This window comes from Drosophila innubila, chromosome X, assembly GCF_004354385.1.
Source record: "Drosophila innubila isolate TH190305 chromosome X, UK_Dinn_1.0, whole genome shotgun sequence".
Lineage (NCBI taxonomy): Eukaryota > Metazoa > Arthropoda > Insecta > Diptera > Drosophilidae > Drosophila > Drosophila innubila.
In genome coordinates this window covers 2,504,680-2,621,805 of record NC_047626.1, presented here as the reverse complement: position 1 = coordinate 2,621,805, position 117,126 = coordinate 2,504,680, and the positions used below count along the sequence as shown (strand labels likewise).

The window sequence follows — 117,126 nt, the reverse complement described above, 5'->3', positions numbered from 1 at the left end:
ACCGTCATGAATAATAAATTGAAAATGTAAATAAATATTTATTAAAAATATACCTATTATTTGCAAAAAAAATTGTAGCATTGTCAATACACTTTCCTGACTTTTACTGATTACAATTACAAGCAAATTTTCCAGAACTCTGTCACTTAATTTATTCTATTTATTGTCAATCGCGTTTTTCACAATTATTATTTCGCTTTTAATTCGTTAGTCAACTTTTCTTTTTTTTTTTTTAAATACCAATAAAGCACAATACAATTTTATTAACATTTGAAACCGTATTGTAAAACGCAATAAACCGAAATTTTATTTAAAATTCAATTTGGTTTTTCGCTGGAAATTTGCTCGCTAAAGCTGAGGTGAAAGATGAAAGATGGAAGGTAGAAGGTAGAAGGAAGCCCAATCTATGCGTTGTATTATAACAATGTTCACTTAGCTCGTTGGAAGTTTTTTTTCATCATCTTTTTTTCACAGCTGCGTATTTGACTTGCATTTTCATGGCCTACAGCTAAACCCCCCTTTTCACCTCCTATTCCCTCCCGTTCAATCCCATCCCCAATTCTTACATTTCGTTTAGCTCTACATCTGTGTGTCTTTGTGTTTTTTTTTATTCCTCGCCTTTTTTTCATACTTTTTTATACCTACTTGTAAAGAGGGTATTATATTTTTGTTACATAATATGAACACAATTTGTAACACATTGCTGACTTGATATTTATTTATATTCTGGATCTTGAACTTTATTGTTCTCTATAAATGATATGTTGATGAGTAATAATAAGCTCTAAGTTTATTAAAAGAGCTCAAAATTGGCTTACTTAATTAAAACAAAACGTATAATTATCTATATATAAAAGTCTTTGTCCTGACTTACTCACTGATCATTGCACAGCTTAAACCATAAGACCTAGGGGGCTGAAATTTGCACACAATAATTCATTTTATATATTTGAACATTTATTAACTTTTTTTTAGTCAGTTATATTTTTTTTTTTTAATAATTCCTCAAATTTGGATGATAATGACACCAATTTATGTGTTAATTCAGGATGTGAAATTAGGCAAAACTCTGAAAAAAATATCCCATTAAGTTTTCTTTTTTATTTAAAAATATGTATAAATTACGCCATGTTTTTTATATATATCGAAAAATTCTATTGTCCCTTAGAAAAAATCTATGAAAAAAAAAATGCCATAAACACTTACAAGTTATTATTAAAATATGGGTTAAAAATTGAATTTTTGTGGTAAAAACTGCTTCTTTTGTAAGCTCATTTAAGAGATTTAATAAAATGTTCGTTTTTTTATGATAAAGTGACTTAAGTTTTTCGTTTTTGTAAATTTTTCAAACTTATACAAAGATAGATAAGGGTATTAAATCATCGGCATGCTGTGTGTAAATTTTTATTGCTGTTTTCTCTGTATTTTTTTTACTTTTCTTTCTGCTTTTTGCCGTTTTCGCTGCGCATTTGTTGGCTGTTTATTTGCATAGCCGTTCGTCGTTTGGTTGGATCAGCTTCAGGTTCAGGTTCAGCTTCAGCTTTGGCTCAGCTTCAGCTCAGCACAGCTCAGCTCACCTGGTTGCCTACCTGGTTGGATGTTCGGTTGCTCCGTTGCTTGGTTGCCTGTGTGTATTTTATTTTTTATTTGCATTTGTTTATAAATGATTAACAAAGAGCTTAATGTGCACAGCAGCAGCAGCAGTCGAGATAAACAGCAATGTGGGAACGCCAACAGAGTCCAATGGATCTGGCAACGCTGTCACTGACACTGCCACAGAAGCAGCTCAGCCAGAAAACGTAATATGCCAAAGGGACACAGCGAGGAAGAGACACAAGGAGTGGAGGAGAGAGAGAGAGAGTGGTGAAGGAAGAGGGAGAGACAGTGAGAGCAAAGAAATGGAAATTTAGTTCATTAGGCAGAGCTATGGGGCAATTTCTGTACATACATATGTATGTGTGTGTGTGGCAACATTGGGAGTGCAGCAACCCGGCAACGCTGCACAATGGCCACCATAGCTAAATTTGCCCTTCACTTTATTCGCATCGGTTGTCAAACCAAATTTCCATTGATCAAACTTTGAACAATTTTATAAAAAAAATTATCTTAGCTATGTTGTGTTAAAATTTCAAGCTCGCACGTCTAACGGTTTGCAATGTTGAATGCTCAGTTAGTCAGTCAGGGCAAAGGGTTTTATATATATAGAAGCGGTTACCTATTTTGAGTTTTTGACACGGCATTTATATAAGTATTTCATGTAATACAACACGAAGGGGGTCTATCTGAAGTGGTTCTTTTATCAATAGTTTTTTTTATAAATTTATATAAATTTTGTTTTTATTTACTACAATATTCTTATGCTTTTAAGACTTTGGCAAAAAAAATTGACATAAATTTTAAAAATATTTTATATATTCTCCAGAAAAACTATGGGTTTGCTAATATTAATGTTAAAACCTTGAATAATATTTTAAATTTCCCCAGACTTTTACACTTATTATTTTTTATTCTAGTTTTAATTTTAAATTTTATTTTATAAAGCCATTTTTCATAATTTTATATTAATTTTTAATTAAATTAAATATAAAAAAAATAATGAGCAGTTATATCAACATTTTCTGAAGAACAAGTTAATTTTCATACTTGTAAAAAGTGTATAAATACATGAAAAAATGGTCGATGTCTCCATAGTAGGCTGGCGACCTTCACACACACACACACACACACACCCTGTTTCTCCGCGTCTTTTTTTCGCCTTTCTCTCCCCAATTTGCTTGGCATTTTCATGTCTCTTCGTATTCACATTTTATATATGTATGTAGCATATAAAAAAAAGAAGAAAATAATAAATAAAAAAGCGCAAAAAAAGTACATAACATTGCTTGATTTGCCAAATTAAGGCCAACTCACAGCAGCAACAACAACAACAACAACAACAACAAAAGCAACAATTGTGAAAAGTACAAGTTCAGGGAACTCACACTGATTGTATAACTTTAAATATTTAAACTTGACTCTATCTCTCTACTTTTACTCATTTTCTCCTTATTTCTCTCACGTTTCTCTTTGCAGACTTTTAACGTATTTCTCAAAACTCAACACAAAGTTGCGGGTAAGTTTTATTTTGTCATATAACATACATAGGTTAGTTATCTTTAAGTATAGTTATGCATAACTACAAAACAAAAGCTGAAAGCTAACGAAATCTCGTATATCTGATTTTGAATACCCTATACAAGCAGTTTTAATATACATACACATTAAAGGGAAAACTCTGCAAATTTTTGTTACTTTTTCGCATAAAAAAATAACAATTTGTAGGGTATATACACATAATATTACTATATGTTTGTAGACATTTGAAACTCATCATTTTAAAATCTCTTTACTCTGGATTTGGACATAAAGGGAATAAAAATATCAATCTAAAATTCAAGCTTAACATTCTTGGTTATTGCTAAATTCAAATAGTAATTGAATTTCTTTTTTCACTGTTTGATATATCAAATAAAATCCCAAAATATCTGTTTGCAATCGAAAAAAATTGTTGGCTTTTGGTCAAAGTACAGGGTATACACTCGTCGGCATGTTGAACTCGAACTGTGCTATTTTTGTTTTCATGTTTTTACTGTTTGCCTGTTTTTCCCCGTATTTATATATTAACGCATGAAAAGTTAATTTTCTTTTGCATAATTTTAGGAGCACTCGCATTTTACAAAACACGGAACGTCTCCGGCTTTTCTTTTAGCTTCATTTTTTTTTTTTTTTTTTTTTTGATATTTTTACTTGTTTTTTTTTTTTATTATTATTTTATTACAGTTGCCTTGTTGGCTTGTGTATATTTTATATTTTATGTTGATTTGCTTTGAAGGGGACACACACGCATTCTGTGTGTGTGTGTGTATATATGTGTGAGTGTGTGTGTGTGTGTAAAGTTGCCATAGTTTTTGAGGTTTGCGTTTATTTCAGTGTATGCAACACACTTGTGGCTCATGTTGTATTAATATAATCACTTTGGGGATTTTGTGGAGAAAAAAACAACAACAACAACAACAACAACAACAACAACACACACACAGACACACAACATGACTGACATGTTAAACGGATATTAAACTACGACTATGAGGGTTACTTTCAGCTGGATTTTAGTAGTCTCTCCCTCTCTCTCTCTCTCTCTCTCTCTCTCTCCCTCTATCTTTATTTCCATTACTCTGTCTAATTGTCTGTCCCATTGTCCTTGTCGCATTTTGGCTTGGACACTTTTGTTGGCCGCTCCTTGATTATGACAGTTACATGTCGTATTTTGAATATTTCATGTTGCTTCTCCCACCCCCAACCCCTCTTACTTTATCACTGTCTGTCTCTTCATAACTGCTTTGCTCCCATTACCCTAAAAGCCTCAACAGTTGTGCCTCAAGAATTTGTGGCATGCAATCGCATTGTTTTCCCAACACTCCCACTCTTTATCTTCCTCTCTCTATCTCTCTCTTTACAAACACACAACAAATAATCCTCCAATCTTATAATCTACAAAATGGACAGTAATGGCAAAAAAAAAACATATTCCAAAATTGATGCGGAATCAAAATAGAGACCAAAAAATTTTAAAAATGATATTCCGCAAGGAAATTGGTTAAAATTTGAAAAAGTTATGACAGTTTCAATTTATGTACCAAAATAATAATTTTTTTAATCATAACGGAAACCGTAATCAAATCCGTAACCATTAAGCGGTATTAACCGATTCAAATAGATAACCGTAACTGAAACCCTATCCTAAACAAACGTTTTTTATTCTACCGAAACCGACAATCCAAAATTATTCAAATTGCATCAAATCAAACCAATTTATAATGGTTAGTTTCGGTTCAATCAAGCATTAGATTTATTCATAGTTTTTCTAACTAATTTTGATTTTTAAATTGAATATCGATCTAATTAGACAAATCTTTTTGAAATCAAAGAATTTTTGAATATATATTTGTTTTTCTTAAAACACTTTTACAAAAATTTTTTTTTTTGAACGTTACGAAACCAATATACGAAGATTTTGAGTAACTGATAACACTAGGCAACAGTCAAAAAATTACAAGAACCAAACCTACTTTTTTGGATAGATTTGGGGCCCCAAACATTTTTTTTATGGTGAAATTTTTTTTTTAGAATTTTTCAAAAATCTGGCTTTTTTTTATTATTTTTTTTCAGAATGCCAAAGTCTATTTATCAAAGCTTTACTTTTTCGAAATTATAATTATAAATATTATAATCGAAAACCAAAATTCAAACATAGCGGAAACGTAAACTGATTACGGATTAATGCCCTGTTTTGAAAAATATTTAAAAATACAGTTAAAAGATATTTAAAATATTTTTTAATATATTCTTAAATAAAAACATTTGAAAACAGAGATGTTATAAACTCCGCATTAAAAGCTAAAAATTTTAATTTGAGCATTCCAATATGTGTATAAAATGATGCTAATTAGATGTCTAGACTAATTTTTGAATCACTTTCGAGTTGTTTTTTAATTTTGACAGTTAAGCTTATTTGTAACTTTTAAAATGTGCTGGGATTATTCTTATCTATAATGCACTCGACTTTTTTTTACTTATCTTTTCGTCTTGAAGGCTTATGTCAGTTGGTTGTATTCGCTTTAATGCCGGCATTCACTACCCGTTCCATTCCCACATTCCGTGTCAATGTTGTTGTTGTTGTTGTTGTTGCCCGTTTTGTTGCCATCATTTCGTCATGTTAATTTGGCGTGGCTTATGGCTTTTGAGGCGGCTAACACAGTCAACTGCCACAGCAGCTGCAACACTTTAGGCCTGGCCAAAAATAACATGAGTTGAGAGAGAGAGAGAGAGAGAAAGAGAAAGAGTGGGAGAGGGAGCTAGAGATGGCCATCAAAAAGTGTAGCATACATTTGTGCGTCGCTTATGTAACGCAACGCAAAGCTGCCTTGACATTCAGTATTTACAGACGTGTGCAAAATAATAAGAACACCTTGATGCTATTGAGTGAACAAATAACTCGCCACACCTTAATACAATGGAGCTTCATTAGAGTTTTTTTAAAAAAGAAATTCAGCAAGAAATACAGAAAACTGAAAAATATTTCAAGTTCTATAATTATAAATTTTTATTTTTTTATTTAACTCTGACCGAAAAAAAAAAGAAATACAGTCAGCTGATTTATTTGTATATATTTATATATTTGTTTTATTTATTTAACATTGACATATAATAAGAAATACAGAAAACCGAAAAATATATATTTATTTATTGGTTTTATTTAGTTAACATCGACTCAGACAGCGCAAATAATTAATTGAAGCTTAAAACCAATTCAAAAAAAAAATATTTTAAATTTACATTTAATTTAATTAAATAGTAAATTGAAGTGCATAGCTTAAAAGATAAAAAAATTTAAGTTTACTAATGAACTTTTAAAACTAGTGATGTTAACAAAAACTTTGTAACGAATCTTATTCAAGTTGTCAATAAATGAATAAAAATAATAAATAATTGAAGCTTAAAACCAATTCAAAAATAAATATGTTAAATTTACATTAAATTTAATTTAATAGTAAATTTTAGTGCAAAGCTTAAAAGATACAAAATTTAAGTTTACTAATGAATTTTTAAAGCAAGTAATGTTAATAAAAACTTTGTAGCGAGTCTTGTTCAAGTTGTTAATAAATTAAACGATAAATAAAGTATATATCATTTAATTTTTGTCAAAAAAAAATGTATCGAAATTATCGCTTCCATCAAAATGCAGCTTTCGATATATCGATGAATTTTTAATTTTCTGTTTAAACTGTATTTACTGAAATAAACATTAATTAATAATAATTCAAGATAAAATGTTGTAAAAAATATTTTGGCAAATTTATTGTGCTGCATTTTTGCTGTACTTATTTTTTTGCACATATCTGTATGAGGCTGCGCATGTGTGTGTGTGTGTGTGTGTGTGTGCGTGTTGTGTAAGCATCGTTACGTGCACACACATAAAACGCGCCGCCTAATGTTAGCATCATTAGCCACCAGGACCAGTCTTGCTCTCTCTCTCTCTCTCTCTCTATCTGTCTCTCTCTGTCTGTCTTGCTTCATCTTGAACTGCGTCACACAGTCTCATGCTTATCTGTCCCTTGCACACACATACACACACACACATAATCAGCTGCTTTTCACCTTTTTTTTTGCTGCTAGTTTATTTTGTTTTTTGTCACCAAGTCCTTAGTCCTTAGTCCTTAGTCCTTTGGCGAGGATCTGTCCGATCTCGCAGCTTGAGGCCTGTCACTAATGCTGATGACATCGCACATTGCACTCGCCTTTAATCTAGTGCAGGCTGCTGTTGATGACAAAACGAGGATAATAGCTACACACACGCACCCTACACACACACACACCACACACTGAGAGAAAGAAAACATTCTGTTGACTAATGATTTACAAAATACAAGCCTCCAGCTGTGCGTCGCCTTTGCCGTCACATGCACATGAAAAGACGCCTTTGTTTGCCTCGAAACTGTTTCTTTTTTTTATATTTGTTCCTTTTCTTTTCATACCCTGTACGTCATGCTAATGGGCATAAAGTGTGTCATCAACTGTTTGAAATAGACAAAAGAATTTTTGAGACCATTAAAATACAACATAATCCAAATTTGACTATACCTAACTTTTTAAAATCTCAGCGAACTCGGCAACTTGAAGAGCTAGAGTAAGGAAATTTGGTATGCAGCTGCTTTTATAATACAGGGTATTGATTTTTATATAATTAAATGAATATGCGTAGTTGAACTCTTATAAGGCAAATAAAAGTATTATATGTACTTGTATAATCTCAAAGCACACGCGAGCTTTAAGAGCTAGAGTGAGGAAATTTGGCATTAAGCTTCTCCTGCAATACAGGGTATGCAATTTTATAAAACTTCATGAATATGCGCAATTGAACTCTTATAAATCAATTGAATGTAGTATACCTATGTAATCGCAGGAAACTCGGAAACTTGAAGACCTAGAATGAGGAAAGTACGTAATACAGGGTCTGCAATTTTATATAGTTTATTGTATTGTATGATTTCTTAGAAATCAATTCAAGTAATGATAATATGCTTCCAATTTATCAGCAACCCATCAATTATACCATCTCTATTTATATTAAATCTCAAGAAACTTGTGTTCTATAAAAATACAAATAAAAAAGTGCTGTGACACTGACAGTATGAAAAATTGTATTAAAAAAAATTTTTTAAATTTTAGTTTATCCTTATTTTTGTTTTGCAATTTTTGTTTTTCATAAAAATATGATTTATAAAATTGGTTTTCTAACTCTTATATTTCATATTAAATAATTCCTGGTGCTGTTTTTCGAATTTTTACTTAAAAATTCAGTATATACAGGGTAACCTCAGGTCTCTGGTCCAATAATTTGTAACTTTTGTGCTGTGGCTGTTGCCTATTCTGTTGAGCTATTCGTACTCGTACTTTTGAGCAGTTTTGGCCCACTTAGTCGTTGGCATTATCTCGATATGAGGCCAATTATTGGCAAGCACCGGCGTCTAATCGACCCGATCAATGTCCTGGCAGCCTCTTCAATTAGCTGTCCGCTCACACATCCGTTTCACAAGTGCAATCAAATCATATCGCATTGATGCGAAACATTGATGGCAGATGGAAATGGAAACGATTGACGAAGAAGGAGACGAAGACGTAGACGAAGACGAAAATGGAGATGGAGGACGCAGATAGAGACAGAAACAACGACAGAGATGAAGATGAAGATGGAAGTGTGTCCTTTTGCTCAGCCAAGTCTATCGCATTATTTACACAATTCGACTCAAGTGGCGGTGGCGTCAAGTGGAGGACCAGGCGTAGGGTGGGTAAGGTTGCCAAACAACCGACAATTGTGGGAACGAAGGGGTTACAAGGGGTTCACATAAATATGCGTGTGCCATTTATAAATGGATACGTTATGCGACGAGGACGAGAACGAAACAGGATGACGATGAGAGCGACAACGAGAAGGACAACAAGGACGTGGACGAAGGCAAAGACGAAGGAGGATGGCCCAAAATTGTGCGCAATTAATTATTTGTCATTGGTTGACGCCGTCTACTTTCAGTGTGTGTGTGTGTGTATGTGTGTATGCTTAAGCAGGCGAATAACGTGCAAAGTTCCCTGAATTTTCCCATTTTCGGGTCGTCGACAAAACTTATTATCACATCAGTTTTAAAGCCCCAACTTGGACTTGACTCCGTCAAGTGCTCGACAATTAACTGAGGACATTTTTATTAATGAATGCGAATACTCGAGAGTTCTTCCCATCTCTTCTCTCTCATTTTATTATATTTTTGTCTATTTTTGTTCTCTGTTGTTAGATAACACTGTGCAAATGGATCCCTGGGAGTTTAAGCTCTTTGAATTTTAAATTGGGTATTAAAAGACAACTGACAACTGTGAAAGTCAACGTTAATAGACTTAAGCCTAGGCAATCTATTGATGGAATACCTTATAAAATTTAATTTTATGCTTGTTCCAATCTCAATTCGTTTCTATGCTCAAATAGCAATGACAACATAAAATAAAATTGATCAGCATTCTGATTTTTTCAATTCAATATTAAAATGTGTACAAATTCCATTTCGTTTCAACGATTTAATAGGAAGGTTTTCATATTCATTTTCTTCTTTTAGATAAAATTATTATTGGCTTACTATAAATGTGTTTCAATTCCATTTCGTTTCAATGTTGATACTTGGTCTATTGTTAATACACAAATGTTGTTAGCTGACTTAACTAACCAATTAAACGTAAGCTAGTGTTCCAATTCCATTTCGTTTCAACATGGCGGCTCAGGAAACATACTATGAGAACCTTTCTTCAGCGTAAAAAGTGTTTCATTTAAGCAAATGCGTTTATTTCACTGCCAAAATTCCCTTATTGTTTCAATTCCATTTTGTTCCGATGATTTTTGCTTTGAATTGAATTTGAATTTCATCCTAGGTGTAAACAGTGTTTCATTGCCAATGTTTCGCACAATGCCACAATTCGCAACGCAAAATGAATAAATAAGAAAAACAAACAACAAATTCAGTACTCAAAATGGTTGGAAGACCATTATTTGGATGGTCTCTGTTACTGGAAATCATTTCCTGGTCGCTCATTAACTTTTAGCACGTCCAAATTCGATTCTATTTATTTAAAATTTTGTTGCTCTTCTGTTGTTCTTGTTTTTCTGTTTATGCACAAGTACAGAAAGTACAGACGCAAATAACCGGGGAACAGAATAGTAAAGCGAAAAAAAAGCAAAACAAAAATAATAAGAAGAAAAAAATAATATAAAGAGAAAACAAAAACAGTTCACAGTCATCATTTAACTTGTTTTCTCTCTCATTTCATTTTATTTCTGTGCCTTGACTTTTCGAGAGTATTTTTGTTGTCCGTCCTTTTCCGCTCCCGGAGTTTCCGCCACCGTGGAAATGTGTTTTGATACGCAATTAAATTCACGCAATTTTCACAGCGTGGTCAGTGAACAGACATCGGACCCTGAACTTTAACCATACTACAAAAAGGGTTCCCAAAAACAACCTCAACCCTACCCAAATTTCAAGCCTGTAATTTGAAGCGCTTAACCTTTTGATGGCAGCTAAAAGTACCCCAAAAAAAAAAAGCAAAAAAAAAAAAAAAACAAACATCTTTGAATATATTTACATAGATATACATAAATATATGTACATTGTACATATATATTTATAATATAATCTAGTTGCTCGGCAATTTCTTAAGCTTTCAATTTGTGGGCTGAAAACAAATACATCAGCACTTCATCAAAATAATAATAAACAAGTGCGTAATTAATGCTGTCTATGGGAATTATGGTGGCTACTTTTCCAGGAAAATCTGGCGACCACCAATGGGCGGTGGCTACTCTATAATCAACCAGAATATGGATAAATATTTACAAGAAAGAAACGTTAAATACTTACAATCAAGCAAGAAAATCAAAATTTAATTAAATATAGGCACAGGCGTCGCTTTAATGATACCCTAGTGAATGCTTTATCAATTTATTTGATATTGAAAAGTGTACTTTAAATGTAGTGAGGTATACAGTTAGTCAAGTAATTGTTTACAAAAAATAAATACATATTATTTCGAAAGAAAGATACGAAAGTCGAAAAATATTACTCAGAATACAAACATTTAAAATTAAAATTGGGAAAACAAAATTCGAAAGCATTTAATTAGAAAAATATTAGGAATTCTGTTATTTGGAAGAAAAATATTATAAATCGATAAGAAAAAATTGAGCAGACATTTACAAAAACATTATTTTTTAATTTCTAACTCATGTTTCTAGTATTTTTTTTATTTTTATTTTTTTATTGTATTTTTATTGTATTTTTTTAGTATTTTTAAAAATAAAAACATTATTTAAATAATACTTACACTGCAATTAAGTTATGGCTCATTTGTTCGAAATCTGTAAAATAAACACCAAATCATTTATAGCTAATTGCATATAAAAATTGTCTATAAATTTGTCTATCTATCCACTAATCTACTGTTTAATTCTTATCTGATATATCAGCAACCTAAAAGGTATGCTATAATTTCTAAAAAAAAAAAATACTTCAGCACTGCTACGATTTAACTGTCCACAATTGTGGCGATAAGAAACTCATATAACAAGTGCCATCACATAAATCTAGAGCTTAGAGTTTCATCTGCTCGAGTTTTTATCTGTCGATAATATCGATTGACAGGACACTGTACAGTGTACATCCAATTAATGACAGTGCTCTCGAGATCTATCCAACCAAGCAAACGAGACAAAATAAACACAATAACTAACTAAATGTAACTCACTATCTGTGTAAATGTAGCTGTATCGTTTGAAAGTATTCGCATTTATCTATCTACGAATATATGAGCATATATATTTGCAAGTACTACACTGATAAAAAAAATGTTCTAGAGACAAGATTTTGGTTTAAGAACTACGAATTTTGGTCTAAAAAATGCGTCGAAAACATAATATTTATAAAGTTTAAAAGCTCGTGTCAAGAATATTTTAAATACGCCCAATTTTTCAGTAATAGGATAAAAAAATTTTATGTTTACAAGACCACAAATTAAGGTATAAGAATAAAGGTTCTTAAGTACTAGTGATGTAAAAATATATCGAAATATCGACAACTCGATTTTCGCAGAAGCGATTATAGAGTACTTTAACTCGATGATTTTTTGGACGATCTATCGAGTTGATTAAATCGATTTTCATGAAAAATCGACAACTCACTGGGGCCAGTTCATCTTAGTTAGTTTTCAGAGTTAAGTTTAGCCGTCCAATTTTTGATGAGCAAGAAAAATAAGATTTGTAAAAAATTTTTCAATTTCAATTAAGTTTTCAAATAAAATAATTTTTTATTTGAAAGCTCGATATTTGCAACTCGATCTACTATTTTCCGATATATCCACTACTCGATGAATTTTTTTTTGCCGATTTTCTATTTCGATATGAAACTCGATCTATATTTTGGATTTACATCATAATTAAATACTCAAGACAATAAATTAAAAATAAGTCAGGTTTTAAATTGAAAATATCTTATTGTTTTTTTATTATAATTTTTTTACACGCTTGGTATTTTTCGAAATTTTCCTCTTTAATATGTTTTTCCTTGGCATGAGTGGGATTCGAACCCACGCTTAAGATTTTTATTTTTATATGGAAAACTGCGATTTTTAAGATTAATATTCTAGATATTTGTAATTTAGTCCTTCAAGCGTCTTATTTGAAGAATAAACTGTGTTAGATTTAAATTCTTCATTTTGGAATTCAGTCATTTTTTTGAGTGTACATAATCAGATGTATCCGTTGCTACCCTCTGGCGTTCACTAATTAACGTACATACATTAATATATCAACATGAAACGACCTCGAGGCTTTTGTTTGGCTTTTGTCGGCGCCGTTTGTCGACCCCCTCCCCCCATCCCCTACCTTCCCCCCCTCCACCCCCCTCTGCACTCAGCCCCCCCTTCGTACCGCCTTTGACCACTCGGAAAGCGCCTAAAATGCTGTTAGATAAATATTTGCCATAAAAATGATTTTGGTTTGGCTTTTTCTTTGTGATTTTCATAGCCAGTTTGGCAGTTGTTGTTGTTGTTGTTGCCATTGCTTGAAATATTCATAAACCTGAAATGCGCATTCTTTTGTGGGCTTTTATTGTTTATAAACAAATAATGGACAGCTAATAAATAAATCAAATTAAACATTTCTTTTCTACTTTTATTCTTGATTTTTTTCTGCTCTCCACAAACATTAACTTAATGAAAAATCCTCTTTTCGATTAAGTTCCGCCAACTCAATTGCAAGAATTTCAATGATCAACGAAATCAATTTATTGATTGCCAAGATCAAAAGATACAAACACACATGCACAAAAGCTCACGGCTATGTCACGTCAGCTGATGATCAACAAATGCAGCTTTGTCAGGCTGCCTTTGTAAATATAGATGAGTTACCGATTTTGATTGATTGATTAATATTGATTGTCATAAAAAATTAATAATTAAAAAATGTTTGAAACTATATGTTAGGGTGCTTCGATTTCATTTACAAAAAAAGGTAGTCCCAATTTAAAATCAACGGCCAATTCTTTGGTGCTTTCAGCCAGAAACCATAGTTCAAACATAAATTCCTAGTCCACGCTTTTTAAATTTTGTCCTTGCATCGAGAAAAATTATATTTTAAGGACAATTGGTCCTTTGATTTTATGAAACTTTGAAGTCCTTGTCCTTACAAGAGTTTTGATACCAATCTTGTTAACATTTGCTAATTATAACATGCAAAAAATTCAAAAAAAATAATTTTTTTTTAGGAATACAAATCGATTCACCCTAATGTGTATTTTTTTAAAAACATTTGTTAAATATTATTAGAAACATCCCATACATATGTCGACTAGCTATTCCTATTCAATCGATAGGCTTAAGAAAGAATTATGATGAGCAGGGTATCACATAGTCTAGCACACTCGATGACAAAATTCTTATATATTCTTTATTGTTTTTTTTACGTCAATTCGTTTAGAGCTAGCTCATATTCAGACATGTTGAGTCATGTTTAGACATGTTTACGCGTGTCAAGACGTGCTTCAACGTGTCACGACATGCGTGCATCTCTAAATGTTACTTTGTATAGCGTGTAAATAAATCAAAATTCCAAAAAGCGCCCGCATAATGCACACACACACACGCACAACAATTTTCACCAAAAATTTGTTGTATGCAAAAATAAATCATTATCTAATTGCCGACTAACTAAGCAACAACAATAATCATAATAATATGATGGAATTAATGGAGAGAGAGGGAGAGGGAGGGCAGAGAGTTGAAGGAAAATGTCCGCACGTGTAACGGGAAAATTTGTGTTTACGATTGCGCTCGACACGACACCACGGACCGTTCCGAGCGTTCCGACCGTACCGACCGTTCCGACCGTACCGACCGTGCGGACAGTACCGACAGTTCCGAGCGCGTGGGTTGCGACCGCCCCCCTGGAATGCCATTCAAAAGACAACGCGTTGTCTGTCTATAAATAGCGATCCGCACAAATAACTCAACACTGACAATTGCAGCCAAATTCCAAAAACAATTCAAGTCACTTGCAAAGCAATACGACAAATGACCACAGACAGAGACAGACAGTAAGAGAGAGAGAGAGGGACAGCTAGAGATGGGAAATGCCAGAGATATCATATAATACGCATAATTATAAGTTTTTGAATTCCAAAGAATTTTTCGTCTTAAAAAAAGCTTGAGATCTACAAGTTCCCTGAAGTGGAATTGCACTGTCTTCAATCCATTTGATCTCGCTAAGTTACAATGTTCTTTATATAGGACTATATACAAATTGAAAAAAAAATTATCCAATTGCACAAATATAAAATGGTTACATTTTAAAGCTTAAAAAGTGCAAACGATAGTAATGTTCCATAAAATTTATTCCATTTATTTCTGTGAACTCCTTTAGTAAGATCCTTATAATTTTTTCTCAATAAAATGCGATTATAGATATATATCACACATTCAAATTCCTAATATTACCTTTAAAAGTTACAACAATGAATACAAGTTTAAGGATGAATAAAAGGAATAACAAGTTAGGAAATTCAACTAAAAAAAATGTTCAGAGTACAAAAATTGTCAAAAAAAAATTGGGACACTTGGCAAAAATATAGCAAAAACAGCGATACGAAAAGTTCAAAATAAAACTATTGATAATTTTGTTCTGAAAATGCTTATTTACATATCAAATGCTTCCTATTTTGATTTCCTAATTTTTATATGCAATATTTGGTATTCTTAGTACCATCTTTCGATATTCGCATTAGGAATCTATATTGATAGATATTTTGTAGTACATGGACTTAAAATCTAGCAAATTTAAGTTATAATTTAATGTAACATGTATTAAATATTTTAATACAAATGTCAGAAGTTATTCCCGACACCGAAAAGGGGTAGACCATATTATAGGGTGGGTTTCTAATTGGCAAGTGGCTCAACTCGGCGGAGTCCGGCAATGATTATTTGATTAAATGACAGGAACTAAGCTCATTACGCGCACGTAATGCAATCCCCATACACAAGAGGAATATGTGAAGTGGCAGGAGAGAGACAGAGAGTGAGAGAGAGAGAGAGAGAGAGAGAGAGAGAGAGAGAGGAGTAAAGTGCACACATGGCCATGTGTCTACTAATTCTCCAATTGCATAGCTCGCGATGGCGTCACTTTCTCTCTCTCTGTCTCTGTTGTCAGGTGAAGGTTATCTTTGCTCCCCCCCTTAAATACACCCTCCTTTCTCTCCTTCTCTCTCTCTACACAACCCCACCCTATTTAATTAATTGCAATTCGTAATTCAACTGCACTTTATATTGGGCTAATTTATGGCATTGACATAATCGGATCTGTTTTTATCTCAGAGTCTTCAGGCAACAGCTGCTGTTTTGTTTTAGGATTAGTCGGGACCACTTTGATGAATACGATTACAAGGCCATTGGATAGGGTAGACAGGAGGGGAAGAGGGTTTCAATCCAATTAGGCCAACAGGCAGAGTTGCCAACCTGTGTTAAGTACGTGAAGTGCATTGACAATAGGATTACAACAACTATACCAATCACATATTATTAATTGTAACTCGATTTAATGCTCAAGGTTGCATGCAAGAGAAAGATAAAAGCCAGAGAGACAATGGAAAAGAGAGAGAGAGAGAGATTTTCGTAATTAGAGCAAGGGAACACTTAATTGAGTCATGGACAATAAGGAAGGTACAACAGTATTATCTACCAATATTTCCACTTTTATTCCGTTTCGAACTCTTTACATTCATCCAAGAAAATTAAATTGAATTATTTCCTTGTAGATTTGAATATTCAATTAATATTTGCAACAATAAAAAGCTCTTAACAATTTTGTATTCTTCAAATTGTTTAAATATTCTCAAGGCTTATTTCGAGCTTAAATTTGCGAGAGAAAAGGAGGATAATTAATTAGAGGTATTGATAGAAATAGAAACTAAAAGAAACTAAGCTCATTAAAACTAAGAGCTGGCTAGCAAAAAATATATAAGAGTGTGCTTAACTTCAGTTTCATTTAGTTCCTTACTCTATCTCTAGAAAATAAGGAAAATAATACCGTCAGAGGAGCGTTTTTTCAGCGACACTTTCGCATCGTCGGTGATTTTGCCATTCACGTTATTCGCATCGGTTTTTTGCTCTCACAAAATCTGGTCACACTTTGAATATTTTCAAGGAAAAATTATTTAAATTTGTTTACATTTGACAGAGTAAAATACTGATGAAATGATATCGTATTCTAAATTATATTATTTTTAGATAAGATAAGAGTAAAATAATTGTAATAATAATTATTAAATAATAATACATTTTATTTTATTTGAAAATAGTGCATATATATTACTGTTATATCATAATTATATCTCTTGTTGAAGTCTTTATTTAATTATTTTATTTATTTCAAAATTTTTTTTTTTTTTTTTTTTTTTTTTAATAATGTACTTAACCAGTACATTGGCAACAGGCTGTCTTTCAGTAGAGTACACACAGCAGGGGAGTTATCAAAGAGCGTTAAATTATTCAACAGCCTGAATGCAAAAGAGACCAACTTTCAAGGGGATTTTGAGGAAACACCTTACCTTCATTTTCCACAGAATTATAATTAAGCCAACCCAGTCAATTGTCAGATGCAGCAGCCGAAAGAGAAACGAAATGAAATGAAATGAAATGAAATGAGAGATGAAAAGAGAAGAGTAGAAGCCGAAGAAAGAGTTCATTTCAATTTATTTATATTTAATTTCATTTTAGTTTCATTTTGTGTGTGTTTTCGGAGAAAAACTGAAATCCACAGCGCCGCAAAAAGCTTGACAAAAAGTTCGGCAACGTAAAAGTTTTAATTCCAAGCACGCTTCCCGTTTACAGTGACTCCCACAGCTCTTTTCTTCCGCCTCCCACTGTCAAAATTTACTGCAGACACCCACAATATCGCTGCAAACCCTTTTAGCTGCATTCAACAATATTCTGTTGTTGTTTGCCCTAATTTTAATACCCTGTAAACATAAATACGGCTGTGAATTGGGTGTGCTATCATTTTTTGCTATCATATCATCCTATAGTATATCTTAACATATTTCTAAAGTGTTTTCTACAAGTTTTTTTTAAATTCCTTAGAAGTAATACGTTATATTAAGAAAAAAATTTACTTAACTGGAATTGTCAAATAGAAGAACTTTTTTTTTTTTTTTTTTTTTAAATAAAGAGAAAAAAACTATTTTTTTGGTTTAAATAATTTTTATTAAGGCTACCATCGATAAATTCAATTAATAGGGTATCAGCTAGTCATGCTCTCTCTCAGCTTTAATTTATTTTCGTTCGCTCGCTTTTGTTATTGCAAATTTTGTATTGTAAGCTGCAAGCATAATTTAATAATAATTCCTTTCAAAGCGCATTAATTGCACACACAAGCACAGAAAATGAACCTGAAAATTTTCCACTTACAATATTGCATTTTCCCGACTTTCTCCTGTATATATACGACCCTTTCTCCTTGCTTTATTCTCCACCACACGCTGTGTGAAGATTTAATTGGATAATAACATGAAATGCATTGACAAAATACGAAAAGCAAAAAAAAAAAAAAGAAAAGATAATCAAACGCAGCAAATGAAACGAAATTGCATTACGTTACATTGTTAACCTTACACTATGTATACATTCCCTCCCCTTCCCCTTGCCCTCCCCGTTTCGCCCCGTTTCGTCACCCCATTGTAACCCTCCTGCTCCGATTAGTGACAAATGAAAGGAAAACGTAACGCACACAATAAATTGTATAAAGTGTAAAGAAATATTGCTGTTTATTTCATTTGTTTGTCGCTTATTGTCAATCGACAATGTTGTGCTCCTCTCTTTTTATACCCATTACTTGAGAAGTCAGTTAAAGGGTATATTGTGTTCGCTGAAAAAAAAAACCAACTTTTAAATTCAAGAACATTCATCTTATATATTTTGTTCTTAAAATTAGACCATCCAAATTACTTAAACTAAGCATATTAATCTAACAAAGACCCAGCTCTTATTATAAGAATTTAAATCTAAATTGTTAGAACAATATAAATATGTCATATTTTACTGAAAGCCAATAGTTGCCACGTGGCACTCTGGTTAAATTCGCCACTTTAAGTGAAAGCAAGCGCGGGTTCGAACCCCACTCTTGTCAAGGAAAAACATAGTAAAAAAAATGTATAAAATTAAGAACCTTTTTTTTCAAATTTTTGTTAAAGGTTCGGTTCGGCGGCTCGAACCATAGAGCAAGACATCAGTTCGGTTTGCGAACTGGTTTATATACATCCTAAACCCAAGATCTGGGTTCGAACCTTGGTTCAGTTTCATACAAAAAAATTATTTCTCTACATTTTGAACTAATTAAATTTGTTTTTTTTTTAAGAAATCAAATTTTAATGATAATTTAAATTTATTTGAAGATTTAAATATGACTTATTTCAAAACAAACTCTCAAATAATTGCGTAATATTAAAAAACCATAAAATGTATGTAATTATTTTTTTTTCGAAACGAATCTTTTATTTTAGTTTAGGTTCGGTAAATGATCCGTTTCAGGCTGCTTAAGAGTCCAAACCGAACCGGTTTGCAGTCTTGATTTTGTTATATATTATAATTATCCAATATGCTTTTGAATATTAACAAGTTAAGGTAAACAGAACGACAGCAATGTCTGTTTTAATTTGTATAGGCATACAAGCACCTAAAAGTATGTAACGGATATTTTTACAGTCGGATTCTTGACTATATCATTAACCGCTTGTTTTTTTTCTCTCTCTACACTTTCGCTTGTTGCCTTGACAAGGGCGGGGGTGGAAATGGTAAGGGGTAAGGGGGTAAGGGGGCTGGAAATGCGGGGGTTGACAGCTTGGCGCATTGTTATTGTGAGTCAGTCAGGCCATTTGACATATACAATGGCGGGCAGTGGCACTTGCCATTTGCCACACCATGCCACATCGTAAAGGCCATGAGGTTGCAACATTACACCCATCATCTGCAACATTACCACACCCCCCATCCCCCTGCTTGACACCCATCCCCCTGCTTTTGACACCCGCATTGTGTGTATGGCAAAATGTTACCTTTAAACGGACTTGAGCCGCTTACAATAACAGTCGACATAATGTGGCCAACAACGCTAATGGCAAGGCTTTCACTCAAGGACTTGCGAGAAACTGAGAAACTGCGAATCTGAGACACTGAGAATCACAGAGAAACCTGCTTGCTGACTTAATTGCTGGTTGTTGTCTTGCCACTGGGTTGCATGCAACCAAGTGTTGCAAGCTGAACGCAATTTCCTTGTGCGAAATATTAAACCACATTCTATTTTCACACTCTCTCTCTCTCTCTCTGTCTCTCTCTGTGTTGATGATGATAATTACAATATAAATAAGATAGCATACATTTGACTGACAGGCGTCAATTTATTCCTCGATTTGTTTTTAGATTTTATTATTTACGGAATTTATCCTAACGGAATTTATCCTAACGGAATTTATCCTAACGAAATTTATCCTAAAAATTTTGAATTTGAGTTTCAATATCACAAAATAAGAATATAAATTTAAATTAAACTAGAAGGTTTACTCGTTATTTAAAGCACTTAATATACACATTTATTTTATCAGTGATTTTATTTCTACTTTAGCCCCTTAGTATTTTCTTTCTAATACACATCAATTAAAAAATGTTTAAATTTTAATATCTCTAAATTTGTAGTACGATAATTTATCTTGGTTTATTTCTTTGTTCATTTGTAGAACTATCTATTCTTGTAACTAAACTTATAAAAAAAATAATGTCTACAATCAAGATATTTTGTTTTAAGTATTTAATTTAAAAAAATCAGAAAATTCTAAGAATAAATTCATCAAATCCGATAGAAATATATGTGTTCTAACAATCATGCAATCTTAAAATGAAGATTTTTGTCTCAATGCTGAGAATTTTCGGGATATTTTTTAATCAGTGCAGAAGTATTAAATTCTATATATTTAGTCTGTCTATTTAGTTTTAGAGTCTTTAATGCATCGGACCTAATTTATCTATCCAATCTGTTCTATCCTTCTACTACAATTTATCTCCTCTCTCTGTTTCACTACCTTTTTTTAATCAAAAATAACTTCTACTAAGCCTTAAAGAAATATATTTCTATTTTAATCCATCTACATACTCCATTTATTTATATTTAAGTTCCTATATATCTTATCCTTTTTTCCTTCATTATAACTTCCCTTATCTATAGTATAAGTGTATACTCTATTTATTTAGTTTTCTTTACCTCTTTGTCTTTCCATTTTTTCCTTGACATTATCTTTATCTGTCCATTATCTTTTAATATCCAAATTTAAGTTGTTTTCTGTTCCTGTTTGTCTTATAACTTGTTCCTACATTATTTTGAATCATCTATCTTTTCATATCTTTTCAATACAATATCTTTTCATCTTTTGATTAAATAAAACCACCTTTTATAGCAAAATAGCTCATTATCATAAATTTATTAAGTTGGCAGCACCTGACTGACATGTGGAAAGCGCTGTGTGTAATATGGATGTATATTGAACTAAATTTCAACTTTGCTTGCTCTCTACTCTGCAAATAATTTTGCTGTCTAGCCTAGTTTCAGTCTTTTTTTAGACTTTCATTTACACTTTGGCTCTATTTTATTCTGTCACTCGATTACCCGCTCTCTTTGCCGTTGCTTTGTTGTCTGTTTTTATCATTTGTTTTACTGACTACACGTTGCTACATTGATTGGCTGCAGTTTATCTGACCCGCCCAACAAATTCATCGACTGTGAATCCATTCATTTGGCCCTAATATCCATCATTCTGTCACTGGACTATGTCCTTCAGTCTCTCCTATTCCCTTTCTCACTACATCTTTCCAGCAGTGTCCTTCGTCCTTGCATGTAAGTCTGTTGTGTGTATTTTTATAAAAAAAAAAAAAAAAAAAAATCAATTCAATTAAAAGCTCATTAAATATAATTGTGCACAGCAAATCGATATTAAGTCTATTTAGAACTGAGCTCACCCAAAGCAAAACACATACTTCGCCAAAAAAAAAAAATAATAAACTCCAGCTCCAATTGAAGAGTTTTCGGCGCTTTCTTCCCACCGCCTTACTTAACTTATTTTTACGACCGTAACGAAATTATCGAGAAATTAGTATAAATGCTTTATGCTTTGCTACCCATTCCATAACTCAGACCACAAACTCAGCTTCCCCAACAGGCCTCGAGCTGTACCCAAACTCTTGTACAAAAAAAAAAAAAAAAAAAAAAGCAAATGAGCAAACTTTTGGCGCTGACTTTCTTCACTTTCTCTTTCTTTCTTTATTATTATTATTTTTATTTTTCGCTTTTTTTTTTTTTGGTCATATATATTTAATATTCACAATTACAGCAACCACAACAACAAATAGAAAGAGCGCAAACTTTTGTTGTTGTTTTTTTTTCTGTCCCTTAATGATGTATTGTTTTGATTCGGAGATTGGGAAGATACGCAGCTTGCTGAATTTTGTTTCGCCTTTAGACAAGGCAAGAGCGTGAGGAATGATTTTATTTTCTTTTTTTTTTATTTTTTTATTTATTTATTTTTTTTTTGAAAAGAAGGTGCTAAAAATAAACCGCCTGCTACGTGCCATCGACTAAATCACAGAGACATATCCTCGAGCGTCTCAGTTGCTTTTCTCAATTCCTTGCCAGTTTTCTCCATCTTTTCTCATTTTCCTTCTGCTCCTTTGCTTCTCCGTTTGCTTCCAGCTACTTGCTCAGTTCCTGTTCATCAGTTCTTCAACAAACATTCAGTCAGGACAACGAACAGGAACAGCACTCTTACTTATACACACACACGCACACACACACACGCACACACACATACACACATGCACAGGTTGAGACCCCGAATTTGCCAACCTTTACCCTGTCTTTCTATTGTCTCCCGTCCCACATACTTATAAATATACATACATATACAACAAGAAATACAAATTGTCTTTGCCACGCCGAAGATTAAATACCCTTGTAATTAATTTTCAGCAGATCGCTAAATGATATAGTTAAAAAAAAAATAATTTTTTTTATATATTTATTATTACAAATATTTAGAAATTAACAATTTAAACATATATTTAATGCATGCCACAATTTGCGACCTAATTAAAATATTCTTTGTAAGGGTATAACAAGTGTGTGTGTGGCATTTTTTTGTTGTTCTTCTTGTTCTTTACTTTCTTTTTGGCTGTTTTGTTTTGTTTTGTTGGTTTTCGTTTAACTTCTTTTGACAGTTGCTGACAGTTTTGTTTGAAGGATGCCTTTGCTTTCCACAGGACTTTGATTTTGTTAGCCTCTCTCTCTCTCTCTCTTTGACTTTGAGTGTGTGTGTGTGTGTATTAAACTGGGTATCTGTTGCGTGCCTGGACGAATATGCGTGACAGAATGTCGCAGGACTTGAGGGCAGAGAGTGGGCGTGGCAGTTGCAAGATGGCAGTTGAAAGGTGCCACATCGCAAATGTCTGTGAGCAACTGTTGCAGCATTTTCACATCTGATTTCAGCTAAAATCTCATGCACCTTAAGTACACAGCTTATCATAAGGAGAGGAAAGATATCCTGATACCCTGCACACACTAAAAATATCGAGTTAAAAACTTGATACTATCTTTCCATAGCTATTTAACCCGTACGCAACTTTAAGTATTTATAACTTTGGCAAAACTGAACAAATCTTCAAGCGGAATGTCATTTTGATTATGTCTTGGTCTCTTAATTCATTCTGCATTAAAATTTAATTAATTTTGTACAAAAAATTATTTCGCTCTAAATTTTGGGTTCGATGCTAAGGGTCCCCCCTTTGAAATTTTGAAAATTTTAAATTTCAAATCTCAAGCTTTCACTTTTAATCAACTCCTTATATCGTAATTAGTATAAAACAAAACTTTAAACTTAATTCTGAGACCTTTAATTTTCTTGTAAAAAATCATGTTGAATTGGACAAAAAATTTGACATGTAAACTTGCTAGTTCAAAGGCTTGACTTACTTTTAACTTGCATAACTCTGTCAAAACTTGACCGATTTTCAAGCGAAATGTCATTTTGATCATGACTCGGCCTCTGAAATCATTCTGCATTTAAATTTTATGCATTTAGAAAATTTCATATTTTTCGACCAGAATTCGATTTGGATGCTAAGGGTCCCCCCTTTGAATTTTTGAAAATTCAAAATTTTAAATCTCAAGTTTTCACTTTTAATCAACTCCTTATGTCATAATTAGTATTAAATAACACTTTCAACTTGATTCTAAGACCTTTCATTTTCTTGTAAAAAATCATGTTAAATTGTACAAAAATTTTGACTTGTAAAGTTGCTAGGTCCAGGGTTAGATCAACTTCAAACACATATAACTTTGTCAAAACTGGACCGATTTTCAAACGAATTGCCATTTTGATCAAAGTTGGACCTCTTAGTTCATTCTGTTTTAAATTATACTTCATTTTAATATAAAATGTTCACTAGAAATCTATATGGATAGGTGCCGATAACTGAACTTAGGTACCGGAGCTGAAACTAGGACCTAGATGCCTCGTTCAAAACAATATTCTCGTTTATTTACTTTGTAAGTAATGGGTACACTTATGAAGAAATCGACTGAAAATTAAATTAAATTAAGGAGCTTTTAAGAAGTTTGTTCTATATACTAAACACACACACACAATCACACTCACACAGTGTTGCAGCTGTTGCCTTTGCGGCATTTTCTTAATGCCACTTGCTGTTAATATTTTTATTTGTTGTTGTAAATATATATATTTATATATCCAGTATATAGTGGTAAATTTAATAATCAAGCAGACTTCAAGTATATGTATATATATACTTTAATTTTATGAGAAATTTCATTTACCAAGCAGGAAAGTATGCAATCATTTTACGAACTTTGACATTTTGCGCAGCATTCAACACACAGGGCCAAAGGAGTGAATGAAAGCCAACAAAGAGTGAGAGAGAGAGAGAGAGAGAAACAGAGAGCGTGTGGCAACGCCCACCCTTATTACACACACACCCACACCCACGCACACACACACACACACATTGTTTGCACTGGCAACTTGATAAGTCATTTGGCATATTTTCTGCGTTCATTTGTGAGTGTAGAATGCAATTTTTCTGCATTTTGCATGCTATTTCCTTCTCTTTCCCTCACTCTCTCCCTCTCCCTTACACTCTGCATTTGTTGGAGCGAGTGCAAGCGAGACAACGTTTTTATCAGTGTTGTTAGCTCAGCTATTTTTCCGCTAGATCTGCAGTTTTTTTGCGAGAGAATGGCGGCAAAAATCGTAAAATGCCGACAGGCGAGAATTCTAACTATTTTAAAGTTAAACAAGTGGGAAAGGTTAAAGTCGAGATCCCGACTACTCATTTCAACATATATAAAAGTTCTTTTAAAAAAGTACTGCATACTTTTAGGTGATTGCGTTGAAATAATAACTTTATTAATAACTTTGGTTAGCTATTACTCCCGTTCTACTTATCCGATCTTGCTGCGGTTAAGTGGGATTATAAATAATATTAATAGATAACGTTATTTACCATAAAATCTGTGGTATCTTAAAAACTGTGCGTGTGGTGGTTTTTCGCGATTCGCGGGGTCAGAATGAGGCGTGTCAAAAATTTAAAACCAACTTTACCTGCGTGGGGTCTAAAGAAATCTGTGTGCCAAATTTGGTGTCTCTATCTCGTATAGTCTCTGAGATCTCCCTTTTTCCTGGTTCTCTTGCTAATCTTATAGCTTTTTCTAGCTATTTTTAAATGTTGATATAGCTTTTTTTATGTTATAAAGCGTTGACAACACTGACTTTTTTTATCATGACTTTGATTGATATGTTGCTCGTCAACTGATTGAGCCCTTAACTTGCACATTGTCCGTCTGACAGACAGACGGACTGACAGACAGACTGATTGACGGACTGATTGACGGACTGACGGATTGACTGACCGCCTTTTGGCAGGCGTGCATGACATGCAGTGTGCGACTCTCAATTTCAATTCAGTTGTGCACTCGTCGTTGTCTCCCAACAAGGTCAAGCAGTCAGGCAACCAATCAACCCCTTCCTCACCCACCCCTAACCTATTTACCCCCTTGAAGGACTCCCTCTGGCGGCGTGTAGTGGAAAGTTTCTTTAACTACCTGTGTGTTTGTGTGTGGGATTGAGCAGCAGTTGCTCATTAAATATTGAAATGCCAATTTCACAGATACTCACAAAGCAAATTCAATTTGGCAGCTTAAGTAATGCCCACAACAACTACAACTACAGCAACAACAACAACACGAACAAACCATAATAATCAGCTACAAATGGCACATTACAACACGACTAGCAGATATCCTGTACTTTACAAACTTGTCATCAAAGATTCTTGCAACAAATTGCTTTCAAAGAGATTTTCTTACCCCATATTAATAACATATTTAAATTAAGTAAATTATAAATAAATTTAAATTAAGTATTGCTTACATTAAAAAAAATATTTTATGGACATTTTAAGCATTTCAATGGTTTTTTTTTTTATTAATATATTTGTGCAACTGATTTCCTTTTCTTATTATTTTAAAGAATTTCGAAATAATTTCATTTGCTTGATTCTTCTAAGAAAATCTTTTCAGCATATGCAATCAGTCAATTTTTCGCAAAAAAAAAATAAATTACATGCTGTTAATTCTTCTTAAAGGCTTTTCCAACAATCTCTTACAATGGATACTTGGGCTTATCCTGTTGATTCTTCTGAAAAGTGTTTCCAGAAATCTCTTGCAATTAATTCTTAAGCTATTTTTTGCCGTTGATTTTTTCAAAAAATTAAAGCAGTTTTAAATAAAGTTAACAACATAAGATTGAATGGAATACTGAAATAGTTATTTTAAATGTAAGAATGTATTAAATTAAACTGTACCATGTGAGATTTATTAAAATGTTTAACAAATAAAATTTATAATCTAGTTAGCTATAGTAAAATCAATTTTTATTGGCTGCTGTGCATTTAAATAGACACCACAAAATGTGCTACAAATTGCGACTTCAAAGGCAGATCCCTTTCCCTTTCCCCTACTCCTGCTCCTCCCTTTCAGTGCCTCTGCGGGGGCGTGCCACGCCTAGGAAAGTGAAGAGATGCGAACAGTTGAAATATGGCCGCAAATTATGCAATAATAAATTGAGTCATTGTCGCTGTTACTTTGAACACCATGGTGAAATTTCGCATTTTTATTTATATATTTTTTGGGAAAAAAATACATTTTTTAAAAATTTTTAAAATACGGCAGTCCATTAGAAATTCGCCAAACTGTAAATAAATTTCCTCATCAAAATTCCCTTTTTTCTTCCTTCAAAGTTTTTTTTTTTTCTCTTTTTGTGATTCCTTAAATAAAATTCAGAATTCATGCGAGGTATTAGAAATAATATAGGAATAAAACTGATTTTATATTAGGAAAAAAGAAACAAAAGGAATTACACAGGGCTCAACCGGGATTTGAACCCGGGACCTCTCGCACCCAAAGCGAGAATCATACCCCTAGACCATTGAGCCACATGCCAATTTAAATATATTTTTTTAAATTTGCTGTCTTATAAATATTTTATTAAAAAAAATAATTTTTTTTTCTGAGCTACATTGTAACTAATAAGTTATTGAATTAGTCACTAAAATTGACAAATTAAGCAAGTTTAGAATATTAAATAATTTAATATAAAAACAATAAAGGTATTGTAGATCATTTGCTTATTGATATTAAAAACTGAAAAAAAAAAAAAAAAAATTATTCTTCTCGAGTTCGAAATTTACTCCAGAAGACTAAAAAGTCATCAATCACAGGATCTGCCTTCCAGAGTACTGTTTTACATAAATAAATAACCTAAAAATTTTTAATTTTATGTTTCACTTAAGTCGTATATGTCTTTTTTTTATGTATAACTAGTTTAAGCTGACATTTAATAGCAGTATAATAGTAATCGGCAATATTTACAAATTTAAGATAAAAAAAAAAAAAAAAAAAAAAATAGGGAAAATGTCCCATAGTGCAGAGGGGAGTCTGTCACATGGTGCGCACGTAATGAGCATATTTGTAGCATACTTGCAAAGCGTACGTGCGTGTAAGTGAGTGTATATATAGATATATATATATATATGTATGTGTGTGTGTGTGTGTGTGTGTGTGTGTGTGTATGTCCTTTGAGGCCAAGTTTATGCAAGTTATGCCTTGGCTCTGCCGTGTTTAGCTTTCAAGTAGCGCACCAAACTTTCCTGCAGTCCAATATATTGACACAGGTGCCCAGAGGCGTTGTGCGAGCTGTGTGCGAGGTGTGCTCGATGAGTGGGCGCGGAGTAGGCAGTACGGGGGCGTGGCACTTGGCAACTCTGTCGGGGTTCGAGTGCGCATAGATGGCACTTTGATTTTGTATCTGCATTTAATGCCAAATGGCAATGCCAGGCGATAAAAACCACAAAAAATCACAAATAAAACCAAATACCCTGTAATATGTGTGAGAAGAAGAGAAAAACAGAAAGCGAGAGAGCGAAAGAGAGAGAGAGGAATTCAACTTATTAATTTTATTACATTTTAAATTAAAAGTGAAGTTTTCTCAATTTTACTTAATTTATTTAGGTTGAGGTTTAATTTTTTGACAGTTTTTAAAAATTTTAAATCTTATGCAAGATGATCGTTTTTTTCATCGACACTTATCGATAAAAATAAAATATCATCCTTTTCTATCGGATTTTTGTGTCGGTTAAATTCCTACTAAGCTGTAGCATTTTTGTATGATATTGTGTAGAGTGTGCCCATACCCTGTAAGAATAAAAATCTATGAAATTTTTGTCTGACAAAAGATGCGAATAAATTAAAAGGCAAATTCACCTATGGTGAAAAACGCTACTCTGACGGAAAAATAACAAATTTTTATTGGGAGCATTCAGATTATTACATTTTGCATTTAACAGGAAATTTTCCACTATCAAATTTAAATTAAGGTATTTATATTATTGTGATGAAATCATTAGTCAGGACAAAGAAGTTTATATATTTATATAGACTACCAAACTTGGAAAATATAAATTTTTTAACTACAATTATAATATTGTTGAAATGTAATTGATGATGTATTCTGCTAATAAAAAAATATTTTATTTCAAAAAATGTGTCGAAAACAGCAAATTCTTAAAAAATAAAGAAAACACTTAATTTTTGTACTTCTCTTTTAAAGTTTTCTTATTTTAGAAATAAATTACTTGAGCTGAAAGAATCCATGCTGAAAGTTTAATTTATTCCGTTTAAAAAAAAAAAGATATATATTTAATTAAATTAAATATATATTAATTAAATTAAATATAATATTGAAAAAATTAACTAATTTTTTCACTTCTTTTAACTTTACTATGCTGTGCATCATTGTCTTTGAATTGATTTCAATTATTTTTAAAGCATTTCATCTTTTAACTTTTTCCCACTGCCAAAAAAGTTTTTTGATTTTCTGTACTCGTATGTGAAATAATCTATTAATATATCCTGTATTTGCTGTACTGTTTGCTGTTCTTTTGAACAGAACAAAAAGTAATTTGAGGTGATGTTTCAATGATGACTTTATATATTGCTTACTTGAAATTTAAACGCTCTTTTTTTTTTCTGTCAGCCCAAAGTTATTGAAACTCTGATTCTTTATTCAACTCGGCTAAATTGGGTTGAGGTTTTATTTATTTTTTTTTTTGTTCTTATCTTTTCTTTTTTTTGGGGAAAAGTTCAAAAGCGCAAAAAGCGTAAATTCATAAAGCGTTCGCGGGGCGTGAAAGTGTTTTGACATACGCTGGGAAGTCATATCCGTTCTATATATATACACTTACACACACACACACACACAAAGTGATTTTTTGTTGTTGTTACCTCGCTGACTTTGGACGTACCTAACGAGCTTCAAGTTTAACAATGAGCGAACATTTTGCAGCTCATTGAATTTGAAGTCATGTGAAAGCAGCGCGCACACACACACACACACACACACTCCGACAAGCAATCAGTCAGTCAGTCAGTCACTCAGTCAGTCAGTCAGTTTACGGAATTGCGGGCACTGAGAATCCTGACAATTGCATTGCATAAAAACAAGAGCAAAAAATAAATAAGTCCATGTCGAGTGGCTGTCAAACAAATTTGAGAATCTTTTGGGACATGAATTCTCAATTTGCACTACCAATAATTGCTATTGTTACTGTTATTGTTGTGGTTTTTATATTGCTTAATTCTCATTGTGAGTCGTTGTGTGTGTAAAACTTAATAATGTTTAACAACTCGATACATTAATGTTTCGATTTTGAGCTAAAATATATTGTGCTTTAGTCCCTTGATTCTAAGTAATTTTAAAATTCTTGTTCTTGTAAACAGTTTTGATACCAATCTACACTTATTTATTTTTTATTTTTTCCTATCTATCTCACAATAAATTTATTGTTTTTTATGAATCCTGAATTCTTCTTTATGCTTCTTACGTAAACGTCTTGCTGTGATTTGTGCTATATAAAACTAATAAATTTATTTATAAGCTTTTCTGTAATAACTTTTCACTCTTATCTGACAATCTCTTTCTCTTTCTCTGATGGTTTCTGTTTATATCACATTCGTGAACGTTTCACAGGCTGCTCTTTTTTTCAATATTGCATAACTGTAATGTTTTCCTGTAGTTACATTTAATTTTTTTTAATTCTAATTTCTTTAATTATTTATAAACTTTTGCGTAATAATTTATCCTTCTTTCCGTTTTTATCACATTCGTGAACGTTTCACTGGCTGCTCTGGTTTTTAATATCGCATTTTTGTAAACTTTTTCTGTAGTTTGTTTTTATTTTGATTTATTTCAATTTATTGAACTTTTTGTTTCCTTTATTCCACTGTGTGTGTCACATACGTAAACGTTTACATTTGCCATACAATAAGGACATATGTTAACTACACATAAATGTAACAAAAATAACAGTGAAAAATGCTTTCAATTCTCTTGATTGGCTCGCAAATTTAACGAAGACAAGCTCAGACATATAGATAAATACAAATAACGGCGAGAATGGAGAATGAGGAATAAAGGAGAACAACAGGAATAGACTCGACATCCATTTGCAAAGTGTGTTATGTGTTTTAGAAATATAATACGCTTTGCTGCTGCTGATTTTGCTGCTGATTTTGCTGCTGATTTTGCTGCTGCTCTTGGCCAGGCCAAGAGGGTGCATTGTTATGAAAGCCAGGTGCGTGAAGGAAGCCCTCAAAGTTGCCTCCACTGCCAATGCCAAAGCAAATGCCAATGCCAATGCCAATGGCAATGGCAACGGCAAAAACAAAATAGATCAGAATAGAATAGAACAAAGTCGTCTCCAATGTCGTGACTCGCGTCTGTTTCCACTAATGTGATTAGTACACTCGCAAAAATACGCTATACCAAAATAAGGTAGGTCCTTACTGGAATTTCTTCAAATTTCAAAATTCTGTCGTTCCTGTAATATATATGTTCTAAAAGTCTGGATTCAAGCAAACTATGTCCGAATAAATTTGTAATACCATGACAAATATATATTCTGTAAGATTGGTTGACAAACAAAAACAATAGAGTTTTTTAGACTTAATTATTTTAAAAATGTTGAGCACTTAAAACAGTTTGTTTCAAGATTAATATGAAAATATTTAGTACTAAAATCCAGGAATCATAAAAAGTTTTATTTTTTTATTAAAACAAATTAAGGAACTAAAATTAATTTTTGTATAGAGAAAATTATATTTAATTATTAAAATTGATTTAAAAAATAAAGTAATTATTATAATTGCATTTTTATATGTAAATTTAACCACGACTTTTATTTTAAATTTTTTATTTTAAAAATCATAAATTAAAGTAATTTTTCAATTTTTAATTATGGATATATGAGTCCCTTAAGGACATGTGATGTATCAAATGAAAGATATTGAGCCACACTTCGAAAGTGTTTTAAGATTTTGGGAGGACAAAAAATTAAATTTTTATTTTTGAAGTTCTATTTAATTACACAAATTTAAAGATAAGTGTGTAATATTTTTGATTTTCATTTCAAAAGTTTAAAATTAGAGTTAAAGTATAATTTTTAGATAAAAAATGGAATATTTTTTAAAGAGTTTAATCAAAAAAGAGAACTAAAATTTAATTAAATAAACGAAATAAATAATTTTTGCGGCATTGAGAAAAGCGTACTTGAAATGAGATTTGCATACTCAGTTTTGGAAATTTAGGTTTTGGATTTCGCCTGCTTAAGTACGCATAATTTTTTCTAAGTGTATGTAAGGATACCACAAGTAGAGGGTAAAGGGTGCACTACATCTATGCAATGATTATTATTTTGCGGTTAGTGCAACATGGCTAACAACATGGCTGCAGGCTTGAATTACCGGAAATGACTTAACCTTCAGTCAGCAAATTAATCTTCAATCCTAGTTCATATTTCATCTTAATTAAAAATAATTAGAATTCATATATATTTATAGTTTATCCCCTTTTGGTTGCGTTGCATAAGCAATTTTCCTTGAATGGAAAATAAATAACGCCTTTTCCTAGATTGCAATTACTTCTTGTTTCAACTAAATAGTTAGTTTCATTTAGTATAGCATAGAAAGGCAACGAATTTCCTGGAATATCTGCTCGGGCTTTCAGATTTAATTTTTGTTTTCGTCTTAACTCCAATTGCATTTCACATTTGCAAACTTTGATCCGGATTCTGTGATGATTCGTGGAAGAGGCAACGTTTGCAATGCCAAAATTTAAGCTCACATTCACATTCAATTACATTTACCAGTAAGTTGGCTACGCATGTGGCATGTGGCATGTGGCATGTAGCATGTGGCGCCTGGAAGCCTGCAACATGATTCCGCTTCTTTGTTCGTTTGTTCATTTGTTCATTTGGCAATGCTGCAACCACAAATATGACCCACGTCAGTTGGTTTTTCCAGGTCCATCTGTACGGATCCAAACTCTGCAGACAGTGAGTCGTGTATGTGTGTGTACAATTGCTTGCATTCAATTTCATTTCAATTTCTATAGCCTGTTGTTATATATACCCTGTAAGCAGCGGCACAAACGTAGGATATGCACAGTTTCTCTGTTAAATTGTTTACTATCATTTGTGGAAGGGTAACTGATGCTTCGAGCCAAAAAAATAATAGATAAAGATACCAAGGCTGCAAACCGGTTCTGAACCAAACCTCGTAGAACCGGTTCGATTCGGGATTTTAAGCAGCCTGAACCGGATCATGAACCGAACCCTTGAAATTATTTACTTTGCGAACCCGAACCTAAACCGAACCGCTTTCTAAAATAAAAGGTTCGGTTCGAAAAAAAAAATTATAACATAAATTTTATGGTTTTCTAATATTACGCAATTATTTGAGACTTCGGATTAAAATAAGTCATTCTTCAAATAAATTTAAATTATTATCTAAAATTTATTTCTTAAAAAAAAAATTAAATTAGTTCAAAATGTGTAGAAAAATGTATAAGAATACAAATATTTTTTTGTATGAAATTGAACCAAGGTTCGAACCCAAACCTTGGGTTCAGGGGGTATATAAACCAATTTGCGAACCGAACTGATGTCTTGCTCTATGGTTCGAACCGCCAAACCGAACCTCTATCAATATTTTGGAGGTTTGCAGCCTTGAAAGATACAAATACCAAGTTTTTTTATACAACAATTTTTTTTTAATTTAAAACAGGGTATTAAACCGAATCGAATATCGGTTTCAGTTGAGGTTTCGGTTATATTTGTCTTTTGGTTGTTGGTTATGGCTTACAAAAAATTTTTGTGTATTTGTGTATTTCGGTTTCGAAGTACCCATATGATTTCGGTTCATAAAAACAAGTAGTTGAAATTTTTTAAAGAAGTTAGAAGAAGAATATATAAATAATTCTTTGATTTCAAAAAAGATATGTTTAAAAATATCAATATTCTAATTTCAAAGCAAAATTAATTTAAAATATAAGAATTACACCTTAGCAACATAATTGAATTAAATTTTTCATAAACCGGTATACATAAATCGGTTACTAAGCGGTTATTTCGGTTTGAATAATTTTTTAATATTATTTTTCTTGTATATGTTTAATGTCTGCTTTAAACTTTGGTATTTTTTTAGGTCATTATCTTACTAAGATGAACAAGCAATAGAAACCATAACAATTTGTTTTCCTTAATTAAATATTTTTGTTAATTATTACCTAATAAATCTTGTCACTTTTGTGATGCAATTAATATCACAAAAAAAATTTAATTCGACTACAATAACAGGGTATGTTTCAGTCGACTCTCGCAGACGATATAAACACATCTAGTTTTACTGTTAAATGCTTTTAGTTTGGCATTTCAAATTGTTTAATTTAAAAGTTAAGCTCAAGCTAAATTTTTGTGTTTCTAATTTATATTTATCTTTTTATTCCAGCTAAAGAATTTCACTAAAAGCAACAACAACAACATCAAGGAGAACAACAACAACACCAAATAACATACGCTTATGGAAAACTAAAACTTACACCAAAAATAATAAATAAAAAGAGAAAACTCAAACTTTTCATTTACAACTAAAACTAAAAATAGAATTTAACTGGAAAATCTGAATAACTGGAAAATAAAATAACTAGAAAAATTACAAAATATAATAAATGAATAAGAAATTAATTAAACTTTTAGTAAAAACACAATGTGATCTGCAATAACTGTAAATGTGTATATATAGACAAAGAAATACCGTTAAGCGTTAGAAGGATGTGTATGTGTGTGTGTGTGTGTGAGTGTATTAAACGTTAACAGATTTTTTCAAGCCAAGTCAAAAAAAAAAGCCAAATACAATAGCAGCGATAACAGAGCGATTACATCGATTACATCAATAACAGCAAACGATAACACCAATTTAACATAAATATAAAAAATATATATCTATGTAGTATATAGTATATGGATACTGTATAGATGTGCCTATATGTTTTGCTATAGCTATAGCCACACACACACAAACATTGACATTAACGACAATTGTAAATAATGACCAAGAAGTACGAATTCGATTGGATCATTCCGGTTCCGCCGGAACTGACCACAGGGTGTGTCTTCGATCGCTGGTTCGAGAATGAGAAGGAAACCAAAGAGAATGATTTTGAGCGCGATGCTCTCTTCAAGGTCGATGAGTATGGATTCTTTCTCTACTGGAAGAGCGAGGGTAGAGTAAGTATCACTTTTTATAAATCAAATAATTTCAAAATATTAAATAACAATATTTTTTTTTTTTTTTCTTATCTCATTAGGATGGTGATGTCATCGAGTTGTGTCAAGTGAGCGATATTCGTGCCGGCGGCACTCCAAAGGTGAGTATTATTAACATCTATGTACATATGTGTATCTGTCAAAAATAAAGCAAACACAGTTTTAAAATCAATTTCTAGCTGCCACTTTTTGAGTTGAAAAATTTGGTGTCGTTAGTCTTTGTATGTTCGAAAAATATGTGTTAAGAAATATTGGTCCTTGAAATTTAAAAATCCTGGTCCAAACAAAAGTTTTGATACCAATCTTGTAAGGATCGGACTAAATGAACTAAAGATATGCTAATTATAATATGCTAAAAATTAAAAAAATATATATATATTTTTCAACTCAAACCAGGAATTAATTTTATAACTATGGTGAAAACATCTTGAAATTGATCATATGAGGTTAACTATTTTTAATTTTTTTGAGCCTATAAAAATCAATACGTCCTACCAAAAATACAAATGTCTGACGTCTAGTATAAAATAGTGTAGAATTTTATAAAGACGATATAATGAGCTATCTTTTTTAACTTTGTCAATTCTATTTTGATAAGCTAAATTAATTACATCTTAGTTCATCTTCTAAATTGATACTGCTTCTAATTTTATGTTAATTGCGTAATATTTCAAAGTTTATTTTTTTTATAACTTGAAAATATAAGTAATTAATCAATAATATAGTTTAAAAGATTTTTGTGCACAAATTTAAATGTGATTATTTTAAAAATGTTTAATCTACATCTAAAATATTTTGGAATAAAAGAAAAATAGGTTTTCTTAAAGTACATAAGATGTTAAAATGACAATATTTTAACCCTTCAAAGAATTAGATGTAATTGCTCTCAATTAACCCAATTCCCTGATGTGATATCTTTGCTCTTAGCTAAACACAGTGATAAGGAGCTTGAAAGTTGTGTTTATAGAAAAGTCGAGAATTAAATTATTGTCGTCTACCTTTTCAATAATGTTTTCTTTACCAACCTCAAAGTATTTTTTCCTTCTTTTGGAAATGTTGCTCACTTTCCTAGTGAGTCCAACTTCAAGGTCTTTCTATAAGCGTTTACGAGTATGTAGGATTCGTATACGGATACGGATACGGAACTGTCAATTTGTCGTGTACAGTGGGTCAGTCGAAGGGCAGTCAACTTAATAGGAGACTTGTAGAATGTACAATGTACAATGTACATTTGCAATGTGACATGTTGCATTAACCCACATCCTCTGTGTGTGTCACCTGCTGTCAGTGTGGCCAACTTGGCTATTTTATAGCCAAATCTGGTTATTATACCCTTTACTTAAAAAATAACGTTGAAATATCCGACTTTTTAAAGTATATATTCTTGATCAGCATCAACAGCCGAGTCGATATAGCCATGTCCGTCTGTCCGTCTGTAGAGAGAGAGACTATAAGAGACAGAGATACCGAATTTGGCACACAGATTTCTATAGACCCCACGCAAGTCAAGTTTTTTATTGAAATAAGTAACGGGTATCCGATGGTCGGGATCTCGACTATAGCCTTTCCCAATTGTTTTAAAAGTAAGATTGCTAAAAAAAATAATGAAATAAAAAAAAACTGGCTATTTTAAATAAAAATTTTGCTATGTTTTGCTATTATATTCTTGCTAAATCTGTAACATTAGGATGAGAATTTTGTCGAACTAGACAAACAAATGGATATTTCATAAATTATTAAAAAAAAAGCAGGTTAAAAATACTTGGCTATTATTTCTCAAATATTCGGATGCTTTCTTACCAGAAGCAGCTATTTTTTTCTCTCTAAAACTTTCGCAACACTGTGGCTAATGCTGATTTAACCGGATATCGTATATCGAATATTGAATGCAGTCATTGTGGGATGTGAGAAATGGAAAATAGAAAGTGCACATTTATCCAGGTGCTGACACAATTAAAATGTGTGTCAAAGCGAGCAGAAAATCTCAATTAGACTGTTCCACATGCACCACACTGAAAAAAAAACCAGCTTTTAAAATCAAATTTATCTTATATATTTGGTTCTTAAAATAAGACTTATTCAAAACCAAATTACCAAACCAAATTAAAGAAGAAAAAGAATCCCACTCCTGAGTTCAAACCTCACTCTTGCAAAGGAAAAATGTTGGAATTAAGGAATATTTATAAAAATACTCAACCAGAATAATTACATATATATTAAAATAAAACAACAAGAATAAAAATATAATATTTTTAATTTTATATAATACTTACATGACCGACTTGCAGGTCAAAAAAATCCGCCTAATTCCACGATCAAATATCCTCAGCTATGTTGTGTGAAAATTTTAGCATTCTAGGTCTTATGGTTTAGTCTCCACTATGATCAGTCAGTCAGTGAGTCAGAACAAAGTGTTTCATATATATTAAATTTGTAGTCTTGAAAGTATACAAATTTATTATCTGATTAATATGAACTTGATATCATTTGAAATATTCTTAAGATCAAGAATTGCTTTCTAACTTTAAGAACTTTAATTCTTAGATCTAAGCCCAAAATCGTGATTTTATAACCATTTTTTTTATCAGTGCACATACACCACATGAAACACCTCTTCTGCTTCCTCTTCCACTTGGCCAGCTAACCACGTGCTGTGGCCATAAATATATGCCAGGGGAAAGGGGGTTCGGGAGGGGAAAGGGGGAGGAGAGAAGAGAGGAGTAGCTGATGAAAGTGTTGTTGCCAATCCTTGACAAATATGGGCGCGGAATGCAGCCCATAAATTGCATTTAAGAGATGCCACGTGCAACAACAACAACACCAAGAACCACAACAACAACAACACTATCAGAAAAACTATGTGTCATGCCAGGATGTGGGCGTGGCAGCCCGTAACCAATAAATCCACAGCAATAGACAAATGCGTTTCATGTTGGAAAAACCCGAAGAAAGTGAGTGAGAGGGGGAGAGGAGAGAGAGGGGGAAAGGAGAGAGAGAGGGGGAGAGGTGAAGCAACCGACTGAAGCGACTCTTTGGCCGAAACAATTGAGAGTCAAAGTGACACATTGACACATTAACTGACAAACACACACACTAAGACACACACGCTGCAAGAAGCACTACACTGGAAAAAAAGACCAACATCGAAAATCAAAAGCATTTAACTTGCATATTTTGTTCTTAAAATAAGACCATTTTAAGAACAAATTACTTTAACTAAGAATATTAGTCTAAAAAATAGCAGTTCTCAATTTAAAAATAATATAAATTGTTAGGAAAGCATAAAAAAAAATTAAATAAATAATATTTAAATTTAATTTAAGCAAGCGGGTTCGAGTACCACTCTTTACAAGGAAAAAAACATCAATAAAAAAATTAAAGCTTTAAAAATCTTACTTATTTGTTGACATGATATTAAAATTTATTTGTTCTTATAATAAGAACTTGGTCTTGTTTGAAAAGTTCTCAAAACCAAAATGTGTTTTCTATCCTTAAAAATTTTATGTTCTCGACGCATTATTTAGACCAAAATTCGTAGTTTTGAGACCAACATTTTGATTTTTAGAAAATTTTTATAGTTTTTTTCATATGAAATCTACAGATAACTCCAAAAATGTTACAAGGAATAACAAAAGCCAAGAATAAAACTTTAAGCAAGCAAAATTAAGATTAAAACATTAGTCGCTTGATTTTTAATAAAATATTTGGAATTTTGACTTTGCTTAAATATTGTCTTCAATATTTTATTTCCTTATAACATTATTTACTATTATGATTTTCTAATGTCTATATTCTTATTAAATGGTTTTTAGATTTGTTTTTCTTAATTTTTATTTTAAAAATTTGGTATTCCTATTATTTTTTTGTTCAACATTTGTAGAGGTTGTAGTTGTTTCTCTCAGTGTATGCTGTGCATCGTTGCACTTGCAAATTGAAATGTGTCACAAGATTTGCAATTCTCGATGCACATTTAAGTGCTTCGCGAATGTGTCAGTGTGTGTGTGTGATTATGTGTGTGTGTGTGTGTGTGTGTGTGTGTGTGTGTGTGTATGTGTGTCTATGTAGAAAAAATTGTAGCACAAGTTTGGGCGTCAAGAAATTCTAGACAAGTAAAACATTCTGTTGCTGTTGCTTCTAGTCGATTCAAGTCTGTGCAAGTCTTTTCACGTCTGTTCAAGTCTGCTCACGTCAATTCAAATTTGCGGCAAGCTGCTTTTTTTTTTTTGTTGGTTTTGCTGGTTTTGTTTTCATTGCTTAAAGCCTTTCCAGCTGGATGCAATTCTTTGGTTCCTCCTTTTCCGCTTTCTGGCCAAAAGCACTTTGAGGCCAAGCCGGAATCATGTCAGCTGCCAAATAAATTCAATTAAAATGCAAAATAAATGCCAATATGAGAAAAGGCATAGAAAATTGAGAAAAATGGCAGGAAAAAGGGAGGGAAAGTTGGGAAAACTGTGGGCAAAGGCATCCGCATGAAATTTTTATAATGGCCACAAAGGCAAATAAAATAAGGAAGCACTAAAAGTATAAGTATATTATTCATTTTGCTGCATAACTTTTTAACAGTGCATAGAAAAAAAAATACCTGGATTTCGGAATAAAATTAATTTACTGAGATGCCAAAATTACGATAATTCAGGTTTTTCATAAACCAAGTAAACAATACTTAATTCAAGCTACTTTTTTGACATTTTATAATATAAAGTCGTTGCTATTTTATGCGCATATTATTTTAATTTAACAAAAATTTCCTGAATAAATATTTAAAAAAAATTCTTTTAATCCACAATTTTTAACTTTAATTTAAAAAAATTGTTTACTGTGTACGCAAACTTTACCACAGAAAGTAGCGAAAAACATTAAAAGAAAATATATATATATATAACTAAGAACGTTGAAGAAAAATCAAATAGAGTAGAAAATGCAAAAGTTTTGCTTGTGTGTGTGTGAGTGACAGGCACTCATATAAGTATATGCACACATGCTCCTAAATACATAAATATTTACATTCACACAAACATATAAATGAATATATAAATATATATATATATGTAAATATGTACAAAAGATATACTCTTGCACATTTGAAGCATTTGCACTTGCATATTGGCGAGGGCTGTTCTAAAAGAATTTGCAATGCAATCAGTAAAGATATTAAAATTTGTATGTAAAATTGTTGTGAAAAACTCACTAACAAAATATTTAAATTTATTGATTGATTGAAACGAAACGAAACGATACAAAATGTGATACATGAATCGGTTACGAACCGGTTATGTATCGGTTACGTATCGGTTACGAATCGGTTATTTTGGTTTTACGGATTCAATGTACAAATAAAAAAGTTTTGATTCGCTTAGGGTTTTAGTAACGTTTACCAATTTCAATCGGTTAAAACCGGTTGAAGCTTACATTTACGATTTATGCTCTGTTCTCAAACACATTTTTTAGCTTATTATTTTTTCATATTACTTAAATAATAATTTAATAATTTTAAACAAATTTGTTTATAAATTATTATTTTTATTTTTGAGCTGCTTTTTCTCTTTCCTTAGCTTCCTTATTTTTGCTTCCTTTCTCAGTAATAAATTCAATTTTGGGCAACTTTTAAGTTGGCCATCGTAAACGTTAAATGGAGGACTACACTTTTAGTTCTTGGTGTGTGTGTGTGTATGTGTGTGTGTAAGTGTGTGTGTATGTGCGTGTGATTGTGTCTGTGTACGCTGCCAGCACTTGAAATGTTTGGTCATCAATATTAAATCAGTGAGTCACACAAACCAACTAACATCCATACACACACACACACAAGACGCACACACACACACACACACACACACACTCAAAGGCAACTCGTAAGTGCCACTCGCACAATGAACCATTAAAAGTTGCTTCGTTTGGCAAGCAAAAGCCAAAAATAAAAAGAAAATGTAGAAAATGGGCAAAGTAACAGCTGCAAAAGGTCATAAAGCGCGACCATAAGCTACCCTGTAAAATTCAAAAATGAAAAAATTGTGCAGTTAAAGTTGAAAGCTACGATTGAGTTATAATTTTAAAATTTAATAATTTAAAAAAAAATTTAATAATTTATAAAAATATGTCAAAATGGTGTGAAAATTTAAGCCTTCAAGGTCTTATGTTTTGGTCTGTGCAATGATCAGTCAGTCATTGAGTCAGTCAGTTAGGACATAGAATTTTACATAGATTTAAATAATTTTGATGTCTGTGAACATTTTTTTTAAGCTCGTAACTTTTCAGAATATTTGTAGAAGACTTTAATAACAGATCTAAGTATAATTAAATTGTATAAGCGAAAAAACCAACTTAAAATGCTTCGAGAAGTTAAAAATTTAGGTGTTTTTGCATAAGCTAAAAATTGAACTCTCTTTTTCGGTATTAAAATTTCACTTTTAAATAAATATCAAACAAAATATTAAATTATGCAATTAAATGATAAATTTTAATAAATTTTCAGGCTGCTAAGGCAGTTTTTTGAATTACAGGGTATTACACGGCAGCAAAATGCCAACAAATATTGAAAACGTAAAATTTGAGCTTGGTTGCAATTTATTGTTGTTGTTGTTGTTATTGTTGTTGTTGTTGTTATTGTTGTTATTTTTGCTGGTGCTTTTCAATAATGCACGAGGCTTCATTGCTGACGAAGTACGTCAAACAACGGCAACAATAATAAGAAGCAGCAGAAGAAAGCAGAATGGAGAAAGGAGGGGAAAGAGAAAGGGATAGGGTAAGCCGAGGACAACATTTGTACATTTGCCGAGCGTTTTGTTGAGTTCAATTTTTGTTGGTGTTTGGCCTGAAAGCAGAAAACGCTCTGACAGCTTATTTATTCGCTGACTTATTTAGTGCTCGAAAGTATGCAATAGTTTCCTTAAACCCCGCACTCGGTCCTACTCTCTCCTTCTCCATCTCCCTCTTCACACTCTTCACTCTCACTGTCAAGTACCTTGAACAAATTGCACTCGATCTGATTGCCATTCAATATTCAATTGCAAAACGAATGCAAAAAAAAAATGAAATCGAATAAAAATTGATGCAGTTCGAATTGTGCAAACTGCTTACAATTGTTGTCCATACGTTAGTGTTTACTCAACAACAACAACAACAACAAAAATAGCAACTAATTGTTGGTATTTAAGTTTGTGCAATTTGTATACTTTTGAATTGTTGTGTGCTATTCAGACTAAAATATTTCAGTGCACTTTGACATCAATTTGCACATGAATAAATATGTAAAGCGCCTCTGAATGAAATGATAGTATTAAGTTATTGACCCAGAAAAGTATGCTAACTTAATTTGTATGGGAAATTGTAGTGAAAGTGGAATTGAGAACATGTTTGCAATGAACTTTTGTTGAAACCAGAAGTAGGATAAACACATGGAGTGGAAACTTGGAACCAATTTTATAGTACTTTAATAGCACCATTTAAGAGCCTTTTTTTTACCTTTCTTTAAAGTGATAAAGACGATTCGTTTATGGAAAAATAAAATTGTAAAATAAAAATTAAGGAAAACAAACCTAGTTAATAAGTATTAAAAAACTAGAACTGTGCACAATTTTATTAGAAAATAAAAGTTAGAAGAGAAGACTTGAAGACACAAATATTTTATTAAAAATCGCGCGATCTTAAAGTTTTTCTACTACTGTTTTATATATTTGCTTAGCTTTAGAATTCATCTGAAAATTTAAGCAGCAAAAAACAACTTATTATCGAAGTATTTAACTATTTAAAAATAGCTTAAGTCGAAAAGAGTCTATAAATAAATAATGAGGACTACCATGTTGACTAAAATATTTTTGTCTATTGGCTTTTCTTAATTGTTGTCCTTCAAATTTATGTAACTTTAACTAGTTTTTTGGTTAAATTTCCTAAATTATTATTATTTTTCTACAATATTTTGGTATCTTTTTTTTGTAATTTAAAAATTTATATATTTGAAATTTATATATTGCTATAATAATATAGGATTTGAGATAGAATTGACCAACTCAAACAGTTTTATCTTTAACATACACTCTCAAAAACAACTTTACAGGGTAACTTATAGCACTGCAAATATAAAAATAATTTTTTTAAGATTTGCATATGCTTAAATGTAGTATTTTTATCTGACTCACAATAGTAAAGGTCACATTATGTTTATTTACAATAGATTTGAACTCGGCAACTATTAAAACAATACCCAGTAAACTTGGCCAGTAGTAGAGTCTAGATGCCAAGCTAACATTTCAGACATTCATCATTGAAATATACCAAAATATTGTTGGCAATTGAATTCAATACAATTTGAATTTATCTTCAAGTGTACATATAGAGTATCTTTAACCCGATCAGCTTTATCGCTTTTATATGCATACCATTTCATTCCATTAAATTTATAGTAAATTGTTTTCAATGCGGAGATTTTTTTTTTTTTTTGGTTTTTTCCAAATTGAAAATCAGAATATTGAAATATTTATTTGTATGTTTGGACAGCAAACGTTAATTGAAGGTCAAATACGAAATTAAAATGCTATTGTACTATTGGAATTTGCACAAAAGATTTATTTATTTTTAATTCAATGTACAAATGTTGATAAATGCTTTTGGAATAGCTCGTTCTCCCCTCGCTTCCCTTAACTACTCGATACAATTTTCATCATTTACTTTGTTGTTGCCTTGATTAATGATGCGATCGGAGATTAATGTTTGTTGCTGCCAAATTGCAGTTTGCTTGAAATAGTTTAGTAGCCCCCTCTCACTCACAATCTCTCCCTCTGTCTCCCTCTCCCTCTTTTGGCACATTTCTTTCATCTCCTTGCCCTTGGCCATGTGGCCTGATAAACAAATATGAAATTCACAATGTGCCACGGGTCGTATGCGTAACGTTTGCCCCAATACGATTTTCAAATATCATCGACTCAAAAGTTGAACAGTCACTTTAAATAAACTGTAGTTGGGGGAGTGACTAAAAGTTACTGTATATTTAATAGATTCTTAAATTATCAGACATGAATTCTTGATGGGATCTATTTTAATCAGGAACTGTACAAATTTTAAGTCTTATTTAAAAAAAAATACAATATAAAAATTACTTCAATGATTTAATAACAATATAAAGAATAATTTTCAGTTATACTAGAAAAATATTCATTGTAAAATAATGATTATTCCTTCATATTCTTCAAAAATAAAGACTTTTTATGTTTCAAAATTAAAATTTAGTTGTTAAATATGACTTTTTTTAAATATAATGAAAATTAACACAAATATAAAGTAAGAATATATATAAATTTTGCATAATCTGAGTATTTTTGATTCAAATTTACAATCTAAGTTTTATTTGGAAGCAATTATAATCATTATTTTATAAGTTAAATTTTTTTCCATTATTATGAACTTTAAAAAAATAGTCAAGCGATCAAGAAACTATCGATAAGTTAGCGATATATTTATAAAAACTAAAGAATTAAATATATATTATGTAAGTGATACTTATCTTTTTTATATCCACATTTGTTTCTTTCAGGATCCTAAAATTCTCGATAAGGTTACCAAAAAGAATGGCACGAATATTCCGGAACTGGATAAACGATCCCTGACCATCTGCTCGAACACGGACTATATCAATATAACATATCATCATGTTATTTGCCCGGATGCGGCAACAGCCAAGGTTAGTCATTTTAATTCTAAAACTCAATTCAAGCATCAAGTATAAGCATAAAGCATACAAAAGAAATAAAATTTAAAAAAATCTGATCATTTGATCACAAATCATTTCATGCATTATCTCTGTACTTATAGATCTGGCTAGATGGCATACGAAAAATAACCCATAATGTCAAAGCGAATAATATTTGTCCCATGATGTGTCTGAGAAAACAGTAAGTGGACTCCAAAAAAGTCCTTCCCAAAAAGAAAATAAAAACAAATTTCTATAGACGCACTTGTAAATACTCTGTCTCTCTTTCTCTCTGTGTAATCTGTTTCAAAATCTAATCAAATTGAAAAATCGTTGCTTATTTTATCTGCACGATGAAACTTTGCTTTCTTTCAACATAAGTCATTAATCATTTAATATTGATAAATATAAAAGTAACATATTATCAATTTATAATATATAATCTCAATCTATTTCATCATTCTGTATATAATATCTATCGATTATTGCATTTTGTTTTCTAATTTGCATGTCTTGCGCATTATTTTTCTTGTTCTTGTTCTTGTCGTGTTATCGTTACTGTTATCGTGTTATCGTATTTAATCAGAGCTGGCAAAAGATGTTGCGTCAAATAACGCATAACAATAAAGCCACCAACGTGTGTCCTCGCACCAATCTAATGAAACAGTAAGTGAATATCGATTAATTAATGCAACTATCGCTACTATCGCATACTATCGTCATATGTATATAACTCGTAAATAAAACGATGCTTGGGTAAGTACTATCTGAATTCTTTACTCAAAAAAAATGGAACAAGGAGGTTAAAAATATTAAAATCCATATATATATAAAACTCTTTGTCCTGACTCTTTCACTGACTGACTCACTGATCATTCCACAGCCCAAACCATAAGACCTGGGAGGCTGAAATTTTCACACAACATTGCTAATACAATTTTATTATGCTATAAGACGCACTTTTGCGAAATTCGAATTGCATGGGGGTCAAATTTGAGGTCAAAGTTCACTTATTTCTTAGTATGTTATTTTTTGTTAGTTTTAGAACTATCTCAGCCAATTTTACAGATTGTAAATGTTTCACCATGTGTTACACCCTGACCAATCGGATGACTATAACATATAGCTGCCATAGGAACTATCGGATTAAAATAATCTTTTGTATGAAAAACTTTTTTGTTTCTTAAGATATGTCAACCAAACTCACAGATTGCGTATTGTAGAAGGAAGGGAAAAATATTATAGAACGGATAAAAAATTTAAAAAGTAAATAATAAACGTATAATTTTACAGTTTTGTTTAAATTGTCTATCAATTAAAATAGTACTTCACGAAGGACATGAAAAATGATCTCAAGAGCAAAAATTCTTTGCTACATTTATTAAGTAAATAAAGACTAGATAGATTGTTGTATAATTTGAAATTATTTATAGAACTGTAGACGGAGAATAAAAAGATAAACAAAGACATAAAAGCTGTCTGAATCGATTTATAAGCAAACTCGAAGCAACAGCGAATACACTCGTATAATTCAAATTGTATATATTATTATTGCTTGCAAGTTGTTTAAATAATCGGACGTGGTCAGGTGGGTAGCGGAAACGGAAACGACTTCATCAAATTGCCACACAAATACAGAGAGGCACACACACACACTCGCACACATACACACACTCAACACTTTGGCCCCGATTTCTCCTTCCCTGAAATAGTTGGCGTTTAGTTTCTAGTCTCGTGTGTTGGCCTATTGTTTTGACACTAAATAAATTCAATTCATTTGCATTTCTCTTTGCTGTTTCTCACTCTTTCGCTGTCTCTCTCTCTCTCCCTCTCTCTTCACAGCCGTTTTCATTATATTCAGGCTGCAAACTTATCAGGAACTCGAGAATTAAAGTGATTATTTACGTTATTCAAATCAAATGCTTGAAAGAAACAAGAAGTTCAAAAACTTCAGTTTATTGTTTAGCTCCAGGGTATTCAGCCAAATTCTGCAAGTGAGCTCTACAACAAAATCGACAACAAACACAACTTCTGCAGTCATAAATTATAGCTAAATGAACACATGCAAATTTATACACTACTCGGAGGTAAAATAAGAAATTCAAAGAACGAAAGACATCTTAATTATTCAGCGTACAATTTATACGGTTTTCAATATCCAACAGAAGCTCAAGTCAATTCTTTTCTAGCAGTGTACCTCCATCAACGAGTAGTTTATGCTCCTGTAGAGTCTAGTCTAAATCTTGAAAATTCAAAATTTTAAATCTCAAGTTTTCACTTTTCATCAACTCCTTATATCGTAATTAGTATAAAATAACACCTTAAACTTGATTCTGAGACCTTTCATTTTTCTGTAAAAAATCATGTCAAATCGGACATAAATTTTGACTTGTAAAGTTGCCAAGTCAAAGGTTTGGCCAACTTCAAACACATATAACTCTGTCAAATCTTGACCGATTTTCAAGCGGAATGTCATTTTGATCATGATTCGGCCTCTAAAATCATTCTGCATTCAAGTTTTATGCATTTAGAAAATTTCATATTTTTCGACCAGAATTCGATTTAGATGCTAAGGGTCCCCCCTTTGAAATTTTGAAAATTCAAAATTTTAAATCTCAAGTTTTCACTTTTAATCAACTCCTTATATCGTAATTAGTATAAAATAACACTTTAAACTTGATTCTGAGACATTGCATTTTCTTGTAAAAAATCATGTTAAATTGGACCAAAAATTTGACTTGTAAAGTTGCTAGGTCAAAGGCTCGACCAACTTCACACTTTCATAACTTTGTCAAAACTCAACCGATTTCCAAACGGAATGTCATTTTGATCTTTATTTGGACTCTTAATTCATTCTGCATTTAAATTTATTTAATTTAGCAAAAAAAAATTATTTTCCTCTAAATCTTGAAAATTCAAAATTTTAAATCTCAAGTTTTCACTTTTAATCAACTCCTTATATCATAATAAGTATAAAACAGCACTTTAAACTTGATTCTGAGACTTTTCATTTTCTTGTAAAAAATCATGTAAAACTGGACAAAAAATTTGACTTGTAAACTTACCGTGCAGCATCTCTTAAGTGTTCGCTTAAGAAAAAATCCGAGCAATTATTTCAAGCACTTCTTTCATTGCTTCTCGCTTTCAATCAGCGCTTTGAGGTCAGCTTTAATATAAGCCGTGATCTATTGAATACAAATTGTTTAATGCATGTGTGAGGTTGTAACAGTGTAGATGTGTGGGATGTGTGTGTGTGTGTGTGTGTGTGTGTGTGTGTGTGTGTGTGTGTGTGTGTGTGTGTATGTATGCCAGTGGCAACAATTTCATGTTTGCATTGGCAATTCGTTGACCCAGTTTGAAGTTTTGTTGTTGATTGCATACTTTATGGGGCATTTTGTAAGCAAGGTCTGTGGCCATTAACTGCAATTACTTACTTGACCTGGACCCGCTTTAAATGGGGTTATTGGGCTTGGGTCTGGGCTTGGTCTTAACGGGTTGCGCTTCACTAACCTGGCTATCATCAAGTGAGCTCAAGACTAGCCAGAAGTAGAACAACACAACACAACAACGACTTTGCACAGTGGCTAGTTTTAGAAAATTAAGTGGCAAAAATCTGTAGCTTGTATATATATAGAAATATATATTCTAAACACTTTAAAGAACATAAAGTAAAAGAAGGCGTGGCATGAGAAAGGACGTAAATTGACGGTCAAATTCAAAATTTGTGTTTTTTTTTTAAATAAATATCTAAAAAATAATATTTTATTTTTGATTTTATAGCACAAAATAAAAGTAGGCGCGGCACAAGAATAGACGTAATATAACAATTAACTCCTAAATCTTTGGTTTTTTTTAAGTTTTAAAAAGTAATTATAAACTAAGAAATAATATTTTATTTTTTAATGTTTTTGTTTTTGAATTTAATAAATCGATAAAAAAAAAATATTGACTTCAAAAATTATTAATTAATTTAATCTCCAATTATGCTAAATTATTGTGATGGTTTTTTATTTAAATATATTCTTAATTACTAACCGAAACGAATACAATTGTCGATATGGGTGAAATAGGCTGAAATCTATTTCTAAAATCAGGCTTAAGTTAAAAAAGTAATCTTACCAAAAAAAAAAAAATTTAACTATTATTTCTATTTTTTTACGAATTTAGCTTAATAAATATGTTAGCTAACATGAAAAAATAAGTATAAGATTAAAGGATAGCTCGATTAAAAGATATACAGATCAAAATTTTGACTTACAAAGCGTTTTATATTATTATTTTATTATTTCTTGTCTTAAAGAATTTTTTTATTTTTTTCCTCAACTTTAAAAGGCATCACACGCCACAAAAATGTTACGAAAAATATAAAATTTTCTTTATAAATTATCACAATTAATTCTTAATCTTCTTAATTAATTTTTTGCCACGTACTTTTGTTGAATGAACCACTGTGCGACAACAGCATGAAGAAGACGGGTTAAACACGCAAATCCTTAACTAAGTAATGAGTTTAGTGCAAGTGTCCTGCGAGTATACATAGATATCCTGGTCAAACGGCAGGCAAATTGAATTTAATTACAAGCCATTTTAATTGAATTGTTTTTTTTTTTTTTTTTTTTTTTTATATTTTGTTTTTGTTGCCACACTGCAAATTGGACTTTCTTAATGCACTTTTTCCATATCGATCATTTTGTTCTTGAATTTAATTGCAACTGTAATTTGCCATTTGCAATTCAATATCAATTTTAATTACACTTTAATTTCAATTTCAATTATATGCACATTGCTTTTTTCATTTCACAGCTCAAAGAGTCCTTAAATACAAATACGTATACTTAATATAATATTTGCTTGGTTTCATTTTCGCAATTAAAGTTTATTATTACTTACACATCACTTTGTCAGCATATTCTGCACGAAACAATTCAATTTACATTTAATTTACATGCACTTTCCACAATTCAACAAGTTGCCAATTTATTTCATTATTTTTGTTGTTTCTTTTTTTTTATTTCGTTTTATTTGACTGATTTTCACAAAGGTTGTTGTTAGTTTATTGTTAGTTTCTAATTACGCTGAAATTGATTTTTATTTATTTCACTTTCACAGATTGTATTTATTTGTAGTTTTAATTGACTTTCAATAATAGTTTCATTTGATTTTAATTTTTCAATACTATTTAATTTTGAATTATTTAATCATCATTAGATTACTTTATAAATTTCTAATTTGTTCCAATTGTCAACTTAATTATGAATTATGATTCAGTGAGTCAGGACAAAGAGTTTTATATATATAGATGTAGACTTTCATTACAATTGAAATGGTTTACAATTGTTTTTTGTCACTGTTTGTTCAATTTGTGTAATTTTCTCAATTTAATTTATTATAACTAAGTAAGACGGTTGTTCAGTGAAAATCAGGATAAGTATGCTTCTATTCATATTTATACTTTCTAGCACTTGATATATATTTAATATAATCTTATTTACGAATAACAAATGTTAGTCGTTTTGTGTGCTTGATTCCCCTTGACATTGATAACAAATGATTCAATTGCATATATTCAATTATTCAAGTTGGATGCGTCTCAGTTATTGTGTGGAGAAGAGCGGCAAAATTCCGGTCAAGACGTTGGCTAAAACATTCGCATCTGGTAAAACCGAGAAGCTGGTCTATACGTGCATCAAAGATGCGGGTCTGCCAGATGATAAGAATGCCACCATGACTAAGGAACAGTTCACATTCGAGAAATTCTATGCGCTATATCACAAGGTCTGTCCGCGCAATGATATCGAGGAATTGTTCACATCGATGTAAGTAAAATGAAAGATATTCTAGAAGTCAATAGAGTTATCTTTCCCTGTTATCCTAATACCTTATCTGTTCCCATTAATTATAATTTCATTTTTTTAATGATTTGCTAGTGATCTATCTCTTATTTGTAATACTTCTCTTCGCAGTGATTCCTAGTGATCTGACTATTCCCATTTTTATATTGATTTCTTTTTATTCCGTTTCCTTTTCCTTCCAGCTATATAAATCTTTATCTGTTCCCATTAATTATAATTTGATTTTTTTAATGATTTGCTAGTGATCCATATTTTTAATACTTATTTTCCCAGTGATTCCTAGTGATCTTACTATTCTTATTTGTATATTGATTTCTTTCTTTTCCTTTTCCTTCCATTTATATAAATCTCTATTTTCAACTGTTCCCATATGATAACTCTCTTTCAATGTAAAATCCCTCTGTTATCTGCAAAATTTGTGTTTACAGTTTGCGCTTCATTTTTAGTGATAAGACATAGTTCTTAGTGATCTTCGTATTTTATTTTATGTTCTGAGTGATTTCTTAAATATTTTTAAATATCTATAGCTGATCTCTCAGTAGTCTTCTGTTTCCATTTTATTATTAACTGTTTCTAATGATCACTTTGTGATTTGTAATATATTTGTTTCCTTTTTCAAAAGACTAAACTTTGTTGTAGGGGATCCTACTGTTTCCATTTCCATAATTAGTAATTTCCAATCAGATCTCCGTTCCGTTCCCAATTAATGCAGCTGTTCCTAGTTATTTACTTACTTTCCAGTTATTTATAATATTTATATTTTCATTGATCGTTTTATTATCTCACTGTTCCCACTTAGGATCTCAGTGATTCTACAGCTATTTTATCGATCTATCAATAATCCTCTGTTCCCAACTAATAATCATCTGTTCCCAGTGCTACCATTGTGTGTAGTATCATTACTTTCTAGGCTATTCCAGCTATTTTTACTGTTCCCATTGATCTTTTATAGTGATCAAACTACTTTAAGGTGTTTGCTCAAGTCTTTATACCCTATGATGCCATTAATTTTCTGTTCCCAGTTGTTCTTCTAAGCCTCTCTCACGCTTTCTCTCTCTCCCTTTCTTCTACAGCACCAAGGGTAAACAGGACTATATCAGTCTAGAGCAGTTTGTGCAGTTTATGAATGAGAAACAACGTGATCCGCGCATGAACGAGATTCTATTCCCATTGTACGAGGAGAAACGTTGCACAGAGATTGTCAACGATTATGAGCTAGATGAGGAAAGGAAGAAGAGCTGTAGGTATGCACACGTGAATATCGATAATAATAATAAACGATTTTTTTGACTGTGTAGTGCAACTCTCGTTGGACGGCTTCAAGCGTTATTTAATGTCCGATGAGAATGCGCCCGTGTTTCTGGATCGTCTCGATTTCTATATGGAAATGGATCAACCGTTGGCACATTATTACATCAACAGTTCACATAATACATATTTATCGGGTCGCCAGATTGGTGGTAAGAGCTCCGTCGAAATGTACCGCCAAACTTTGCTGGCCGGCTGTCGTTGTGTCGAATTGGATTGCTGGAATGGCAAGGGGGAGGATGAGGAACCAATTGTTACCCACGGTCATGCCTACTGTACGGAAATCTTGTTCAAGGTGCGTACAGCTAAAGCTGTTATACTATAACTGTTATACTATTACTGTTATACTATAACTGTTGTAGCATAACTATTATACTATAACCTGTTTTACCATATCTGTTATACAACAACTGTTATACTATAACTGTTATACCATATCTGTTATACTATATCTGTTATTCTATATCTGTAATACTATAACTGTTATACTATAACTGTTATACTATACCTGTTATACTATATCTGTAATACAATAACTGTTATACTATAACTGTTATACTATAACTGTTATACTATATCTGTTACACTATAACTGTTTTACTATATCTGTTCATTTTTTTTAATTTTTCTTGTTACTTTTAGGATTGCATTCAGGCCATTGCGGATTGCGCGTTTGTCTCATCCGAATATCCGGTGATTCTCTCCTTCGAGAATCATTGCAATCGCGCCCAGCAATATAAGTTAGCTAAATACTGTGATGATTTCTTTGGTGATCTGCTGCTGAAGGAGCCGCTCTCGGATCATCCGGTATGTAGCTTTTAAACTCCAACTCAAAGGGGGGAAAATTCTTGAAATGTGAATTTAGACCGTTTACTTCAAAGGTAGTAATGAAGATGTTCCCAAATCACTTTTTAAGTGTCAACGGGAAAGTACGAAATAAAAAACATGGACAGTGATGGAGAAATATTAAATATTCAAATTTTGATGCAGTATCAAAAAAGAGTCTAAATAATAAAATAATTTATATTCCGCAAGAAAATCGGTTAAAATTTAACAAAGTTATGACAGTGTGAAGCTCTTAAAAATTGTCAAGTCCAGAAAGTATGGAAAAATTGGACAGTGATGGATAGTGTGCAAAAATGAACAGTATTGAAAGAAAAATTACCTTTCCAATTTTGATGCAAAATCAGGATAGGAACCAATTAATAAAAAAAAATTCATTCCTCAAGGTGATCGGCTTAAATTTGACAAAGTTATGCCAGTTTGAAGTTTTTGAAGTGTGGAAAAATTTGACAGTGATGGATAGTATGAAAAAATGGACAGTGATGGAAAAAAAATGACCTTTCCAATTTTGATGCAGGATCAAAATAGGGACCAAATAATGATAAAATTGATATTCCGTCAGAAAATCGCTTAAAATTTGACAAAGTTATGGCAGTTTGAAGTTTTAGAAAAAGTATTTTATCGTTTTTATGCCTTCTTTATCACTCTCTCTCTCTCTGTTCGTCTGTCTTTTCTCAGTTGGATCCGGGCTTGCCGTTGCCACCACCGTGTAAACTAAAGCGCAAGATTCTCATTAAAAACAAGCGAATGAAGCCCGAGGTGGAGAAAGTCGAACTGGAGCTGTGGCTGAAGGGTGAGCTGAAGACCGACGATGATCCCGAGGAGGATGCGAGTGCTGGCAAGCCGCCAGAGGCAGCTGCCGCTCCGGCTCCTGCACCCGAGGCAGCTGCTGCCGATGCCTCCGCCGAGGGAGCGGGCGGTGCCGAGGCGGAGGCCGCTGCGGCCAATTACAGTGGTTCCACCACCAATGTGCATCCCTGGCTCTCATCAATGGTCAATTATGCGCAGCCCATTAAGTTCCAGGGCTTCGACAAGGCAATCGGTAAGTGCCCTAATCTAAGATAATCCGCTGTCACATTACAAGAGTCAAGGATAATGGAGAAAACAAGTGAAAATAGAAACACTTTAAAATTAAAACAGTAGAAATTCGTTAAACGTCCTCCAGGAGCCAAAAAAAAAGTAGATTCGGGAAATATTTTAGGACAATTTACATTTGAAAATTTAAATAAAGAAATAAGAGAAAATTTTTATTTTAAAATAAAATTAAAAAACCAAAATAAATAAATCATTTTATTGGAATATCAAAAAAGTACAAAAGTTGGGTAGTCAAATATTAAGAAAATCGCGCGATCTGTAGTAAAATATTTCTGATTTCGGATTTTCCACTTTAAGAAATACTCAACAAATTATACAAATAAAAGGATTCGCACAATGAAATAATAATTTTTGATAAAATTTCTTCAGAAAAGACTTTTTGAATATGGTTTTTAATATTTTAAAAGTCTTTTCTGAAGAAATTTTATCAAAAATCAAGTTTAGAAAAATTTTACTTCCCTTCTTTTAATTACTCGTAATGTAGTCAATATTAGTTAATTTTTACTACGATTGGATTTTGTCGACATAAAAGAACACCACCAAAGCTCTTTTAGTATCTATATTGCTTTCAAGAATTGTAAATTGTACATTTCTAAAAAACATTCCATAAAAAGTTTACTCTAAAAATCAACAATTTAGAGACTAAAGAAAAAGGGAAGAAACAAAGTAGTGTTTTGTCTTTGTTTTTGTTATTGTTATTCGACGAAAAATATTTGAATTTGTCATGAGGAACTATTTAAGTAATCAGAAAATCGTTCGACCATAGGATACCCGCTACTTATTTCAATATATATACAAGTACTTTATAGAAATTACTGCATAATAAAAACTACTGCATACTTTTAGGTGCTTGTATTGAAAAAATAACTTTATTAATAACTTTGGTTAGCTATTACTCCCGTTCTACTTGTTCGATCTTGCTGCGGTTAAGTGATATTATAGATAATATTAATAGATAACGTTAATTACTAAAAAACTGTATTATCTTAAAGACTGTGGGTGTGGTGGTTTTTCGCGATTTGCTTGGGCGGAAGAGGGAATGTCAAAAATATAAAACAAACTTGACCAGCGTGGGGTCTATAGAAATCTGTGTGCCAAATTTGGTATCTCTATCTCTTATAGTCTCCGAGATCTAGGCGCTTACATGGACGGACAGACGGACAAACAGACAGACGGACAGACGGACATGGCTACATCGACTCGGCTGTTGATGCTGCTCAAGAATATATACTTTACAGGGTCGGAGATGCCTCCTTCTTCCTGTTACATACATTCCAAGGAATACAATATACCCTTTAACTTATGTTTTAAGTAACGGGTATAACAATTTAAATGGTATTTACTGATTTGCTTTGCGTTTACAGAAAAGAACATTGCCCACAACATGTCGTCGTTTGCGGAGTCGGCGGGCATGAATTATTTGAAGCAGAGCTCCATTGACTTTGTCAATTACAACAAGCGTCAGATGTCGCGTATTTATCCGAAGGGAACGCGAGCCGATTCCTCGAATTATATGCCGCAGGTCTTTTGGAATGCCGGTTGCCAGATGGTCTCATTGAATTTCCAGACCTCCGATTTGCCGATGCAACTGAATCAGGGCAAATTCGAGTATAATGGCGGTTGCGGTTATCTCTTAAAGCCGGACTTTATGCGACGTGCCGATAAGGATTTTGATCCGTTTGCGGATGCACCTGTGGATGGTGTAATTGCCGCCTGTTGTTCGGTGAAGGTAATTGCCGGACAGTTCTTGTCGGACAAGAAGGTGGGCACCTATGTGGAGGTGGATATGTTTGGACTGCCCTCGGATACGGTGAAGAAGGAGTTTCGTACACGTCTGGTGCCCAACAACGGCCTCAATCCGGTATACAACGAGGACCCTTTTGTATTCCGTAAAGTCGTCTTACCCGATTTGGCGGTACTACGTTTCGGTGTCTATGAGGAGAGCGGCAAGATGATTGGACAGCGAATTCTGCCCTTGGATGGTCTACAGCCGGGCTATCGTCATGTCTCGCTGCGCACGGAGGCGAACTTTCCCATGTCCTTGCCCATGTTATTTGTGAACATCGAATTGAAAATCTATGTACCTGATGGCTTTGAGGATTTCATGGCCATGCTGTCGGATCCGCGAGGATTTGCCGGCGCTGCCAAACAGCAGAATGAACAAATGAAGGCGCTGGGCATTGAGGAGCAGAGCGGCGGAGCCGCTCGGGATGCCGGTAAGGCCAAGGAGGAGGAGAAAAAGGAGCCACCGCTCGTTTTTGAGCCGGTCACCCTCGAATCGTTGCGGCAGGAGAAGGGCTTTCAGAAGGTGGGCAAAAAGCAGATCAAGGAGCTGGATACACTGCGCAAAAAACATGCCAAGGAGCGCACTTCGGTGCAGAAGACACAAAACGCGGCGATCGATAAACTGATCAAGGGCAAGAGCAAAGATGATATACGCAACGATGCGAATATCAAGAATGCCATCAATGATCAGACCAAACAATGGACGGACATGATTGCCCGGCATCGCAAGGAGGAGTGGGACATGCTCCGGCAGCATGTGCAGGACTCGCAGGATGCCATGAAGGCGCTCATGCTGACCGTGCAGGCGGCACAGATCAAACAGCTCGAGGATCGTCATGCCAGGTAAGTAATTCTTCTTCACACATCTCTCTTATTAAATTTGAACCCTATAATCCACTGCAGGGATATCAAGGAACTGAATGCTAAGCAGGCCAAGACATCGGCTGACACCGCCAAGGAGGTGCAGAATGACAAGACACTCAAGACGAAGAACGAGAAGGATCGTCGGCTGCGCGAGAAGCGACAGAACAATGTCAAGCGTTTCATGGAGGAGAAAAAGGTGCGATCCAATCTAAACTTACAAATTTAAACCAAGGCTGCAAACCGAACCTCGTAGAACCTGTTCGGTTCGGGTTCTTAAGCAGCCTCAACCGGATCATGAACCGAACCCTTGAAATTATTTACTTTGCGAACCCGAACCTAAGCCGAACCGCTTTCTAAAATAAAAGGTCCGGTTCGAAAAAAAACTAATTACATAAATTTTATGGTTTTCTAATATTACGCAATTGTTTGGCCCTTCGGATTAAAATAAGTCATATTTAAATTTTCAAATAAATTTAAATTATCAAAATTTTATTTCTTAAAAAAAAAATTTAAATTGGTTTAAAATGTAGACAAAAATGTATAACAATACAAATACTTTTTGTATGAAATTCGAACCCAAACCTTGGGTTCAGGTGGTATATAAACCAATTCGCAAACCGAACCGATGTCTTGCTCTATGGTTCGAACCGCCAAACTGAACCTTTAACAAAATTTTGGAGGTTTGCAGCCTTGATTTAAACTATATTTTTTACAAGATAACCTTAAAACCAAACACCTTTCTTAAAATAATATTCCGGTTTAAGATAAACAAATTATTATTATTTAAGCTAACACTAAAAATCAGTAATTTCAGTTCGATTATTTCAAAAGTTTAAACTCCAAAAAAGTAAATAGAAAAGATAAAAATTAGTTAATTTTGCGTAAGATGAGCGATTTTTTACCGACACTTTCTCACCGTCGGTGAATTTGACATTTATATGATTTGCACTGGTTGTCAAACCAAATTCCGATTGGGTTTTTCAGCACAGAATATGGTCACACTCTTAACAATTTTATGCAAAAAAAATTTTCAACCTAAATAGGACGTATTCTATTTTCATCGGTGATCTTCAACACTTTTTTAAATCAGAGGGTTCGGTCAAATTCTTCTTAACTTGAAATGATTACAAAAAATATAAATCTTTAATCTCTAATGATTTAAAGAATAGATTAGTCTTTACTTTTTTAGAGTTTATGTATGAATTCATAGAGTTCTTGTATTAAACTGAAAACATCAGTTCATAAGATGACAACTTCCTCATTATATTGCAAAAGTAATGAATTTTAAACTACAATTACGAAATATAAATAATTTTGATTCTGTAATTCTCAAAGAAAAATTGACATCCTTAAACCTTACTCTATCAGAAAATGTCTTTAAACAAATACTTTGTATATGCAAAAAAAAAAAGTATCTTATATCAGATATCTTATAATAAAAAATTAGATAAAATTTAAAATCTAAATCAAATAAAATTGAATGCCCTATCAAATTACTTTTTAATCCATTCCATTTAAGGGATTCATCTTATTATCTGTTATATTCTTTATCGAAATACCTATACATTTAATACTATGCTGTTACTAATTGTAATCGTTATCGTTAATTCACAGCAAATCGGCGTTAAACAGGGACGTGCCATGGAGAAATTGAAATTGGCGCATTCGAAGCAAGTTGAGGAATTTAGTACCGATGTGCAAAAGGTACTAAATGAAACACGTCCGCAAACCGACACAATAACCAGTATTGAGACTGTACTTTAGACGACAAAAAATACCGATACCGATACCGTAACCGTAACCGATACCGATACCAAATGAACTGTTAAACGTTAACTGTTTTAAATATCGTTAACTGTTAAACTCCATCCATACACGTTAACCGATCCGATCAACGATAAATGCAGCTATTCTTCTATTTGTGTCATGTGCTAGTTATTTGTAGCCGAGTAGCATGTAACGAGTAACGAGTCACGAGTACCAAGTAACGAGTAAAAAAATACAACTTCGCTACAAAAAAAAAAAAGAAAAACCTAAAACATTTAATTTTCAGTTGAACCAGAGATCAATAATCAAAAGCATATTCTTGAAGTATAAACAAACGAATGTAAAAAAAAAGAAAGAGTAAACAGTAGCTGCTAAAACTTTTCACTAACTGCTGAGATGTAATTATCTATATCAATTATTTCCTCTATATGTGTATTAATATTCATTAATTGTCTTTCAGTTAACAGTTATACTTGTTTTGCGCTCATATCGTATCGGATTTATTTGTGGCTTACCTCCGCCCCCTCCCACACCCACAACATACATACAGTTAGTCAAGAAAGTATCTTGACAAAATCTTAATTTTACAAAACTTATTTTCTTTTTCTTTTGTTATTTATTGTATTTCTTATTTTTAAAAATAAAATAACAAATTTCTGAACTTTTGGTTCGGTCAAAACACTTTCTGAACTAACTGCTTATTCCCAACGTTGCTTTTTGTCTATCTACCATAACTAATTGTTAACATTATTATCGATATTTATCGTTTCTGTTATCGTTTTGTTTCGTTTGGTGCTTTCTAAGTTCTCCCGTCCATATTATAGTCAATTACTGGACAGTGATATCGATACCAAACCCCCGCCCACCCCCCGCTCTACTTACAAATACTATCTATCGTACTACTTACTCTGAACTATGTACTTCTCTTTCGCACACCCATTTCACATAAATGCATACATGAATACATAGTTATAACATGGTATAACATGGTGTCTGAATTATTCACATTACAGAGCTGCAAAACTATCGAATATACTATCGATAAATATTATACATTTTTAATATTTGTCAAATATTAGAAATAATACATTTTTTTTCTTCAAAATTTATAGTTTTTTTTATCGGAATATCGATAAATGAGCTATCGATATATTATCGCAATAAAGCTTTACTTTTTTTATGATTTACATAACATTCTAGTTACTTTACAATTTTCTAGTATCAATAGTTTTGTCGATAGTCGCACGATAGTTTTGCAATTCCCGATTATACATTTATCGCTACTCGCTACACGTTTTTTTGCTGTACGCCATTAACATGGAGCCGATTCATATTCAAAACTAAACCGACAACAACAAAAATTCTCCTCTTTTTTCACTCTCTTCTTGTTTTTTCTCTCTTTCTCTCTCATTAATGGTTTATTGTATAATTATCATGCTGCCGCTGTCTTCGATCGCACTGACCAAAAAAATAAAAAATCTAACATACAACAACAACAACACATTAACAGCTTATGGATATGTACAAAATCGAGGAGGAGGCCTATAAAACCCAAGGAAAAACGGAATTTTATGCTTAAAAAGAATATTCCCCAACAACAACAACAAGCATCAAGAACAACAACAACAACAACTCCGATGTTTATCAAATGCATGCAAAAAAAAAAGAAAAAAAGAGAACTTATTTAAAAAGAAAAGAAAAGAAAACTCTATAAGTTCTTTTAAGTATATAAGTGTATGAAGTATACCCTATAAAAATTGTATATCTACTACTAGAAAGAAAGTAAACACTTTGTGCTTTATACTTATTTAAGATGTTTAACACACACCCTAACACACCCCAACACACCTACACATACATTCATATATACACAGGATATTCTATATATGATAATTGTTGAAATTATTTCAAAAGAATGCCCATCTCCAATTAATCAAATCTACATTTAAATACAAAGAAAGAACAATGAAAATCTAAAAAAAAAAACAACAATAAATAAAAGTATATTCTAAACAAAAAAAATACTAGTAATACCAAATGTGTTGGTATTTTTGTGCATGAACAAAACGATACACCGATAAGCTTAGATCATGCCCCCAAACCCCCTGACCCTTAAATATAATATATATAACTATCCAAAGTTCTCAAGAGATTGAGCCCAGAAATTCAGAGCGCATAGCGCTAGTTTTTTTTTTCTACGTTTAAATGTTGAAGTGAAAAAGGCGAGAGAGAGAACAATTACAAAAAATACCAACCGCAGTATATACTAAACGTACGTATGTTTCAATGCAAAAAAGAAAAGAAAAATACTAAACATATACATATGTGTTTCCGATTTTCCACCTAACAGCTTAGCAAATAAATAAATACCTATGTATTATGTATGATAACCGTAATAACACAAAAACCGACTATCCACAAAACAAGAAAATACCTATAAAAAAAATTTAAAAAATAAAACAAAAAAATAACATAAATTATTTAAGACAAAAGAACAAGTATTTCAACTATAGACAAGTATAAAGTGCTGTGCTGGCAGTAAAATATTTGTATTTTTCAACAAAAGCAAAGAAAATACCAAATAAAATACTAAAGCATTTATTTTTAATAAATGCAACAAAAAAAAAAATAAATAAGAAACAGATACTTCAAAATGCTTAAAAATACCAACAAAAAGAAATTAATTTAATGTATGTACATCCCAATTTACTGCGTAACGATCTATGTGCATAACCTCAAAAAAATACCAAACAATAAATTAATTTCTGCTAAAAAAAAAAAAAAAAAAAAAAAACATAAATAAATAAAAATAAAATAAAATGAGAAAAAAGTATAAGTTTAAGTGTTTATAAATATAATAACTCTCTTTTAGTATGATCAATTCAAATGAAACACCCCTACCGGCTATAGTTATATACGAATATAACCCATATATATATTTGATATGGTCTCACATAGCAGTACCGTCAATGGATAATACTAAAAAACAAGGAAGTCAAACACATGAAAAGAAAATACTAAAAACTTGTTAAACTTTATATCAAACGAAAAGCGAAGCGTTCAATTTTTTGAAGAACAAAATCAAAATCAAAAAAAGGAAAAGAAATACAAATACAAATACTTCGTTTAACAGCAAAATACTTTCGCAAAATTTTACAAAAGTAGCCAAAGAATAACAAATTTAAAAAAAATACCAACAAGACGAAGTTAGATAATATACCAAGTTTGCTTTCGAGTTGAATTCACTTAGGTTGCACTCAAAATTGTTGTTTCTGTTCGCATGTATTGTAGTTGTTGCAAAAAAATACCAAAATATTTAAGAAAAAAATACTAAGTTAAGAAGATAAAGAGAAAAAAATACTGTACTGTATATTTATTGATTAGAACAATCCAAGCGTTTATTTCACTTGAATGTGCCCTAAAAAAAAAAAACGAAATGAAAATGAATTGAGGAAAAAAAACATTTACACTGTGCTATTAACGAAAAGGTAAACATTTAGTTAACGCTACTAAATTACGAATATTGATAACTGTATGAACTGCATTGTATAATTAATCGATCGATTATCCCTATTGACCATGTATTTAGAACAAATTGCGAACGTTTTATAAATGTGATAAACTATAAACATTTTATTGCAAAGAAACTATAAACATTTTATTGCAAAAAAAAAACAAAAACAAATTGAAAATCAAACTCAACTTAATGTTGCTTACTTTTAATTAGTTTTTCTTAGTTTTTTTTTTAACATATATAAATTTTTTTTTTTTGTCGAAAACTATATATTCTGGTTAATTTGAGAGAGAAAGTGGTAGAATTTTAAATATAGTACTAAGCCTAGAAAACGTTTTGTCTGAAATTCAAAAGAATTGCATGCCTACTTAAATGTGGCCTATGTTGCTGTTGTCAACCTCCAATCCCAAAAAAAAAAAAACCATTATTCTACCCCCTCGAAATCTTTGTTGAATTTAGACGTATTCTTTATCAAATTATGACATTGTGCACTTAAAGCAAACGTTAACCTTTGTATTATATGTAATATAATGTGCCAATCCCAAATGTTTACCAAAAATAAAACAACAACAAATATTTAAATCGATAAATAAAACTTTTAAAATGCAAAAACCACCCAAAAAAAAGAAAGAGCATACATATTTATGTATACATTAGGTACGAGGCATAGCCTCTTAGTGGGAAAGCCCTTAATGAAGGCACATTTATTTACATTAGGGTGCATCGATTTTTTCCATAAGAAATGGTAATTCAAATTCGTAATCTACGCTCAATCTAAGATGTTCTAAAATAAATTTCTAATCCCCGCTATTTGGTTTGAAAAATGTTTTGTTTTTGGTCCTGGCATGAAAATTGTGGTTTAAAAACACTTAAGATATGCTTAAAACAACTTGGTAAAAGTTAAAAAAAAAATTCATTTTTCAACTCAAAAAGCGGGGACCAGTAATAGAATTATATTAGAACTATGCTTTCGTGGTGAAACTATCTTAGAATTGAACGTAGATTACGAAATTGAGCAATCATTTTTCAATTTTTTTGGACCCATACAAATCGATGCACCCTAATATACATACACGTACGTAAATACATACATACATATTTATGCAGCAAAACCTTAAAATTTAAACCTTGAAATTTCCGTCAGACGATCGTTATTTCATCGAACCACTTTCTTCAATAAATGCTTCGGTTCGAAAATAAAATAATTACATCAATTTTATGTTTACCTAATATTATTCAGTTATTTAGGACTTCGGATAAAAATATGTCATATTAAAATCTTCAAATAAATTTAAATTATTATCACAAATTGAAATTTTTTTTAATAAAAAATGTGATTGGTTTAGAAAGTCAAGAAAAATTTAAAACCATAAAAATATTTTTCGTAATAATTTGAACATTTCAGGAGTTATTTAAGCCGGCACGCGAACCGAACCTAAGTCTTGATTCAAGACGCCGAACCGAACTTTTACCAAAATTTTTAGAGCTTAAATTTTTATCGATGAGCATTGACGCTTTTATAATTGTCTTTTTTTTTTTAAATGTGTCGCTCAAAAAACGCTCGTTTGAGGATAATTAAAAGTTGCTAAAGTTTCTCGTGTCTGTGAGCTGTGTCCATGTGAAAGCTTAAAAGCTCTCGCTTGTATGTGTGTGCGTGTGTGTTTGTGTGTGAGTAGAGCTTTCGGTGCCATCAATTTGCCTATGTAGTAAAATGTGTCAATTTGTTTTCATTTTCAAATTGATTTCTTAAATGCATTTTCTGAAACATTTGAACGTTGCATAGTTTTGTTTTTTTTTTTTTATTTATTATAGTACGAGTATATATGTATTCGATACTCGAGAGAAATTGTTATGAACATATTTATTATATAACCCAAGCTAGGGGCCACATTTGATATAGTTTGTATTTCGGTAAAAAGGAAAAAAAGGAAAGTCCAGATGACAGATGTGAATACGTTTGTTTCTTTTTTTTTGTACCACATAAATATATATACACATACATATAAATATAACTACATATAAAAATAAATATATATATTCATACTTGTATGAATACATGCAAATATTTATGTATTGTGCACGAGCAAATTAACAGCAAGCAACTGTATAAATATTATTAGAACGACTTCATAATTACAATTATAGTTTAATGAGTAACAAGAAAAAAATAATAATAATGATGAAATGTGAATGTAAGAATTAAAGCGAAGTTGGCGATGATGAAGAGTATGAAACAATGAAAGCAAGTAACTAAAAATATTAACTTCTATTGAACAATGCTGCGTATGAACTTATGATTAAATACATACTATATATTAATATGTATTACCACTATGATTGTCATTATTATTATCATTAATATTAATATTATATTGTCATTAATATGCTTATTATAATTTCACCAGTATGATTAATATCATTCAATTTAAAAAAGAACACCCAAAAAGCACATCGATTGATGTGTAATTACTATATATATATCTATTATTATATCTGTCTATCCATTCACATACTTATTATATTTATTTATTATTTAAAAAAAAAAAAAAAATAAACGTTCCTATTGCTCACATTTGATTTCTGTTTTTAATATACCCTATACCCTGTATACAGATATCTATAAAATCGGTCAGCAACGATTTAGACTACATCCTGTCTGTCTATATATTCGCCTAGTTCATTTACATACCCTGTAATTAGAATTTCCCATAAGAGGCTACTGCTTAACTGGTCTAAAACTGCGTACAGGGTATCTGCTGGTCGAGCAGCCTCGCCAAGAGCACTTTTTGATTTAACTTAGGCTTATCATTTGTTAAGAAGAAAATAATGAAACAAATTTGCAACTCCCTCGATAAATGCAATTATTTTGTTAGATCTAAAAGATTTAAAAATTAATTTCAGTATAGTTTTGGTCAGAAACTTAAGTTTTTATATGTAGAATGATATATAGAGTGTGTATATTGAACGAAATTTTTAGTTATAGGCATGTAATTTGATTTTATTTCCTTAACAATAATATACATATAACACTTTATTCTAAAATTATTATTATTATTTAATTTTAATAAACTTATTTTCCATAAGAAATTTTCTTTTTAAAAACAACAAGAAATAACAACAACAAGGAACTAAATAAAATGGTTGAAAATGCAGTCAACTTTGGTATAAGTACAGCAATTAAATTTATTCAATTTGCTTAGTTCTAAACGTTTCTTTAAACATTTATTTCTGAAACGCAAAAGAGCATTACCGTTAAGTCGAAATGTAACTTATAAAATCCCCAAAAAATGAAAAATGAAAACAACAAGATATAAACATGATAAAGCAGAATCCTTGACGAAATAAGAGATCAAAAACGAAAAGCAAACAAAAAAATAACATATAATTAAAAACAAAATGAAATTGTAAAAGATATTTATGAAGTTTGGTGTTGAGGTCATAATGAAAGTTGGAAATAAACATTTTCTGATGAAATCTTTTCAAGTCTTCTTTGTTTGGAATTAATTTTAGTTTAAGGTTAAGGAAGAAGGTCCTTACGAGGTCCTTGATGGCTTATTGATTGGCATTAGTGCTGAGTCCCATAAAAACTAACAAAATTTAAATAAAACTGGCTGTAAATCGAAATTAACATTGACCTGAGATCTTTAAATTGAATTTTCTGTTCTGTTCATACAATACTATTTTGCTTATTTGAAAAAACAATTTTACATGCCATAAAATTGACAGTGAGATATAGCGATTTCCACTATAACATTATATCAAGTGATGCTTTTAAAGTTTTAGAGTTTTATTGCATTAAAAAGTGGATTTTGGTATAAATTTAACATACGATACATTTACATAAAAAAGTCGATATTATTTGTCAAGGTAATAAACCGTTTTAAAATTGTTGTAATCTCAATTTTAAAGACATGAAGAGAGCTCTACATCGATTATATTTTTGGCAGCAACTTCCGCTTTAAGTAGTGTAAATTTCTTGACTTGGGTGCCGGACATAAAAAGTTTAATAGGAAGCGGACGATCTTTATTGTTTTGCAGCTTAAATATAATATCGTGAAGAAGCTTGTCCGTGAGTTGTTTGCAATCCTCCAGAATGATGTATGTCAACTGCTGTCAGATTTGGGATCAGGCAAATCTCTGATGATAATCAGCCCGCTCAAAATCATCACAGCCAATGGAGAGAATCTCCAAGGATTCACAGCATTTGTCGTTGATAAGTTGCTCGACACAGGGTGATTCGAGGGTATTGTGCGGTATATGCAATTCCCTAAGCAACGGTAACCTGTCAAAAATATTAACTAACAAGTTTGAGTGTTGCCAGCCCTCGAAGTAATCCACTGAAAATGACTCTATAGACTTTGGCAGATAATTTAAATGATCGGCACTTTCCATTTTTAAATCCAATATACGCAATTTCTTAAGCTGACTCAAATGTTCAAATACTTGCAGATCTCTACTGTTAAGTTCGAATTGCATTATTTCCAGACTTTGAAGACTTTTGAGATTTGCAAACATTTTTAATTTATTATCACCGAGTTGAAAGTACTGATCTGGTATTTCACCTATTATTTGCTTTATATAACGTCCGGAAAGTTGAAAAAAATCATGCAATTCCAACGCAGTCATTTCCTTAATTATTTGAAAATCGATACATTTGTCCAACATCGGCGACATTCCCTCATAAATGCATTGAAAACGATAGCAGGTGCGTGCAAAGTGAATGCGATCAGTTATCGATAGTTTTTGGAATATATGTTCCAGGCAATAATCGTTTAATTTTAAAATGCCTGCAGTTTCATTAGGATCAAAATTATCCGGCAATTTGTCAGCATCTGGTTGAAACCAACTGTAATTGGGCTGAACTGTTACACAGTATTTATTGACTTTATGCAACTCTCTCTTCAATACATTGGCAGCATTAAGAGCATTCTCAAAGAGAACATAGCCAGTTATTTTTTTATCTTCACTCGGAAACAGATGCAATTCTACAACGCATCCAAAAGTCTCAAAATGCTTTTGAATCAGCTGCGCCTCCAGATTTTCTGCGCATTTAAAAACCAGATTCTTCACCAACACATGATCTTCCGTGTAGGCCAGGTTCTCTTTAAAATAATATATGACTTCAGACATCGGCACAGTCATTGATAAGCTATTTACGTTTTATTTCAAGCTGCGATTAAACAAATTTAAATAATTAGTTATTAAGAAAATAACAAAAGGCGAAGATTCTGGTGCAAAGCATACCTTTATTATGTTGTTTATTTTAGAAGCAGGTGTGTTCTATGCGCTTTATTATTACTTCACTGTTAGTTCTTTTGTTTGTCACACTTCAAAATTATTGCTGCTAAATACGATCGTGACTGGGCGGCCGTACTGCCAACTTTAGTAATTTTTTAATATTTCTAGCACTTGAGCCCTGAAAAAAGCCAGAGCTAGCTATTAAACAGCTAAGTGGGCTTCGTATATCAAATTGCCGAGTGACTGAATAAGTTCACTTGTTCATTTCAATGAACCGTTCATTTGAACTTGCTCAGAACTTTCATTTCAATAACCCGTTCATTTGAGCTTGCTCCAATTAAAACGACAACTCTAGTCGAAACACAACTCTATAACACATTACAAAACAATAATATTGTGTTGACAATTTCTTGAGACAAAAAAGTAAATATATAAGAAAATATGAATAGAATTTTCCAAATTTTATTGCGCCCAAGTGTGACCGGCAACATGGCGACTGCAGCGCGCGTTAACTCATTGGTGGCGTGTGTTAACCCACGTTGGTACAGCGCGGACGCAGCTGCTCCGCCGGCAGCATTGGACAAACCCACATTGGACAAGCTGGTGCGCACCAACAAAGTGGTCGTATTCATGAAGGGCAATCCTCAAGCTCCACGCTGCGGTTTCAGCAACGCCGTCGTCCAAATAATGCGCATGCATGGCGTCCAATACGATGCACACGATGTCCTACAGAACGAGGCACTGCGGCAAGGTAAATTCCATATTCAGCTGGTCACACTCAAACAAGCATGCCAAACACTCAACACAACAAGTATTCGTACACTCGAAATACTTTCTGCTGCAATAATAGAAGAAAATTAATAAGCAAATGTATTCACTTAGACCTGGCAGTCTTGCAGATGGTAAATGTGCCATTTTCCGATGACAGATATATGATATAGTGGTCCGATTTGAACCAAATTTGTTCAGGATGTATAAGATCAACTTAAATGGATATTCTGTTAGATTGATTGAGATATCTTCGAAAACTAAAAAGTGTTTCATACTTAAACTTTAAATTCAACCGATTGTTTCTATGAGAGCTTTATGATATAGTGGACCAATGTTAATAAAAATTTTGTCAGGAATGCTTATTCTATCATATTGATTGGTATATCTTAAAAAACAAAAAAGTTTTTCATACTCAAACTTAATATTTGACCTATCTTTCCTATGGCAGCTATTAAGCTATCCAGCAGCCTACATACCAGATTTGCAGTTTATATCTTTTTTTTATAGTCATAAGACTATAAGGTGTTGTAGGTTCATAGAAGTTACGCCCCCCAGAGGAGGCGTGGCAAAAGTTGAAAATAAAATTAATTTGCCTGACATTGCAAAAAAAACGTTTAAAAATATATAATTATTTACAGGCATTAAGGAGTACACTGACTGGCCAACAATTCCGCAAGTGTTCATCAATGGTGAATTCGTGGGCGGCTGTGACATCATGATGCAGATGCACCAAAGTGGTGACCTCATCGAGGAGCTCAAAAAGGTGGGAATCGTTTCGGAGCTGCTCAAGGCGGAGGAGACCAAAGACGATGCCAACAAATAAAAGCAATAGACGAAGAATGAATGCGATAAATTAATTGTTAAACGCAATTTGTTATATTATTAAATCATTATTTAATACGAGTATGTTAAATTGTCAAAATGTATTTGGACATCTTTTTTCTCACTCAGGCCAAGTAAATTCACCTTGCTGTAAGTGCGGCTTTGCCGTGGTGAATTTGCAAATGGGTTAAGAAGTTTACCACAGCTGCGTTCTCTTGTTGAGTGAATTCAACTTGTGCAAGGCAACAGCTGCGCTTAAGCTTTCGCTCTCTCTTTCTCTCTTATGTTATTGTATTTCGATTCTCTTTGTCCATTCGTCGCTGCTTGCGCTCTTTATTCACACGCTCCCGCTGCTCCCGCCATCCATCTATATTCTCCAGGTGTGAAAGTATCCGAATGTGCGCACCTTGCGCCAAATCCTGCACCTGCAAAAGCTCGCGACATTTCTGCTGCCCTGCGACATTTTTCATATTTACCATAATCTGCGTCAAGCTGCGTGCTATGGAATTACGTAAGACATTATCCGACGGCATTGGCGGCAGATTACGACGGGATTGGGAATTTATTAGTTCAGTTGTTTGCGGTTCCTGCTCCCCCGACGACATCTTTTTTCACACTAAGCTGAGCTGTATTCACCTTGCTGTAAGTGCGGCTTTGCCGTGGTGAATTTGCAAATGTGCTAAGGATTTCACCACAGCTGCTCTCTTTCGTTGAGTAAATTCACCTCGTGCGAAGTTTTCGCTTGTTTACCTCGAGTTTAACCCTAGACTAACCCCTTTTTTTTTTAGTTTATACAATGTTTGATTTATTATTAAATATAATATAATACATGTTTGATTTAGTTGGTGTTGTTTTGTTTTGTTTGTTTGTTTTACATTTTGTAATGTAATTTTGCTTGCACATAACATTTTTTTTAGCGTTATTTATTGTTTCTTTCAGTTTTTTAGTTATTAGCGCAAAAATAAAGTAAAGTTAGTTACATTCATGTACATATAAAACAAAAAAAAAAGTCTTATGCATTAAACTTGCCTATTAGTAAACAAAAATAAAAGTTGTTAAACGCATTATGCCATATATACATACAGTTGGTCAGGTAATTGTTTTGACACATACAAAAATATTCACAAATTTTTTTAATAATTTTTTTGAACTCATTAAGATTTTTTTTAGCTTGTTCTAAGAACCAAAAGCAAAGTGAAAATTATATATATATATTTGTCAAAACAATTAACTGAACAACTGTAGTAATATACGTATATATATATATATATTTTTTTTTTCGTATATATATAAAAGTAAGTCTGTAATACTTCTAAAGTTCAGCTTTTTAAAAAAAACAGCAACGAATTTCGTGTGCCGTAACGAGTTGTGTTGACAATCGTTATCGATCGATCACACCATCGATGACTTGTCCAAAATGGAAGAGGTGTCTAACAAAAGCTCACTGCTACTGCTCAGTAGATCGTAAAGCTCGTGCGGCGCATCGCCTGCAATCGGATTGCCGAATGGAAAGAACGAAGAGAGCGTCGATAGCTGCAAGGGACCGTTATTCACCGCATGCAGACCGTTGTTCGTTGAGTTGCCAGCGTTGCCAGACGGCAGCGATTTGCGACGTCGCTCCACACCATCCACATATTCCACAGCTGGTTCCCGCTCCTGTTGTGGATCCGGTTGCTCCGGTTTTTGGGGACGCTGTTCGCCGAGTGCATCATAGAAGGCATCTGGCAACTCCTCAAAGCTCTGCATGTCCAGACAGCGCTGCAGCTTGGCAATGTTACTTAGGAGCAGACGATGAAAGAGATCCACCTGAGCCGCTCCTCCACCCCGTATGTCCAGCAGTGGCATCCAGCGGTAGTAACACTGCTCCCACACGCCGAGATCCAGGATGCGATGTGCTGGCTCCAGATAGCGATCCTGTGGCACGCTGGATTGTGTGGCAAACAGCTGCGGATTGATGGTATAGCGGGAGGATCCCGTTGCCACACTCGCTCCTGCTACCGATAGCAGCTTGTTGCCGCCACCCAACGCCAGAGAGCGTCTTTGATTGCCGGGTAAACCACAATCTCCGCGCTGTCGCTGATACAGAGGATTACTGAAGAACATCTTGTCCTTGTCCGAGAACTGTTCACCCCAATCCCATACAGGACGCAGCACCAGACGTCCCTCATTGACGGCGGCAGTACGTTGCGCCTGACTGTCAAACTGGAAGGTATCAAAGATGGGCATAAAGCACGCATCCCACAAAGTGGTCAAATACGTTTGCGAGAACTCAAACTCATCCGGAAACTGTTGCAACAGCTGCCACACGCAGTCCAAAAATAGCAGAAACACCGGACTCTGTTCGCTATCCAATTGCTCCCGCTCGCCGCCAGAGGTCGCTGCCACGCACACATGTCCCAGACGCCGCTGAAACGGATGCTCCAAGGCAATCCATTCCTTTTGTATCAACGATTGAAAACCATCCAGACTGCGAAAATGCGGATCGAGCAGCAACTGCGTCAGACTGCTGACCACACAGCACAGATCCCGTCCGTTGGACTCCTGCAGTACACAGGTGACTCCGGCACGCAATGTGGCGGCGGCTTCGCTGCCATGACGCAGACAGAGCGAGACATACAACAACCAATTGGTCTTCTCCAGCAAACCCAAAAACTTGTCATCCTGCAGCATAAACTTTTCCGCCGATTCCGGCGTGCAGAGACGCCGTAACTTGAGATAGGCACGCTGTACATCCTCCTTACACGGCAGCTGTTCCGTCAGCCGCAAAACCTTCAACTTTTTACGCTCATCGCATTTGCGCACCAACTCCAACATAATGTTCTCCATTTTGGTATCCTGCGCGGAAGCGGGCTGTAGTTCCGCCAGGCGTACCAGCGAGGCCGCATGACGGCCGTAACTGTACACCCAAAAGGCGGCACGGGAATCGCAAAAGGCCAAGGACAACTGCAGAAACCTATCGATATCACAGCACTTGGGTATGACAAAGTGCGGCGGTAAACTGTACTTGCCCGCCTGCAAACGGTTCTGCAGCTGCGGTACCGCCGTGGAGCTCACTACCTGCCACTCGGTGGCGCCACAACGTATCAGCTCGCGGGCCCAATCATTTTTGCTGTTATACATGCTTATGACGCCCAGATACACCGAGTAATAGGGTTCTTTATAGACATAGGCAAAGCTCAGATCATGTCGCATCGGATATGCGAATCTTACCAAGGCGGAGGCTATTAATTTACCGTAATCACTGGCACCGCTCAGCTTGGAATCCTGCTGCTGGAAGGCGAATTTTAAGAGCCTAAAGTTCTTGCAGATAATATGCAGTGCCACAATGCGTCCATTCAGATTATGCTGCTTGGCCGGCTCCAGTTTCTTCCGCCTGCCGCTGGGCGTACCACCGCCACCCTTTCCCTTGCCACCGCCCGCTCCGCTGGCCAATCTCGCCGCCTGCAGTGCACTCGCCGCTCTTCCCTGCTCCGCAATGGTATAAATCTGATCTATATTATTGAGCGTGACCTCATTGCGTCCCAGTTGTGCATTCTCCTGGTACAGATCACTACTGCTGACGGCTGTGGCACGTAGTGTGGCACGTAAGGCCACAAAGCTAAGCTTAAAGTTGGTCACACTCAGCAGTCCGAACGTGGAGTCCTTGTAACTGTCACTGCTAGTGTTGCCACTGTGCGTGTTGCCATTGCTCGAGTTACTTGTGGAGTTGCCAGCCTGCTTGCTTGCTATGTTCGTATACATGTAGGCGGGAGCGGAGGCGACAATCTGTTCGCCATTTAATAGACGCGGCGTTGCCAGATGCACATCACGCAGATCGCTGGGCAGACACCATTCATTTGTCGATGCTGTGGCGCGCACATCTCCCGGCTGAGGTGCCACATAGCTGGTGAAGGTGTTGCGCTTTCGATGGTCTGGCATCTCCTTGCTGCCAGTGGCCATCATCAGCCGATAACGATAGCGATTACTCTTATGTCAACGAAGCCTTTGCTTCTGTTGCTCCTTCTTCTTCTTACACTTGCTGTTGTAGTTGTTATTTGTTATTGTTTCTCTCTCGCAATGCGTCTGCTCCTTTTGCTTCTCTTACCCTGCTCGCTCTTGCTGTTATTGTTGATCTCTCCCAAGTAGACTGCTCCTTTTTCTTCTGCTGCTCGCTCTTCTGATGTTATTGTTGCTCTCTCCCAATACGACTGCTTCTTCTCGCTCTTGCTGCTGTTATTATTTGTTGCTCTCTCCTAATTTGTCTACTCCTTATTCTTTTGCTGCTTATATTGTTTTTGTTGCTCTTTTTCAGTATCACCAATTCGCAGTACTAATTTAGTATCTTTTTATTGTCGCTGTCGTTTTTGTTGCACGTACTTTGAATATTCAATTATTTATTATTTCCTGTTTGGCGTTTTTCGTTGTTGTCTCTCTCTCTCTCTTTCCCTTTGTTGTCGTTGTTGTTGCGCAGCTGGCCGTTGTTTACCGTTAGCCGCCTACAATGAGCACAACATAAACATGAAACATAAAATAAAAAGAGAATCAAAAATTTAAAACGTTTGTTTGCTAGTTACAGCCAAGGTGTATTTAAATAAGGTTGCTCTCGTTGAGTTAGCTATTTTGACCAAGTTATATTTAAGTTGATTCTGACAGCACTTGGTTGCAGTGTCGCTCTCTCTCTCTGAGAGCCAAGAACCAAGCACTGTCAACGAAGACATCACCTTAAATAAATACACCTTGATTACAGCTTGTGAAGAAAGTGTTTGCAACAAAACAAAAATTTAAGCAATTTCACTTCCAAAATGTATTTTAATTGTCATCTTATTTGTTAAAGAAAATAAAAAAAAGAATAACTTTTATTGAGTTTAACTAATTTGTTAAAACAGTTTCTTGATTCACTGTATTAATATGCGTGTTTGTGTGTGTGCGTGCACAAAAACAGACACATAGAATACACGAAACGTATTTAGAATTATCGTCGTTTCGTTTTTGTGATAAGTTTATCAGCTGCGCTTACGGTTTTTATACGCTCCGTCTTCGCCGTGGGTAATTTCTAAATTTGTTTTTGCTGCTCTGCCTATTTTGGTCTGGCGCTTTTGTTGTTGCTGCACTGTGCACTGTGCGTTTTGTTGTTGTTGTTGCCAGCTGCTGGTAATTTGCGTGCAAACGTGTATTATATATATTAATTTGTCATCTTTGTGCATCATCTATCAGCACACACACCAATGCACATGCATATATATTAATATATGCATTTATTTATTTATTATTTTCGTTGTCGCCATAAATATATATGTTGCTCACTAACACACACGCACAACACATGCACACTTATTGCATGTCAAAAATAGGCAATCGCTATCGGCAAAGTAAGTGACAAGTACCGCGAACAGCTGTTAGTTATCGAATCAGCGGGTCATTTCACAGATGAGCAACACTTGCCGATAACGATAGACTATTTTTATTTTATATTAATATTGTAGACATTCAGTGTTGGCAAATCAGCTTTTTCCCACCAAAATGACAACTGTTAAGTTTACAAACTACTGGAAAAATCGTTAATATTATTACTTTATTAGTAGTGTATTTAATGAAAATAATTATTATTTTTTTTAATTATTATTAAAAAATGTTGATGAAAAAATTCATATTTTGGATTTTGAAAACTCCACAATCTTTAAATGCAATGTTTTAACATTCTCTTAGATACTTTATAATGAGCAATTTTAATTAAATATTAATATTATTAAACCTTACATAAAACTTAAATTCTAAGCTTTTGTGCCGTTTTAGTTTTGGCGCGAAATACGAATATTTCGACAATTTGATAGCAAGTGTTTTTTAGTTGTTATCATTAATCGCTGTACAACTATCGATATTCGTATATTGGACAAGTTGATTGTCAACACAGCACAGAAAAATAATTCGGCCGGCGACCACGCGGCATAAGGTAAATTTGTCAGTCATTTTGAATGTAAAATATAAACAAATGATTGTGTAAAGCTCACTATATATTAGACTGTGCATGCTTTGGCCTCAACGCAGCAGTCGATGCTTCACACTTTGCCTATTAACATCAACATTATCATCGTCATCGTTCGTGAAATTCGCCACAAATTTCCAGTGCCATTTACCACAATTCCCTTTGGTCCGGCAATTCGTTCGCTTCACGCGATACACGAAACACAAGCAACAACCAAAACAAAAACTGTTTGACACTAGAGCAACAACAACAAGAACGCTGGCCAAGATGTCCGATCAAGTGAAGTATTTGGATACGCCCGACAAGTCAGAAACGGACAAAAAACTATACAAGTAAGTGCACACAGCTGTGTTGACATACGAGTAGACACATATGTTTAATATGTAGGTTACATTACTTTTAAAAGCTACTGTTACTGTAGGCTGTCTGCATTTGTTGTTGTTGTTGTGCTTTCAATTGATTACAATAACAATGACACAATGCAATTGGCATGCGTATGCTGCTTAACGAGCTTTAAGCACAACTTAAATGCAATTAAGAGAGACACACGGAAAGAGCGGGAGAGAGAGAGCGAGAGATTCACCACTCCAGTTTGTGTTTCGTGGTGAAAGCATATGATTTCACCATGGGCTCTAACTGAGCAAATATTAATTCAAAACAGGGGCTTAAAACCGAAACCGTAACTTCAACCGATTTGTAACAGTAACTGACTTTAAGTTATAAACAAAATAACTTACTATATATTCTTATATTACAAAACATATTTCAAGAGAATTTAAAAAATTTAATATTTTGATATTTATTAAATCTCCTTTCTCCTTTCTCTACATATAGAACACTTCTCCTGCCCAATGGATTGCACGCTCTGATCATCTCGGATCCGAGTCCAGTTCCCCACGATGGCTTCACCACGTCGGACTCCTCGGATGGCATGGGAGAGACGGAGACGGAGAACACATCGGTGGATCCGGAGAGCAGCAGTAGCTCGAGTGAGAGCGAATCCAGCAGTTCGGGAACGGGTCACAGCGAATCCGACTCGGACTCGGAGGTGGGGGATGAGAAGTTGGCTGCCTGTGCCATCATGATTGACTACGGATCGTTTGCGGAGCCAAGGAACTATCAGGGATTGGCGCACTTTCTGGAGCACATGATATTCATGGGATCGGAGAAGTATCCGGAGGAGAACATCTTTGATGCGCACATCAAGAAGTGTGGCGGCTTTACCAATGCTCTGACCGACTGCGAGGATACCCTGTTCTATTTCGAGGTGGCCGAGAAGCATCTGGACTCGAGTCTGGATTATTTTACGGCCCTGATGAAGCATCCGCTGATGAAACAGGAGGCAATGCAGCGGGAACGTTGCTCTGTGGACTCGGAATTCCAGCAGATTGTCCAGGAGGATGAGACACGGCGGGATCAGCTGCTGGCCAGCCTGGCCACCGATGGCTATCCCCATGGCACCTTTGCCTGGGGCAATCTCAAGACCCTCAAGCAGAATGTGGATGATGAGGTGTTGCACAAGTTGCTGCACGAGATTCGACGGGATCATTATGCCGCCAACCGCATGTATTTGTGTCTCCAAGCACGTCTGCCCATCGAGGAACTGGAGTCACTGGTACTACGTCACTTTGCCGATATACCCAGCAATCAAGTGACTGCTCCGGATCTCAGTAAATTCAATTATCGTAGCGCTTTTCGTGCCGAATTCCATGAACATGCCTTCTTTGTCAAGCCCGTGGAGAATGTGTGCAAGGTGGAGCTGACCTGGGTGCTGCCCAGTGTCCGTAAATACTATCGCAGCAAGCCGGATCAGTTTCTGGCCTTTCTGCTTGGCTACGAGGGCAAGGGCAGTCTCTGCGCCTATCTGAGACGTCGTCTTTGGGCCTTGGAACTTGTGGCTGGCATCGATGACAATGGCTTCGATTTGAACTCCATGTACAGTCTGTTTAATGTATGCATTTATCTCACGGACGAGGGATTCAAGCATATAGATGATGTGCTGGCTGCCACCTTTGCCTATGTCAAGGTTATTGCCCAGGCGAATCCCAAGGATCTGCGTGTTATCTACGAGGAGCAACAGGGCATTGAGGCGACCGGTTTTCGCTTTCAGCCTCAGCGTCCGGCCATGGATAATGTGCAGGATCTGGTGATCAACTCGAAATACTTTCCGCCCAAGGATGTGCTCACCGGCAAGGAGCTCTACTACGAGTACAATGAGCAGCATTTGGCCGAACTCATTGCACATCTCAATGAGTTCAAGTTCAATCTGATGTTTACGGCCCGCTCCTACGAGGATGTGGTCTATGACAAGCGGGAGGATTGGTTCGGCACCGAGTACGCCAGCATTCCCATGCCCTCGAAGTGGCAGCAACTCTGGCAGGAGGCGGACTCCAAGCCGTTGCCTGATCTCTTTCTGCCCGAACCCAATCGCTTTGTGGCCCACGATTTCACCATCTTCTGGCATCAGCAGGGCAAACCCGAGATTCCGGAGGCGCCCAAGAAGCTGCTGCAGAACGACATCTGTGAACTCTGGTTCCGAGCCGACGATAAATACGAACTGCCCGAGGCATTTATGACCTTCTACTTCATTTCTCCGCTACAACGGAAAAGCCCCAAAAAGTATGTAAACAAATCTATTCCGTATCGAATACCGATTTCCGAAAACTCTTTTAGGAAATTCAGGAAACAAAGAAAAAAAAACTGTAGAAACCAAAATTATTATGAAAAGCAGGAGTCTTATTCCTACAAAATTCAGCAAGAAGAATACTTTTTGTAGAGTTCAAAAATTGCACAAGGAAAAATATTCAGAGTATAAAACTTATACGGAAAAATCTATTATATTAATATTAAAAAAATGATGTAGTTTTATTTCATTTTTTTAAAGAAAAGTTTCGAGAAAATGTTTTCTTTTTGTTCATTTTTTAAGAAAAAAGTTTGATAGCCAAAAACAACAATATTTATTAAAATTCACGCAATTTTAATAAAAATAAAATATCTTGCATTTTGGCTTCTTAAGTTTTGTATTTCTAATTTTTATTTCCCAAAAACATTGTTGCCAATTTTTGTTATCCTTATTTTTATTACTAGTAACATAATTCCGAATTTTGTTGTCTTAATTTTTATTTCCAAATAACATTCTTTCTAATGTTGCTTCCCTAATTTTTATTTCCTAATAATATTTTTGTTAATTATATTATCCTAATTTTTATTTTTATATTAAATAGTTCGTTGTTTTGATTTCCTATCTTTTATTTAAATTTTTTGGTATTCTAAGTATTATGTTTCGACATTCGTAGAGGGAATCATTCTATAGATCTATCTACACTGTATATATCTCTCTCTTTGTTTGTCTCTGTCTCACACTCATACTCTCTCTCTTTCTGTCCTGTTGCAGCGATGCCATGTGTGCTTTATACGAGGAACTGGTCAAGTTCCATGTGAGCGAGGATCTGTATCCAGCCACAAGTGCTGGATTCAACTACACCTTCAGTGTGAGCGAGAAGGGACTCAATCTGCAGGTGCGAGGGTATAACGAGAAGTTGCATCTGCTGGTGGAGGGCATTGCCCAGGCCATGGTCACCGTGGAGTCGACACTCAACGAGGACATACTCGAGACATTCGTCAAGGATCAGCGGAAGAGCTACTTCAACACCTTGATTAAGCCGCGACAACTCAACAGGTGAGACGCCTTTAAGCTTTTAGTTTGTACTCTTTAGAATCAATCTAAAAATAGCTAGAAATAGCTAGAAATCTGTATCCATTGAAAATGGACACAATAGGAGACCCTTTAAAGCATATTAATTAGAGTGCATTAATTAATATGGCCCCAAAAAAGTTAAAATATCAAATTCGAATTCTAAGGTCAATTCTAAGATGTTTTCAATAAGATAACATATTTTTTTAAATCATATTTTGTATTTTATTATACTCACATCTTTAGTATTTTTAGTCCTGACAAGATTGGTTTAAAAACTATTTCTTAGGACGAGGACTTTTGAAATTTCAAATAATCAAAGGAACAATTGTTTTTAGAACCAAGGCTGCAAACAACAAAAATGTTGTTAAAGGTTCGGTTCCGCGGTTCGAATCATAAAGCAAACCGCAAAATAAAAAAAATTATTCTTACTTTTATTATTTTTTCTTGACTTTACTTCAAAAAAATTCGAATTTTGATAATCTTTATTTATTTGGAGTTTAAAATATAACTTATTTTTATCCAAAGACTCAAAAAGTTGAATTATACTAGAGACACATAAAACTTAACTATTTTATTTATGAACACAGCAGATTTCGTTAAACTTTTATCTTAACAGCTAATCGGCGAAACCAAATTTTAAACTGTTTCAGGAATACCCATAATATTTTTTGTTGCACACATAGCATTGAGCTTTTGACAGACATGCATCTCTTATGCTTGAAGCCATTGTGAATAATGATCGTTAGATTTTGAATTTAAATAATTTTTGTTGCTTTTATATAATATTTAATATATCATTTTGTCCTTATATGTTTTGTTTTTAGGGATGTGCGTCTGTGTGTGGTGGAGCACATGCGCTGGCTGATGATCGACAAGTACAAGAGTCTGAATGATATAACACTCAAGGATCTGCGCGACTTTGCACGCCAGTTTCCACAGCAATTGTATGTGCAGGGATTGGTCCAAGGCAATTACACCGAGGAGTCGGCACACAATGTGATGAACACGCTGCTGTCCAAGCTCGGCTGTAAGCCGATCCAGGAGCGTCTATATGTCGAGGATCGGACGGTACAGTTGCCCCAGGGGGCGCACTATATACGCTGCCACGCCCTCAACGAGCAGGACACGAACACGGTGATCACCAACTATTATCAAATTGGAGCCAACTCGGTGCGTCTGGAGTGCATGCTGGATCTGCTGATGATGTTCGTGGAGGAGCCGCTGTTCGATCAGTTGAGGACCAAGGAGCAACTGGGCTACCATGTGGGAGCAACGGTGCGCATGAATTATGGCATTGCTGGCTACTCCATTGTGGTCAATTCACAGGAGACAAACACAACGGCGAGTCATGTGGACAAACGGATCGAGCATTTCCGCAACAATATGATGCAGATGATCGAGGATATGGCCGAGGAGGAATACGAGCATATAAGGGATTCGCTGATCAAGCTGAAGCTGGTGGCTGACATGGCACTGAGCACCGAAGTCACTCGCAACTGGAGCGAGATCATTAATGAGGAATACATGTTTGATCGTCGTCGGCAACAGATCGAAGTGTTGCGCACTCTGGAAAAGGCTGAAATTGTCGCATTTCTGCTGCAGAATGAGCTCGACAATCTGCGCAAGGTGTCCGTCCAGGTCATAGGACATCAACCCAAGTCCAAAACACTGCCAAGTGAGGAACAAAGCAAAATTGCTGAAAATAAGCAGGAGAATGAGCAAGAAGATGTTGACAATGACGAGGATGACGATGAGGATGAGGATGGCGATGTGGAGATGGATGAAGTGGATGAGGAACTATTCGAAATGCTAGCCAATAAATTGAGTGTTAAATTTCTGCCGCCAGATGGCGATGCCAGCACCATTCTGGACATTGCCGAGTTCAAATCCAATCTCAATTTGTATCCCAAACCAGCGATCACTCTGGATGAGACCAAACGTCCAACGCTCATTGAGGATGCTCTTATGAATACGTGAACACACAACACACACACCCACAACACACACCGAAATTATTTAACCACCAAAAAAAAAAAGAAAAAAAAAGGCAACAACAGTAATGATCCTATTTTTAGATCATTACTAGTTTAATCAAGCATTTCATCGGGATTCACGCACTAAGTGTCCAAATCCTTAGTGCAAATACACAACCAACACACACACACACACACACCTACACTTGACAACATAAACTTTGTTTCTTTCGCCAAATCAATTCAAAATGTATTGTAACTGACGAAAAATCAAACTAAATCCGATAAATAAATCAAACAGTCAATAAACTCACAACTGTGTTTACCATTTATCACTTTAAGCTTACAGTGGCTCCCAGCATATTTCGAACAGCAGCCAGAAAATTGTTTAATCATTTTAAAATAAAAGAAATATTAAAAAAATTAGCAGAAAAATTGAGAAATTGATCGAAATGCTCGAAAATACCAGGCGAACAGCAAGTAAAATAGATCAAAAAATGTCTTAACTGCTAAAATTTTAAATTCAACCTATTTTAGTTTTTGTTTCGACCTATTTAATTGCTGTTCGCCGGGTATTTAAGCTGGTATTTCGTTTGCTGTACATAATTTTAATTGGCAACGGCATGAATAGACAAAAAAAAAGCCCAAATTAACAGTTGAACTACCAGGCGTACAGAAATCGGCAGCAAGCAACAAAATTCTATTTGACTCACATTTGAATTGAGCGCATTTTGCGACCTATTTTAGTTTCTGTGCGCCTATTAAGCAGCTGTTTAAATATGACATTTTACTATTTCGACCTATTTTCGTGCCTGTTCGCCTGGTACATGCTTATTGGTATTAGCCTCAAAGAATTGAAGGACTAAACTTTAAAAACAAAAGCGATTAAAATTAAAAAAAAAAACTTTAAACTATTACAATAGTTTTTCATATTTTTCTGTTGCAAATTAATTAAATTTCCCAATATGATCTGAGAAGTGTAAACAAAAAAAATGAATTATATCGTATTATTTGCTGGTATGGGATCATCTCTTCTTTATTCATGCTCTCATTGTAAACAATATTTATGTACATTATTTATAAACTTTACAAATCTGTGTATATAGTATATGTATATAAATGTACTCGTTATATCAAAAATAATGAAAAGAAAAAAAAACGTCATTTATAATTTTTCGTATTCTATAAATTTGTGCTCGATTCTGTTGCTGATTGCGATTGTGATTAAATATAATATGAATTTATACAGTTAAACAATGCAATATATGCACAAAATATATATGTATGTATATCAGATCAACATTATTATTATCATTAATCATTAATATTATTTACTTAAGCTTGTTTGTTTCTCTTTTGTTTTGCTTTATTCATTTAGCTAAGAATAAGTAACAATAGTCAATAGCTTAGTTTTGTTTGTTTTTTCCTTCTTTGTTCTATTTTCACAGTGAACTTAAATTATATAATCAAGATATTAACAAAAAAAAAAAAAAAACAAATAAAAAACTAGATTTACATGTATAACAAAAAAAAAAAAAAGATAAGGAAATAGAGGAAAATGTGGATGTTTAACTAAATTAAATGTTTTTTTTCAGCGTTTTGTGTGTTGTTTTGTTTATAGCCATATGTACAGTTGTTATAACAATTAAAGATAATAGAATTATTTATAGTTGGTAGCTGTATTTGTTATATTATAATTTTGCATAAATCTAATTAAACAATTCACTGTAAAGAATTTTGGTCGCGTTTTGTTTGAATTTCAATTTTCTTTTGAATTTTCTCCATTTCTTCTAGAGTTTTTGCAGCTCGGTGGTGTCGCCCAGGTAACGGGACTGCAGGATGCGAGGTGTGCGCTCCTGGGAATCCTCCAGAAGTCCTTCCTCGTGCTTGCCATTGCCATTTCCGCTGGAGCTAAAGATGCGGGATATTAACGATGTATTGGAGCGTTTAAAGGTCAAACGTTTGCCATTCAACATGTCCGGCATATCGTCCAATCCGCGATGCAGCGACAACTTGTCCAGCTCCGACTCGGAGCCATTACGGCGTGCTCGTTCCGCCACCAACTGTGCCTCGTATTCCGGCGTACGCAGCGTTTTCGCTGTCGGCTTGCGGTACATTTTCAGCAGCAGCGAGGAGCAGACAACGCTCACCGAACTGGCCGCCATCGCCACCGATGCCATCCAGGGCTGCAGCGTAAAGCCGAACGGTGCAAACAGACCGCTGGCCAACGGAATGCCCAACAAATTGTACATGCTGGCAAATAGGAAATTATAGCGTATGCGACGCACTGTGCAGCGGGAGAGATCCAAACAGGCCACCACATCCAGCAGATCATTCCGCATCAGCACTATATCCGCCGCCTCGGCAGCCACATCCGTGCCAGCGGCAATTGTGATTCCCACATCCGCCTGCGCCAGCGCCGGACTGTCGTTGACTCCGTCTCCCACCATCGCCACCCGGATGCCGCGCTGCTGAATCCGCTGGATCTTGGCCACTTTATGTGAGGGCAACACCTCCGCGTACACTGTGCGAATGCCCACCTGCAAGCGTGGACAAGGAAATTAATTAATTATTAGTAATTCAATTACATTGGTTACAATAATAATAAATACATTTTGTAGTAAACTAAAGTTTCCTCCAATTCAGACTCTACTTATTGAAAACAGGAATAAATCTGACAAAGTTATACATGTTTGAAGTTGACCAAACCTTTGACCCAGCAACATTACAAGTCAAAGTTTACGTAATATTTTACATGATTTTTTACAAGAAAATAAAAGGTATCAGAATCAAGTTTAAAGTGTCGTTTTGTACTAATTAGGATATAAGGAGTTCATTAAAAGTGAAAACTTAAGATTTAAAATTTTGAATTTTCGAAATTTCAAAGGGGGGACCCTTAGCATCGAACCCAAGATTTTGAGAAAAATAATTTATTTTACAAAATCCATTAAATTTGAATGCAGAATCAATTAATAGGCCGAATCATGATCAAAATGACATTCCGTTTGAAAATCGGTTTAGTTTTGACAAAGTTATGAGTGTTTGAAGTTGGTCAGACTTTGAGTCCAGCAACATTATAAGTTAAAATTCTCGTACAATTTTACATGATTTTTAACAAGAAAATGAAAAGTTTCAGAATCAAGTTTAAAGTGTTATTTTATACTAATATCGATATAAGGAGTTGATTAAAAGTGAAAACTTGAGATTTAAAAATTTCAATTTTCAAAATTTCAAATCGAATTCTGGTCGAAAAATATGAAATTTTTTAATTGCACAAAATTTGAATGCAGAATAAATTTAGAGGTCGAATCATGAACAAAATGGCATTCCGTTTGAAAATCGGCTTAGTTTTGACAAAGTTATGAGTGTTTGAAGTTGGTCAAGACTATGACGTAGCAACTTTACGAGTCAAATTTGTTGTCCAATTTAACATGATTTTTTACAAGAAAATGTGAGGGTTCAGAATTAAGTTTATTGTTTTATATTAATTATAATAACAATTTAAGAATTCGACTAGATGTAGAAACTTGAGTTTTCAAATTTTTCATTAAAATCGAAACTAAGCTCTATTTTTGAGCAAAAAAATAAAACTCACGAAATAATCATAGAAATAATCATTAGAGTTTAAAAAATAAAACTCATAAAATAATGATTAGTTTTTGAGTTTTTTACTTTGATTATTACTTGAGTTTTTTTTTTTGTGCAAAAATAAAACCGTAGTTGTTATTTTGACTAGGAATATATATAATATTTTTCCATATTTCTTAAAAAAAGTCAAAATAACAACTTGAGTTTTAGTTTTGATGAAAAAAATAATGATTATTTTGTAATTTAATTTTATAATAAATCAAAAATAATGATAATTATGAGTTTTTTAATGATTATTTCTTGAGTTTTATAATGAAACTTGTAGTGAATCGATAGATTGATGAATCGATAGATTTATGCTCACCTCGCGTGCTATGCTCGCCGCCGTGTGTTTGTTATCGCCGGTGAGAAGGACGACATCGATGCCCATTCGCTTCAGAGTGTAGACGGCGAGATGAGCCTCGGGTTTGACCATGTCAGCGACGGCAAACATGCAGACCAGCTGACCATTGAGGGCACAGAGGACGGCAGTGTGTCCCTTCTGCTCCTCCCGTGTCATGCAGTCGTTGATCTCAAGGGGAACCTCAATTCCATTGCGTTGCATCCACTCGCGATTGCCGATGAGCACATGAATCTCTGGGCCATCAATCAATGGCAACTCTGTGCTCTTCTGTTGTTGCTGCTGCTGCTGCTGCTGCTGATCCTCGAGTGCGCCATCCAAGGCGAGCAGCTGCTGCTCCAGAAACTTGTGCTGCAACTGCAACTGATCAATGCTCGCTCCATTATCGATGGCCACCGCATTGTTGGGCTGATTGCGCCACAGATTCTCATAGTTGATGATCCGCTCCGCATTGCAGGCCTGTCTCAGTGCCTGCTCATAGTTGGAGACACTGGCACGGATGCCACAGCCCGGCACTGCCTGGAAATTGGCACTCTTGCCGAAACTCGTCTGCACATTCAACATCTCCTTGGCAAAGTTCACAATTGCCGAGGCAATCGGATGCTCGCTGTTCTGCTCAGCGGCTCCAATGATGGTCAGTGCTCTGGCCAGGCTGCACACCTGCGGCGGCACAAAGAGCGTCACCCGGCTGGTCATCGGAGTCCCATGTGTGATGGTACCCGTCTTGTCAAACACCACAGTCTTCACCTGCAAAGGAATATGAGAATTAATACAATTAAATGACAATTGATATTTATTTAATTGTTTTTTTATTTACAATTTTAATCTATTTTTATAATACTCTTTGTCCTGACTCACTGACTGATCATTACACAGCCCAAACCATAAGGCCTAGCAGGCTGCAATTTTGACACAACATAACTGAGACAATTTCATCGTGCAACAAATCTATTTATATAAAACTCTTTGTCCTGACTCACTGACTGACTGACTCATAGCCAAATTTTGACCTATCACTTTAATAAGACAATTTCATCGCGCAATATCTTTTTATATAAAATCTATTTATATAAAACTCTTTGTCCTGACTCACTGACTGATCATTACACAGCCCAAGCCATAAGGCCTAGGAGGCTGCAATTTTGACACAACATAACTGAGACTGTCATCGTGCAATAAATCTATTTATATTAAACTCTATGTCCTCACTCACTGACTGATCATTACACAGCCCAATTTTGACCTAACATTCATAAGAAAATTTCATATATAAAATCTATTTATATAAAACTCTTTGTCCTGACCCACTGACTGACTGACTGACTCACAAAATCTATTTATATAAAACTCTCTGTCCTGACCAACTGACTGATCATTACACAGCCCAATTTTGACCTAACATACATAAGAAAATTTCATATATAAAATCTATTTATATAAAACTCTTTGTCCTGACCAAATGACTGACTGACTGACTCACAAAATCTATTTATATTAAACTCTCTGTCCTGACTCACTGACTGATCATTCGCAGCCCAATTTTGACCTAACATACATAAGACAAATTCATCGTGCAATAAATCTATTTATATAAAACTCTCTGTCCTGACTCACTGACTGAATTTTGGCTGACTGTCACTGGCTGTAATTTTGACACAACATAGCTGAGACAATTTTATTAAGCAATAAGACGGCTTTTTAGAAAATTCGACCAGGTGTTCAAATTCGTGGTCAAAGTTCACACATTGAGATATTTGCTTGGTATGAAAAACTTTGTTAGCTTAAGAGCTATCTTAACCAAAATTACAGATTGTAGATGCCTTACTATATTTTACAACCTAATTAAATTTTGAACAAAATCGGGTTACTTTATCATATAGCTGGCATAGGAACAATCGAATGCAAATTATATAATTATAAATTAAAAATATAAGCAATACAATTTTATTTGTGATGTAAAACCAAGCTGTAAGTCAAGTTTAACGTCGAAATAACAAAAATCGAAAGAAATAAAAATCGAGTTGTAGATCAATCGGCAAATAATACATCGATTTAGCATTATTGAATGTTTCCAAAGCAGTTGAATTTGAAAATCAAAAGTAGTAAGAAAATAGACAGTGATGGAAAAAAAATTGAGTTTTCCAATTTAAATGCAAAGTCAAAATAGAGGCCAAATAAAGATAAAATTGATATTCCAAAAGAAAATCGGTTAAGATTTGACAAAGTTATGGCACGGTGAAGTTTTTGAAAAAGTATGAGTGTATATAAAAAAAAATGGAATTTTTTAATTTTGATGGAGAAGGAAATTATAAGTCCAATAATGATAAAATATTTGTAAATTCTTTGCAAAGTTAAGAAGTTTTCGAAAAAGTGTTAAGGGAAGAATATGAAAATTGGAATTGAACAATGATGGAATAAAAAGAAACATTCCAATTTGGAGGCGGAGAGTTGCAACTGACCTTGTGGGCATTTTCCAGGGCAGTGGCGCCCTTGACGAGGAGACCGTTGGTAGCACCCGTGCCGGTGGCGACCATGACGGCGGTGGGCGTGGCCAGACCTAGGGCACAGGGGCAGGCAATGGCCAGGACGCTGAGGGCACACTTGAAGGCATAGCTGATGACAATCGTATTGCGATCCATGTGCATTTTATGCTCCATGGCAACGGGCACCAGATCGGGATTGACAAAGCCAGCAATGATCCAACCAATCAGCGTAATGCTCGAGATGCAGACCACAAAGGGCACAAAGTAGCCGGCAATGCGATCCGCCAGCTGTTGAATGGGTGCCTTGGAGGTCTGTGCCTCCTCCACGAGACGCACAATCTGCGCCAGCGTTGTGTTCTCGCCAGTGTGTGTGGCCTCCACGAGGAGCACACCATTGCGATTGATGGAGCCACCGATGACCACGGCTCCCTTGCGCTTGGCCACCGGCATGGATTCACCGGTGATGAGGGATTCATCACAGCTGGAGTGTCCGTAAAGCACCTTGCCATCCACGGGCACCTTGGCACCCGGTATGACCTTCAAAATGTCACCACGCTGCACATAATCCACGGATATGGTCTTCTCACTGATGATATCAAAGTCCGGGGAGATCTCCACAAGCAGCGCATCCGCAGCCTTGAGAGAGAGCAGTTTTGATAGCGCCTCCGAGGTTTTGCCCTTGGCAATGTGTTCCAGCCAGCGACCCAGCGAAATAAAGATCAACAGCATGGGCGGAGTGTCGAAGAAGGTCAAAGGTGAACTGTTCTGCTCCATTAGCACCGCCGCAATGACCACAGCAACGGAGTAAACATACGAAATGGTCGTCACCATCGAGATGAGCACATCCATGTTTGTGGTGCCATGTTTGATCGCTCGATAGGATTGCACATAGAAGTGATAGCCACCAAAGAACTGCACCGGCGTGGAGAGCAGAAACATTACCAGATTCTCCATGGACAGCCCTGGCACAATGCAGCACATGTTGGCGTGTCCCTTGTCGCTCATCTCGAGCATAAAGTAGATCATGGCCACCATGCAGGGACCGCCGAAGATCAGCGAGACGAGAAACGCATTCCTCCACTTGCGTATCTCCTCCCTGTGCTCCAGATAGTTGTGCGCCATCTTGTCCCGCCCGCTGAGCAGCTTGGCCTGAAATCCAAGCGCCTCGATCGCCTCACAGATGCTACGCGGCCCCGTATCATCGGTTATATATCGGAATTTGCCTAAAAAAAACCAAAAAAAGAGTTAATAACTAGAAAAAAAAAGTTTTAAGATTGAAACAAAATTCTTAAAAGTTAAAATAAAGAAAAAAATCCAAGTTGGTCCTTTGTTTAGATTTTAATCTCCAAATTTATAAAAAAAAATGTTGTTCTATGACAGCTTTCAGTTGTTTCAGTTTTATAAAGTAATCAGTGAGTGAGACAGGACAAAGATTTTTATATTTATATTAAAAAATACATGGAAATATCGAAAACCCGATTTTTGCGAAAGCGATTTTTAGGTACTTTAGCATGATTATTCATTTTGATAATCTATCGAGTTAATCAAATCGATTTTCAGGAAAAATCGATAATTTATTTTTTTTTTTTGTTTGAGAAAACCCGATATTTGCAACTCTTAATTTGCTAATTTAGGTTTAGTCGTTAAGTTTTTAATAAACAACCTACAAAAATGTCAAGGTAAACCTGTTTTAATTTCATTCCGAAAATATTTGGCGTATTAAATTAAAGTTGATTTGGAGAATTTAAGTAAAGAAAGATCATTTCTATAAAAATACAACGTAAAAATAGATTTTTTTGAAATCCTATAAAATAGGAACAACAGGCTGAATATATTTTTTAGTGCTTCAAAATCTTACTGAAATAAAAAATTTGATAGGAATATCTAAACAAGATTTAAATTTATTGAATTATTTTTATTTTTTTTGTATACTTTGAATACTTTGAAAACTACACTTTCCTTAAAGCGCAAATTACAACACCCTGTACAGGGTATAAAAGCGTCTAATAGTTCGCAGTATTTGCTACAGTGGCGTCTATAAAAATAGACATGCCTTCAGCTTAGTACCCACAAATGCCACACAAATGGAAAGCTGCAACAGGCACGTATCGAGTTAAGAGGAATAAGAAACGAGTGAAAGGTCGATCGTACTTGTAGATTATAATAGAAAGAAAGAAAGAAATTGCCGACACTTGCAATCTATAGAAAAAACAAAACGGGTTCCATAAAGAAAGGCAAATACATATCTTTTGTATTTACTCAAAAATTATGAGCCAAATTCAGATTAATCTAATCAGTAGTGCACAACAATAATAGACTTTAAACAAAGACCAACAGATTAAGGCGAGAGGAGACTAGAAATCTAATAAAACTTTAGACTTACAGAAAAAGTACATGATAGTTCTTAAATTTAGAAAATATCATCTGTAAACAGTTTAGAATAAGATACAGTTCGACTACCTGTTAAAACAGAGATTATAATCGTTATCAGTGACATTTCAAAATTGGGCTACAAATGTTTGCAGACTTTGATAGTTAAATATGTTGCTGAATGAGCGAATATTGCATTTAAAACAATAGATTAGATTATCTAAAAATATGCACATATTTTAGAAACACTCAAAAATAAATTAAAATAAAGAAAATATACATAATTTTCTTTTAATGAAAATATATTACGCAAAAAAGTGAGTTAAATATAAATTTGACTATTTTAAATATGAATTTTTATCGACAAAATTTAGCTTATGTTATAATAAAACAAATTTCAAGATCATCAATTAAATAAAGTAAATATATATTAATTTATTGTAATAAAAAAGTACCACAGAAATAATCAGCTATATGTAAACATAAATAATTTTAATTAATTGATTGATGTACAGCCCAAACCGTAAGAACTAGAAAGCTAAAATTTTTACAGAAAAAATTGTGCAAATAGTTTGAAATATATTCAGCAATATTATTTTTGTGAGAATTAATAAATTAATTAGAGAATTAATAAAAAAATTGTAATTGTTAAGAAAAGTTTTTTTTTTTGTAAATTATAGAACCTCATAAAACACACATTATAAATCAAAAGTTTTTAAAGCTATTATAAGCTATAAAAGAGATAAACAAATTTCCATTAGATTGTCCGCTTATATTCACAATAATTAGTGCTAATTTTTAAGATTGTCGATCATCGATTTCATTTCATTAAAGATTAAAACGCTCGACGGGGGGTGTTATTATTCTAATGGCCACGCCTGTGCGCAAGTCATGAAAGTCTTTGCCTCGAACTGTCTGGCAATTGGAATTGGAATTGTGGAATTGGAGCGCATAAGTAAGTATTTAGTATTTAGCTGGCTTTCAGCTATTTTTTTCATTATTTTTCTTTATTTTATTATTGGCATGACGACTGTTAACCGGTTTCATTGCCGGATTCAATTGCAAACTGGAGCTGCTGGTTGCCTCTCTGTCCCCTTTTTACACTAATAAAAAAAAATGTTTTAAAATCAAGATTTTGGTCTTAAAACTAGGAATTTAGGTCTTGAAAATGCGTCAGAAGAATAAAATTAAATTTAGTTGAAAAACACATCTTGATTTGGAGAACATTTCAAATAAGACCATTTTTTAATTAAATGAATACATTTTCTAAAAATTTAAAATTAAAAAAATTAAAGGGGGAAGATTTTTAATTTTATAATTTCTTTCAGAGACCATAAGAGCTAGAGACTTCAAACTTGATAAGTAGATTCCTGGATACCGTATGCAGATCAAGTTTGTTTTTATTTTGGGATCGGACCTTTAAATCATATAGCTGCCATAGGAACGATAGATCGAAAATTAAGTTTTATTATGAAAAACTTCTTGATTTTTTGAGATACCTCGACCAATTTGACACAATATATATCTGAGCTGGTAATTTACATCCTGACTAAATTTGGTTCAAATCGGACAACTATATCATATAGCTGCCATAGAGACGCTCAGTCGAAAATTAAGTTTTAGTATGAAAAAGTTTTTTGTTTTTTGAGATATTTTAACCAAACTGATAGAATATGCATTAAGTTTAGTGGTAGACATCCTGGCCCAATTTGGTTCAGATCGGTTTACTATATCATATAGCTGCCATAGGAACAATCGGTCGAAAATAAGTTTTTAGTACAGAATACCTGGGCACAGGGTATCCTACTGTCGAGCGTGCCCGACTGTAGCCGCCCACTTGTTTTTTTTATTAATATTCTAAGTTTTAGTAAATTAGTCTCAAAATTGCGTTAATATACAAACAAAATATTTAAGATGAATGTTCTTGATTTTAGGTCTTTTTTTCAGTGTATATAAATTTTTAATTTCTCAAGAAAATTGATTAAAATTTTATAGAGTTTTCACAGTCAAAAAGTCTTGAAAAAGCGCTAAGGGAAAAGTATGGATACATTGTTAGAAATGTAAATAATTTTATTTTTCAATTTCCAATTTCATAAAAGACGAAGCGGTCGTTTTTTTCAGTGTACCCGCCGATAGAACTGCATGCAAAAACAAAGTTTGTTAATCACCTGGCCAGCAAAGCAGCAGCTCAAATTACAAATGTACGGCCCAAACGGCTGTTGAACTTGGCCAAGAAGCAGGCACTACCGACAAAGCCCAGAAGCTTTACCATGTTTCGGGATTGACGCCACTGTCTACGTTGTTGTAGTTCCCATTATTGTTGTTGTTGTAACTTATCGATAAGATACGAGAGCATTTTTTTCGTTAGTCGCAATTGTTGTTGCTATTGATGTTATAAGAACGGCATTGTAGACGTTGATTAACATGTTTCCAAAAAAAAAAAAAAAAAAAACTAGGGGCAAAATGTGGTTACCACACCCGTAGTTGAATGACTCGACGAATTTCTCACCTTATCTAGATAGTTAGTACAGTTATTTTCAGCAATTTACATTTATGGATTGGATAAGAAGCAGCACCAAAAAAAAAAATACCCTTACAAATTAATTTGCAAATGTGTGAAGAACACAAAAAATAAATAAAAAAAAAGAATCCCCCGCCTACGACATCAATAAATTGCACTGAATCACAGCAGATAACAACAATTTCATCATCATCGCGGCTGCGCAAATAAAAAGAAAGGAAAAAGAACTAAAGTTAATAAAAGTTGCAGTCATTTCTACACAATAAGTTCAATTGAACAGGTCATCGATCTTAAGTTGTAATTATAAAATATTGAAAAACTTTACGTTTTAGACACAAATTTACCAAGTTTTTATTAAAATAGTTTATGCACCTTGACTGATGAAAAACACATTTCTTAAATCATCATTTTGGTTTCAAAACTAAGAATGTTGGTCTTAAAAATGCGTTGAGTACATAAAATTTATAAACTTAGATACACATCTTGGTTTAAAGAACATTTCAAATGAGACTAAGCTCTTAATAATTGGCTCAGAAATTCCTATTTTTTCAAGTCCACAAATATAAGTAGAAAAAATAATAAGGATTTCAATTTATAATATTTCTATTGTTGTTTTATTTTGATATATAAATTTGTTTCACACTTGGTATTTTTGTATAAATATTCCTTTTAATATGTTTTTCTCTTTTTAATATGTTTTTCCTGGACATATGTGGGATTCGAGCCCCCGCTTCATGTTTTTAAACTAAAGCGGCAACTCTAACCACAGCACCACGGCAACACTATTGATTTTACATGAAAATATACAATATATTTTTATTGATTTTACATGAAAATATATAATATATTTTTGTTGATTTTATATGAAAATATACAATATATTTTTATTTACCAAGATATTTTAAATTTGTATTCTAACATTAAGAACTGCGAATTTCAGTTTAATATTGTAGTAATTCGGTCTTGAAATCGACTTGTTTTAACAAAAAAATATGTTTTTAGGTCTTTTTTTCAGTGTATTTATTTTTAATTTCGCAAGAAAATGTGTTAAAATTTGCGCTAAACCCTAAGGGAAAAATATGGAAGACATTCTAACAAGTAATCTTATTTATATTTTTAATTTCGCAAGAAAATTGGTTAAAATTTAACAGAGTTATCGCAGTCGAAAGCTCTTGAAAAAGCGCTAAGGGAAAAATATGGAAGACATTCTAACAATTAATTATATTTACCAATTTCCAATTTTAAGTGTCATAAAAAACGAAACGGAAACTATTCAATAGAAATGTAAAAAAAAACATTTCCGCAAAATATTAAAATTGGTCGTGTGCAAAAATCAGTTGATTGAAGAGCCAGAGAATTAACATATTATTAGTACAATATTGAATGCTAATTATAATTATCACGAAATCGAAATGCGACGACGACAAACGATTAGTCTATCGATCGATCGATCGATCGATCGTTCGCTCAAGTCAATTCCAATGGCAGATAAACGCAATTTTCTTTGTATGTGAGTGTGTGTTGGTCTTTGTGTGTGTGTGTGTGTGTGTATCTGTGTTTGTTTGCTAGTGTGTACACCCACAAATTCGATTGTTGTTGTTGTTAGTTTTGTTGTTGCTGCTGTTGCATCTTATCGCTTCGCTTCGATTCGTTTTCATTTTTAGAACATTGTGCATTGTTGTATTTAGCTGCTACTGTTGTTTTTCCCATTGTTGTTGTTGTTTTGTTATTGTTGTTGCTTGCCCATTAACAAGTCACTTATCTGATAAGCATCGGCAGTTAAAACATATGTTCCTCTCAACTTCAAACAACTTTGTTCTAGTCAAGCAAGTCACACTAACATTTTTTTTTTTTTTGATATTCTTTCAACTTGTTTTTTGCCCCAAATTGAAACCAAAATTAGCTACAAATTGGCCATGAACAAAAGTTTTTTTTAACGCCCAAAAAACTTTTGTAATTAAACGAAAAATTTACATGATTCGTTGACGAACTTTGATTAAAAGCAGCGACTTTTAAAATGTTTACTTCGATATATTTTTAAATTGAAAAAAATCATTCACTTAAAGTAACTTTGATAAAGTGTGAAATGTACCAAAATCCTTTTTTATGTGTAAACTATGCACGTTTTCAATTCGGTAATTTACTCGATTTAATAATGATGAGCTTTGGGTTAGACTTAAATCAATAAATCATTATTTTCAGCACTAAAAATTAAATTATTAAATTATCTGCAACCAAATAAAACTTGTAAAATAATGATTATGGCGTGAGTTTTATTTTTTGCTTAAAAATATGGATTACATAAAATTTTATAAAGCTTAAAAATAAAACTCAAAATGTAATTTAAAATATTTCTGATAAATTTTAATATAAAACTACTTAGTAAGACAAGAAAAATATATATATAAATCATTGAGTCAATAAAATTTATAGAAAAGTCAAAATTATAACTTGATTGTAATTTTTAAATAATAAAAAAAAAATACTCAGAAAATCATTATTTTATAAGACTTATTTCTCTAAAAACTCCAAAACTTTATTATTTTTAAAGTTGTACACAAATTAAAAGTCATCATTATATTGTATGATATGATATTAAAGCAATAAAAAAAAATTTATTTGAAGCAAATCAAACGATTGGAATGTATGTGGATCTTTTTGGAGACTATAAGTTGCAATTCTGGTGGAATTCATTGCAGTCTGAAGCTGCTATGAAATATGCGACTCCTGTATCATCTATATATTTATTATTATATCATAAGAATTTCATTCAATGTTATGAAAAAGTTGTTTGTTTATTTGTAGCGTATAATATTGTTATTAAGTCTATGAACAGTGCAGTGTTGCCACCCAGAACAACAAACGTGTGGATTTCGTCAATCTCTGACGTAATACAATTTTAATAAATTAGTTATAAGCTTTATTTTAAGAGTTAAAGCTTTGATATTTGGCATACTTCTTTCTTAACATGTAAACTTTGTATTTTGAAACTTTTAGAAAAATTGAACAATAAATATAAGAGATATTTCAATAATTAAAAAAGCAGTGTGTTTAAAATTACATAGGGTAACAGTAAGTCGATCAATCTCTGACTTATGAGCTGGTTGCACGCAAAATGAAAGTGTGAAAGAAACCAGTTTTCTTGTAATGGTTATAGATGTTATTAAAAACTATCCAATACTTTTTTGGGGCAGCAACAAGAACTGAGACAAACCAAAATAGCCTCGACCAACTCAAATTTATTGAGAGCATGATCTTGCATAATAGAGCATGTATCTTTGTATCTTTGCATCTGTATCTGTATCTGTGTATCTAAAGCTTAAGCGGAAATCTGCGACAAACAGCAAAAATCCAAACAAAGTGAAGGTGAATGTAAATGTTGCGCATGCGCAAAAGCAAAAGCAACGAAGCAAAACGCCAAAAGAAACCCAAAAAACATAATAAATTTCAAAAAAAAAAAAAAAGATACATTGAATGGTCGAAAGATACAGGCAGAAAGAAAGAGATAGCAAGCTAGAGAGCTCTTTCACTTTCAGCTTAAAACTTGAGCTGCACTTTGGAAAAATCATTTTGAAGGCATTAGAAAACATTGCATGATCACTTTGATCGTCTGAAAGTCAATTGAAATTGTATCTTTTGCGTCTGTAGCTGTATCTGTATCTGTAGCTCTGTATCCAATCAAAATGCATACAAAACAAAACAAAACAAAACAAAGGCGTCCCTCGATCGGCATTGTGAGCATGCATATAAGTAATTGCACATATGTGAACCCCCATATAAATATATATATATATATATACAAATATATGCATATTCCATTGCTTGGATATATGACTCAAAGTATTCAAGACTTTTAATGACCGATCGCATGCGAAGTGAACTTAAACTAAATGGATAAGTTTCCTCTGTTTACAAACATTTCTATAGATTTCAATTAACACTTTAAGCTTTGAAAAATTATTAAAGTATTTTCTTTGATCGCTTGGATCACTTTTCTCAGATTTTTGAGTTTCTATCTTCAGAATCTAATAATTTTATTAATTTGTTCAGGTTTTTCAAATCTAAGTACTGTAATATTGCATATAGTTTTCAATTATCACTTTAAACTTTGAAAAATTATTAAAGTTTTTTGTTTTGATCGCTTCGATCACTTTTCTCAGATTTTCGAGTTTCTATCTTCAGAATCGAATAATTTTATTCAGGTTCTACAAATTTAAGTTCTATAAATATTGCATATAGATTTCAACTATCACTTTAAACTTTGAAAAATTATTAAAGTTTTTTGTTTTGATCACTTTTCTCAGATTTTCGATATTCTATCTTCAGAATCGAATAATTTTATTAATTTTTTCAGGTTCTACAAATTTAAGTACTATAAATATTGCATATAGATTTAAATTATTACTTTAAACTTTGAAAAATTATTAAAGTTTTTTGTTTTGATCGCTTGGATCACTTTTCTGAGATTTTTGATTTTCTATCTTCAGAATCTAATAATTTTATTAATTTATTCAGTTTCTACAAATTTAAGTACTATAAATATTTTTTCAGTTGAAAGTAGGATTATATAAGTTTTATATAGATCACTTGGATCACTTTTGTCTGTTTTCTGAGTTTCTACCTAGAGAATTAAAACATAACTAATGAGTTTTTAAATTTATCCAACTTTATTCATCACTTAAAATTAGAATTATCCTTAGAAATAAAACTATATAAATAATTTGATTAATTTATTCAGGAACTAAAAAGTTCAGTTTTTCAAGTATCTTTTCAGCTTTTATTCATCAGTTAAAAGTAGGATTATATACAAGTCTGATAGATCACTTGCATATTCTTTTTCGAGTTTTCAGAGTTCCTTACAAATGGAAATAGTTTATTTTAAATTTCTTTAAATTCTATAAATACCTTGCTCAATTTTAATTCACAAACTACAGATTCTTGCAGCTCTACAAATCATTTTTCTGATTTTATACATCAGTTAATAACACTAGGCAACAAGTTTGCACTTTTTCTTCTTTTTTTTTAATATTACAATAGGAATGTATAAATTTCATTGATTACTTGACTTAATTTACCCAGTTTTTCGAAACAAGTCTCTATATTTACAATTGCAACATAAGTAAAAAATATTTATTTGTTTTTGTAATTTATTCAAGTGCTACAAATAAATTAAGCAATATTTATCAATCAGCTAAAAGTCGTTGTATGCAAGTTATATTGAACGATTTCTTTTGCATTCTCGAGGCCCCAGCCATTGTGATTCTGTTGGTATAGTAACCCCGATAACAAGAACAAGTACGAGTACGAGTACGAGTATTTGAGAAATATTTAATCGCCTGCTCTCTATTGTATTGTTATTGTTGTTGTAGTTGTTGTTATTCTCGTTTGTTGCCCCCGCTTCTTATCAAGCATAAAACTAAATATACTATATACACAATACATACTATACTAAATCTTTTGTACAAATAAACCAGACTAAGAGTTTTCACATCTTGAACAAGAAAATGAATTGAAATTTCAATACGGATTGATTGTTTTTCTACGAAGTACGAGTATTTAATTTTTTTGTCAGCTGGAACAACACGTGATGATAACAATATGTAGGGAAAGCAATAAAGCGAGGTGATATATGGATATATATTATGACACAGTGAGCAGACGTGCCTTGTGTCTACATATGGGGTAGGTGCTCGAATTTAAACAATATAAATATTGACTTCTTTTTCATATTTATAAACAATGCAGGAATTCATTATGAAATTGAGAGTACATCGAATTCTACAATAGAAATGACAAAAATTTTACTGTTAATTTTATAGCCTTTCCCAAGCATTAAAATCAACACCAAGATTTAAAGGGGAAACTTTTTTTTTTAAGATAATAATTAAATTTGAATGCAAAATGAATTTAGAAGCCAAATCATGAACAAAATGACATTCCGCTCGGAAATTAGATCAGTTTTGGCAAAGTTATGGAAGTTTGAAGTTGATCAGACTTTGGATCTAGCAACTTTACAAGTCAAAATTTTTGTACAATTTCACATGATTTTTGACAAGAAAATGAAAGGTCACAAAATTAAATTTAAAGTGTTGTTTTATACTAATAATGGTATAAGGAGTTGATTAAGAGTGAAAACTTGAGATTTAAAATTTTCAATTTTCAAAATATCAAAGGGGGGACCCTTAGCATCGAATCCAAGATTCAGAGGGAAATTATTTTTTTTACAAAATCAATTAAATTTGAATGCAGAATGAATTAATAGGCAGAATCATGATCAAAATGACATTCCGTTTCCAAATCGGTTTAGTTTTGATCAAGTTATGAGAGTTTGAAGTTGGTCAGACTGCAAATTTTTGTTCAATTTCACATGATTTTTTACAAGAAAATGAAAGGTCTCAGAATTAATTTTAAAGTGTTGTTTTATACTAATTACGATATAAGGAGTTAATTAAAAGTGAAAACTTGAGATTTGAAATTTTCAATTTTCAAAATATCAAAGGGGGGACCCTTACCACCGAAATCAAGTCCTGGCGAGAGTGACCGAGAAAAATGTAACTTTCAAAATTATTTGCGAATAAAATAAAATTTTAATGCAGAATAAATTTAGAGGCCGAATCATGATTATAATGACATTCTGATTGAAGATCGGTTAGATTTTGATTAAGTTACGACAATTTGAGGTTGTTCGTATATGAAGAAATTCTTTATAATTGAATTTTTTTTAACACTCTGCGATTAACATCTGAGGAATTCGTTTAACTACTTTTTAACACACTTTCTATATTTTACAGGTCATACAAAAGTCGTGGTAATAACAAATAGATTTTTTTTCTGATCTTCTAATCTTTTCTTTGAAATTTAAAGAGTTCCTTCTAGTGCTCCAGTTATTTCTTTTAAATTTCCTTATAATATCCTCATCTCTCGCTGTCTCTGTCTCTCTTCTCTCACTTTCCAAATTTTACAGGGCATACAAAAGTCGTCGTAATTACAAATAATTAGTTTTTCTTATCTTCTTATCTTTTCTTTCAAATTTGAAGAGTTCCTTTTAAGGCTCTAGTAATTTACATACTAGCTTCCACCAACTTAATTTTACAGGGTATATAAAAGTCGTTGTAGTTACAATAAATTTTTTTTTTCCAATTAAAAGAGTTCCCTTCAAGGCTCTAGTAATTTACACACTAGCTTCCACTATCATAATTTTACAGAGTATGTGCTTAGTCGCTCACTCACCTCGTTTGGTCAGCAAAGTAACGGACGCCGCTGTGACGCCGCGCAGCTTGAGGACGTGACTCTCGATCTTGTTGACACAGGAGGCACAGGACATGCCCACAATTTCCAATTGGACTTCGGCCTCGCCGTTGTCGGGCTCATGGATGAGCTCCGTGGGAAAACCGAGTTCCGTTATGGACTTGGCAATGTTTTCGGGAGTGAGTACATTGGGATTATATTTAACCTCGGCCTTGGCAGCGAGTAGAGCCACCAAGATGCTATCCAGTCCATAGATCTTGCGGCAATGCTTCTCAATGGCGGCAACACAGCTGGCACAGGTCATGCCACGTATGTGGAGGAAGCACTTGGACAAAAGCTCCTGCTCAATGGGCAACAGGGTGGCAGCGCCATTGGCAGCGGGTTTGGGAGTGGGAGTGGGAGGAGCAGCAACTGCAACTGCAACTCCAACTGGAGCAGCAACTCCAACTGGATCTCCAGCTGGCACTGTCTCCCTCTCTATCACACTCGCCTCAAAGCCCATGTCATCGATCATTTCCGCAATTCCCGCCGCTGTCAGCTCATCTGGATTATATTGCACCCTTGCCAGTTTCTGCTCCAATTGCACCTCGATCTTATGAATACCCTTACTGTTGCCCACATGACCCTCGATGTTGCGTACACACGACTGACAAGTCATGCCTAAAACACGTATATTCGCTGTGCCGCTGGCGGGGCACAAATCCGCTTGATAACTGCAATCGAAGCCCATGTCATCGATCTGATTGGCAATGCGTGCGGCAGTTGTCTGATTGGGATCGTAGTCAAAGTAGCCTGCATTTTCATCCAATTGGACGCGCACTTGCAGTACTCCAATTTGCTGGGACAAGTTGCTTTCAATGTTGCGTACACACGACTGACAAGTCATGCCCACAATTGACAGACGAACGGACGCAACAGGCGGCATTCTCTCCATATTAGTCAGCTGTTGTTGTTCTTGTTGCTGTTGTGCATTTTGTTCGTCATACATTTTTGTTAAACTTGAATTCGAATTCGAATTGGCATTTGCATTTGCATTTCACTGTTCCAATTGGAACTTACGCGTTGTTTGTTTTATTTAAGTTATCAGCATCGATTCATGTGTGTGTGTGTGTATAGAAAATAAACCTAATCAAAAAGCCAAAATAATTCAGTCTGCCCGTATATATGTATGTATATTATCGTAACTTGGCTAATTGCAACACAATAAATTTTAGTTGTTGTTGTTTAAATTTTTTTTGCTCCTTTCTATTCAACTTGTAACCACTGTGACGCGAACTCGTTGCAAGCAAAACTGTTTGCATGTCAGACACTCATATCCAGTTTTATGACTATTTCACCAGCCGCATGAATTTACTTTTAAATTTTGTCAATTTTTTCGCACGAAACGAATATTATTTATTTTTCTAATTAATGCGCACAGCTGCTGGGAGCGCTCAACATTGCGTGCCGTGTGCCAATTGGAAACTACTGCCGTTGTATCGATGGCAGCCTTTCACTATCGATAGTTGTGCCCCTCTAGTATCGAGCAGAGCTGTGTCGCTTTGCCATTGTTGCCAGCTTAGCTATTTTATAGCTAGCTCTGTCTATTCTCAAAGTTCGATTGCTGGATAAATTCCAAAACTGCTATAAGCTGGAAATCTGGCTATTTTAAATATATTTTCAGCTAAGTTTTGCCACTAATATTTTTGGTTAAGCTGTGCCAAAGTGCCCACAAAAATATATTTAAGTGCTTTCCAGCCAGAAACAGCTATTGTTCTCCATGAATACTTGGCAGCACAAATGTGGAAACACTGTTTTGGACCAAAGGTTGCCACCCTGATTTTGCAGAGTTTTTGTTGAAATTTTCAGCTTTTTTAAATATATTTTTTAGGAATTTTGCAAACCTTCAAACCTTCTTTGAAATGTTTTCCTTAATTTTATCTAGTTTAAATTTTTTATTTTTATCAAATTTATTGATTTATTGCAAAGTTATTGCATTTTGAAACTAACGATGTCTAAAAATGTACATTTCAGTATTTTTAATAACAGAATGTTCTGGTATATTTTCGGTATAAAATTTACGGTACACAATATTTTCATAAGATGGCAACGCTGCAAGGCGCAGAGTTTAGTGTTGAGCAGTGTTCAACTCGAGTGCTGAAAAGTGAAAAAACTGCACAAAAACTGCGTGTGGAAAACGCTGGCAGCGCAGCGTTTTCATTTAGTTATTCGTGCGATATTTTGATTTTAATTGTTAAAATGCCAAGTGTATATGCATATGCTAAATAAATGTGAACGATCAAGCAATTAACGAAAATGTTATAAACGACCAAAGTGAAGTAGACAAACGTTTGTTCTACTTATCCACATAACGCGCACACGCACACAACACACACACGCGAACACAAACACACTGATACACTCAAACACATACACACAAACACACACATACGCGCGTTTGGTGCGCTGCCGCTGAGTGTCAACAGCTGCCGCAGCCGCTGCGTCTCTGCCGCTGCCGCTGCCTTTGTGGCCGCAATCAAAATGTCGGACATTAAGTAAGTCTCGTGAAAATGCAAATAATTGCAAATTCACATGTGATTATATCAATATAAGTGTTTATTGTTTGCTAAATGCAGCTGCAACTGAAACGTGCAGCATTTTAATGTATTTAAATATGTGCATACACACACACACACACATGCATACATATTTTCAAGGCATTTGCAAGTGTATGCTGGTGTGTGTGTGTGTGAGGTTAAAAGAACCCAGCAGTACCTGCAAGTGTTGAAAAACATGCAGAAAACAACATTACTTTTGCACCACACAAAATGGAAATTATACAAAAATCGAGTTTCACCATTTGCTTACAGTTAGTCAAGAAAGTGTTCTGACTAAATCAAATATTTACACAATTTCCTTTGCAAACAATATGCAAAATTGTATTATATTTTATGATGGTCCTTCGAACAAGTTAAGAAAAAGATTTTTTTTTTGAGCTGAACTATTTAAAAAAGAAAAAGAAACAATGTTATTTTTTATTTTGTCAAAACACTTTGTTGACAAACTATATACATATGCATATAAACATACATATACTACACTGCCCACTACATTTTTAGCTATGCTTTGTTTTTATTGCTTAGTTCGGATAAACATTATTTATAAATTCTGCGTTTATTATTTTAATTAAATGATGAATTATTTAAAATTTGCTATATGTAAATGTAGTGGATCAAAACAAGCTGTGAGCCACTTTCTATATATGTACATTCATGGACACGCTTCAAGGAACTCTTCACATATTTTTAACTACAATTATATTTTGTAGTAATTATCTTCTGATGATACTTGACATATTAAACAATTGATTTTTATTATTATTTATAATTATTGTTTTGTACACTGTGCTGATTTCACTGCTGAAAAGGGCAGGCAATATTTCCATACGCTATTCACACATTTTAAACTACAATTATATTTTGTAGTAAATATCTTTTAATGATACTTGGCATATTAAACTATTGATTTTTTTTTTTACTCTGTGCTGAGTTTAGTGCTGAAAAAGGCATGCAATCTTTCCATATGTTTGTTCTAATTTGTTTCTTATTCTTTTTACAGCGACGATTTGCTCAACTATGAACTAGGATTGGGCGATGACATCGATGATCAGGCGCTGCTTGGCGCCGACGAGGATGAGCTGCTGCTCTCCGATGAGGGTGAGCCAAGAATACTATATATATGCATTAGGGTGCATCGATTTGTATGGTCTTAAAAATAATTAAAAAATAACTTTGCAAATTCTTAAACAACAGTCAGTTCTAGCTTAAGATGTTTTCAAAAAGAAACTATAGTTATAAAATTAGAGTCGGTATATATTGATTATTATTATTATTTTTTTTTTTGTAATTAAAAAATTAAATTATTTCTAGTTATTTAAAAGAGCTTAATTTATGCAATTTTACCATGATCTTCAAATTTATGATTTTTTATTATTTTAATTATAAAAATAAAATAATAAAAATAAAATTCAAGAAATAATCATTATTTTTGAGCAAAATAAATAAAACTCATTAAATAATGGCTATTTCTTGTTTTGCTTAAAAATAATGATTACTTTTGAGTTTTATAATAAAACTTAAAATGATAACAGTCCCTGTATAATTTCAATTCCTGTATTGTATTTTATTTTTTTTAGTTTCTGTTATATTTCTAGCATATCTTAAGTGTTTTAAGTACGATCGTGATAAGATTGGTATCAAAACTTAGCTTAGGACCAGGACTTTTAACATTTTAAGGAATCAAAGAACCATTTGACCCTAAAACATTATTTTCGTCCATGTAAGAACTAAAAATACAACATTTTTTCAACTCAAAAAGCGGAAATTGATTTTAAAAATATATTATGCTGGTTAAAACATCTTGGTATTAACCTTAAATTAAGAATTTGGATGACCATTTATTGTAAAAACAATCGATGCACCCTAATATACATATATCTCCCGAGAGAGTTCCCATCTGACGTATGATTTGTCTTTCGCAGAGCTTGAGAAAGATGTCACCAGCGAGGTGAAGCTGCAGATGCGCGCCGAGGCCGAGGAATGGGCGCAGGAGCAGCTGCGCAAGCACAAGGAACAGCAGGCGGCAACAGCCAGCAAGACTGTGGCGCAGGAGACCGCTCCAGTTAGCACTATCACTATCGCTGCTGTGGAGCCAACTGCAGCCCTGAAAGAGAGAGATTCCTCCTCCGGCGACACTGTGGTTGCAGCTGCGGAAACAACCACAGCGACAGTTGTCACTGAGTCACAAGTGACACAAGTCACGGAATTGGCAGCAGCTACCTCGACAACAGCAACAACAAGCGCAACAAGTGCAGCGCCATTGCAGGAGGAGATTGCTGAGAAGATGACAGGACAGGAGGACATCAAACAAACTGTGAATAATGGCAGCAATATTGTCAGTCAGCTGGAAAGCGCCACAGAGACGGAGGCGGAGGCTAGCGATGCTGATCCTGATGTGGGTTTAAACTCCTCGGTGCTAGCCTCGTCCCAGGAGAGTCTGCCCAGTGTCAGTTTCAACTCGGAGCTGCCCGATCCACGCGAGGATGAGGAGGAGCGCGAGGAGCGAACCAATTTTAAAACTGCCAGTGAGCGTTCTGACAACCACAAGCAACAACAACAGCACTCGTTGCAACAACAACAACAACAAAGGCGACACCACAACACAGGTGAGTGCTTTGACAAAAGGCTTAATTACTTGCAAATACTTGTAATTACTTGAGTAATTGTAACTGTTATTTGAATTTTAGTGGTGTAGTTAATTGAGTATTGCAACAAAAAAATCGAATATATGAGCTAAATATACGTAATTACTATATTGCAATTGTAATTACTTTTGTTATTGATTACTGACTGGTTTTTAGTCTAATTAATGACCCAAAAATATGCAATAATGCTTTTACAAATGTTGAATTACTTGCAAATACTGTCAATTGCTTAAGTATTGATATTCGAAATTACTAATTTAATTTAATGGTATAATGAGTAATTGTAACAGAATATTTAATTTATGTAATTAATTGATTGTAATTTTAATTACTTTTATCATTTTATATAATTTATGAATATTTAAATTTATTAAAACTGAACATAAAAGTGAATTGAAAAGGTTCTCATTTATCAAAGTTAGTAATTACTCAAATAAAATCATTTAGTCAAGTAATGATAGAAATATTTAAAATGAAGATACTAAAAAAATAATTATTGTAACTGTGCTAATATAAAAAAATTCATATTTTCTCAAATTAAATCATATATATTCAAGTAATTATAGAAATAATAAAGCCGAAGATACTTTGTAAATAATTGTAAGCGAGTATTTAAGTAATTATTAGGTGGAAAAGATAAATGTAATCAAATAAAATTAGAAAAAGGCAAGTAATTATAGCGTATTTAAAAGTAAATTTAGTAATTACTCAACTAAAATCAGTAATAAAGTAATTTAAGAAATATTTAAAGTAAAGATACTTTGAATCTGGCAATGTTAAATTTAATTTTCTTTAATTTAATTGAATTTACAGACAAACCTCGCATGGGAGGTCCTGGCAATGGTCGCTTTATGCAAGGCAACAACCCGAACAATCCGAACAACAAGCGGGTTATGGGAGGAGCACGTCATCATTTGCTGCGCAGTCCTGGACCACCGCACATGTTCAATCCACAGCGGATGCTGGGCGGAATGTCGATGCCGATGTCAATGTCACGATTTCCTGGTAATGCAACACATGCAACACATCAGCAACAGCATCATTTGGCCACGTTAATGGCAACACCGGTGGTTGCAACGCCGGTGGCAGCTTGTTTATTGCCCACTGTGCCGCATCATCAGTTGCAACAACAACAGCAGCAACAACAACAACAAACACTAACACTAAACAAAACTGCATTCATTCCAGGCCCATATGCACAACAACAACAACAGACACAAGCACCTCCAACACCCACACAACAACAACAACAGCAACAACAACAGTCGCCATACACAAACAACAATGCAGCTGCTGTGCCTCCAGTTGGTCCTGGCACCGGTCCCTCCCCCTCCCCGCATCTACACAATCCCCACAATCCACACATGCATCATCAGCATCACAACAATCACAACAACAACAACCACAACAGTAACAGCAACAACAACAATAGCAACAACAATGGTCCAAATGGTTTGGCACCACCGCATCTATTGCCACATCCACAACAGCAACAGCAGCATCCACATCAGCAACAGCCGCATCCACATCAGCAACAACAGCATCCACATCAGCAACAGCATCCACACGAACAGGTGCGTGTGGGCTTGTTGCAACCGCCATTGCCCCTGCCACTTGGCTATGCCAATGCCTATCGCAATGGCGCACTGTTGGGTCAGGGACCACCACATCCAGCCGGTCCAGGTGGTCCAGTGACGCCACATTCACCCGGCATGCGTCCACCACCGCCGCAGTATCGTAATGCTCCCTCGGGTTATGGTCCACCTGGTCCTGGTCCCGGTCCCAATGCAGTTTCTGGGCCTGGTCCTGGTCCTGGTCCAGTTACTGGCTATGAGCCGCATCTGGCTGGTCAATTTATGCGTCCACACAACGGTTGGCGGCCACAGGGGGGTGAGGTGCCTGGCACTCGCATGCCACGCCCACCATTGCAGGCGTTGCCACAGCATCTGATGCAGCCGGGACCCGGTTACATGAATGGCATGAACATGCGTGCTCCACCTCCACACATGCAACAACAGCAACAACAACAGCAGCAGCAACAGCAACAGAATGCGGCAGCAACAGTTGCTGCCACACATCCACAACAACAACAACAACAGCAGGTGGCATCACAGGTAGGAATCGGAACAGATAGTTTAAGATACTCCAGCTAATCTTTATTTATCCAATGTACAACTAAAGTAGTCTTCAAAAAACCATTTAAGACTTACAACTTAATCAAAAAATTAGATTTTAAGTTAGCTTTTTAATAGATAGATTAAAAGGGATTTAAAAAAATCAATTTAAAAATCAATATTGATTTTTTAACATTTAAAACTTATACCTAAATGAAAAACTAAGATTTTGAGTTAGCTATTTAATAGATTTAGTTAAAAAATCAATATTGATTTTTTAACATTTAAAACTTATAACTACATCAAAAAATAAGATTTTGGGTTAGCTATTTAATAGATTTAGTTAAAAAATCAATATTGATTTTTTAACATTTAAAACTTATAACTACATCAAAAAATAAGATTTTGAGTTAGCTACTTAATAGATAAATTAGAAGAGATGTAAAAAAATCAATTTAAAAATCAATATTGCTTTTTTAACATCTAAAACTTATAACTACATAAAAAATTAGATTTTGAGTTAGCTATTTAATAGATAGATTAAAAAAGATGTAAAAAAAAAACAATTTAAAAATCAATATTGATTTTTTAACATTTAAAACTTACAACTAAATCAAAAAATAAAAATTTTGAGTTAGCTATTTAATAGATAGATTAGAAGCGATGTAAAAAAATCAATTTAAAAATCAATATTGGCTTTTTCACATGTAATATCTTTAAATACATACATATACATACAAATTTGTATATGACAGTGATGTTAAGACATCAATGAATCGGTTTTAACCGAAACTATTCAAGCGAAATAACCGATTAGTAACCGATTCATGTATTATGGCTAGTTGCGCTTCAATTAAACATTAAATTCAATTATGTTAAGGTTGATTAATTGTTTTTCAAACTAATTTCGATTTTAAATTTGAATATCGTTTTTATCAAATAGAACTTTTTTGAAATCTATTCATTTTGGCAATTTTTTTTTTTAATTTTCCGATATTTCACGGAAATTTTGAAACCGAAACTTACAAATAACCGTATGAAACCGATATACAACGATTCTGCGTAACCGATAACCGAAAACCAAAATATAGACATTACCGAAACCCAAATTGTTTCGGTTTGATACCCAGTTTCTTAACTTTCAAAAGAAAAATTGATATATGAAATATAATTTCGCACATTTTTAATTGAAAAGTGTTATTTTGTTAAACTAAAAATTTGAAAGTAATTATTTGATTTAAGTTAAACATCGCTAGTTATCAGGTGTGTTCCAGAAATCTCTAGAGATTTGAAAGAGAAATGTTTTCGAAAACAACCGCTCAAAATGTTGATGTTCCAAAACTGTTAGAGATTTAATATTTTTAAACATAATTCAAAGTTTTATTCAATTTAAAGATATTTTAAATCAATTTAATAAATTTTTAATTTTGTCAAATCTTTTAAGAACTTTTTTAGACATTTGAAAGCAATGGTTTCTTTCAGCAACAATAGCTTTTGGGTTTCTTTAGCGCTGTTATAAATTAGTAGAACACACCTGTAAATAAACATATAATCGATTTTTAGATTATATAATTTTTAATGGCTTATTTAAAATCTGATTGTATATTTACGTAAATGATTTCAAATAATTAAATTATATATATCGATATTTATTCCTATTTACAGGCATCTGCTGCGTCTGCTGCTGGAGGAGGAGGAGGGGGAGGCGGAGGCAGCTCCTCTGGAGGTTCATCCGCTGTGCCGCGTGGCGTTGTCAGCAAGGTGCTGATCAATCCCAACTTTAAGGGCGGCGTCGAGGCGGCGACCAACAAGTTCATCAAGGAGACGCACTTTGTGCCGGCGATAAACAGCGAGGCGGAGCTGCTGCGTCAGCAGGAGGAGTTCATCAACAAGAATCGGCAGTACTTTGAGAAGCGTCGCATGGAACGATCTCCGCCGTTGCCCAGCTCCGGTTCCGGTTCCGGTTCCAATTCAGCGCTGCCAGCGGCAATGAATGAGCGGCGTCGCAGTCGCACTCGCAGTCGATCTCGTGGACGCAGTTACTCGCCGCTGAAGCGTGTGGATCGCGAGCGGGAGCGGGAACGTGACAGGGAGCGGGACAGAGAGCGGGAACGCGACAGGGAGCGAGAGAGAGAAAGAGAGCGCGAGCGAGATCGCGAGCGTTATGGAGGTGGAGGAGCAACCACAACATCAGCACGTCCAGCTGCCGGCACTGGAGGTGGAGGTGGCAATCGTGGCTATCGACGCGCTGCCAGTCGAGAGCGTGATGAGAATCGCAGCGGAGCAGCTGCAGCTGGAGCTGGAGGAGGAGCGGCAGGTGCTGCAGCTGCCAAGCGACGTCGCAGTGGCTCACCCAATGGACCGCGCAATCCCTTCTCGGGTGAACCGCGCAATCGTGCGCTGGAGAGCAGCGCCAGTGGCGGTCGCACCATGGTGAGTCCATCTCTTTTAAACGCTGCCAATCCCTTAAACTTAATCCCACATTGTGCTCCTTTTGCCTTTGCAGCCCAGCGACGAGGACGAGGAGACGCGCGCCTATCGCCTGGAGATCGAGAAGCAGAAGCAGCTGCGCGAGAAGATCATGCGCGATAAGGAGCTGAAACGGCGACGCGCCGCCGAGGAGAAACTGCACGAGGTGAGCACTCAGACACTCTTTCCGCTTAAGGATTTGCCAACGCATCTATATGTATGGTATAGATCTCTTTATCCAACAAACTGACTGACTGAGCATTGTACAGGCCAAACCGCTTGAGATACAAGCTTGACATTTTGGCACAAACAAAGCTATGACAATCTTTTATGAATATCCAATATATTCAGACCTCTTTCGGTTTTCACTTTTGACAATATTTAGCGGAAGTGAACAATTTTAAACTGTTCTAATATTATTTTGAAAATAATTTGCCTATTGAATACACTTTGAGTTAGTGAATTTAAGTCTGATTAAGTGAAAAAAAATAATTTTGAAATACTCGGCTTAAATATATTTACTTAAATCCTATTAAACAAAAAGTAAAAACCAGAACAGACCTTTGAAATGAGTAGCTAATTAAAATATGGGAAAGTCTGGCGTATTAGTGAACATATGGAAAAAACTAACAATAATGACAAGAAAAATTTAATTTCTAATATTAATGCAGAATCTAAATACAGACCAAAAACTGAAAAAATTGATATTCCTCCTCAGTTATCAAAAAATTGAAGTTTTCGAAAAAATAGTCTTTGGAGAAAGTGTGGAGAAAACAGCACAGGAATGGATACAAAATTGAATTTTCCAATTTTGATTTAGAATCAAATTAAAGGAAAAATAATTAAAAATTGACATTCGAAAAAGAAATCGGCTGAGATTTGACAAAGTTATGTCAGGTTAAAGTTTTTGAAAAACGGAAAAAATAAACGGTAATGGAAACAAAATTTTACTATAAAAATGACTATATAATTTAATGCGCTTAAATACTTAAAATCAGGGAATCAATCCGAAACACTTCACTTAATGTTTTTTTATACTAAAAATTATATAAGGAGTTAATTAAAAGTGAAAACTTGAGATTTAAAATTTAGAATTTTCGAAATTTCAAAGGGGGGACCCTTAGCATCGAAATCAATATCTAGTGGAATCTAGGGGAAAATATTTTATTTTATTTAAATGCAGAATGAATTAAAATGCCAAATCTTGATCAAAATGACATTCCACTTGAAAATCAGTTGAGTTTTCACCAAGTTATGACAGTTTGAAGTTGGTCAGACTGCGGACTGCACTTTACAAGTCCAAATTTTTGTTCAACTTCACATGATTTTTTACAAAAAAATATAAGGTCTCATAATCAAGTTTAAAGTGTTGTCTTATACTAATTACGATATAAGGAGTTGATAAAAAGTGAAAACTTGAGATTTAAAATTTTGAATTTTCGAAATTTCAAAGGGGGTACCCTTAGCATCGAAATCGAATCTTTGTCGAAATAAAATAAAATAAAATAAAATTTTCTAAATGAACAAAATTTGAATGCAGAATGAATTTAGAGGCCAAATCATGATCAAAATGACATTCAGTTTTAAAATCTATTCAGTTTTGATCAAGTTATGACAGTTGGAAGTTGGACAACTCTTTGACCTAGCAACTTTACCACAACCGTACCGGTACAAACGTTGCGGTATTCGGTTCTTGACAGAGAATTTTCATTCGGTTAAGGTTTCAGTTCCGGTACTAAAAATGAAACGGTTAGTTTCGGAGAACGGTTTCGGTATTGGTTAAGGGAGTTTTTTCCTGCTTAAAACAGCCTTAAATAAGGTTATATTTATCCGATCTTGATGGTATTTAGTAGAATAATGGAATAATATACAAGAAAACGTTAATCTACAAGAAGTGAGTTATATTTTCCAAATTTTAGACTTGCGTAGTTGGAAAATAGAAACAAACTTGACCTGCTCTACACTCAGAGATCTGTGTGCCTAATTATGGAACTCTCTGATTTTATTCCCTTCAGGGATTATATTCTTAATGTATTTAACTGATCCTTTGTCATCTTTTGCAGGAGAAGCGCGCCGAGCAGCACAGTCCGCCGCCACGAGAGGATTCGGAGAGTGGGGTCAGTGGACAGGGACACGGACATGGACACGGACAGGGACAGCTGGCGGGATCAGCGGGATCAGCAGCAGCGCCTGGCAGCGCACAGAAACAACAACGTCCGCCGTTGGGCAATGAACGCAAAGTGATCTCGTTGAAGCGACGCGATGATACGGAGGCGGGCAGTGGGCGTGGCAGGCAGCAGCAGCAGGCGGCGGGAGGAGGAGGAGGAGGAACGGTTCGCAAGCAGCTCACGGCGGCAAAGATTGCGCCAGAGGCAAAGCGCAGCATTACCGAGCACCTGGCGCCATCCAGTAAACATCATCCGCATCCACATCAGCATCCACATTCGCATCAACACTCGCATCAGGTGTCAAGTCGAGGAGGCGGAGGCGGAGGAGGAGGAGCCGCTGGCGGCACACCGCCCACAAGCAGTGCCAGCAAGGGGCGTGACATGGGCGGCAATCTGCGCTTGGGCACGCCCAGCGATGATGATGAAGTGGAGCTCGATTACGATGATGATGATCTGCTGCTGGATGAGGAGGATCGACTGCTGGCCACGCCATCACCGCCACCACCACAAGCATCCCAATCATCGCAACGTGCCACAAAACGTTCGGCAACTCCCGAGCTGCTGGTGGTGAAACGCAATCATAAGATTATAAGATCAGCTGGCAGCTTTAATCCCAGCCAGCGGCGTGTGGTGCTTAAACCCGCCAGCAATGGCAGCGGAGCAGGAGGCGCAGCAGCAGGAGGAGAGCAGCAATCGTCGCATGGCAGCGGCAGCGGCAGACAACGGGATCGTCGTCAGCAGGAGCAGCACTTGCAGCGCAAAAGTGGCAGCAGTGCAGCAGGAGGAGGAGCAGGTGGAGGTGGAGGAGGCGCAGCTGGCGGCATCTTTGATCGTTTGGAAAAGCGAGGCGGAGGAGGAGGAGCAGGAGGTGGAAGCGGAGGCGGAGCAGGAGGAGGAGGCGGTGGTAAACAGCGCAGCAAGGCGCCAACGCGAATTGTGCTCAAGCATGATTAAAAAAAGCCAGTTTAGTTGTTAAAAAGAGCATAAACAAAGCGTTATACTTAAGCTGTAAAATCGAAAATAATCCGTAATGCTAATCCAAATGTATTACAACTATATAGACATATATACATATAGACATATATAGTGTGGATCATGAAAGCTCCATCCTCTTGCACTCAACAGGAGGCTTTGAACAACAAAAAACATACAAAAAAAGCATAAAAATTTGTAATTTGTATTCAATTTCTGCTTATACTTATATAATAACTATAATACACACAACCACACACACACACACACATACACATAGAGAGAATATTATTATATATATATATATAATATGTTTGACTAGCGCTAGTTTAAGTTTAAAGTTTAAAAGGAACAGAAAGCTTAGCATTAAGTTAAATAGTTTAAACGCGAAATCTGTTTGTTTCTGATAACGACTAAGAAATTAGAACTATATATATATATAAACATTTATATAAATTTAGATTTAATTAAATATATATGGCTTAAGCATACATTTAACTGTAACTGTAATTGTACAAAAAAAAAAAAAAAACAAATGCAAAAACACACTTAGAACTAAAGACGCATCTCTAAACATTACACACATATAATTAATAGTTGTAATTTCTTTTTTTTGTTTTTATTTTTTTTTTAAAAGCACTCATAAAATATCTCAAAGACCCCCCAAAACTTGTTTACCACAAAAAATTGTATTTTGTTATTGTATTTAATTTAATTTGAGCTATTAGACTATTAACTATAATAATTAATTGAGCGCTTAAAGCGACTCACACAATACACAAAATACTTAACTATTTAGTTGCATGAACATTAATTAACGTAACTAACTAAACTTAATCTATATATAAATATAAATATCTATATATAATTAAAGATATAGAGCTAGTCTTAAGTGTCGCTTTATGATTTTAATTGACGAATATTTTGTTTTTATTATTTCTTTTTTTTTTTACAATTCAATTCATGCTGTTTTCTAATTGAGTTTTGAGTTTCCTAAAGTGTTTTAACTGTTTTCTAATTAATAATATTATATTTTTTGTTGATTTCGCCAAATGTCCGTTTATGTCGTCATTGTTTGTAACTCAAACTCAATAATTAATCCATTTAATTTTTGAACTTTTTGTGGCCTACGTAAAAAAAGTAAAGCAAAACTTAATAGTAACAAAAGTAAAAACAAAACAAAAGAAAAGTGTCTTCAAATGGGAAACACAAAGAAGCAATACCATAATGGCCTGTTAAACGATAGCAAATAATCCCCAAAATAGAACAGCAAATAAACGCAGTTTCTTTCCCAAAAATATATCCAAAATGCAAATATATATAGTTGTAATAACATGTACATATAAATATTAACTTTTACACACATATAGAGATATATTTACATGCATATAGTATGAGTAACAAGCCATAAACAAATACACAATAGTTCATATAGGACCATTATGACAACAAAAGCAACATTAAAAAAATAAATCTTATAAAAAATGTTAAATTATTAAATGCATATTAAATTAAAAAAAAACAAAACAAACACATTTATTTATATTTAACTTAAATGTAAATCATACTTAATCACAAAACTAGGATTAATTTAAAGTTCTAGCTCATAAGTGCAAAGAGAGATTTAAAGTATATAAAAAGAAGAAGAAATAACTAAAAACAATTTTAATAGTTATATATATTTATTGTATTTGAGATTTGGAACAGCGAATCCAATTGTAATAAAATTTGTATGCTTTTTTGCCTATAAGTTAAGAGTTATAAATGTGCTCTATGTGTCATTAGATACCCTGTAAATGTAAAAGATGATAGGGAAAATGAAGCACATACAAATTCTTATTCTATATTCAGTAATAATACAAAAATACACACATTTAAAACTAAATATATATATACATAAATATATATATATATTAATTATGGACTAATAAAATCAAAGTATATTGCATTATATATATAATATACCTATTAACTACAACAATCAATATTGTATATAAATCTATTTTACAAACGTAACAAATACAAAAAACAAAAACAAAAAGAGTAACGAGTAAACTCAAATGAACGAGTAATTTAAAAAACAAATACACTCGTTGATACTCGTTATGAATGGATAATGCGAATCCAAACGAGTCTGTGATTAATTTTTATATTTCAAATTATTAATTATGATTATTATTAAAAATTAGCATCCATTGCCTCTTAGTTATAATTGTTTCCCTCTACACACATACAAATCTAAACTTATACTTTTATTATTTTATAAGTCAACTGCAGTTAGTAACTAAGCAAGCACCCAAAAACACACACACACACTTTCCACACATACAATTACATACCATATATATATATACATATATGATATGCTATATGATATATTATGTGTTGTCCATAGTTCAAAACTTTCCAAGTGCACACATAAATGTGATATTAAGAGAACAATGAAAGAAAAGAAAAATAGATAAACCTAGTTGATATTATGTGTAAGTAGTACTAATAATATTATTAATTATAATTTATTAATTTTTCTCTTTAGTTGCAACACAAAACAAAAATAGGGGAATTCCCCCCACATAACATAACCTCACTTCGACTATTGTAAATCAGCTCTCAATACTTTTTTTTTTTGATTGTATTCGATTTATTCGACATTACCTCAAATCACATATATATATAAATCATATTTTGTTCTTTTTTCACCCATTTTTGATATAAGACAACAAATGAAGGAAATTGTTATAAACTAGCAAATTTGATATTTATAATTTAAGCATATATATATATATATGTACATATATATATATTTATACAATTTTTATAATAATCTACAATCTATGTAGATTTTAGCCTAACTTTTAATCTAGCTTTATTATTATTTATTTATTTGTAACCGACTTTTGTTTAATTGTTGTGCCATCAACTTTTCTTTTTTTAATCCCATCCCAATTCTAAATTGTAATTTACTTAAACTTAAGACGTGATTTGCTCGGGCGCAGCAGCTGTCTCTTTCGCACAGCTGGCACTTGGACTATCGCTTAGCTACTTTAGCCTATGCTAGTGCTGTGGCCATCTCGCTCGCACTCGAGCAGTCATTAAGTTAATTTTAATATTTTTACTATTACGACTACAAATCTTTAGCTATAGACAACAACAACAACAAAAAACATTCCCGTCCCCCTAAAAATTTTCTTTCAGCACGAAATTCTGTACAAAATCCCAAGATGAAAAAAACAAAATGAAAAACGTACAAAAAAAAAATGAGAAAAAATGAAAAACAAACAAAAAAAAAAAAATGAAATGAAAGACAATTAAAGTTAATTAGCTAAATGCAAATTAATATACTATGACTAACTAAAATTAGTTCAAATTGAGCGCCAAGCGAAGGACAACGGCGACCAGAATAAATCCCTTGATATGAAGATGAAGACTTGAATAAAACTGATATATACACAAACGCCATATACTATGTGCATATATATATATATTTGTACAATATGCATACTTACATATATATGTGCATGTGTATGTGTGTGTGTACATGTATATTTTTTACAGCATTCAAATATAAAAAATGTCGTTTTTTTTAAATTCAGTTGGTTGGGTTTTATTGAAGTAATCTCTTGATATGGGGAATAATACGAGTTGAAGAAGATATTTTAAAAGGTTATATGTGCAGTTTTCTTAGAGTTGTCGCAAAAGAAAATAGAAGAAACTTTCAATAAATGTTTAACTAATTATTAATTATTATTATTATTATTATTAATAATTATGACAACAAAGAAATTATCTAGATTCAGTGGAATAAAATTTGTTAAGCGATTTCAATAAAATTTGAATGCAGAATAAATTAAGATGCAAAACCATGATCAAAATGACATTAGGCTTGAAAATCGTTTCAGTTTTGCCAAAGTTATGACAGTTCGAAGTTGCTCAAGCCTCTGATCTAGCAACTTTACAAGTCAAAATTTTTGTTAAATTTTGAGTGATTTTTTACAAGAAAATGAAAGGTATCAGAAACCAATTTAAAGTGTTGTTTTATACTAATTACGATATAAGGAGTTGATTAAAAGTAAAAATTCGAGATTTAAAAATTTAAATTTTCAAAATTTCAAAGGGGGGACCCTTAGCATCGAATCCAAGATTTGGAGGAAAATAATTTTTTTTACAAAATTAATTAAATTTGAATGCAGAATGAATTTAGAAGCCAAATCATGAGCAAAGTGACATTCCGCTTGAAAATCGGTTGAGTTTTCATCAAGTTATGACAGTTGAAAGTTTGTGAACTCTTTGGCCTAGCAACTTTACCACAACCGTACCGGTACAAGCGATTCGGTTACGGTTTCAGTGCCGGTACTAAAATAAAACGGTTAGTTTAGGTTACCGGCTACGATACCAGTTACGGTGTTATTCCCTGCTATAAATAAAGTGGAAATCGTACCCAAGAATAACTAATTTTTGAATTGTTCAAGGGAGTTGAATCTTTAGAGTGTGACTTCCCCAAATGTGACTTGCAATATATTAAGCCATTGTTTTTTTTGTTCATAGTTTAAGACCGAAAAAGAGTGAATTATGATTATTGCGATCTTGACATTCATGCCCCTAAAGTGACTCCGTCTCGATCACTGTCAAGACAATGCCATGACAATTTATGCTCGCCTCGGTCTTCTCATCCCATTCACAGCACTACACAACACAGCACAACACAAACACTGTCCAACAATGTAACACATCACATCAGATCGGGTTGCATTACAAAAAAGATTTATGAAAATGTCATATGCCATATGCCAGTTGCCAGTTGCCATTTGCCTGGTAACCCTAGACAGACCTCATCCATTGTTCTCCCGCTTTGTGTTGTTACGATCATTTCAAAATTCGCTCACCTGACAAACTGCTAGAAGACTGACTAATTGAAGGGGTTGATCGATAGTTGGCTTCAACTTGAGTTCAAGTCAGGTGTGATACCCTGTAAATGGGGGATATAGGTTAAGTGAGTTTTTAAAAGAGTTTATAGAAGTTTTATCAGTCAATGCATTACATTACATCTTTATACCCTGTAAATAAGTTTAATAAATTAGACAAACAGAAATAGTTTTTATTTTTTCCAAAATTTTAAGTACAGACCTTATACAAAATATCACATATTATATAAAAATAATTTAACTAATTTAAAATTAGCTGATTCCAAAATAAATGTTTAAAATTTAAAAGTGTGTATGAAAGACAGCAACCCTAAAGCTTTTTAGCTTCCGGAGCGATACTATAGAGCTATGATCAAAATTTTTACCCCTTAAAAAAAAATTAATTGTAAATAACAAAATTTTTAAAAAGTTTTAAAATAGTCTCAATTTCGAAGAATCTTTACAGTTTTTTTTTGTCAAGCTAAGTTAACTTGAAAACAATTAAAAATGGTAATTAAGTTGTTTTCAGT

At 33.7% G+C, this 117,126-nt stretch overlaps 7 protein-coding genes, 2 long non-coding RNA genes and 1 other non-coding gene across 13 annotated transcripts; 5 read left to right on the top strand and 5 right to left on the bottom strand.

Annotated features, from left to right (window-relative positions):
• Window positions 1-27,153: 27,153 nt before the first annotated feature.
• Window positions 27,154-27,225, bottom strand: Trnap-ugg. Its single transcript has one exon. It is a non-coding gene; the product is annotated as a tRNA-Pro (tRNA).
• A 7,083-nt stretch (window positions 27,226-34,308) lies between these two features.
• LOC117794105 (1-phosphatidylinositol 4,5-bisphosphate phosphodiesterase) lies at window positions 34,309-61,581 on the top strand. Of its 2 annotated transcripts, none has more exons than XM_034634586.1 (13): window positions 34,309-34,911; window positions 34,992-35,051; window positions 44,474-44,620; window positions 45,216-45,295; window positions 50,209-50,445; window positions 51,555-51,721; window positions 51,780-52,084; window positions 52,432-52,596; window positions 53,311-53,674; window positions 55,092-56,355; window positions 56,416-56,572; window positions 57,991-58,080; window positions 59,654-61,581. In XM_034634586.1, exons 1-13 carry the CDS (start codon window positions 34,732-34,734, stop codon window positions 59,720-59,722), a joined length of 3,285 nt encoding a protein of 1,094 aa, XP_034490477.1. In that variant the 5' UTR covers window positions 34,309-34,731; the 3' UTR covers window positions 59,723-61,581. The 2 variants fall into 2 exon arrangements, with proteins under 2 accessions (XP_034490477.1, XP_034490478.1); XM_034634587.1 differs by lacking the exon at window positions 45,216-45,295 and adding an exon at window positions 44,752-44,831.
• On the top strand, window positions 58,088-58,697 carry LOC117794106. Its single transcript, XR_004618360.1, has 2 exons — window positions 58,088-58,541; window positions 58,604-58,697. It is a non-coding gene; the product is annotated as an uncharacterized LOC117794106 (long non-coding RNA).
• Window positions 61,582-65,776: 4,195 nt separating the features above from the next.
• Window positions 65,777-66,920, bottom strand: LOC117792806. Its single transcript, XM_034633085.1, has 2 exons — window positions 66,902-66,920; window positions 65,777-66,827 (listed from the first exon to the last, which is right to left on the bottom strand). The coding sequence occupies exon 2, from the start codon at window positions 66,797-66,799 to the stop codon at window positions 65,783-65,785; it is 1,017 nt and encodes a 338-aa protein (XP_034488976.1). The 5' UTR covers window positions 66,800-66,827; window positions 66,902-66,920; the 3' UTR covers window positions 65,777-65,782.
• A 330-nt stretch (window positions 66,921-67,250) lies between these two features.
• Window positions 67,251-68,536, top strand: LOC117781992 (glutaredoxin-related protein 5, mitochondrial). The gene is made up of 2 exons (XM_034618896.1): window positions 67,251-67,646; window positions 68,305-68,536. Exons 1-2 carry the CDS (start codon window positions 67,337-67,339, stop codon window positions 68,487-68,489), a joined length of 495 nt encoding a protein of 164 aa, XP_034474787.1. The 5' UTR covers window positions 67,251-67,336; the 3' UTR covers window positions 68,490-68,536.
• A 1,202-nt stretch (window positions 68,537-69,738) lies between these two features.
• On the bottom strand, window positions 69,739-72,643 carry LOC117792179 (myotubularin-related protein 10-B). The gene has a single exon (XM_034632207.1). It carries the CDS (start codon window positions 72,428-72,430, stop codon window positions 69,881-69,883), a length of 2,550 nt encoding a protein of 849 aa, XP_034488098.1. The 5' UTR covers window positions 72,431-72,643; the 3' UTR covers window positions 69,739-69,880.
• Window positions 72,644-72,771: 128 nt separating this feature from the next.
• Window positions 72,772-73,827, bottom strand: LOC117792187. The gene is made up of 2 exons (XR_004618152.1): window positions 73,485-73,827; window positions 72,772-72,963 (listed from the first exon to the last, which is right to left on the bottom strand). It is a non-coding gene; the product is annotated as an uncharacterized LOC117792187 (long non-coding RNA).
• A 521-nt stretch (window positions 73,828-74,348) lies between these two features.
• Window positions 74,349-80,429, top strand: LOC117782159 (nardilysin). Of its 3 annotated transcripts, none has more exons than XM_034619147.1 (5): window positions 74,349-74,417; window positions 74,486-74,782; window positions 75,285-77,069; window positions 77,845-78,129; window positions 78,972-80,429. In XM_034619147.1, the coding sequence occupies exons 2-5, from the start codon at window positions 74,493-74,495 to the stop codon at window positions 80,122-80,124; spliced, it is 3,513 nt and encodes a 1,170-aa protein (XP_034475038.1). In that variant the 5' UTR covers window positions 74,349-74,417; window positions 74,486-74,492; the 3' UTR covers window positions 80,125-80,429. The 3 variants fall into 3 exon arrangements, with proteins under 3 accessions (XP_034475038.1, XP_034475054.1, XP_034475046.1); XM_034619163.1 differs by having other exon boundaries at window positions 74,368-74,425; XM_034619155.1 differs by having other exon boundaries at window positions 74,378-74,424; window positions 74,476-74,782.
• A 1,471-nt stretch (window positions 80,430-81,900) lies between these two features.
• LOC117787907 (copper-transporting ATPase 1) lies at window positions 81,901-100,241 on the bottom strand. The gene is made up of 4 exons (XM_034626540.1): window positions 98,713-100,241; window positions 86,568-87,814; window positions 84,073-84,855; window positions 81,901-82,660 (listed from the first exon to the last, which is right to left on the bottom strand). Exons 1-4 carry the CDS (start codon window positions 99,716-99,718, stop codon window positions 81,911-81,913), a joined length of 3,786 nt encoding a protein of 1,261 aa, XP_034482431.1. The 5' UTR covers window positions 99,719-100,241; the 3' UTR covers window positions 81,901-81,910.
• A 604-nt stretch (window positions 100,242-100,845) lies between these two features.
• Window positions 100,846-111,702, top strand: LOC117791986 (arginine-glutamic acid dipeptide repeats protein). The gene is made up of 8 exons (XM_034631940.1): window positions 100,846-101,264; window positions 102,328-102,425; window positions 103,250-103,933; window positions 104,786-104,977; window positions 105,161-106,086; window positions 107,752-108,519; window positions 108,593-108,721; window positions 110,619-111,702. The coding sequence occupies exons 1-8, from the start codon at window positions 101,251-101,253 to the stop codon at window positions 111,675-111,677; spliced, it is 3,870 nt and encodes a 1,289-aa protein (XP_034487831.1). The 5' UTR covers window positions 100,846-101,250; the 3' UTR covers window positions 111,678-111,702.
• The last annotated feature ends 5,424 nt before the right edge of the window (window positions 111,703-117,126 follow it).

Bases quoted from the DNA above. Each gene is read 5' to 3' on its own strand.
- LOC117794105 (XM_034634586.1), top strand. From the start codon at position 34,732: ATGACCAAGAAGTACGAATTCGATTGGATCATTCCGGTTCCGCCGGAA. The intron at 51,722-51,779 runs GTAGGTATGCAC...TTGACTGTGTAG, and splicing joins TGAGGAAAGGAAGAAGAGCT to TGCAACTCTCGTTGGACGGC. The intron at 53,675-55,091 runs GTAAGTGCCCTA...TTGCGTTTACAG, and splicing joins GGGCTTCGACAAGGCAATCG to AAAAGAACATTGCCCACAAC.
- LOC117792806 (XM_034633085.1), bottom strand. From the start codon at position 66,799: ATGACTGTGCCGATGTCTGAAGTCATATATTATTTTAAAGAGAACCTG.
- LOC117781992 (XM_034618896.1), top strand. From the start codon at position 67,337: ATGAATAGAATTTTCCAAATTTTATTGCGCCCAAGTGTGACCGGCAAC. The intron at 67,647-68,304 runs GTAAATTCCATA...AATTATTTACAG, and splicing joins GAACGAGGCACTGCGGCAAG to GCATTAAGGAGTACACTGAC.
- LOC117792179 (XM_034632207.1), bottom strand. From the start codon at position 72,430: ATGATGGCCACTGGCAGCAAGGAGATGCCAGACCATCGAAAGCGCAAC.
- LOC117782159 (XM_034619147.1), top strand. From the start codon at position 74,493: ATGCTTTGGCCTCAACGCAGCAGTCGATGCTTCACACTTTGCCTATTA. The intron at 77,070-77,844 runs GTATGTAAACAA...GTCCTGTTGCAG, and splicing joins CAACGGAAAAGCCCCAAAAA to CGATGCCATGTGTGCTTTAT. The intron at 78,130-78,971 runs GTGAGACGCCTT...TTTTGTTTTTAG, and splicing joins AAGCCGCGACAACTCAACAG to GGATGTGCGTCTGTGTGTGG.
- LOC117787907 (XM_034626540.1), bottom strand. From the start codon at position 99,718: ATGTATGACGAACAAAATGCACAACAGCAACAAGAACAACAACAGCTG. The intron at 84,856-86,567 runs GTCAGTTGCAAC...ATTCCTTTGCAG, and splicing joins CCCTGGAAAATGCCCACAAG to GTGAAGACTGTGGTGTTTGA. The intron at 82,661-84,072 runs GTGAGCATAAAT...CCACGCTTGCAG, and splicing joins CGGCGAGCATAGCACGCGAG to GTGGGCATTCGCACAGTGTA.
- LOC117791986 (XM_034631940.1), top strand. The intron at 104,978-105,160 runs GTAATGCAACAC...CATTCATTCCAG, and splicing joins GTCAATGTCACGATTTCCTG to GCCCATATGCACAACAACAA. The intron at 108,722-110,618 runs GTGAGCACTCAG...CATCTTTTGCAG, and splicing joins CCGAGGAGAAACTGCACGAG to GAGAAGCGCGCCGAGCAGCA.